General features: G+C 38.1%; 1 protein-coding gene and 1 pseudogene across 3 annotated transcripts; both read left to right on the top strand.

Annotated features, from left to right (window-relative positions):
* Nucleotides 1-14,511: 14,511 nt before the first annotated feature.
* On the top strand, nucleotides 14,512-15,349 carry LOC306663038 (phosphatidylethanolamine-binding protein 1-like; annotated as a pseudogene). The gene has a single exon. The product of its transcript is annotated as a phosphatidylethanolamine-binding protein 1-like (transcript).
* A 5,207-nt stretch (nucleotides 15,350-20,556) lies between these two features.
* LIMA1 (LIM domain and actin binding 1) lies at nucleotides 20,557-109,725 on the top strand. 2 transcript variants are annotated; one of them, XM_079139778.1, is made up of 11 exons: nucleotides 20,557-20,698; nucleotides 51,830-51,971; nucleotides 62,430-62,475; nucleotides 69,879-70,337; nucleotides 85,776-85,860; nucleotides 87,066-87,214; nucleotides 91,336-91,443; nucleotides 94,860-94,947; nucleotides 96,726-96,835; nucleotides 105,032-105,165; nucleotides 107,451-109,725. In XM_079139778.1, exons 2-11 carry the CDS (start codon nucleotides 51,853-51,855, stop codon nucleotides 108,454-108,456), a joined length of 2,304 nt encoding a protein of 767 aa, XP_078995904.1. In that variant the 5' UTR covers nucleotides 20,557-20,698; nucleotides 51,830-51,852; the 3' UTR covers nucleotides 108,457-109,725. The 2 variants fall into 2 exon arrangements, with proteins under 2 accessions (XP_078995904.1, XP_078995903.1); XM_079139777.1 differs by having other exon boundaries at nucleotides 96,723-96,835.
* The last annotated feature ends 3,062 nt before the right edge of the window (nucleotides 109,726-112,787 follow it).

Below are 112,787 nucleotides of genomic sequence, written 5' to 3'. Positions count from 1 at the left end.
TGTAGAGAAAATAGATATAGAAATAGAGAAGTAGAATCCCTAGACCCAGAGGAAAGGAACATCCTTATCTTTGAAGATACAGGGACGTAGAGAAGAATCTCAACAAACAGGTCTTGCTAAATTCCCCCCAGTTAATTCCCATTAGATCATACTCTTTGTCTTCAAATCATACTCTCTATGACTGTCTACATTTCATCAAACTAAGCATAAAAACACATAGGTTTCCCTTGGGTCTTCATTTGTGAAGGTTGCCATGTCACATAAAACTTATATGAAATAAATTTGTATGCCTTTCTTCTAATTGTTTTTTATTTCAGGGTCCTCAGATGAAAAAAGAAAATTTGACTCCCTTAAAATAGCATATAATAGTTTTTTATGCTGTCAATTTAGAAACAACTAAACAAAAAATGGGGAAGATGAAGAAGTAGAATTAGCTCACTGATTGTCTCATAGGTAAAAAATGGGGATAAAGAATGCCATTTAGCCCTTGCCTAGCATGTGTGAGGCACTGGGTTCGATCCTCAGCACCACATAAAAATAAACAAATGAAGTAAAGGCATTCTGTCCATCTACAACTAAAAAAAATTTTTTAAAGAATGCCATTTAAAGCTAACAATCTGAATATGATAAACCAAAACATATTTAAGAGTACAAGAATAAATACTAAGATAATAAATACTAACTAAAATTGGATGGTGGAGGGAACAGAAGGGAGGAGGTTTCAATTATTCTGAGTAGGAAACTAATAATCACTGTAAGAGAAAAGAGGACCAAGTTATTATATGAATACTGGTAAAAAGGTAATCATTATAATGAAAGTATAAACTTCCTTAAATATTGAAACACACATGCAGACACAAATAAAGAAGAAAAAACAAAACCCTGAACAGTTTTCTGAAAGAACTTGTACTTTGTTTTGTATGTATAAACATGATATAATTGAGACCAAACATAAATTGTACTAATCCATATTAGTGGGCTTAAACCACCTATTAAAAGAAAAATATTCTTAAGCGATTCACATAGTAAAACCCAACTTGATGCACATGAGCACATAAAATAATGAACAAAGATATAATGGGCAAATGCAAATTTTAAAAAGTAGAGATTATAATCTGAATATCAAAGTAGCATTCAAGCAAAAAAGCATTAAGTAAGACAAAGAGGGATACTCTATACTGTAGTACTACAGGTTATAACCAAGGCAACTTCCATAACACAGAAACAATTTAAGAGTGGAAAAATAGAAACATGCTAATAAGGACTTTCATAGATACCTCAGTTAATTCCCAGGAAATAACAACAAAAATTGCTAAGAATTTAGGCAAACTAAGCAATATTGATTAGCTTATTTCTAAGATGGATAAAAGATTTATGAATTTTTTACTCCAAAACATTACATGATGGTGTATCTGTTATCTTTTGCCACATAACAAATCACTTCCAAAATTTAGTGGCTTAAAACAGCTCACAGTTATCTCACAATTTCTGTGAGTCAGGATTTCAGCAGCAACTTAGGTGGCTGGTTCTGGCTCAGGTTTTCCCATTAGGTTGCAACTATGATGTTGGCTGGGGCTGAAGGATCTCTCACAAATCAGCTCACACGCATGGCTGTTGGCTAGAAGCCCTGTAGACCTCTCCATAGAGCTTTATGACATAGTAACTGGCTACCCCTCAGAACAAATGATGCAAAAGAGACAAGAATGAAACCACAAAGCATATTTATGACTAGTCTCAGAGGTGACTACTGTCATTTCTGTGACATTCTATTCATTAGAGGCAAGTCTGTAAGTTTCACTTATGTTCAAGGGCAGGGGCCCCACCTTTTGAAGGAATGAATAGCAAAGAATTTGTGAATTATGTTTGTTGGTTTGTTTATTGCACTGGGGATTGAACTCAGGGCTTAGTACATGCTAGGCAAACATTCTATCAGATTTATATCCCCCATTTGAATTATGTTTTAAAACCACAATAGAGGGCTCAGTGGCAGAGCACTTGCCTAATATGTGCAAAGCTCTAGATCTGATCCCCAGTACTACAATTAAATAAATAAAACCAGAGATGGTATGCCAAAAGTAAAAAAATTGAATTTTTCAATTGAGATAAAAATTAATACTTCAGTATATAGTCTGCTGCTAATGATTAGAAAATAGGGTTTTCTTTCTTTTTTATTTTTTATTTTGAGACAGTGTCTTGCTAAATTTCTGAGACTGAACCTCAAATTTGTGATCTTTCTGACTCAGCTTGCCAAGTAGCTGAGATTAACACTGCAACCAGTCAGATAACAGGTTTCCTAAATCATGGAAAAATACTTTCAAACAACAGCCTGATAACTTTCTAAGTCTTGTTTAAAGTAGTCCTTCAAAAGATACAGGAAAGGAAGAAAGGGAAAATTAAAGAGTTATAGCAAGAAACTGCATCTGTTAAGCCCAAACCACTAACGGGAATGCTACAAAATTATCTGACATGTTTGGAAGGCAAAAACCTTCAGAGGATAGTAAAATTTAGGGATTTGGATCTGGTCCTTCTTGGGTTTAAAGGGGCTTTGCCTTGATCCAAAGCCTCAAAGCAAAGGACAGAATAAGAAGATAAGTAAAAAGTATTAAGTCTTTCTTGTGTGTGTGTGATTGTGGTTAACTAGGATAAAAGCTATGTATAGAAGACTATTATCTTTTCTCCCTTTCTTTTCTATCAAGTTTAGCTGCTCAGTAAAGGAACTAACAGAAATCAAAGTTTAAAAATATGGTTAGCCTTCATTTCAAGTACCAATTGATAATTACAAGTGCTGAAACTAAATCCCTGTCTTCCATTCTGCTATCTAAATAAGCTAACAGAATTTTGTACTATTAATTCTATTCCTCTGCTATGAAAAAAGTAAGGTTTTACAGATCCTGGCATTGTCTAATAATTTTTTAAAAAATTCAAACAACCCTGAAACACAATATTGTACTTCCCTTTAATTAATCAAATTTTTTAAAACTTCCAATAAAAGGAGATAAATTGAGCATATCTGAGACCCTTTTCAGGGTAAAGGGTCTGCGAATGACTATTTTAGAACTATCAGAGCTCAATTACCATGAACTTCTATCACATTTAAGAGATTAGAATAAACAGTTTGCCTTGCAGAGGAGATTGATTCCCATAAGAATATGGCCTAGATTCCTGACTTTTTCTCAACTCCTGGGGAAGACATTATACATATTTACTCCAACATGCTTTACCAGGATCCAATGTTCCACACAATCCTCTTATTCACTGGACCTCATTCTGAGGTATTCTTGTAATATTAGGATCTTCAAAGCCATAATATGGGCAGTGAAGGGAGAAAGAAAAGGAGGCCATTTTGAGATATGAATAAATCTCAATAAATATTTGGAGCAGGATGTGGTTGTGCATACCCATAATCCCAGCAGTTCAGGAAGCTGAGGCAGGAAGATTACAAGTTCAAAGCCAGCCTCAGTAACTTAGTGAAGCCCTAAGGACTTGTAAGACCCTATCTTGAAATAAAAAATAAAAAGGGCTGGGGATGTGGTTAAGCCCCCCTGGGTCCAATCTCTGGTACCTATAAATAACTAAATAAATGTTTGAATACATGTAAAATAGTGTGCTAAGGACTGTTGATATCATAGTGAATAATCAGCTCCAAGTCCTTCTCTATACTGCATTGTAGTACTGTTTATATTAGGACTTTACTATATCTGGAATTTATTTAGATGTGAGATAGGGATAGTATTTCCTGCTTTTCCACATGAATGACACATTTTCCCAACGCCCATAATTTAATAACACATCAGCAAGTGATCTGAAATGTCTAATTTAATTATATATCAAATTAATCCTTATATGTGGGAATTTGTTTCTAGGCCCTATATTCTGTTTCTGATTTGCCTATCCTGATGCCAATACTATATTGAATAGTAATCAACATGACTTTTAAAATCAGTTTGTCAAGTTCCTAGAAAAATACAGTTGGTTGTTTGATTGTATTGCATTTAACTCACAGATCAATTAGGGAAATAGATTTTTTAAAATATTGAGTCCTCCTACACATAAACATATTTCTCCATTAGTTTACATCTTCTCCAAGGTTTTTCAATAAAACTTAAAATTTTTTCTTATAAATATACACATTTTGTTAGGTTTATTACTGTTTATTTTTATTATTGTAAATAACATTTAAAACTAAGTTCTCACCATTTATAACTGAACTATAGAAATGTATTTGATCTTGTATATTGACATTTTCTCCTTCAGTGCTGGGAATTGAACCCAAGCCCTCACCCATGCTAGGGAAGCACTCTACAACTCAGCTCCATCCCCAGTCTTTTTCATTTTATTTCAAGACAGGGTTTCACTAAGTAGCCAAGGCTGGCTTCAAACTGCATTCTCCTACCTCAGCTCACAAAGTAACTGTGATTACAGGTATGTGTCACTGTGCCATGCTCAATTTATGGTTATATACTTTGGAGTTTCCTATGAAGACAAGTCTATTAACTGTCAGTTTCTTCCTTTTCAGTTTTTATATCTTTTGTCTTGGCTTACTGGCCTGTATAGACCTTCTTCTAAAATGCTAAATCAAAAGAGTAATAGTAAATATCCCTATCTTCTTCCTGGTTTTAGAGAGAATTTAATAAAGTTGTAATGTTGGGAATACGTTAAATTTAAGTTTTGCTTATTTGTTTGTTTGTTTGTTGTGGATTCACTTTAACAATTCAGGAAAGTTTCCTTTTTAGTTTGCCAAGAGTTTTTATCACGAATAACTACTGAATACAAGCCTATTGAGATGACGGTAGTTTCCCTCCTCTAATCTATTAATAATTAGGCAACTTACATTGATTTTTAAAATTTTTATAATGTTAAACTATCCTTGCATTCCTGGAATAAATTCAATTAGATCATGCAAATTATCTAATCAATACACCATTGGATTCAGTTTACTAACAATTTACTTAGACTTCTATTTATTTAGTTTATGATAATAAATGAGATTGGTCTTTGATTTCCTCTCTGCATGTCTGGTTTTGGGATCAAGATTATCACTTTGGAGATACTTTCACTTTTTCTGTTCTGGAAAAGCTTACTAAGATTTAAATCTGATTTTTGAAAATTTGGAAGAACTAAAGCCACATAAGTCACGTGCTTTAACTATAAACTTTCTTTTTTATTCAATATTTTTTTAGTTGTAGCTAGATACAATATCTTTATTTATTTATTTATTTATTTTTATGTGGTGCTGAGGATGGAACCCAGTGCTTCACATGTGCTAGGTAAGCACTCTACCACTGGGTTACAACCCTAGCCCCTACAGACTTTCTTTAATGGCTCTTTCAGCAACAAATAGAATATCCATCTAACAATGGTTTCATCAATAAAACATTTATTTCTCCTAATAAAAAATCCTCCCAGAAAGAGTGTTAACAACTGAGTGTTCTTACTCTTTTTTTTATTTCATTTTTTATTTGTTCTTTTTAGATATGCATGACAGTGAATGTATTTTGACATATGGAGTATAACTTATTCTAATTAGGATCCCAGTGTTCTTACTTTTGATGATGTTGCATCTGCATGATACTGTAACAGAAAGTAAAAAGTCTGTACTATACATCCAAGCAGGTTCAAATTTATGTAGGAACAAAAGGGCAGATAAAGAATGAACTTTTGGCTAGGTGCATGCTAGTAATTCCAGAAGCTAGGAAGGCTGAGGCAGGAGGATTGCAAGTTCAAAGCGCTTAGTGAGGCAACTCAGTGAGACCCTATCTCAAAATAAAACATAAAAATGGGCTGGGGATGTGACTCAGTGTTTAAGTGCCCCAGGGTTCAATCTCTGGTATTGAAAAAAAAAAAAGAACTTTCAGAAATCAATCAATGAATAAATTATTAATAGGCATTATAGTATAAATTGGACATACACACCTGTGAACACATTTATATATAGAATCAGAGAAAGAATTGATATTTTTATACTTGAGATAGGTCCAATGTACTGTATGATGGTTTCTGAACAGGTAAAAAACAGAATTAGAAACCATTCTAACCTTAGCTTGCCTTCCTTGTAACATAGGTACATGGTCCAAGTCTTGTACCTTTTATATTTTTTATATTCTAAGGGAATAAATAGAATATAGTGCATAAACAGTATATAGAATAGAAGGTTTACTCTTCAGCTGGGTACACTGGCACACACCTGTCATTTCAGCTACTTGGGAGGCTTAGGCAGGAGGATCACAAATTTGAGGTTAGTTTGGGCAACTCAGCAAAACCCTTTCTCAAGATAAAACTAAAAAGGGCTGGGGGTGTAGCTCAGTGGTAGGGTACCCCTGGGTTCAATCCCCAGTACACACACACACACAAAGATTTTTTTTAAAAAGTTTAATCTTCATTTTATTCTTCAGTATAATGGGAATAGTGGTACAAATATAAGGTAGTATGCCCAGTCTGAGACTATTTTGTTTTGGCCTGTATTTTGAAAATGAAAACTGACAAATTTTCTGCATGATCCTAAAAGTACATTCATCCAGGCACGGTGGTGTATTCCTGTAATCCCAGTTTCTAGGGACGAATAGGCAGGAGGATCACAAGTTCAAAGCCAGCCTCAGCAATTTAGTGAGACCTGGTGACGTGGCTCAGTGGTTAAGCACCCTTGGGTTCAATCCCTGGTACCAAAGAAAGAACATTCAGATATTTACACACATAACTAGGTCACTGTTGTCTGCCACTAGGGATGTCAAAGATCTTCCCAATAAATAGCTGAAATTTTTTCCTGCCATTTGGAATAAGGTTAATTGTGAAAGGGCACAGGTGTGTTAGGGAGATGGGAGGAGGAACCAGAAGCAACTTAAACTAGGCAGTACCATTGTCTCTTTCACAGGATAAAAGTGGGAGGAGGTAAAGAGGGCCAGAATCTGGTAATTTAAGGTGACAGACACTAATAATAAGTGTCTTTGAATTTAAAAGCTGAAGCAGGAGAGGACATAATTAAATTACATGAGGACAAAGAGGGATAGAGAGAGACTAAAAGGTGCTCTCAGGTCAGCCTTCTACTACAGGTGGGTACTGTTCTCAGAGAGTTCCCTAGAGAGAGTCTTCTACCATCAAGTGACATTTGAGGTATTAAACATGCGAGATGGGATTGGACATCTTGAGCATATGATCCTTAAGGGGCTGACAGTGCACCCTTCCTGCTGAACTAGTTTCTTATCCTAGAGTCTGATCCCTGAGCTCAGGTGTTCTCCTGTTCTCCAGTACTTTTCAAAGTTCTATCATTCTGTTACTAAAAAGAATGAGAAAGAACTATCAGCTTCTGCTTTGGGGCATGCAATTTACCTCCAGAAAATTTCTTAGCCTGGAGAACTAAGAAAGAAATATATATTTACCAAGAGTGCACTATATATGCCAAACAGAGTACTAGGTGTCATTGAATTTAATTTTCACCATAACACTGTCACTCAAGTATTTTTAAGGCAAAGGAAGAAACCAGGACTTGGAGAAACCAAGAAACTTGCCCCCTTATTCATGGTTAAGAAGTCAAAGAGATGAAATGCAAATTAATTTGGACTTCAAAGCCTCAGCTTGTTTTACCAGAGTAAGGGATCCCTTCCAGTAAGTGTTCAAGTCTGGATGTTTGCCTCCTTCTTAGTAATGCATCATCTCCCTATCATTTCCACAACAGTAATGTCTTTCTACTGAAAAAATTAAACATTCTGCATATTTCAAATCCAACATAACCCCAAAGGTTTATGACCTGGAGAAATATTAGTCTACATGCTTAAAATTCTAACAGACTAAAAGGAAGTACAATAAACTTGCCAACAATAGTTTTTTAAAAAGAAAAATCACTTCCTCCTTCATTTATTGGAATTACTTGGAAACAGAAGTCCGGAAATCCCCTTCCTTGATTTGTGGTAGTTATGTGGCTAACTTGTTCCCAAAGAACAGAATTTATTGTGCTTCATCATTTGAAACTTTCGGTATTTTTTTCATTCTTCCTAAATGGAATGTAGTTTGTATTATTTTAAAATTTCCACAAGACAAGAATGTATTTTAGTCCCTTTTCTATATTCTGATAAAAATGAAGCTACAAGCAAAGAATACCTAATTATTTTTGTACTGAGGGGTTGAACCCCAGGGCACTTTACCACTGCACTAAGTCTCCAACCCTTTATTATTATTATTATTATTATTATTTTGAGATAGGGTCTTGCTAAATTTCTGAGGCTGTCCTCAACTTGTGATCCTCCTGCCTCAGTCTTCCAAGTTACTGGGATTACAGGCAGGTAATTCAGGCTTAGTCCTAATTACTTCTTACACATACTATATTCACTATAATAACTTATCTTAGAAATTATAGAAACATACCTTTATTACACACATATTTCTAATTAGTGTAATAGATATTTGGGAAGAATGCAAATCAACCACACAATGCAGCCCTTTTTCATAATATTCAATAATAACCTCTTTTTTCTTAAACCAAAGTAAAATAAATTACTTTCATTACTAAAAGGTTGCTATAGACATATAGTTAAATTGACTAGAATAGGATGTCCAAAAATAGACCCACACATATGTATTTAATTTTCAACAAAAGAGACAATGGAATTCAATGGAGGAAATTATAGCCTTTTCAACAAATGGTGCTGAAACAACTGGATATCCACATAGAAAAACCTTGACCTTACCTCATATCATTTGGCAAAAAAGTAACTTGCATCAGGCAAGGCAGCACATACCTGTAATCCTAGTTACTTGGGAGACTAAAGTATGAGGATCCCAAGTTCAAGGCCACCCTTCAGCAATTTAGCAAGACTCTCTCAAAATAAAAAGTAAAAAAAAAAAAGGTTGGGGATGTAGCTTAGTGGTAAATTGCCTCTGGATTCAATCCCCAGTACTAAAAATAAATATATAAATAAAATAATTTGAAGTGGACCACAGACCTATATTTAAGAGATAAAACTACAAAACATGACAAAATCTTTGTGACCTTGGTTTGGACAAAGATTTCTCAGATAGTATGCAAAAGTCATCAGCCATAAAAGAAAAATTAATAATTTGTGCTTCAATTTAGAAACAATTTTTACAAAATAAATAAATTTACAAAATAAACAATTTTACAAAATTGGGCAAATAACTCAATTAATAATGGACAAAAAATGTGAATAGATACTTCACTAGGGAAGATAGGTGGAAGGAAAATAAACACATGGAAAGATGTACATCATTAATTATTAGAGAAATGCAAATTAACCACAAAGAGATATCACAGCATCTGCTAGAAAGGGTAAAATTTTAAAATCCAGCAATACCAAGTACAGTGCAGGATAAGGATCAACTAGAACTCTCATATGCTACTGGTGGGAATGCAAAAATAGTACTCCCACTGTGGAAAAGTTTGGCACAGTTTTAAAAAGTTAAATGTACAAAACCTGAGGAATTCTACTCCTAAGTATTACCCCAGAGAAATGAAAATGGGTGTCCTTAGGTAAGACTATTAGGTAAATGTACATAATAGTATAATTCATAAGTTCCCAAACTAGAAACAACCCAAATGCCTATCAACTGGTGAGTTGATAAATTGTGCTATGTCCATACAATGGAATATACTACTTAATATTAAAAAGGAATGAATTAGTGATACATGCAACAACATGGGTAACCACCTAAAACACTATGCTAAGTGAAAAAAGTCAGAGCCAGGCACAAAAGATTACATGTATTTTCTACATCATGTACAACCAAAAAATGGGAAGTTATAATCTATATATATATGGATATGTCAAAATACATTCTACTGTCATGTATAACTAAATAGAACAAATAAAAATAATATAAAAAAGATTACATATATTTATATGAAAGTGGGGCATGTTGGTACAGGCCTGTAGTCCTGGTGCTAGGGAGACTAAGGTAGGAAGGTGGCTTAAGCTTAGGATTTGGAGACCAGCCTGGGCAACAGTGTAAGACTTTATCTCAAAACAAAACAAAAAAACAAGTAACAAAAATATTTATATGATATTCTGGTAAAATCAAAATGATAAGGACAGAAAGCAGATGAGTGCTTTCCTGGGTTGGAAGAGGAGAATTGTGGCAAAGGGGTTCAAAGAACAGTCTGAGAATGACAGAACTCGATCTTAATTGTGTTGGTGGTTTCACTGCTGTGTACATTGTCAAAGATGTCCAAAAAAACACATAAAAATGTATTACTGAAAATCAATCAATCTTAATGTACATAGTACACATTCAAGAGAGTTGATTTTTATTTTATTTTTTGTAGTACTGGGGATTTAACTGATGGGTGCTCTACTATTGACCTACACCCCTCTTTTTATTTTTATTTTAAAACAGAGTCTCACTACGTTGCCCAGGTTGACCTCGAACTTGAGATTCTACTGCCTCAGTCTCCGCAGACTGGGGTTATAGTTATGCAGTACCACATCCAGTTAAGAAAGCTGATTTTTATAAAAACGGTATTCTTCCTTCATAACAGAAATTTAGGTTAGATATGAGAGAGAAATTTCTGATCATGTGGCATTATTACATATTTCCTTTCATGGACTTTCCTTTTTTTCTTCATGTTGCAGGGGATGGAACTCAGGATCTCAAGAACATGGGGTAAAGGCCAGGCATGGTGGCACAACCTGTAATCCAAGTTGCTCAGGAGGCTGAGGCAGGAGGATCACAAGTTCAAAGTCAGTCGACTTAGTGAGGCCCTGTCTCAAAATAAAAAATAATAAAAAGGACTGGGGATGTGGCTCACTAGTTAAGTGCCCCTGGGTTCAATCCCTGGTACCAAACAAAAAGAACATGGGCAAGCACTACTAAGACTATGAATGATATTCAGAAGATTTTCTATGGATTATTTCTACAGACATATGAATAGTTTAATTTTACCAAACACTTCATGAATTATACCTTTATGTACCATAGGAAGAAGAGGGAGGAAAAGTCATTTATGTTCCTGGTTTATCAGCTGTATAAGAAGTGCCATTTTGCAGGACACAGTGGCGCTCACCTGTAATCCTAGATTTTCGGGAGGCTGAGGCAGGAGAATTGCAAATTGAAGGTCAGCTTCAGCAGTTTAGTGAGACTCTGTCTCAAAATAAAAAATAAAAGGGCTGGAGATGTGGATCAGTGGTTAAGTGCCCCTGGTTCAATCTCTGGTGCCTCCTCCAAAAAAGTGCCATTTTATTGAATTTCCAAAAGTTGGCTACTAGGAATGAACCTGGAATTCCTATTAAGAAAATGTAGAAAGAATTAAACAACTTGTCCAGGAAATACAAAGGATGCAGCGTGGTCAAAAATGGGAACAGGTTTTTTTTTTTTCTTTTTTGGTGCTAAGCTACCAAGGCCCTAAAGATGAACATTTATCAACCCTGTGTAGGCTATACCAAGTATTTATGTAAATTTTGTTGGGGAAGGGATTGAATCCAGGGCCATGCACATGCTAGGCAAGTGCTCTACCACTGAGCCACATCTGCAGCCCTGTATACATTTTTCTTAAACTCCACATCATTCCGTGTGTGTGTGTGTGTGTGTGTGTGTGTGTGTGTGTATATAAATGTAATGTTCACTGGTATGTTGACAAACAACAGTCTTCAGAGATAAATTTACAAAATTTTTACTGATATAAAACATGTTTAGCACACAACTTAGAAAAAACAAATATATTCTTCTTGTGAATACCACAATTCCATAGCAAATTGATTCCACATGCTTTCAGTGATTTTCCTGAACTCTTATGTTTGCAATTCAACCTTGATAATTCTAATTTGCTAAATTTTCTCCAGTGTATTTCTTGCCATTGAAGTCTGATATGTAATGTTATTAAACTATAATTTCTCATCCTCATACAAATTCATTAAAATGAAACCTCTTTCAGCTTTAGTACTACTGATTAAAGTAGTATTATCTTTTAACTTTTTGATATAATTACAGTGATTATAACATTGATTTTGTATTATCTGTACAACCCTGAAAATCATTCAAATTAATTTCATGTTTTCAAATTTCACCTAAGTGATGGAATTTCCCCCCACCAGTTATCCATGGTGAACTTAGTTCTTCATAAGTCCACAGAGATAGTTCTAAAAAAAATATGATAATTAAAAATGATTTGTCAGGCTAGGAGTATATGTAGCTCAGTGGTAGAGAGTGCTTCCCTAGCAGGCGGGAGGCCCTGAGTTCAATTTCCATGACAGCAAAAAAACAAACCAAAAGGAAAAAAAAAACAAAAAAAACCCCACTGTTTCTAATAAGACATAAATTCATTACTTTTTAGTAGCATATTCCTTGGCAGAGCTTTACATTTATTTTTATTAAATGGAATGACATTAAACTTAAACAATTTAACCAACTTTTCAACTTGAGATTCATGCTTTTTTTAGTACTGAGAACTGAACCCAGGGGTATTTTACCACTGAATATATACCCCAGTTCTTTTTAGTTTTTACTTTGAGACAGAGTCTAAGTTACCAAGGTTGACCTCAAACTTGCAATTTTCCTGCTTCAACCTCCCAAGTTGCTGGGATTACAAGTATGTGCCATCATGTCCAGCAGAGATTCATGCTTTCTAATAATAATCCTTAAGTTTTCTATAACTTATGGAGCATTTGATTAATTTATCTACTTTCTGAATGTTAGTTGCTCTTGACTGCAATGCAATAGAAAGTAATGAAAATACTTGAAGAAAATCTATCATTAAAGCAAGTCTTGGAAGAAATTAATGTTAAATAATCTCCTTACCATATGGGAATAAAAAGAATGGAAAAAATGTATGTATGATGCAAGATACATAAGCCATACAACAGAGGCAGTTCCTAAACTACACACTTCTGAGCTCAACCCCAATACCTGGCCAGTTTTAATCATTTCAAGTTTTTAGCTACAATTTATAACTCAGTTCCATTTTTATTGGGTTAAAAAGTGGAAAGAATTTTATCCAGAATTTAAAAAATTATTGACTTGTTTCTTTTTAGATGTTGCCGCCTGCAGCAACGAGACCGGGGGAAAGAATCGGAGGCGGACTGGGAATGAACAACTTCTTTATTTTTCTTTAGTGATGCTTCCTTGCTTGCTTCCTTGCTTGCCTCTCTTTGCCTTATAAACACCTTGGTGCCAATACCAGCTCTACCTTCCAGGATGGTTAAGGCCTCTCTTTGCCTTGTGGGACAAGATACCGGTGGCGTCTTCCCGGTCCAAGTGCAGGTCTTGCGGGCTGAAGTGCAAGCTGAAGTGCCGTCTCATGTAGAGCGGTGCCCCCAGGAGCCCGAAGTTCCCAATGCTCCGTAGTCTGAGGCCTCATGCATGAGGTTGCTGGGCCCCCTTGCATAAGGGCGGGGGAGGAGGCCTCACGCGCCAGCAGGTGGGCTGCGTCCTGGTGGGTGCAGCCTCCTCCCCAAACAGCTGCAAGCATGTCTCTACATTTAGATACTGAATTGAAATTGATAGTGTCGAATAATGACATTAGGAATTTAGGAAAACTTTTAACAACTTTGTAGCCATTTCTATCTTCTTTCCCACATATCATACAAGCACCATTAGAACAAAATGGAATTAAGTTCACTTTCAAATATTCATTGTTAAAACCACAATCATTTAAACTAGACAATAACATATTGGAAATACACTCTTGTTTTGGCTGACAACAGATCTTTCAAAGCAGTCTGATTTAACTGTATACTAGAGGAAAATCAGCAGGTGTTTTTCTTCCAAGTATAGATGCCTCATCAATTATAGTAAATATTTGGTATTCTCTTCTAATATTCTTAAGTATCGTCATATAATTTCTTTTATAATGTTCTGCTATTCTTGTGGCACTGAATTGTATTGTGAATAACTGCCTATTTAATTTTTTCTTTTCATTCTATTGCTCCCTTATCAGATAAAGGTCTATTATGTTTTACTAAACTATTGAGTATTAAAAATTTCCAGGGTTGGGGATATAGCTCAGTTGGCAGAGTGCATGCCTCTCAAGCACAAGGCCCTGGGTTCAATCCCCAGTACTACAAAAAAAAAAAAAAAAAAAAAAAAGGAAAAAAAAAAATTCCATAGTACTTTTGTTTATATACTAATTGAAAATCAAGATATCATCAGTTGGTTCATTTAACAAACATTGAATTTTAGTACAGTCTTCAGAAACATCATGGTTTTATATATATATACACACACATATATATTATATTATTTTATTTTTTATTTTTTTGGTGTTACTGGGAATTGAACCCAGGGGTGCTCTACCACGCTACATGCCAGCCCTTTTTATTTTGAGACAGGGTCTTGCTAAGTTGCCCAGGCTGGTCTCGAATTTGAGATCCTTCAGTGTTGCTGGGATTACAGGTGTGTGCCACCATTCCCACTAATAAACACTTTTTCATTGCAACAATCTGGAAGTACAACCCCCCCCACCCCCCCTTCAATGGGGATGGAACCCAAAGCCTCCTGCATGCTAGGCAAATGCTCCACCATTAGTCCCTTTTATAAAAAAATCTGAAACTGTTTGGCCCATGCTGCCTCCTGCCAATTCGCAAAAGCTCCGTGTTGGTGCAGTGTGTCTGCTCTTGGCCTCCTGCTGGAGTGTGGCATGCCTGGGACCTCAGCAATTGGAACTGGCCATTGAGCCTGCAGGAAGTGGAGGAGCTGCCCCAGCACCCACTGCGAGTCGCCTACACCCCGGCGGAAGTAGACGAACTGGGCAAAGTGCTGACGCGAACCCAGGTTAAGCACAGACCCACCAGCTTTACATGGATGGTCTTGATCCAGGTAAACCCTACACCTTGGTCTTGACAGACCCGGATGCTCCCAGCAGGCAGTCTCCCAAATACAGGGAATGCCTCCCTTTTCTGGTGGTCAAAATGAAGGGCAATGACATCAGCGGTGGTACAGGCCTCTCGGGTTAAGGGAGCTCTGGGCCTCCGAGTGACACAGGTCTCTACCGCTGTGTCTGGCTGGTCTATGAACAGGACAAGCTACTAGTGTGACCAATCCATTTTCAGCAATCTATCTGGAGATATTGGCAAATTCAAGGTGGCGGCTTTCTTCAAAAGAAGTACAAACTCAGGTCCCCAGTGCATGACATGTTATTACCCTGAATGGGACGACTGTGCCCAAGCGGTATGAGCAGCTGTCTGGGAAGCAGGGAAAGGTCGGAGAAGTAAATAGTCCTGGAGACCCCGAGCAGTGTTCTCTACTTCAGTGACACATGTAGAGCTCTCCCCTTTCCAGTTCCCTTGGCACAGGTGAGGTCTGAGCTTCCACATAGCGGTTTAAGGTGACTTTTCCTGTTGCTTGTTCTTTAAGATTTTAGATAGTCACACATCCCGGTTTACGTTTTGATCGAATTTGAACTCCGTGTTGGGCGTTATTTTGGTGCTCCACTGGGGTTATTGCGTTGTAAAAGAATAGCAACGCAGAATTTAAAGAAGTAATCCAGGTAAAAATATTACAGGAACAGAACGGTGTCAATCTTTAAGGGAAGTTTTTTTAAAAAGGAGGACTTGCTGTCTTTACCTTTGTGATCCTGAGTCCAGAATTGCACAAGATGACATTCCTGAGATGTGTTTTTATGGTGCTGTCTCTGACTAAGACAGGCTGGCATCTCAGGTGCACACTAGCACTGTGCTCAGATAGCAGACTAGGTGTGAGTGTCCTGCTTCTGGTCCTTTAAAGAACAAAGCTGGGCAAAGCAAGAGGGAAAATGGCTTTGCTGCTGGCGAGGCATGACCCTCTAGATGGGCAGCAGTGCTGGGCCATGGGCAGATGGGAGTCCTTAACTGTGCTGAGCCAATCATTGTTTAAGAGCAGTCTGGAGTTGCTTAATGTTGTGTTAATTATGCTGTTTGCTTATTGTTGAATAAAAAAATCAAATGATCCAGAAAAAAAAAATTTTTTTTTTAAACAGGCTCTTACTAAGTTGCCCAAACTGGACTTGAACTTGTGATCTTCCTGCCTTCATTTCCTTGGACTTCCAAGGAAAAAAGAAACCTCTACTTGAACCTTCCAAGTTCTGTCACACTAAAGAATTTAACGATGCTTCAGATATGAGTAGCAGAGCAAGAGATTTATTATAAAGGGGAAAGTACACACTGGAAAATAGGAGTGCAGGCACACTCAGAAAATTCAGCTGTCTTGTTCTGAGGTTTTAACATTTATAGAGGGACAAAGCTAAATGGCTGAACTACAGGTGGAGTCAGGACAGTGTTACACACTTTTGTGCCAGTTTTTCTTGCACTCATGCATTGCCCTGGCATGTTCTAATCATGCTACTGCCTAAATAACATGTCTCATTAGCATCTTAAATCTCCACACAGGGGCATTACTGTTACAGTGTATTGCTATTATAATGAGTCTAGGGTCATTTCCTGGTCACCAAAGTCTTTAATGTACATCCTCTCTAAAGATTCCTCCAGATGCCTTGTTGGTTATCTTGTGGATTTGTTGCCTTTTCATCAGCGGCCAGCAAGGACGTAAGCTGGGTTGCTCATGATCTGTTGTGCATTCCAACAGATCACTTCTCTTTTAGACTCAGTGTTCTCTCTGCATCCCTAAATTCCTATCTCAGGATTATAGGAATGTCCTATTTTGTTTCTTTCTTTTTGTGGTACTGGGAATTGAAGTCAGGGGTGCTCTATCACTGAGCTACATCCCCAGGCAACTTTTTAAAAATTTTTGAGACAGGGTCTTATTAAGTTGCTCAAGTTGGCCTTGAACTTGAGGTCCTCCTTGCTTCAGTCTCAGAGTTGCTGGGATAATATCTGTGCACCACATCACCAGCCTTGTGCCTGTTTTTAATTTAATGAACATGATTTCTTCAACAAGTGGTCATTCAACAACTTTGAAATTTGTTCCCATTATCTTAGACACCGTGTAATTTCCATCTGTTTTTTCTTCTCAGGTTTAAAAATTGCTCTGTTACTTCGAAACCAGATTTCATTTCTATTCTTGTTTTATGTGCTAAACCCCAAAGTGCATTAGGCTTGAATCTCTGAACACTGTAAACCCATTTGAAAACTGTTGATTTTCACAAATTGTAGTGCCTGAAAACACACTTAAACTGATCATCTTAAAAAATGAAAGTTCTCCAAAGATAAAACAGGAACAATTATTATGACTAATTATGATTGAAATGATTAGTTCCTTGGAAATGCTGTGCTCTTTGTATTTTCCATCATTAGTGCAGTTTGAATGAATGTGTATAGTTCAGAGGTCTTGGTGTTCCTTTTGAAACTAGGTAAATGACCTCATCATTCAAGCTTGAATCCATTGTTATTTATTTATTTTTTAATTTTTTTTTTTTTTTTGGTACTAGGGATTGAACCCAGAGGGGCTTAACCACTGAGCCACATCCCCAGCTCTTTTCTATATTTTTTTTAGTTTTTTTTTTAGGTACAGGGTCTCACTGTGTTGCTCAAGGCCTCTCTAAGTTGCTGAGCTGGCTTTGAATTCAAGATCCTCCTGCCTCAGACTCCCGAGTTGCTGGGATTACAGGTGTGCACCACAGTGCCGGGCTTGAATTCAATTTTAATTTAATTTTATACAATGTGCAGACAGTTCCCTGTTCTCTGCACTTAGAAGTATACACAATATAAATCTGTTAATTCTGTAGTTTTTATAATTATGATATAACTCTATCCTATCCTGAAAATGTTTAAGATAAACCCTTTATGCTAAAAAAAAAAAATAACTGTTATAGAATGGATCAGAATTTGAAAAATACTTTTGTGCTACATTAGAAAAGTGGTACAATACCACTGGGGGACTAATGTCAAATTTTTGTGAATGATTTTAATATGATTTTCAAAATAACATGAATTTTAATTTGCTTTTAAGTTTATACCTATATCTTCATTATGACTTATTATTTCTATTTTTTTTTAGTTGTCTATGGATCTTTATTTTAGTTATTTATATAGGGTGCTGAGAATGGAACCCAGTACCTCACACATGCCAGCAAGTGCTCTACCACTGAGCCACAACCCCAGCCCATGACTCATTATTTCTTGAAGACCAGCTTCAATAATTCTTTTTCCAACAATGTTTCACAAGATAAATCTATGAGTAAATGCCTATTTCTGAGAGTTCTGAACACAGTTGGAAAGAGATACGTGCAACATCGTATAGTATTTTCACCACAGAGATACAAAGGACAAACAACCTCATGAGTAGAATTAGCAAAATGAAGTAAAAAACCCCAAACACCAAGTGATGAGGTTAGACTATTTATAACCTTAACATAATTTAATTATGAACTTATATAATTTGATTTTTAATAGTGGTTGTGTTTAACAACTGGCTCACAAAAATACGTGAAAATTTAGCAATCAGCTTTGCAAATGTAAAAAGCCCATTGAAGTGCATTACTAGCTCTATTTTCAAAAGGCGCTTTGGGAAGACAAGAAATTTGTCTGGTTGCTAAGTGGTTGAGTCAAGATTTAAAGGTAGATCCAAAACCCTGACCCAAGGTAGGTTTCTTAGTCTTTATAGTGGAGAATAGGGGCCCTATTGGCTTGATTAAAAAAAAAAAAAAAAAATTGAGCCACATGCTGAGGGAATTTCATATGCAAGAGAACACATTTTGGGGGCAGGGCTTGAACCCAGGGTGCTTTATCAAAGAGTCATATTCCCAGTCCTTTTTATTTTTTGATAAGATCTCACTAAATTGCTGAGGCTGCCCTCTAACTTGCAATCCTGCTGCCTCAGTCTCCTCAGTAGCTGGGATTACAGGCCTGTGCCACCATACCCTGGTTAGAATGCATTTTTCTGGAGTACCATCCTATACTGATACCACATGCTCTTTAACATTCCTATGACAAAGCCTGGTGCAGTGGCACATGCCTGTAGTCCCAGCAACTTAAGAGGCTGAGGCAGAAGAATCCAAAGTTTGTGGCCAGACTGGGGGATTTAGGGAGACTGGGGATGTAGCCCAGTGGTTAAAGCACCCCTGGGTTCAATCCCCAGTACCACCAAGAAACATTCCTGTTTGGGCAGGTATGTAGTTCAGCAATAAAGCATTTGCCTAGCATGCTAGCAAAAGGTCCTGGGTTTGAGCTTTTAAAAAAAAATTTAAAAATATATATATATCCAAGTTACCTGCCAGTTTTGCTAGTCTTCATGCTTGATATCATTAAAGCAAAATAAGTAGCAGGTCATTAGCCTAGGGTTATTTGTACCCAAAAATCCTCCTGATAAACTGATGAACTTTGAATATAGCTTTAGCCATTCAGAGATAGTCAACCAGTCAATTGGTTATACAACTAGGGATCTCCCATGTGACCATACCCAAATAAAGCAAAGGCCAGCTGTATCCAATTAATTATTTTCTTTACTTCCCTGTTCAGTCTATAAAGTTTGCTGCCCAAACTGCTGGAAAAAATTGCTGAATATTCCCCTTCTGGTTTTGGATGCTGCCTTATTCAAGAAACTTTTAATGCTCAAATGAACTGTTAAGTTTTCTAAAGTTTTTCTTTTAAACATACCTATCTAGAAATCAGTGTAGGCTAGATATGTGAAGGAAGAGGGGAACTGGTTGTCCTCTTCATCTGCTATTGAAAATTGCTTTTCTCCTTAAACATTTTTATAAATATGCAAGTTTACCACTACTAGTTCCCTCCCCCCAACACACATACTTTTTTTTTCTTGGTACTCTAGGACAGAACTATATGCTCAGCCCCTTGCCCCTTTTAATTTTTTTTTATTTTGAGATAGGGTCTTGCAAAGTTGCCCAGGCTGGTCTCGAACTTATGACCCTCCTGCCTCAGACTCCCCAGTAATTGGGATTGCATGCGTGCACCACCCTGCCTAGCTACCACTAGCCCCTTCTAATATTTCTCAAAGTGCATGAATTCCTGAAAGCTTCACAAAACCTGTGGTCTGAAACTCTGTTAAACTTAGGGTACAGGAAAGAGCACTATTAAATGGCACTACACAGCTGTGCGAAACTGGTACAAGAAGATGGAGGAAAGATGGCTAAAATGGTAGGCCTTGTGAGGGTCTCAAAACCCTTCCCATAGTTCCTATTCGGTGCGGGAATTTTAAAAAACAAACAAACGGAGGTATTGGAGAACTTGGACATTATCTACTCTAATTCCATCCTTTCACTTATGAGGAAAGAAACCACTCCATTAAGGTGAAGGGACTTAATTCAAGTCAAGTGGTTTAGCCAGGATAAATTTATAGCTCTTTCCACTAAACACTGCAGCCTCCTCTAAAACACCCTCCCTGCACAGAACTTACCCTGATAGCACCAGGAACCTAGCTGACCTACAGCTGAGTTTAGGCCAAATTTCCGAGTGGCTCTTGACTCAAAATGCCGTAACCTTGTGTGAGAGTGTTAAGGTCAAAGTGGAGAAACACAAGAGCTCAAGCTCCACCGCACTCCTGGGAAAGCAGCGTGCAGACAGATATCTGAGGCCTGAAGGAGGGAGCCACGCCCCTCGCAACGCCAGCACAGCGAACAGCCTAGAGCAGCCGTGAGCTCAGGGCACGCAGCCGGCGGCGCGCACGCTCGCCCCGAGACCGTACCGGAGGCGGGCCGGCGTGCGCGTCCCCGCGGAGGTAGGCGGGGTCCGAGGCGGGGCTCTGTGCGGGACCGGGGCGGGGCCGCAAGAGCTGTAGGTGCAGCAGCTTGGTCGCGACAGGTGCGCGAGGCAGAGCGCCAGGGAACCGTGGCAGGGCAGCGCAACTCTGAGAAAAGACGGCTTTCAGCCAGGTAAGGGCCTTCTCCCTCCACAACCAACTCGATAGTGCATGGAGACCCTGACTTCGCTCCACACCCTCTTTCTCCCGCGACTTTTGAGGCGGGGGGGGGGGGGAGTACAGGGAACGTGACTTCCTCCCCTTCCAAGTAGGCAAGTAGGGGGTCGAGGAGTCACAGATTCCCTGCTCTCATCTCACTTCTGGGCACTGCGCAGGGGGGTGGGAGTGCTTATGTAGGGCTGAGCCTTTGCTGCCAGAGGGCGGGAGCTCATAGGACACCCCTCGTCTTGTACTGGGAATACTCCTTTCTAAGTCTGTACTTTTTTGGTGAGTTGGAGGAAAGTGTCAGTTCATCACAAGTCAAAATATCCTCCCTGGGAAATATCCTAATATTCAGCTGCTCCTTTTTCTTCATTTTCAGCCATTCCCTCTCTCTTCGGTTTTTCTTCCCTTCCTATTCCTCATTTTAAAAAAGTGAATATATATATAGAGAGAGAAAGAGGTTTTTTTTTGGGTTTTTTTTTTTTCACACTTTTAGAACAACACATAATGTGGTACTAGATAATCAGGAACTTCAAAGTTCCAACTGAACTCTGTTTAAGACACTTACACCCTTTTGAGGTATGTTGAGAATATAGCAGTCCTTGCAGCTGATTTATCCCCTCAAATCGCTAAGTGTATTTATGCTGGCATCCGTCACCCACGTATATAGTAGGTATTAATGTAAGGTAACTGTACACTCTGACTATGCGTTCTAAAGTTCGAAGTTGTAGATTCCAGGAGCGAACCATCTGGCACCCTTCCTAGCTTCCTTATTGCTGCTCACAGCACCACTGATCCCGGCGAAAGATATTTGAACTACTATTGTGGTGCATTTAATTTGGGCTTTCAAAAATCTTAATTCAGATGGTTCAGCTGACTTGACTTTTCGAGTTAGGGAGTTATCAGTTTTAAGACAATGCCCCCTTTTGGGGAGAGATCTTCCTTTGTACTTGATAGTTTTTCTTTTGCTGTTTAAGTGGTTAAAAGGTATGCTTTTTATCCACTAATCCTATTCACAAATGATAAATATTTCAGGAACCATGGAATTAACAATTTCTTCTGAAGTCTCTATAGTTAGAAGAGAAGATGACCCTCAACAAACATTTTCTAAGTTCCTGTGGACTGATAACCTAGAGGAAGGATGGTCATGGTTCAGGTAGACCTTCCAAAAGTAATGAAGTTGGCAGAAGAGAAAAAAAATTAAGTATGTATATATAGAGAGAAAGAGATTTTTTTTTACACTTATAGAACAATACATAATGTGGTATTAGGTAGTTAGGAACTTACTTCGTTTTTTGGGACAAAACATTCATTGTGTCAATCCTGTGGATTCAAATATCTCTACCCTTAAACAGCTTTTTAAAATCAAATGGGTCAGACAGAATCACAGATACAACTTATAGTATTCATAAGGTCAATTTTATACTAGAGGTCAGGTCAGGATGCTATAGGAACACAGAAAATGTAAATTAAAACATTCCTTCTGTTTTTCCTTAAAAACATAAACCCATAAACAATAATAACAAAAAAAAATACTTTGAGTAGTAATGAATGAATCCTTCAGTTCTGTATTTGAGTCTCTCATATTTCTTACCTTGTTTTCCACCAACTGTATGACTTTTTGAAGGATGGGATTAGATCCTGTCTTCAGTTCTATGACAGTTCAGTAAATAGTTGGTGGAGCTCTTTTTACTGTTAATGTATTAGTCCCGGAAGTGTTATCAGGTAGTCCTTGAACTTTAGAGCATCTGAGAACAGTATATTGGCAACACTAGCAAAATGGTGCCATTTTGTAAAAATTACCTCATTGTATAACATTGTTTAACTTGGTACATTCAAGCTTTGTTCCAGACTCTGGTTAAAGGTGGAGCCAAATTTCAACTAAATAATTCTAGGAAGAGAAAGCTTCAGAATTGAAAACAATTCTATTAACAGCATGATTTGGTGAGAGAATACTTTTCCCTAAGGTACCCTCAAAATGTCTTTTTTGGCTAGGGGTATAGCTCAGTGGTAGAATGTGTGCCTAGCATGTGTGAGGCCCTGCATATTCTATTCCCAGCACCAGAAAGAAAAGAAAAAGAATATATAAATTATACTTTTTATATATATAATATATATACACACAAATATATATATATAGATAGATATAGCTATAGATATGTAGACCTAACTTTTTTTTTCTTTTCTTTCTTGGATGGGAGAAACAGGATAGGTATGTAGATGAAGAGAAAGGGTGATAGTGTTTGGAGATTCTTTGCAGAGTTTTGACTATCTAAAGATTATAGTATCCTTGAATACTTTTATTAATTACTTACTGTGTACCATTGGTCTAATATACAAAGGATGGACATGATATGGTTCTTTCTACATAATTATGTTTTTCATTTTTTAAATATAGCTTGGCATAATAGTGCATACTGTGGTATGGGAAAGAGCCATCACATTTGATGGAAACATTTTTTGACATTTCTTATCCCCTTTCTTTTTGTTTAAGCTTCAGAAAAGTGTTCTCCACAGAAATTTTTGGAAAGGCAACAGGTATATTTGCATGTGTTTGTAGATATCTATTGCACGTTTTCTTAGAATGTTTTCAAGTATAATTTTAATTATAGATTCTGTTAGGATTTCAAATTCTTGGCTTTCTTTTGCTATTTTGCGCCAGTCAACTATATTAACTTAGAATCTCTGTACTAGATAAATTCATCAAAGACACATAGACACAAAAAAGGGTGTGGCAGACCATTAAACATTTTTGCCATAAATGGTCACCTACCCACAATTTGAAAGATTTTGTCATTATATCAGTTGACAATGAAACTAGTTTTCAGGCTTTCTTAATTCCATACACTACAAAATGATTTTCATTTAGATTGGGATTATACCCATTCTACAGATGGGAAACTATGTAACTTGGTTCCTAAGTGAATGATTTCCATAAGAAAAGACTGGTTTTGTTTTTTATGATTGCTATGACTTTTCACTGCATTTTTAAAACTTTTAGTTATAGATGGACGCAATATCTTTATTTTATTTATTTATTTTTATGTGGTGCTAAGGATTGAACCCAGTACCTCACACATGCTAGGCAAGTGCCACTGAGCTACAACCCCAGCCCTGCATTTTTTTTTGACAGAAAGTGAAGTACTTCATTTTTAGATTGTGTACAGTGCAAATCTCAAGGTGAGGTTAAATTACTTAACACAGACTCTCAAGGTTCTTTAGTAACAAATCAGGGTTTCAAATTAAGTGGTTTCTACTTAATGACTCTGGAGTTGAGATTCTATGGTAAGTGGTATTTGTTTAGGACCATACTGATGTATTTATCCTGTGGCTAGGCACAAAGGTCCAGAGACTCAAATAATTGTGCTAATGAAGACTTCTTTTCATAAAAAGGACAAAGTCTGACCAAAGAACATTCCATTATTCAGCAAGTCAAATGATTTCTTTACACTTGAAAACATTTTAGAGACGTCACGTGTCTACTCTTAAGACACTAGTATGATACCATGAAATTTTACATTCTTTTGATTTTCTTTTAAAGAATTTCTCTCCCTCCCTCCGTCTCTCCCTCCCTTCCTTCCTTTTTGCCAATACTGAGGATTGAACCAGGTTGCTTTGCCACAGAACTACATCCCCAGCCCTTTTAATTTTGATTTTGAGACAGGTTCTCACTAAGTTGCTCAGAACCTCGCTAAATTGCTGATTCTGGCCTTGAACTTGTGATCCTCCTGCCTCAGCCTCCTGATTTCAGGCATATGCCACCACACACAGCTTAATATAGAAAACTTTAAAAACCCTCAAACACATTTTTGTTTTGCCCACCAAAATATTGCCAATTTTTGTTTTGTTACCTATAAATAGCAATCCTGATATGCTTTTCTTCAGGTTTATATTTGCACAATTTTTTTTCAATGCCCGGAATAAAACCCTGGACTTCTATGTGGTAGACAAGCGCTCTACCACTGAGCTAGATCCCTGGTCCCATATTTTTTTCATAAACTGAAATTCAAGCTAATGTCCCAGGATATCTACCCAAATCTTCAGTTTTATTGAAAAGGTAACATGCTCAGATTCCTGTTACCATCTCCAGCGCTGAAGGAAACCTGTTGGTCCACGCAGCGTATCCTGTGATTTCCCTCTTATGATCCCATCACTTTTCCTTATTACCACTTGGCAACATTGACTAAGTGAACAGCTTTTTTGGTTCTTCCTTTCACTTGGTTTTCTTGATATGTCTACCTGGTTCTACATCTTCTAACTACTTCCTCCCATACTCTTTTATTAACTCATAGACTGCTCCTTAATGCAGATGTTTACCGTAGCTCTGTCCTGTGTCTTGTTCTCCCTGTACTTTTCTGTATGCAATCTGATCTATTCCCACAACTTCAACCATCACCTCCAAGTGAGTGATTTGCAAATTTTTCTATTCTTTTTTCTGTTTTTTTTTTTTGTTTTTTTTGTTTTTTTTTTTTTGATACTGGGGATTAAACCCAGAGGTGCTTAACCACTGAGCCACATCCACAGCCTTTTTTTTTTTTTTTTAATTTATTTAGAGACGGGATCTCACTAAATTTCTCAGGACCTTGCTAAGTTACCGAGGCTGGCTTTGGATTTGTTATCCTCCTGCCTTAGCCTCCCGAACTGCTGGGATTACAAGTGTGTGCCACCATACCTGACTCAAATTTATTAATTTATTTTTAAATTTTTGTATTGTATATATAATTCTTTACCTCTGAACCACATCCCAGTCCTCTTTACTTATTTATTTAATTTGAGACATCTTGCTAAATTTGAGACTGGCTTTGAACTTGGATCCTCCTGCCTCAGTCTCCCATATTGCTGGGATTACAGGTATGGGTCACTGTCCCTGGCTCTCTATTTCTTTTTTGGTGAATCATCTGTTGGTAAATCCCATTCCCATTTTGTTTGAGTCTTAGTGGTTTAATTATGTTGGTGTATTTGTTTGTGGCTATTTCATTTACTTGGAGTGCTTTGGGGTTTTATTAGACCAAATTGAATGAGTGGAGGGATGAAATAGAAAGTGTTTAGAAGTTGAGTTATGGTGTCACAAATGCCCTGATTACATACAGAGCTTAGAATCAGTGCACAGTGGAAAGGGTGCTGCTCTGGAGGAAGCCCAACTTGGTGTTGTCATCAGTCAGTTAGGTGATCTTCTGGCAAGTCATTCATTGACTTAGAGCCTGCTCTGTGAAACTAGAGTTGTGTTATTGATCCCAAAGTCCGTACAGCATCTGTACTGACTTTATTTATTTATTAGGTCCCAAGGATTGAACCCAGGGGGTGCTTTACCATTGAGCCACATCCCCAGCCCTTTTTTATTTTGAGACAGTCTTCCTTAGTTGCTTAGGGCCTCACTCTATCTTTTGAACTTGTGATCCTCTTGTGTCAGTCTCCCAAGTCTCTGGGATTACAGGCATGTGCCACCATGCCCAACTTGACTGTAGAAGAACTGTTTATAAGAAATTCTGGAATTGCTTATTGTCCAGTCCTTAACTCTAGCCCTGTTTTAGATAGCAAAAGCCTGAGGAAAGACTGAGTGCAGTAGGGGCAGTTTCTACTAGTGTAGCAAGATTTGATGGAGCCTGCAGGCAATTTAATTTGTTTCAATCCTTAAACTTTCAGGACAATAGAAGCCAAAAAGGTTGGTCAAGTGTTTTTTGTTTTTTTTGTTTTTTTTGGTTCATTTGTTTGTTTTTGTTTTTGTTTTGGTACTGGGAATATGAACCAAGGAGTGCTTTACCATCCCCAGTTCATTTTATATTTTTATTTTGAGACATGGCCTCCCTGAATTGCTGAGGCTCACTTGAAACTTGTGATCCTCCTGCCTCAACCTCTCAAATTGCTGGGATTACAGGTGTGTGCCACTATGCCTGGCTAGTCTAGTATTTTTTAGGCACTCATTGACTGGCCCTTGGAAACCTGGTAAAATTTGTGACAAGGTGTGTATTGCCACTCCAAGTTTTTAAACAATTTCTGTTTCATACAGAAACTGTGCTGAATGTTTGTCTTTGTGGTTTGTAGAAGTCCTTCATTTTTAAGAGTATTCTTTGTCCTGTGGTCAAATATTTAACCACTTTGTTTGCCTGTTAATTTTATATATGATATATTATTACTTATCTGTAGATTTTTTACTTTTGGTATTTCTTTCATTGCTTTTATGTTTAGAAGGCCTTCATCCAGAGATGGGTTATATATTCACTTTCTTTTAATTTTTTATGGTTTTACTTCCTATATTTAACTTTTTGTTGAATTGACTTTGGAGTACTGAACCATATGGTTTAGTGCCTTTGCATATCTTCTTAGCTACAGGTCTGTATTTCAAACTACTTTTTAGACTACATGGAAAGTCCCTGTATACCAAGTATCTGCATTCACCTAGTTTCTGTGAGGAGAGAAAGTCTGAGGTTGTCTTTAATACTTCAGTCCTCCTCTGCTCCCACATTTAATTGCTCACCACGTTTGGTTGTTCTACCTCAACAGTGATAATGGCTCTTTGATCAGTCTTCTAATTCATATCCTCCTTTTGGTCAGTCTTTGAGCAATCCTTAGAGTTGGCTTCAGATTTTCCCTTTCAGTTCAGCATTGTCATTAAAACAACCCAGAGTACTATAGCTAGGGATGTAACTCAGTGGTAGAGTGCTTGCTGAGCATGTATGAGGCCCTGGTTTTATCAGCACCAAACCAAAAGAGAGAGGGAGATAGAGATTGAGATAGAGAGATATAGAGAGATAGAGATAGAGATAGAGATAGAGAGATAGATAGAGAGAGAGAGAGAGAGAGAGAGAGAGAGAGAGAGAGAGAGAGAGAGAGAGAGAGAGAGACACAGAGCACTGATTTTCACAGTATGGTTTCCTCAATAACCTGTATCAAAATCACCAGGGTGTTGGTTAAACTGGTAGATTCTCCAGTCCTACCTAGACTTATAGACTGCCCGACAGTGTATCTGAAGGGTGGGTCTGGGAATCTGAAGTTTTAACTAGTACAACAAGGGATTCCTATGCACACTTAAGGGAAATCAATGCCCAGATAAATTAAGTCAATTTCTGTGCATGCCCTTCAAGATCCAGAACCTCCCTCCCCACCCCCAGCCTATTTTTCCAGGCTTATCTCCTGACACTACCCACTCTGCTGGCACTACTCTGCTGGCACTATAGCCATACAATGATTCATGATTTCCTGGACCCACCCTGACCTTTCCTGCCTCTGTGCCTTTGCTCATGTAGTTCCCATAGCCTCAGGCAACACCCCCCAACACCTCATTAAAACCCTGTTCCTTAAGAGCCCACATAAAGTGTGACTTTTTTAAAAATAAAAAATGCATTTTCTAATTCATTGTGAATCAGTGACTCTCTCTCTGGTCTTAATTTAGTACTGTATTTTTACTTCATTTCTTACTTTAACACTGTCAGTATTATGAATTATTGATTCTTTTAAAGATTATGAGTTTTTTATTGTTTGCTTTTTGTTTGTTTGGTTTTTGTGTGTGTGTGTTTTGTTTTTTGTTTTTGGTACCAGGAATTGAATTCAGGGGAGCTTTACCACTGAGCTGCATCCCCAGCCCTTTTTATTTTTGTTTTGAGATAGGTTCTTGCTAAATTGCTTAGGTCCTGCTGGATTTGAACTTTGATCCTCCTGCCTCAGCCTCCTGAGTTTCTGGGATTACAGGTGTACATCACGGTACCAGCAAAGTTATGTTTTATAAGTACGAAAACATTTCCTTTTCAATTTTTTTACCCATTATGCATTAAGTAAGCAATTAAATAATCATAATATATGATATATAAATATGTATATCTGATCTTGTACACAATTATATAACAACTTTGGTTTTGTATTGCAGTTAGAATAAAATTAAAATACTTTACCATTATTTAAAAGTCCTTATTTAATCTGGCTGCCGCTCATCTCTGTGTCATCTCATACTTCACTCACTCTGTAGTCATATTATTTCTGCCTAAGGACCTTTGCATTTCCTATTCCCTCTGCCTGGAAAACTCTTCCATCTCTTCTCTTCACCTGGCTTGATGCTGTTCTCCTCCCTCTCATTCAGGTTTCAGCTAAAATATTCACTCAAAGAGACCTTCCCTAAGCACCATGAAGTAGCTGCTCCCTTCCTATAACTACTCCAGTTACTCTTTTTGTATATCCTCCACAGCACTAATCAGTCTTTAATTGCCCTGCTTCCCCAGCAGAATAGAAATTGCATGAGTAGAGACCTTGTCTGTCCTTAACATTACAGCCTTAGCACCTAGAACTCTGCCCAACACATGGTAAGAGCTCAATGAATATTGGTTTAATGAATGAATACACCTTGAAGATAGACTTCATATTTCAACAAGTCTTGTTTTGGTTTGCACTCCAAAGTGATGGTGCTGGTGTGTGTTGGTATGTGGGTATACATTTTTTTTTTTTTTAATGGACCATAACTGAGGTAGTTTTATCTGGGTTCAAATCAGGTGGCAGTCTCTGAGAATTTCTGAAGGTAGCAGGACAAAGGCTTGGGTGTGGTGATAGCAGGATTCAGTTCCATTTGAGTGCAGGTTTTCCAGGTTGTTCCCAGGATCCAGGCCACTTTTTTACTACTTCTGCAGGCTTCTACTTCCAGAGCTGGTCCTGCTGGACAATGCTATTCTATTAGCTCTCATTACATTTTTAAAATAACTTTATTTTATTTATTTATTTATTTATATGTGGTGCTGAGGATCGAACCCAGTGCCTTACATGTGCTAGGCAAGTACTCTGCCACTGAGCTACAGCCCCAGCCCTCTCATTAGATGTTTAAAAGCAAATTTAGCAGATTGATTATTCAAGCAGCCAGCAAGTTTCTTCTGCTTTCCTTCTCTGGGAAAATAATAATAATAAGATAACTCTCTGGAATCCTCAAGGAAAGATGAAATTATTTTCCTTACACTTACTACATTCCCTGAAATGGGACAGTGTGTGTACTGATTAGAAAGATTTTCAGCAACACCTTAAGACAAGGGGTTTCTTATTAATATCTGGTAGAGCTAGCCACAGTGGCACATGTCTATAATCCTAGCTACTGGGGAGATTGATGCAAAAGAATGACAGGTTCAAGACCAGCTTGGGCAGTTTAGGAGACCCTGTCTCAAGATCAGATTTAAAAGGGGGCTGAGGATTTAGCTTGGTGGTAAAGCACTTACTACGCATGTCCCAAAGCACTGATTCAATCCTCAGTACCACACCAAAAAACAAACAAAAAACAACCTAGTTAAACCAGACAACATTATAGTGGGTTCTTTCTTTTTCTTTTTTTTTTTTTTTTTAAGTCGCAAATGGACACAGTATCTTCATTTATTATTTTTATATGGTGTTGAGCCTTGAACCCAGTGCCTCACATGTGCTAGGTGAGTCCTCTACCGCTGAGCTACGACCCCAGCCCTGTAGCAGGTTATTTCTAGTTCCTTACTATTTCTCATCATTGGATGACTTTTTTTGTTTTGTTTTGTTTTTTTTCCTATTGGGGATTGATCCAGAGGCACTTTACCACTTGAGCCACATCCCCAGTCCTTTTTATTTTTATTTTTTTTAAATTTTGAGACAGGGTTTCACCAAGTTTCTTAGGGCATCACTTAAGTTTTTGAGGCTGGCCTCAAACTTGTGATCCTCCTGTCTCAGCCTTCCAAGTCACTGGGATTATAGGTATGTGCCATTGCACCAGGCTGGGTGATCTTATTTTTTAAGTCTCTCTTTCTCTCTCTCTTCCCCCCCATAGTACTGGGGATTAAACCCAGGGCCTCATGCATGCTAGGCAATATATTATTTAAAAAAATTTTTTTTAGATGTTGATAGACCTTTATTTTATTCATTAATTTATGTGTAGTGCTGAGAATCACTACACATAATGATGTGCCTCACATATAGTGCCTCACATATAGTAGGTAAGCACTCTACCACTGAGCCACAACCCCCGCCCAATGTTATTTTTAATAAAAGATTTGAAATTTTATTTTAAAATAAAAACACTTGTTATTGCAGCTTGTGATTTTCAAAGTACTTCTTATCCTCTTAGTCTTTATAACCATTTTGTGTAAGTTAATGTGTTTTTGAGGTGAAGAAATTGAAATAAATAAGTTGATTTCCATGCCAGCTGAAAGATTATGATCCAATAAATGTCTCTTAATTTTCTTTTATAGGTCCATAATTTAGCTCCATGGTTTTTAGGAAACAAATGTTAAAATTCAACTAAAATGTTACTATGTTTGTAACCAATTCTTAAGAAATAAGATGAATTGCATTGGCACAGATAAGTAGCTAAACTTCATCACTTTTGTGGCTGTGTGATTGGGTAATTCTTTACATGACCAGTCTTGGCTCTACTTGTTCTTGATGAAAGCATTGTTCTGTATTAGTGTCTCAGATTTTTGCCGAAAGGAAAGATTAGAGAACTTGCCTCAAGAAGAGTCACTTTTCAGTAAACCTGTTTTAATTCTCCTACTTGAAGGGATTGGTTAAATTGATCTGAGCTGGCTCTTCAGATTGAGCAAGCCCTGAAAAAAAACACATCATCTAAAATTTCAGATAAGAAGAATGGAAGCCAGGCCCTTTCTGGGAATGGCCAAGAGTGAAACTAAGAAGGCTTGCGTTTGGAGAAAACTTGATTAATAATTAAGGACAAAGAACTAGTATAAGAATGTTATATCTTTAACAGAAGCAAATTTCCTAAAATAAATATAAATAAATATATATATATACACATATATATATGTGTATATATATTTCTTCTGCTTTGGTGTTGTGAAGAAGATCCTTTAATTAGCTACTTTGTCTTAATTAAACAAGGAATTGTCAAGACCTGAGAGCATGAAGTTTCTTGGCAGATATTCATTTATATAGATACATGAACCTTTGTTGAGATATGTACCAACAGAGCAAGTACTAGCATGACACTTTTTCATTCATATAACAGATATTTGTTGAGCCTCTACACTGTACCAAGCATTAATATTTGATACATATGCTGTTAAAGTGTGGAATATTATGAAAGTTGAAGGAGAAAGTGTCCGTTGAGAGAGAATCTATGCTTTGTGTAGTGATGTCCAGCTGTAAATTTCTGTATTCTTTTTCTAATTAATTATGCTTTTTCTCTATTTTCATCTTTAATTGGAAGTTCCATTATCAGTTTTTCTACCTACTAAAAGAGTTTTTCCTTTATTTGTCAAAATACTATTGAGAAAATTTCCATTGGATTATGTTTGCTCTTACAATGAGTTAATTATCAATGGGAAGTAGGGGGAGGAACCAAATGGATAAAAAACTAATTATTTGGAGAGAGGTGGAGTTAAACTTAGATTAGAACTGGCAATTCCTTGATTTAAAAAAAGAAAATGAACTGGGTGCAGTAGTGCATGCCTGTGATCCCAGTGGCTCAGGAGGTTGAGGCAGTAGGATCACAAGTTCAAGACCAATCTTAGCAATTTAGTGAGGCCCTAAGCAGCTTGGTGGGACCCTGTCTCAAAATTAAAAATAAAAAAGGGCTGGGGATGTGGCTCAGTGGTTAAGTGCCCCTGGGTTCAATCCCTGTTACCGAGAGAGAGAGAGAGAGAGAGAGAGAGAGAGAGAGAGAGAGAGAGAGAGAGAGAGAGAGAGAGAGAGATAAAGGTTCTTGGGTAGTTCTTCATGACCTACCAACTTTAGACTACAGTCAATTTTATATATATATATATTTTTACATATATGTATAATTATATATAATACATATATATTAGTTGTAGGTGGACACAATACCTTTATTTTATTTTTATGTGTACCTCACATATTCTAGGTGAGCGCTCCACCACTGAGCCACAACTCCAGCCCCACAGTCAGTTTAAAGGCTATATTTATAATTTATAATTTTATCTTTCTCAATAAGATATGTGAAGATTACATTACACAGTTATATAAAAAGGGAATCTGACTTTCAAAAGTACAAGATATTCAAATGAATGAATAAGGTAATAGAAGCCATGCAGGAAGGTGATAGTTATAGTACCAGTAACTGTAGCTGAGAGTTCTTGTGGAGGTGCTGGTAACACCTAAAATGTGGCCCTTACAAGGTACAATTTGACAGATTTAGACTTTCTAGTGAAAAGAAATGCTGTCAGGTCTGGTGTTCCTGCTTGTAACCAACAGTTCCTCAGAGGTGACATTAGGGGTACTTGCTTACCCACTCTCTCTCTCTCTCACTTTATGGTACTGGGGATGGAACCAGGTTCTCATGTATGCCAAGCTCATGCTCTACCACTAACCATGCCCCCCATCCCCGGCCCCCCGCCACCATGCTGTCTTCTTTTTTCTTTTGGTACCAGTGATTGAACTCAGGGGCACTTAACCACTGAGACACAGCCCCAACCCTTTTTATTTTTTATTTTGAGGCAGGGCCTCACTAAGTTGCTGAGACTGGTCTCAAATTTGTGATCTTCTTGCCTCAGCCTCCTGAGTCTTTGGGATTATAGGCATGATGCTATCTTCTTATTGACTTTAACAGAAATAAGTTGACCCTGAAATGCCATGTACACAAAACTGCTTTTCTGTTTTATTCTCTGCAATGAGGTTATTTTGTTTCCATCCTAGCCTCCTAAAAAATGAACAAGGGCTAACATTTAATTAACCTGAGTCTCCATTTTTCCATCTGAATATCATTCAGCAACATACTTCAATAAAGTGGGACAGGGCTGGAGGTATAGTTTAGTGGCAGAGCACTTGCCTAGCATGTGTGAGGCCCTGGGTTTGATCCTTGGCACCAAAAATAAATAAAGAAATAAATAAATAAATAAATAAAGAAAGAAAGAAAGAAAGAAAGAAGCTAGACAATATTACTTCTGAGTGGGTTACTATGAGAATTTTACATTTATATATGGAAAACAATTGAAACAGTATCTGACTCATGGTCAGTGTTGGATAAATGTTAGATATTTACCACCACTATTACCATTATTTATGAAGCCCTTATTTTAGCAGCGAACTAAAAGAATTTAGAGATAATGAGACTAACATTTAGGGAATTTTCCTAATATCCAGTAAGTAAGTGGTAGACTCAATGTCGGCCTGAGCTGAAAGGAACCTTGGGCAAAGTGGGCTTAGATGTGCACCAGCCCTTATCTGGTCCAGCCCTTATCATTTCTAGTTTTGAGGTCCTTGAAGTAGAGAACTGACTCAGATCACCCCTAGATATTGGTAACTTGTGTTTTGCAGTATGTTGTTAGAGCATGAACATTAGTGTCCATCAGGCTGTTTCAAATCCTGGTTATACCACTTTCTTTTTTTTGAACCAGTTATTTCTCTGAATCTCAGTTTCTTCCTCAGTAAGATGAGAATAATAATATTTGCTTCATAGTATTGTGAGGATTCAGTTAACAAGATCAAATGGTATGAGATAACATACATAAAGCACCTCATGCCAGGTGCACTCCTGTAATCCCAGTGACTCGAGAGGCTGAGGCAGGAAGATCACAAGTTCAAGACCAGTCTCAGCAATTTAGCAAGATCCTGTCTTAAAATTAAAAATAAAAAGGGCTGGGGATGTGACTCAATAGTTAAGTACCTATGGGTTCAATCCTGGTACCAAAAATAAATAAATAAATAAATGAAAAATAAAGTACCTAGCATATGGCTAGTGCTTTTAATAACCCATCCCCAGGCTTATGCTGTAATGGTTCAGATTTTTTTTTGGTGTCGTTTGGTATAGACCTGGTATAGTCTCTCTAGGTGGTGGGCAGTTAGGTCTATGTCCTACTAACCCTGGGAGCAAACCAAAGTTCTTTTTCCACAGGAATCTCAGGAGTCATTTTCAGAAGAATTAGATATGTTTGGGCTTCACACAAGTATTCAGTTTCCATGTATCTACAGCTAGTCAGAGTGACCCACGTCCAACGTGGAAGCACTAGACTAACTAGAAGTGAGTAACAGCTAAAGCACAACCCCTAACAGTGACCTTCTCTTAGTGCTGGGTTGTCACCTAGCATCAGTCAGGCTTCTCACAGGGCTGTGTTCTAGAAAGAATATTAATGAGCAGTCAGGAGTGGATGCCATGCAAAAGGGATGTCTACAGAAACAAGGCTCTCTCATCCTTACAGTCAAGCACCATTTCTGTTTGGAAAGAATATTAATGAGATCTGGATAAGAATCAGACACCAGGAAAGGACAGCTGCTGTGAGAGGCAATTTTAATTGTACAAGTAGTTACACATGATATTCAGAAAGTCCTTGTGCAATTAAAAAAAGTAATTGAGTTGTAGTGATAATAAACAATTTATGAACATTTAAAAAATAAATGTAGTTTCTAAAAGGAAATGTATTGAGTAGCCAATACACATTTGAAAATATGCTCAACCCTCACTCATGATTCCAGGAATGGAAACTAATGAAATAAGGTACTATTTTTTTTCATATCTCCTATCAGATTGGAAAAAAAATAAAAATAATATATGTGTATATATAGATAATCAGCTAATATATAAACATTTTTAGAGGGAAATTTGGAAATGCCTATTATAATGTTGAATATATATGCTTTTCAAACTAGAAATACTACTTCTATAAATTTATACCAGAAATATATACCTCCAAGTAAGCAAGAGTACAAGCATATTCACTGCAGTCTTGTCCATAATGATGAAGAACCTGAAACAACCTAAATGTTCATTGACAGGGGCCTGGCTAAATTAGTTGTATTATAGAGTGTAACATTCTGTGGTCCTGAAAGGCTGCAGTAGATCTTATGTTCTGACATAAAGATGTCCAAAAGGAAATAAATAATTGATGAACAGCACATTAACATAAAACCATTGTATTTTTTTAAAAAATATTTTGTGTTTATGTGTGATGTGTGTTAACTTCTGTGTTTAAATTTTCTCATCTGTAAAACAGGTACAGTGGGGGTTGTGGCTCAGTGGCAGAGTGCTTGTCTGGTGTGTGTGAGGCCCTGGGTTCAGTTCTTGGCACTGCATATAAATAAATAAAAAGGTCCATCAACAACTAAAAAATATTTTTAAAAAGCTTGTGTAGTAATGATAAATAAAATGAGATAACATTCATAAGAGCTTACAGTAGTGATGGATGCATAGTGGTATGCATTTGCTATTGTTATTATACATAGGACATTTAATCAAGAAAGTTTATATTCCATACTGTGACAGAGATTATCTTTGAGAAATGGAATTGGCTTGGGGAAGGGTTGAACAAGAGCAGATAGGGACTTCTATTTATTGTGTATTTCCACATAACTGTTGACAGTGAGGAGGCCTATCCTTTGATAAATCACTCTGACCAAGGAGTCTAGACAGTAAAGAAAATGACAGCTCAGACTTGGCTCTCCTTTGAGATCTGCAGAAGAGAGATTCCCCAAAGGGAAAGAGGAGGGTGAAGAAAGGTGGAGGTGTGGGAGATGAGAAAGATGCTGAGGGATTCCACACAACTACTGAACCACTGACCTAATTAAAATTTTAAAATGTTTAATTTGCACAAAACTTTATGAAGGCCAATGTTTTTCTGGACTTAGCACTGTAACAATTCACTTGGTTACAGTTATACTAAAAAAAGCGATTTGTGTTTAATTTGTCCTCCGAATAAAAGCTATACAAACTGTCATAAGTGCCCAAAACAGACATTGAAAAGTCAGTGGTAGAGTGCTTGCTTAACATGCATGAGACCCTGGGTTGAATTCCTAGCACTGGAGAGAGAGAGAGAGAGGGAGGAGGAGGGAGGGGGAGGGGGAGAGAGAGAGGAGAGAGGAGGAGGAGGAGGAGGGGGGGGAGGGGGAGGGGGAGGGGGAGGACGAGGAAGAGAGAAAGAAAGAGAGGAGAGAAAGAGAGAGAGAAAGAGAGGGAGAAAAAGAGAGAAAGAGAAAGAGAAAGAAAGAAAAAGAAATACAGACTAGAAAAACATGGGTAGTTTTTAATAATTATGAAATAAAACGTCGATGTTCTATAGAGACCATTTCTCTTCAACTAGTGTTACTACCTCTATTATATTATGAAGAGAACATCTGCACTAAAAAGGCAAACAGCTAAAGCAAATGTTATGTTTATGAATTATTTTTAATCAGAGCCTGTGACAGACACAGGCTTTGTTAAGACAATGTGATATATAAACTAGACCTAAATGTGTGCTCTGTTAACTAGCCTCTGACCTCAAGTATTGTGCCAGGCACTGTTTTGCCTTTTTCACCTTTTATGTTTAAAACCATTCTGTAGGGTGGCTTTATCATCGTCATTTGACACAGAAGGAAGGTGAAATACAAAGAGGTTGCCATGCATCGGATAAGCTCTGAAACTGAAATTGGGACCTCTGGTGTTTCCATTATGCTGCCCTACCTCCAGACAACCATGGCCAGAGGGAGGGTAATGGGAACCCTATGGAGAGGGCACTGAAAATTCTCAGGGACTTCAGTGATCGTCCACCATCTAGCCTGGTGACTTTTAACTATGATTTTTCTTTCCTTGGTGCTAAGTTTGGAACCCAAGGCCCAGAAAATGCTAAGTATGCGCTCTGCCACTGAGCTATACCCACAGCCCTAAAATCATAATTTTTTAAAAAGAATTGACCTTTTAAATAACTTTTATTGAAATATAATTCACATACCATACCAACTTTTATTGAAATATAATTCACATCCCAATTTTAAGTTTGCAATTCAGTGGGGTTTAGTGTAGTCACACAATTGTGCAGCTATCACCACATTCAATTTTATATCTTTATCACCTCCCAGAGAAACCCATTAGCAATCAGTCCCCTTTCTTTCCTTCTCCAGTGTGAGACAACCACTAATCTACCTTCTGTCTCTTTAGATTTAACTATTGTATACATTTCATATAAATAGATTCATATAATATGTGGTCTTTAGTTGCTGGCTTCTTTCATTTAGCATGATATTTTCAAACTACATCCATGTTATAGCATGTATCAGCACTTCATTCTTTTTTATGACAGAATAATATTCCACTGTATATACATATTCCACATTTTGTTTTTCCACTCATCATTTGATGGACATTTGGGTTGTTCCACTTTTGGGGTTATTATGAATAATGCTATTGTGAACATTCATGTGTAAGTTTTTGTGTGGACCTGAGTTTCCATTTCTCTTTCTTAATTTTCATTTTTATTTTTGCAGTACTGGGGATTGAATCCAGGACTTTACGTTTTTAGGCAAGCACTCTACCACTGTGCTCTATTTCCAGACTTATTTTTATTTTTTTAAATATATTTTTAGATGTTGATAGACCTTTATTTTATTCACTTATTTATATGCAGTGCTGAGAATCAAACCCAGTACCTCACACATGCTACGCAAGCGCTCTCCCACTAAGCCACAACCCCAGCCTTATTTTTATTTTTAATTGTACACATTATGGGCTGCAGTGTGATCATTTGACACATGTATACATTTCTCTTGAGTGTTTAAACACACACACATTCACTTGAGTAAAATTGCTGGATCATATGAAAACTGTTTAATCTTTTACTGAACTGCCAGACTATTTTCTAAAGATGCTTTTTACATTTCCACTAGCAGTGCATGAGGGTTCTGAATTCTCTATATTCTTGCTAACACTTGTCAAACTACAATTCTGTTAAACACACTCCACAGTAAGAAATATTTTGCATTCCTATCTAGTTTAGATGCACACAAATAACTGAAACAAAAGCTTTATAAAAGAATATTTAACTATAGTATGTGTGACGCACTTGACATTTTTTATTGCATTCCATTCTTTTTCATTAAAACAATCAGGCTGAGAATGTAGCTGAGTGGTAGAGTACTTGTCTAGCAGGAGTGAGGCCCTGAGTTTAATCCCCAGTACTGCCAACAAACAAACATGCTGGTTCTAACCACTAAAATTGATTTCATAACTCACTAATTGTGACCTGCAATTAGAGAAACAGTAGGCTATTGTAACCCCTTCATTTTGCACAAGAGGAAGTCAAGGCCCAGATAGGTGTCTTATTCAGGGACGCATACCTAATTAGTGGCAGATGCAAGATTGGAGCCCAAGCCTGTTGGCTCCCTTCTTTAACTTTAATATCTCAATAAATTATAATTGCCTTCACATTCAGTAGATAAAAATAAAAGAATTTACATTCAGACACCATTTTTTATTCTTTGTATATTTATCTTAAACTGTACTTTGTTTTATTTATTTATTTTGCCATAATGGAAATTGAACCCAGGGCTTCATGCATGATAGGCAATAATCATTCTACCAATGAGTTACATCCCCAGTTACATCCCCTTAATCAGCTTATTTACTTACTTATTTACTTATTTTGTGTTCTGGGAATTGAATACAGGGGTACTCTATCACTGAACTATGTCCCCAGCCGTTTTTATTTTTTACTTTTTTTAGGGATTGGGAGGACAGGGTCTTGCTAAATTGCCCAGACTGGCCTCAAATTTGCAGTCCTCACGGGGCACCATGGTGCACACCTGTAATCCCAGGGTCTCAGGAGGCCAAGGCAGAAAGATCTCAAGTTCAAAGCCAGCCTTAGCAACTCAGCAAGGCTCTAAGCAACTCAGTGAGACCCTGTCTCTAAATAAAAATGTAAAAAGGGTTGGGGATGTAGCTCAGTAGTTAAGTACCCCTGGGTTCAATCCCCAGCACCCCCCCCCAAAAAAAAAAAAATAAATAAAAATGAAAGATATAACCAGAATTTAAAAAAAATTTTTTTCAGTCCTCTTGCCTTAGCCTTCAGAGTCACTGGGATTACAGGAATGCACCACTGTATTCAACTCTTATGCAACATTTTAAATTCAGCAACAAACTGGATTAGAGGGAAAAAATGAAAATAACCTGATTATATGTGTATGTGTGTGTATGGGGTTGAACCCACTGCTTTATGCATGCTAGGCAAGTGCTCTGCCATTGAACTATATGCCCAGCCTCTGCCAAAGTACTTGGTTTTATTATCATGAATCATTGGTCTATGCAATGATTTTGTGCTTTATGGTCAGGGGAGTTCTAGCTGATCCAAATGATGGGCATCAAATTAGGCACATCAGATTTATCACTTCAGTGTTTCAGATTCAATTTGTCCAAATTTCAGTCTACTTTTAAAAACCATGCCTTGCCTTACACTCCCAAAATGCAAAGTTGGCAATATAAAATTTTTTTCTGTTTTTTTTTTTTTTTTTTTTTTTCATTTTTCTTGGAGTACATTTAGGTCTTAAACCCTTTAATTCAGAGTTTTCAGCATTTGATGGGGAAAACATTGGAGAGCACTTCAAAGTTCTTGTTAAAATGTAGTGTTCCTGGACCCTATTCCAGACCTGATGAATCAGAATTGTGGGTTGGGACCTGGAAATCAGTATTTCAGAAAGTTCCTTAGGTGATTCCTATGTATACTCAAGTTTGTGACTCACCAAATTCAGTCCCCCACCCCACTTTTGGTCTCATTTTAACTTCCTTTTGGTTTCTAGAATTTCAGTTTGGCTTTGTTACCTGTAGAGGTAAGTGATTATTCATTAGCATTTGTAAGAAAACACCTGAATTATGTCAATAGAGGGAATTGACTTAATAGCCTGTATTGATGGAGTTCAGTTTTATTCTACCTGAGTTTAGTACTAAAGACCTTTTTCTTTTTTTGTGCTATATTTCACTGGTTTCCCATAATTTAGAATGATTTATTTGGAATTAAAACATCCTACCATCTTATCCCCCCCCCCGCCCCCCCCAGTACTAACACTAGAATCTAACCAACAATTTCAACTATCTGGACTCCCTTCCTTAACAAATATTTTAACACCTAACACATGTCAGGCACTGGTGTGGAGTCTGATTGTCGGGCATTGTCGTGGCGCACGCACATCCGCAATCCCAGCAGCTTGGGGAGCTGAAGCAGGAGGATTGTGATTTCAAATCTAGTCTCAGCAATTTAGCAAGGCCCTAAGCAACTCAGCAAGACCCTGTCTCTAAATAAAATACAAAAAGGGCTGGGGATGTGGCTCAGTGGTTAAACGCCCCTGGGTTCAATCCACAGTAGCAAAAAACAAACAAACAAACAAAAAAAAAAACTATTACAATGCGATCGGTGTTAGGGGTAGGTCTAGTACTTTGGGAAATCAAGAAGAAACTCCTTAGCTGGGGGTGTGACTCATGATAAAGCACTTACCTAGGATGTAGAAGACCCTGAATTGGATCCCTGGTACCACAAATAACCTCCTAGCCTACTTGGGAGATCAGGAAAGCTGGAATTTATAGCATAAGGCCAGGCAGGGGTTAAAACATTTCCAGACCCAGGGTACGAGTGTGCTGGGAGGGGAAGCATGCTCAGAGAAGGCCCAGGATCAAGAGATAAATTGGGCCCGCCTAAAGATTCAAGGGCAAGTTTTTGCAAAGAACCTGGCAGGGGAAATGTAAAATAACCTTTACTAATAATAATGATAAATATGTATTGAATACTTATTAGATGCTAGGCTGTGTTATAAGTAGTGTTATACATACATGATACTTAATAACTTAATTCTCACAACAATGAGGTAGATTCTTTTATCCCTAATTTATAGAGGAGGAAACCTAGACGGAGTTTAATAATTTGCCCATGGTCATGCAGCTAGTAAGAGGTGTGAGACTCAAACAATTCAATTCAAATCCATGGCCTAGGTCTTAGCCCCGTAACCATTCTTTGACTCCAGGTGTCATTTTTATATGGAATTTTTTACTATCTAGCTAAGGTAGGTGATGGTGTATGCTTCAGAAGTGAATAAATTGCACATTACAAATTTAGAAGAGGCACAATAAGAACCAGTAAATTCTCTTTTTGACTTTGAACCTTGTATACATTGTTACATTATACTGTCTTCCATTTTCTATGATTTCGTTCAATACAAATAAAAATTCATATGCCAACTCCTTTGGAGAAAACTTTTTTGTGGCTAAATAAATTCAGTTTGAGGGGTAGAAATTAAGAGAGAATAATACATATGATTTTGACTGTATGTTGTGTATTTATGGGACATATGAAGCTATCCAGCATGTAGTGGAGATTCTGAGACTGAAGTCAAGAAGGTTAAGGCTGCCAGACTTGGCGGTACATGCCTGTAATCCCAGCAATTTAGTAGGCTGAGGCAGGAGGATTACAAGTTCAAAGTCAGTCTCAGCAATTTAGCAAGGCCCTCAGCATCTTAGTAAGAACCTGTCTGAAAAGAAAAAATATATATATATACATATATATACATATATATATATGTTGGGGATTGTGGCTCAGTAGTTCAACCCTCAGTACCAAAAAAAAAAAAAAAAAAAATCAAAAAGTTTAGTTAGGGATTACAATTTGGCTTTGGGAATCATCTGGTATAAGTGACCTTTGATTACTTGAGATAAGGTAAGCTTACTCAGAGAGAGGGTTACTTTAATCCTTGACTAGTGCCTGGGAACAGGGGTGAGTGGAGAGAAAAAGGATTCTGTGAGATAATTGAGAATAATTTGAAAGATAGGAAAGGAATCAGGAAGTTTCATTTTACCCAAAAAAAGGAAAATACAATTTTCATATATATATAGGGACTTTCAACAATTCATTTGGCTGAGGACCATAAGAACTGAGACATGGTCTTTGGATATGACAATAAGAGTCCTTTAGTGATCTTCAGGAGAACAATTGCAATAGACCAGTGGGAGTAGAAACCAGGCCCAAGGGGGCAGAGGAATCGATGGAAGATGAAGAAGCAGAAATAGTGAATATGTGGAGACTGTGGTTTGGCTGTGACATAAAAGCAAAATGAGATAATAGGTTGAGAGGAAAAGGCTTAAGAGAAAAAAGAATTTTTAAAAAATTATGTATAAAAATTTCAGCTATGTGTGTAAATGTTTATATACATACTTGTCCAAAATGTCAGGCACATTTTAGATAGAGGCAAAGTCAGAGGTGAGAATATAGTGAGGTTCTAGGGAAGATTAGGAGTCCAGCTGGGAGCTGGAGTTATAACTCAGGTACAATGCAGTGGTAAAGTGTTTGCTCTGGGTAGAGCAAGGCCCTGGGTTTGATCCCCTGCACTGCCCAAAACAAGTACTGATGAAATGTTGTGACACTTATTTTTTGCTTGCCATAGGCATGAAGGGGGAAAGATTACATCTCAGGGTGCTTGCTTTTTTCCATCTTTTATCCTTGGAGTGGTGAAGTGTGAATCAGCAAGGGTGAATGTTTATAAACATCACTCGGAAAACTTAATCTTATTGGTGAGCACTTTCTGTAAGTGAAATTGCTTCTCAATTATACAGCTTCTTTTTCATTATTCTTGCTCTGAATCTTAGTGGTTTTTTAAGGCACAAAATATCCTTAAAAGGAGATTAAAAAAAAAAAAAAAAAATGGAGCCAGGCACAGTGGTGCACACCTGTAATCCCAGCAACTCAGGAGGCTAAAGCAGGAGGATTACAAGTTCAAAGTCAGTCTAAGCAACTTAGCAAGATCCGGTCTCAAAATAAAAAATTAAAAAGGGACCTGGGATTGTGGCTTAGTGGTAGAGTGCTTGCCTCGCCTGTGTGAGGCACTGGGTTCGATCCTTAGCACCACATAAATAAATAAAGGTATTGTGTCTATCTACAACTAAAAATAAATAAATAAAAAGGGCTCGGGATGTGGTTCAGTGGTTAAGTGATTCTGGTACCCCACTATACCAAAAAAAAAAAAAAAAAAGAGTTTGAAGAAGCAGTTAAAATTACTGAATCATTCACAGTTCTGAAATACAATATATGCTTTCTCAACAACTAGTCTTGGAATTGCAATGAGGAACATTTATTTTCCATATTAATTGTGTTTCAGATAAAACTTAAAACTTCACCTAATTTCATTCAAGACATATTAATAAAGTTCCTTTTATTTAGGAAAGCAATGCCAGAAGGGCAAGAGGCAAAGTAGATCTGTCCTCTGACCTCAAGTATCTTTTTGGGACTAGGATTGTGGCTAAGTGGTAGAGTGCTCGCCTCGCATGTGTGAAGTACTGGGTTCAATCCTCAGCATCACATAAAAATAAATAAATAAAATAAAGGTATTGTGTTCATATACAACTAAAAGAAATTTTAAAAAATCTTTCTGTTGAATAGAATTTATAAAAATATGATAAGGTAGTAGGTGTGGCCTATGCTTATGGAGATAGGGCTGGGGCAGTTGAGGAAAGGGTTCTGTGAGGAACTAGTCTCTCAGTTGAGTTTTTAAAGGTGAGTAGATTGGGGCTGGGGATATAGTTCAGTTGGTAGAGTGCTTTCCTCCCAAGCATAAACCTTGGGTTCAGTCCCCAGCACCACACACACACACAAAAAGGTGAGTAGAGATAACATTCCAAATGCATTAAAAAAGTATATGGTGTATCAAGGGAGGAGAAACTTGTAATGGTATAATTTTTTAAATTCTAGATCTCTTTTCAGAAGTCAAAGTTCTATGGGGCTTAATTCTTTACTATGAGAGAAAGGTACAAATAAGCAGAGGGAATGTTAAAATCAATCTTAGGATGCTGGATTAGAGTCAGAAGAATCCATATGAATTTATAGTTTATAAAATAAGTACATATAGGTAGGTAGATGGATATGGAGAAAAATATAGAAAAGTATATATATGTGTGTTAGTATACATACATATATTTCCGGGTTCTTTCCACTGAGCAAACCTAGAAGCAGTGACATCTGTAGTAATGAATATGCCTAGTGCCCAGATCTTGTTTCTCCAATGAAGGGAAACAAGCAGGCTGGACAGGCTTATACCCGTAATCCCAGCAGCAAGGGAGGCTGAGACAGGAGGATCATGAGTTCAAAGCCAGCCTCAGCAAAAGTGAGGTGCTAAGCAACTCTGTCTCTATATAAAATACAAAATAGAACTGGGGGTATGGCTCCCTGGTGGAATGCCCCTGAGTTCAATCCCTGGTATGCCACCCCCTTTCCTGCCAAATAAATAATAAAATAAAATAAAAAATAGAAAAGGAGCCAGGGTTGTAGCTCAGTGATATAGTATTCCTAGATTCAATCCCCGGAGAACCACAAAAAAAAAAAAAAAAAAAAAAAAGAGAGAAAAGAAATGAAACTTGCATTCTGAAAAATCATTATGTGGAAATGTGTTTCATATTACTTTAAAAAAAAGATTCCCTTTTGTACTTTGAAGTTTTTAGGGTTTTTTTCCCCTTTTAATTAGTTGCTTCCTTTTACCTTTTGACATTCAAACTGAGAAGAATTTTAGAAAAAGTGTAAAATTCTACCTTCATTTCTAAAAAATGACATTTTTTCTCAATAAATGTATTTATATAATTTTTTCTCTAGTTTTTTATGCGTGTCGGGAGGACTGGGAATGGAACCCAGGGGTGCACTACCACTGAACTATAAGCTCCACCCCTTTTTATTTTTTATTTTGAGATAGAATCTTGTTAAATTTCCCAGGTTTGTTTGCCATTCTGGGGACTGAACCTAAGATCTTACACATGCTAGACAAGTACTGTACCACTGGGCTGCCTCCTCAGCCCTGTTCTTTAGTTTTTTGAAGCTGTATTGAAGTATATACTTATACTGCTTACCCAAGCAATCTCTCTGGAGCTAGAGAAAAAGAGAAGGGCAATTGAGATTGGATTTATAAGAATAGGATTTTGTTAGTAGTTTTGGAAAGAGCTGGTTGGGGTGGAAGTTCATCTGCTTTCATCCCAGCCTGGTTTCTGAAAGACAATAACCTTGATCAGATGAGCCTGTAAATGAATTTATTAGAATGGGTTTCCTGGAGCAGCTGCAGCCCTCACCTTAAGCTGTAGCTTGAGGAAGCAGATGCCTGGGGCCAAATTTCCCAGTGAGTCTCTGCCCAACCCTTGCTTTTCAAGGACCTTTCAATATATCTTATCTCTAGGCCCCAGATCACCCTTAGGACAGATTAGCTGTCCCACCTTAAGCTACCTGGCCTGATTAAAGAACATTGAACAGGGGGTTAGAGCTAAGGAGCTCTAATACTAACTACATGGTGATTTAGGAAAATTTTTGGACCTTTATGTGGCTCTGTTCCCTCACTGTATAAAAGGGAATTAAGTTACTTAATTTCTAAGGCTCCCCTCCTGATGTCAAAATCTCCAGTATATATATATATCTAAATCTGAAGACAGTTTCTTTTTTAGCAAACCGTTGCTTTCTTTATATCTAATTATTATTTGTTTTTGTTTTAGAATTCCAGCTTTTTTTTTAACTTTTATTTAGCTTTGTATGTGGTACTAAGGATTGAACCCAGTGCCTCATGCATGCTAGGCAAGTGTTCCACCACTGAGCCACCATCCCAGCCCTATTATTTGTTTTATTTTTCTAGTTTCTGAGGCTAAAATCTTGTTTTTTTATATCTGTTTCCTTTAACTCTTGCATTCATCCATCTACAAGTTCAGCAGTTTTTTTCCTTAGTTGTACATGGACACAATACCTTTATTTATTTATTTTTATGTGGTGCTGAGGATCAAACTCAGTGCCTTACATGTGCTAAAGGCAAGCATACTACCACTGAGCCACAATCCCAGCTCCCAATCCAGCAGTTTTGCCTTGACAGTTGAAGTGCCAGTAGCATGCATATCACCTGTGAAGATGGGTTTTGAAGTTTGAAGTCTGGAAATGGGACTCATATCTAAGAGAGACTGGGTGTGTGTAGAGCAAAACCATACCTTTAACACAGCCCATAAAAACCAAGATGTTCATTTACAGTGGAGAGTATGTCAAGCTGGACTTGGATAAACTTTAAGTTGCCCTGGGAGTAGGAATGATTATCTCTGTTGCTCACCATTCTGGGAAGATACAGTTGTCCTTCCCTGGGTAGGTAGGTCATGGAGGTTGGTTCCAGGATCACGGCAGATGCCAAAATCTGTATAGGGCTGGGGATGTGGCACAGTGGTAGAGTGTCTGCCTGGCATGCACAAGCTCTGGGTTCGATCCCCAGCACCATCCAAATTAAAAAAAAAAAAAAAAAAAAAAAATCTGTGTATGTTCAAGTCCTTCTATAAAATAGTACAGTATTAACACATACCCTACATACATCCTCCCATATAGGTTAAATTGCTTCTAGATTACTTAAAATGACTAATACAATGTAAATGCTATGTAAATACTTGTTATACTGTATTTTTTTTTTAGGAAATAATGACAAAAAAAAAAAAATCTGTGTTCAGGGCAGATTTTTGTTTGCTTGTTTTGGTACCAGAAATTGAACCCAGGGGCACTTTACAACTGATCCACATCCCCGGCCCTTTTTATTTTTTATTTTGAAACAGCGTCTCCCTGAAGTTGCTTAGGGCCTTGCTAAATTGCTGAGGTTGGCCTTGAACTTGGATCCTTCTGCTCCCGCCTCCCAGAGTGCCGAGATTACAGGCAAGGACCACCATACCCAGCGCGATTTTTTTTTCAAATATTTTTTAATCCGTGGTTGGTTTATTCCATGGATATGAAACTCAAGGATACTGGAGGTCCCAACTGTACTTGCTACTACTGAAAAATAATTTATATGGTTTTGCAGCAAGGTGGTTCAGAAATTTTTCTACCCAGTTTGCTACTTTGGCTAAAATTGATGGTTTTGATCATTGTTCAGTACTTGTAGTATAAATAAAATGGACTTTGGAATTAAACAATATAGATTTAGTCAGATGTGGTAGCTTGCCCCTGTAATCCCAGTGACTCAGGAGGCTGAAGCAGGAGGATTGCATGTTCAAAGCTAGCCTCAGCAATTTAGCAAGGCTCTAAGCAACTTAGCAAGACCCTGCCTCAAAATAAAAAAAATAAATAAAAAGGGCTGGGGATGTGGTTTGTTGGTAAAGCACCCCTGGGTTCAATCCTGGTTTAAAGAAAAATAGAAAACAATATAGATATGAATCTCAATTCTGCTACTTTAATAACTCTGATTTTTGTAAAGTTATTTAATATATCTGAATCTCAGTTTCTTCATCAAAAATATAATAAAACCAAGCTTGTAGTGGGGTTGTGAGGAGATTTGTGGTTTGGGTAATGTAGGTGTTTCAAAAATTTTTTTAGTCTAAGCGAGTCTGTTTTCTAATAGTACCTGTGAATTTGAAATTTCCTGTTGTGTATCACTTGGATTTTTCTTGATTATGTGTATATTTCAACATGCATAAAGCAAAACTCTCCCTTTTCTTTCTGTATTTACCCTTAGTCTTTTAATCGTTCAGGCTTGGTGATGCCAGCTTTGATTCCTTCTCTTACCTTAAGTCCCATTTATTCTCAAAACTATCAATTCTCCTTACATATCTTTCATTCCCACCTACCCTACTTTAAACCTTGATGATGCTGGGTGTGGTGGTGCACACTTATAATCCTAGCAACTCTGGAGGCTGAGGCTGGAGGATGGCAAGTTGGAGGCCAGCCTTAGCAACTGTGTGAGAACCTGTCTCAGAAAATTTAAAAGGGGTGGGATGTAGCTAAGTGGTAAAGCGCCCCTGGGTTCAGTCCCCAGTACCAAACAAAACAAAAAACCTGATTATCTCTCATTTAGACAGTTCTAGGATCTTCTAGTAAAGTATAATCCAGTCTCTTCTCTTAGCAAATTATACACTGTTGCAGAATAATCTTTTTTAAGACATGGTGTTCATTATGGTTTTTCAGAAACTTTCTTTGTTTCACTGTGGAGACTGTGAATAATCCAATGTAGAGCTTTTATCTTACAGATGTGACTATTGAGGCTCAGAGGAAATTTTTTTTAAAAAAAAATTTGCCATAAAGGTCATGCACGTGCTGAGGAATAACACATTAAGACTAGACTTCAAACCCAGCGTGGTAGTGCATGTCTGTAATCGCAGCAGCTTGGGAGGTTGAGGCAGAAGGATTACAAATTTAAACTCAGTTTCAGCAATTTAGGGAGACCTTTTCTCAAAAAAAAAAAAAAAAAAAAAATTAGAAAGGGCTGGAGATTTGGCTCTGTCACTAAGCACCCCTGGGTTTAATCCCTAGTACCATAAAAAACAAAACAACAAAAAAAAATTAGGCTTCATTTCTGCTCACTCACAGGCTGATCTTTGCACTTTTGGAATATGTCCCATATTCCTTAATATGGTTTCAAGACTCTTCCCAATCTGGCCCCATCCTGCCTTTTCCTATCTTATTTTCAACTTCTTTTGCAACCAGAATCTAACTCACCCCCTAAAGGTGTTCTCCTACCTCAGATGTACTTTATTCCTCCTGCTCTTACTGTGAAATCCTGTCCATTCCTGAAATTCCAAGTCAATCCAATATCTTTTTTCTTCCCTCCCCTCAAGCCAAAAATCCTGTCCTCCTAGACTGTGCATTGCCTCTAACCACATTCTGCCTTGTGCTGTAACTATTTGTTATATACTAGTAAGGCCAATAGAGTATGAACGCCATTTAGATAGGGATCTCTCCATTTTTTGGGGGTGAACAATTTATTCCTTGTGTAGAAGGTGCACTTATACTACGGTAGATGTTCTAACTTTTCATAGCATTCTAGCCAGGAGTAATCAAAACCAGACGTGAAATTAACTCCTTTTTCTTTATCATGCTCAGTCCCTCACAAAATTTGTGATTTTCTTTTTGTTGTTGTTGTTGTTTTGAGATAGTGTCTCCCTATGTTGCCCAGGCCAATCTTGAATTCTCCTAGCTCATCCTTCCAAGTAGTTGGGACTATAGGCAAAATGCCCCAGACCCAGCTCTACTCTTCCTTTTTTATGACCAGATTTGAGAACAAACCTTGTGTGTGTGTGTGTGTGTGTGTGTGTGTGTGTGTGTGTTTTCTCTTTCATCCAAAATTGAGCACTGTAGAACTGACAACATTTATACACATACCTATGTTGGATGCATAATTTTGCCAAATAATGTCTTAGAGTGTTGGTCAACAATTCCTAAGTTTGTTTTAAAGGGTCACTATTGTGGTTTTACTTAATTAAGTTTGGCCAAATTGTTTGTTACTTGCACATCTTTTTCTCATTAGCAAAAAAGGCTTACTGGTGAGTCTGTCAGTTACAAACTGGGAAGTAGATACACAAATAGCTATCATGTTTTATTTGGTACATTCAGGTTTATTTAGAAAAACATGAGTAATATTGAGATTTTTTTTTTCAGAAAGAAGATATAACATTGAAAAAAAAAAACTCTAACATTTATTATTTATCTATTCTGGATTAGAGTCATTTCTTCTTTATCTTATTTATTCCTCAAAAAAAAAAAAAAATACCATTGTTGTGCCAAGTGTGTTCGCACACGCCTGTAACCCCAGTGACTTGAGAGTCTGAGGCAGGAGAATTGCACGTCTGAGGCCAACCTGGGCAACTCAGTCAGACCCTGTCTCAAAATGAAACTAAAAAGTGCTGGGGGTATAGCTCAGTGATAAGAGCACCCCTTATAGCTCAGTGATAGAGCACCCCTGTGTTCAATTCTAGACCAACACAAACAAAAAAATAAACACATCTATTATTACTGGTGAAAAATCTAAGTTTTAGGAATGGCACAGATCATTGAGTGGTGAGGCCATCACTCACACTTGGGCCTATATGCCGCTAATGCCAGAGCTCTTACCATTGCTGGGAACTCTGCTGCCTTCCAGGGTAGGTACTAAGATAAATCAACAAAAACAACAAAACTAGTATTATTTTCAGATGAGGTTTTAGTCAGAAGAAAGTGCTGCCTGTGAAAAGCAGCATGGTCTGTTAGAGTTGTCTTTCACCTACTTTGCATCATGGGACTTTTATTGTGAAAGAGCAGCCCAGCACCCCATGCATTCCACTGTTGTCAGGGCTGTTGGAAACAGTACTCCAGGGACCACTTATTCTATCAGATTACTTATGCTCTGCAGTTGTCAAGAGAACTGCAAGTAGTACTTTAATGTATACTTTTTGCTCTTCAAATAAGGAAATTATTGACTCATTTCTAATCTCACCTCTTCTGGACAGAAGTTGGAATTCCTTTGATAATTACTGGTGGAAAAAAAATCCAGGTTAATGAGTAGAGACTAACTGATGTTGAGAGTTTGGCTTTGGGTAGTCTTTGGCTTGGGGGATTTTAGAAAAGAGATTTTTTTTTTTTTTTTCCACCAGGGATTGAACCCAGGGACATTTAACCACTGAACCACATCCCCAGCCCTTTGTATTTTGAGTCAGGGTCTTGCTGAGTTGCTGAGGGCCTCACTAAATTGCTGAGGCTGGCCTCAAACTTGGAATCCTCCTGCCTCAGCCTGCCAAGTCCTTGGGATTACAGGTGTGCGCCACTGTGCCAGCAGAAAAGAATTTAAGTATGGAAGTTGTAGCTTCTAAATTTAAAGTACATTTTACTGATCAGCTAACAATAGTAAGAATATAACAAGTGCCAATACTAATATATCATACTTAAAATGTTCTTCATACTACTCTATCATGCCCAATATTTTAAATGTATTATTGCCATAAATCTACATTAAAACCCTAGAAAGCTAAGTATAGTCCTCCTTTTCCTCATTTAGCTGAAGAAACTAAAACTCTAAAGATTATGCCTCCCTTCTACTCCATGAAGATTGAACCTGGGGTCTTGCCTGTGCTAGGCAAATGCTCTATCGCTGAGCTCCACCCCCAGTCCCAAAATTATGTAATTTGTTCAAGATAACAAAGTTATGATTTTAATGAAGTCTGCCTAGCCTAAAAGCCCTTGCTCTTTCTATTAGGCCATGCAGAGTCCCCACTCTCTTTCCACAGCTGAATGGCTGGTGCTGCAGAGCACAGGGAGAGAAGCCTACCAACAGAAGCCTGGATGCAGGCAGAACCTAATCCGGATCTGACTCTACTGAGATGCAGATTGTACCCCTTCTGGGGTGTAATTCAGAAGAGGGGAACATTTTACTCTAAGTGTGACTTTGGAACAGGCTTAAGTTCAGGGAAAGGCCAGTTGATATTTGCCCAGTGGGACCAGTCATTAAATGATAAACCTGGAAGGGACCTTAGAGATGATCTTGTCTAACCCTCTTTTACAGGAAACTACAACCCAAAGATATTGAATCATTTGACCAAGTTCACATAGTTTTGGGGAGAAGTGATATAAAGAGTAGAGTCTGTTGGTTTGGGCTCTTTGCTCTCTTACTTTTCCCACTCCACTGTCAATCCTTGGATGCTGGAGATTCCTCTCCTGTGTCTAAAGTTCTGACTTTCTTTATTTCATAGGTGTTTCAGTATCTGTAGACAAGATGGAATCAACTCCATTTAATAGACGGCAATGGACTTCACTATCTTTGAGGGTTACAGCCAAAGAACTTTCTCTTGTCAACAAGAACAAGTCATCAACTATCGTGGAAATATTCTCCAAGTAAGTGCTAATCATGGTTCAAAAAAAGACCATCTGTCTTGAGCACACATTACCACCTGTCAGGGAAACTGTAAAATGACTTTATTGAGTACCATACAGGGTACCATGGAGAAGAAGGATGATAATAACCAGGAGACATTTTATGTATGTATGTATGTATGTATGTTTGTGTGTATGTATTCAGCAGTACTGGAGATTGAACCAGGAGCATTTTTGGGGGTGAGGTACTGGGGATTTAACTCTGGGTGATTTACCACTGAGATATATCCCCAGCCCTTCTAACTTTTTCTATTTTCTTAATTTTTTAAAATTATAGATGGACACAATACCTTTATTTATTTATTTCTTTATTTATTTTTATGTGGTACTGAGAATGGAACACAGTGTCTTACACATGCTAGGCAAGCACTCGGTATCACTAAAGCGACAACTTCAGTCCTACCCTTTTAATTTTTTTGAAACAGGGTCTCACTAAGTTGCTGAAGGCCTGGCTAAATTTCTCAGGCTGACCTCAAACTTGTGATGCTCCTGTCTCAATCTCCTAAGTCACTGGGATTGAAGGCGTGCACCACAGGGCCCAGCCCAACCTTCCTGATCTTAAGATTCATCTGGAGTACTTACTAATAATACGGTGTTCCAGTTATCTATTGCTGTGCTTTATTTATGTTTTTCAGGGCTGAGGACCAAACTCACGGTCTTGTGCTTGCTAGGCAAGCGCTCTGTCACTGAACTAAATCCCCAACTCCTATTGCTGTGTTTTAAAAGATCCTAAGTGCTGGGGATTTAGCCCTTGCCCAACATGCACAAGGCCCTTGGTTCAATCTATAGTACCCTAAAGAAAATCTTAGACTGGCATTGAAAGATGAATAGATAAAGAAATTATGGTGTATATATACATGATGGGGTATTATTCAGCCATAAAAAGAATTAAATCACATCATCTGCAGGAACATGGCTGGAACTGGAGGTCATGATGTTACATGAAATAAATCAGACATAAATATCACATGTTTCTCTACTATGTGGAAATTAAAGAAAAAATGATGACCTGAAAGTAGAAGAAAGACAAATTGGGAAGGGGAAACAGATGTGGGTGAGGGTGAAAGAAGAGGAAGTAATAGAGGGCATTAGGGAGGGAGGATGGATTCAAGCAGAGCATGATATATTCATGTAAGTAAATGTCCCATTAATTTGTACAGTTAGCCAGATTGTGGCACACATTTTGTAATCCCAGTAACTTGGGAGACTGAGGTAGAAGGATGGTTCAAAAGTTTAAGGCAAGCCTTAACAATTTAGCAAGACCCTCAGCAAATTAGAAAGACCCTGTCTCAAAATTTTAAAAAAAGGTGGGGGTTGGGGATGTAACTCAGTGGTAAAGCACTCCTGGGTTCAATTCCAAGGACAAAACAAAAATCTATATAATCTATATAATTAGTATGAATTAATCATTTTGATTAAAAAATGGTTGGGAGCCTGGCATGGTGGCACATACCTGTAATCCCAGTGACTTGGGAGGCTGAGGCAAGAGGATTGCAAGTTCAAGGCCAGCCTCAGCAACTCAGTGAGGCCCTAAGCAACTTAGTGAGACCCTGTCTCAAAATAAAAAATAAAAATGGCTGGGAATGTGGCTCAGTGTTTAAGCACTTCTAGGTTCAATCCCTGGTACCAAAAAAAAAAAAAAAAAAAAAAAAATCTTGGGCTATGGGATGTACCTCAGTGGTAGAATCCCTTCTTAGCATGCTTAAAGCCCAGGTTTTGATCCCTAGAATCATAAAAACAGAAATCTCCAAAATTTAGAGGCATAAAATAATGACAACATTTATTTTGCTTGTGAATCTTCAATTTGGATAGGGTTGTCTCTGCTGTACTTAGCATCAGCCAGGGTGGCTTAAAAACTGGGAGCCTTACTTATCTAAAGGCTTGCTTACTCACAAGTCAGGCAGTTGATGCTGGATGTCATCTGGGATCTCAGCTGGGGTCATGATTGGACACCTACACATGGCCAGTACATGTGACTCTTTGGCTTGGTGGCTGGGTTCCAAGGCAAGCATCCAGAAACAAAGGGAGGGAGGGAGCAAAAGAGGAAAGAAACTAGAAGTTGTGTTCCCTTTTATGACTTTAGCCTTGGAAGTCATATGCTATCACTTTTACCACATTCTCTTCATAGAAGTGAGTCACGAAGCCTGAGGATATAGCTCAGTAATAGAGTACTTGCCTACTATATGCAAGGATCTGAGTTCAATCCCCAGTACCTCAGAAAGAAAAAAGAAAAGAAACAGAAAAAGAATAAAAATAACCAAGGCTGACTTATATTTAGGGGGAGGAAAACTTGACTCTCCATGCTGAGGGGTGGAATGTCAAAGATTTTTTGAATATCTTTTAAAACCTACACACATGGCTTCCCAGGCCCTCCTAAAGATTCGGATTCTGTATCTGCAAAGGGGCTCAGGAATTTGTACTTTTAACAATATCCCAGGTGATTTTTGCCTTTAGGGAAATGTAGGAATTGTTGGTAGTGGAAGAGATAGACTGGTGAGTTCCAAACAGTGAACCTGAACATGAAGCGAAGTAAATAAGGAAAGGATTGTGGAAGCCAAACACAAGCAAAGGGAATAGAAAGCAGGCAGTCAGGCAGGACAAAAACAAATGGGAGAAGGGACTGGTACAGTTCAATTAGGGCTAGATGGTGGGAGGCCTCCAATGCTAGATATGCTAAGTTTTGGATTTAGTTCAGCGGTGAATGCAACTGAAAGTTTTAATACAGGGAGAGTGACATGATCAGACTTGTGTTTTGGAAAGATGCTTCTGGCAACAGTGTAAAAGTCATATTGGAAAGGTGAGAGATTGATAGCATGGAAACAACTTATGAGGCTCTCTGAGGAACCCAAGTGAAAACTGCTGAGGGTGGGGAGCAACAGGAATGGAAAGTGAGGGAAGGGATGTGAGACAGTGTTGAGATGTGATTAATGGGACTTGGAAACCCCCTGTTCTGCAGAGAAACTTCTTCACATTCTTACCCTTTTCACCCTCCTTAGCCCAACCTGCCTTAACTAAACTTGGCCTTCCCATCACATACATTCCTGTGTGTGAGTAGTGACTGCCTGCTCTTTCTGCAGATGGGTTCCTGAAATATTCCGGGGCCAAGAGCAGACTTGCTGCTTCCCTGCAACTGCAATACTGGTTAACATCGTTGTTTTTAGTGGCTGGTTCTAATGTCCTAAACCTGAGCTTTGAGGCTCGCATCTGACCACACTGAACTCTTCTCTCCTTTGTCACAGTGGTATGTCAGCTTCTGACCAACCGCCTTGCTTTCACTGGAGACACCAGCTTCCAGTATCATTTGCTTCTCTGTGTTTCTTACTGGGGTTATTGACATTTTGGGTATACATCTTCCTTGTGTAGGATTCCTCCTACACAATGCTGGTAGCATCCTATGACACTGTGACAGCCACAAAAGAAAGAAAGGGGTGGGAGAGAAAACCCAACAAGAACCCCATATATTTCCAATTGTCCCCTGGGGCCAATGATGCCCCCAGTGAAGAGTTGCTGGCCCATAATCAATGACCTGTCTGACACTTTGGAATTTCTTCGTAATTTCTTAATCTTGCCAGATATGGTGAAGCATGACTGTAATACCAGAAACTTTGGAGGCCGAGGCAGGAGGATCACAAGTTCAAGGCCAGCCTCAGCAAGTCAGTGAGGCACTAAGCAACTTTGTGCGACCCTTCTCAAAATATATATTTTTTTTAAAGGGCTGGGGGATGTGGCTGAGTTGTTAAGCACCCCTGGATTCAATCTCTGGTACCAAAAAAGAAAAAAAACATATTCTTGATTTTCTCTACTTCTCAACCTGCACATTATCTCCTTTTGTCCCTGCTTCCGGCCTCATCCTTATTGTCATCCAGAAAGGAAATGGTTGGAAAACCTGCATTCTGGTTAGAGCCTCTGTCCTTTGTTTGTCCCACCGTCTTATTCCTGCTCACCCTGTGCTTTGACATCACCAGGAAACGCAGGCTCTGGATGTCAGTCTTCTTCCTGTCTTCACTTCCTCCCCTGCCCAACTTGGTCAGTCACTTCAATGAAGCTCTCACCTCCTCCTGGGTGACCTCCTCATATCCTCCCTCTGTCATTGTCCATGCCAGTCATATCTCATGAGGATTTGGGTCTTTTAATAGCACTCATGAGAGTTAGGAAATTGGAAAAGGCTGTTCCTGTTCATCTTGGGAGTCTTTTTAATCTTGAAGAAAGTAAAAAGGGCTTTAGAGATCCCCTTCTTTTAGCATGATGGGTTAACTGCCTTCTTTTTTCCATGAAAGTCATAAGGGTAAATGGTAGTGATAGAAAATGATTAATCTTAAACCCATGAGAATATAAGTCTTGGAATCAGAGGGTTATCATGCAAAATTTGGTTTTGTCATTTAGTAATTATTTAACCTTGATTAAATTCATTTCATTTCACTTGGGTGTGGTGGCACATGCCTATAATCCCAGGGGTAAGGCAGGAAGATTTCTAGTCCGAGACCAGCCTGAGCAATTCAGCCAGGCTCTAAGCAATTTAGTAAGACCCTTATCTCAAGACAAAAAGGGTTGAGAATATAGCTCAGTGGTAAAGCACCCCTGGGTTCAATCCCCAGTACCAAAAAATTAAAAATGGTATTTGACCTGGATGTGGCTTAGTGGTAAAGCACATGCTTAAGGAGACCTGGGTGTAATCCCCAACTACCAGAAAAAAAAAAAAAAAAAAGAAAGAAAGAAAAAAAAAAAAGATGGTATATGGAGAAAGTTTAGTCTGGTCAATGTTTGTGGGTTAGTTGGGCTTTATTTTCTAATTGTTAATACAATTTACCTTTATATGTATAAATGAGTAGTTTTTCTGGCAGCAGTCTCATGGGTCCTTCATAGCGCAGACTTATTTCTTTGACTAAACCTCTGTACTTTATAAATTGATAAACTTAAAGTAAGGAAGGACCTGTTGATGGGTCAATTTGAACAACTAGCTTTGGTTTCACTCCCCTGTGATTTCAGCATAACATGATCCTTTACTTGATGACAAGTTGACCATTTGGGTAGCATTTGTTTCTTTGCAAGAAGTTCCTCTTTGACATCTATATTTTTTGGAATTAAAGGGAATCTGTCCTGGCAGTTTTCAAACCATCTTCACTGAGTTCTTCAGAGGAACCTAAGGGCCAGTTCTGGAAAGATGGAAAGATCTAAGGACAGAGCCCAGGACCTTCCACCTAAGCTGTCCTGTTTTGATCCCTTTTATTCTTTTCAAAATCTTCTTAAAATTTTTTTTTTATTTGTCAATGGATCTTTTATTTTATTTTTTTTATTTATTTATATGTGGTGCTGAGTATTGAACCCAGGGCCTCACACATGCCAGGCAAGTGCTCTACCATTGAGCCACATCACTAGCCTTTTTTTAGTGTATTGTTTAGAAAAAGGGTCTTGCTGAGTTGCTTAGGGCCTCATTAAGTTGCTGAGATTGGCTTTGAACTCGAGATCCTCCTGCCTCAGTCTCCCAAGCCACTGGGATTACAGGTGTGAGCCACTGTGCACAACTTGATCCCTTTTATATTTTAGGTTCTAAATAAAATGAGAGGATTATGCACCTAAAAATGCTAGAAATCACTGATTTGGCTAACCTTTGTCCCATTTCTTTGAAGATAAGGAACTTGAGGTCCAGCTTTTGGGACTGAAGGTCACTCCTGGAGATGGGAGATTTGATGAACCCAAGCTCACTGATCTCTCCCTCAGTGCCAGTGTGTCTCCACCTTATCATAGTCCCTCCTATGCTGGTATAACTTTAATTATTCTGAGTCCCAGGAGAAAATAAGATTTATATTTAGTTTTTTTAATGACTATCTTTCCTTCATAAGAAAAAAACTGACCTGAGTATAGTGGCACACATCTGTAATCCCAGCTACTCAGGAGGCAGGAGAATCCCAAATTTGAGGTCAGCAACCTGAGCTATCTAGTGAGACCCTTTCTCCCACTGCCCACTCCCCACAAAAAAAAGTGCTGGGGTGTAATTTAGTAGCAGAGCACTTGTGTAATGTTCATGCACCCCTGGATTCTGTCTCCAGTACTGGGGAAAAATGCTCTTCAGATCTCTCTGGTTAACTTCCTCTTTTTTTACTTCTCTGTAACATTTTAGTGGTGAATTTGTTCCAGAAGAAAATACATTGCCTAAACTTTGGGAGTTTCCATTTTCCCTTTTTTGGCCTTGTGTTCCTGCTCTATTTGAGGGCATACAAGCAAGTCATGGCTCAGAAACTCTGTTTTCTGGCCTAAGAAAAATTTGAGACACTATTATTATTCCCCAGATGATTTTTGTATCCTCCATCAGCTGCCTCACAGCTGTGCATTAATGAGCAGTTGCAAGATTAAATTCCATATGTGAGAAAAAAGAGACTGGACCAGAAGAAAATCTGGGAAGGGAATTGAGATGAGATTTTAATTACAGAGATTTCATTGAAAAAAAATTTCCCCTCAAATTGGATCTTCAAAATGAGCCCCCGTCCCAATAGATGCCCTTCACAGTTTATATCAGAATAATGCCAGTTGTTCTAAGTGCCTTTGAGGAAAGTCTGAAGGCTGAATCCTGGTGGAACACTGAATTCAGAAGTACTTAAACCTCAATAGCTGGGCATGGTGGCATGTGCCTGTTGTTCCAGTTTCAGGCTGGATAGGAGGATCATTGAGCCTAGGAGTTGGAGACCAGATTATGTAATAAAGGGCGATCCCATCTAAAACAAAACAAACAAAAATTGCTGAGGTTCAGAGTATCTTAGCACTCAGAGTACAAAATGTAAGTACCAAGCACCAAACTAGGAAGGAGCAGTGGCATAGAGCATTTGTCCCTGTGCACCAACTATTTAGCAAGTACCTCCTTAGAAATAAAGGACTGCGGCTGGAGTTGTGACTCAGTGCTCCAGCACTTGCCTGGCATGTGTGAGGCCCTGGGTTCAATACTTAGCACCACATATAAATAAATAAAAGATCCATTGACAACTAAAAAATAAAAAAATAAAAAAAAGAAATAAGGGACTGGAATATTTCCCTGGGAATTTCAAAACAGGATTCAAAACAGCCATTGGTATATACACCTGGTCTTCATATGCCTCAGTGCTAGAAAGATAGGGCTCAAGATAAAAACTATTTTAATCTTTTAAAAATCCTTGTTTCTGTTAGTACAGTAAAGGGAGGGGAACCTCAGCGTGTTTACTCATCTAACCACAATGTAAATACCTTGCCTTGGAGAACAATTAACTAACTATGATCCTGTCTGCTGATTGGCTCTGGCTTTCATATATTGTATTATTGCTGTAATATACTGTAGATGATTGTTCAAGGGATGTGGAAAACTGAAGTTCAAGGACCATTCTAAGTTTCTGTTTGGCTATAGTCCACTCTTTCTGAATTTCCACTTTGAAGCAATCTCTTAGACAGATAGAGCTGTAAGTGGGAAAAAATAGATGGAAATTCATCAAAGCACTATTAGTAGATATCTTTTATAGTCATAGCTTTAATATAATACCATGTGTGGGCAAACATGTCCTAAATGTGTGTGCCTAGTTTCAACCTCTCTGAGCTCTAGATGTTTGCATCTACTGTTATCACCAAATGAATGTTTTATTTAACATGACTGACACTGAACTCTTGGTCTTCCCAGGTACTGAATTTGTTTCAAAATTCCCCATTCCAGGGATGGAGATGTAGCTTAGTGGTAGAGTGCTTGCCAAGCATAAGCAAGGCATAAGGCCCTGGGTTTGATCCCCAACACTGCAAGAAAAAAAAAATAAAAAATAAAAAGACTCGCCCATCTCAGTTAACATTATTTCCATTGAATCAGTTGCCAGAGACCTGGAAATTATTCTTTTTTTTTTTGGTACAGGGGATTGAACCCAGGGGTACTTAAGCACTGAGCCACATCCCCAGCCCTTTTTATACATTTTATTTGCAGGCAGAGTCTCACTGAGTTGCTTAGGACCTCACTAAGTTGCTGAGGCTGGTTTTGAACTCTGGATCCTCTTGCCTCAGCCTCCCCAGCTGCTGGGATTATAGGTGTGCACTACCACATCCAACCTGGAAATCATTCTAGACCTCTTTCCTCTTCTTCCTTTCCTCATTACATTACTATTGATTCTACCTCTGAAATACATTTCAAATCTATTCACTTTTCTTTGTCTCAGTACTGCCATCCTGGGTCAAGCGCATCTCAACACTAATGTCACCTCCCTTCTTAGCAATTACCAGTCCATTTTCCACTGTCCAGAGCACTGTTTTGAAAATATTAATTGGATCAATGACCATCCAGTGTACCTAGGATTAAATTCGAAATCCTTAGCATGACCTGCAAAGCTCTACCCAGTCCACCCCAGCATCCCAGCCTCATCTCCTGCCCTTGCCCTTTCTCAATGTGCTTCAGCAACACTGGAGTTCTTTGTATACCTAATTCACATGTGACACTTTCTTTCCTTGAGGCCCGTATGTGTGCTATTTTCCTGTGCCTGGAATGCTTTCCCACGTCTTTTTGCCTTGCTAACTCCTTCTGATCCAACTTTAGGGCACAGCCTAAAGGTCATTTCTTCAACAAGGATTTCTTTTTCTTTCTTTCTTTTTTTTGATTATATATTTAGGTGACAGATAATAATTGTATATTTGTGGGGTACAATATGATATTTAAATATATGAATACAATGTAGAACAGATCAGAATGATTACCATATTGAGGGTTTCCTTGACCTCCTCCCCCTTTCTCAGTTTTGTTCTTTTATTAAATTGTTTAATAATGCTCCAGTCTTTGAAGGACTAATCAGTCTCTGCACCTGTGATAACATACATGTGTATGTGTGTATGTGCACATGTGTTTTTGTGTTTTAATGTCTAAACTATAAGCTCTCTGAGGTCAGATATTATGTCTGTTTTAGTTATTTTTTTCAATACTTTTTCTTTAGTGCTTGGAACATAGTAGGCACCAGTAAATATTTCTTGAATGAAACTTTGGATGTTTTGAATTTCTCTGAAATGGAGAAAGGGAGATGCAGAATAGTTTGTATATTGTCATGTTTGTGTTTTTTTTTTAATTTGTACAATCTGGATATTAATCCTTTATTAGGTGTATGAGTTCAACTATTTTCTTTCTTTGCATCTACTGTTATCACCAAATGAATGTTTTATTTAACATGGCTGACATTCCACTCTGTTCGTAGTGTCCTTTGTTGCACATAAATTTTTCATTTTGTTGAAGTTCAATATATTTATTTATTTTTCTTCTTCTTCTTTCTTTCTTCTTCTTCTTCTTTTTTTTTTTGGACTCTGCTTGGGATTGAACCCAATACACATTCAATATGCTAGCACTCTACTACTAAGCATAGCTCTTTTTAAATTTTATTCATTTTGAGACAGAGTTTTTCTAAGTTGCTGAGGCTGGACTTGAACTTGTAAGCTTCCTGCCTCAGTCTCCCAAATTGCTGGGATTACAGAGTGCATCACCAAACCTGGCTTATTTTTTCCTTTTGTTTGCTGTGCTTTTGGTGTTATATCTGGGAAGTCATTGCCAAATCCAAAGTTGTAAGCTTTTTTTTTTCTCTGTTTTCTACTAGGATTTTTAAAGTTTTAGATCTTACATTTAGGTCTCTGATCAATTGTTTACTTAATTTTTGTACATGGCATAAGGTAAGGATTCAACTTCATTTTTTTTTTAATTTGCACGTGGATATCTATTTTTCCCGGCACCATTTATTAAAAAAGACTGTCCTCCTTTTAAACGGTTGGGATATCCTTTGAAAATCGTTTGTCTGTATATGTGACGGTTTATTTCTGGGCTTAGCTATTCTGTTTTCCTATGTATTAGTCTTCATGCCAGTATAACACTGTTTTGTTTTGTTTAATTTTGGTAAAATATAAAGTGCGTGTGTGTGTGTGTGTGTGTGTGTGTGTGTGTGTGTTTCTCCTGTTCTTTTTTTAGTGGGATACTTATTACCAGAAACAATCATTTTACTTCCCAAAAGGTTTCTTTATGCCAAAAGAGACATCTTGCCCGGAACGGTGTTGCACTCCTGTAATACCAGTAACTTAGGAGGCTGAGGCAGGAGGAACACAATTTAAAAGCCATCCTTCAGCAACTTAGTGAGGCCCTGCCTCACAAAGTAAGAAGGATTGGGGATGCAGCTCAGTGGTGAAGCACCCTTGGGTTCAATCCACAATATTAAAAAAAAAAAGAAAATGACAAAACAGGGACTTAAACCCCAGACATTGTGCTTTATCCAGTTTTCTAGCAATGACCTCATCCACATGAATTTTTCTGTTATGTGAGAGCAGCTGAATGTACCAGCCCCAGGAAGTGAGGGCTGCTTTCAATAGAGATGCAGAAGTGTTTTTCTTAAAAATTGAAACAGTAAAGATATAAAGATATAATTTGAGGACATTTTCTCTTTTCTCCCTTTTCTAAAGGTACCAGAAAGCAGCTGAAGAGGCCAACATGGAAAAGAAGAAAAGTGTAAGTACTCACAAGTCCTGGGGTACATGAAACTTCATGAGCAAAGCCTATGTGGCCAAGCCACCTGCAGCTCTGTGGGGCTTGTGTGCCATGTCAGCTGAGCTGGACATTTGCGCTAACTGGTCCGATTCATGAACCATTTGCCCAGGAGAACTTGGCTCAGGTGCAGGGAATCTTGTTTTTTTTTTTTTTTTTTTTTAACTGAGATTCTCCTTCTGGACCACTTTTTCTTTCTTGTGCTGAGTGAAGGATATGAAGCCAGTGCTTTGCCTGAGGTTCTCACTTCTGCAAAAGTGAGAACATAGGGTTTCCTAGGCTGCCCTACCTTTTTCCATATCAAACAACCAGAATTTCTATATCTATGCATTTAAATGGTAGAAGGTATGCAGCTGTTATTGTCCTCTGATTCTTTGTTTAGAGTGATCTTCTTGACCTAATCTAGTAAACAGGATCCATCAAAGACAAACATCTCCAAAATAAGCTCCCTGCCAGTACCCATTGTCTACTCTCCATGCTTGCAAACTTCCAGCTGGGTTGGATAATATATTTCTTTGAAATCTTACTTAATCTCTTGTTTTGTTTTGCCTTGCTTTATGTTTTTTGAGATGGGGTCTTGGTATGTTGCCCAGGCTAAAGTTCATGATCTCTAGTGATCCTCCTGCCCCAGCCTCCCAAGTAGATGGCTGCCATACCTGGCCCCTTGATTTAATCTCCTGAGGAATAAGCCTCACATATTTGAGCAAGAATTCTTTAATTTAGCTGGGCCTTACAAAAATATCCTCATGGCAGTTTTTAATACCTAGTCTATTTAAATTAGTATACAACGTGCCCCTATCAATATGTTCTCTCTAAGGAAGTTACAGTGACCAGCTCTTTGGCTTAATTTCCCTGTAATTTGAAAAGGAATCTCCTCTGGTACATTATATGAAAAAAGCTACCATTATTTCACTAGTTGCTGGTTTCTTCTATCATTCTCTTTCCTGCCTTTTCCCCTTCCTCCTTCTTTCACTCATTCATTTAACAAGTTTTCATAGAGCACCTACTACATTCCAAGCACTGTTTTAGGTGCTAAGACTATAAACTTTATCTCCTCCCTCATGGAGTTTACATTCTACTGGGAGACACAGATGACAGAGGAGTTGTGTCAAGTAGTGACACAACAGTGACAGTGCTGTACAGCAGCAGAGATGGATAGAGTTTAGGTGTCGCCCCCTGATGAAGTGGCATTTGGGCGGAGATCTGAGGACATGAGCCAGGGGGAAGAAATATTTGAACAGAAGGAACAACATGTGCAGATGCCCAGAGGCAAAAGCAGTCTTGGTCTATTTGAGGACTAGGAAGAGAAAAGTTTATGTGGGGTCGTTGGGAGGACTGGACCTTCACTCTGAAGGAAAGGAGGCCTTTAGAGGGTTTGTGTGCACAAGACCGATGTGATCTGACTTCAAATCTACAAAGAGAAAGAAACTGTAGAGGAGCAATGGCAAAAGCATGGAGACCAAATAAGAGATAATAGTGATGATTAAGGAAAGAAACGATAAGATGGCTTGGACTGGATTAATAGTGGTGTAGGTGATAAGAAGTGGTCAGGATTTATACTGAAGGTAGAAAGAGAAAAAAAAATGGCAACAATGTTTTTGGCCCAAACACCATTAAATTTAAATTAAACTGGCATTAATTGAGATGGGGAAGACTGCAGTAAAAGCAGGTTTGGAGCAGGGAAGTTTAAGCTCAGTTTTGGGAATGTTAAATGTGAACTCCTTTATTAATGCACCCAAGTGGAAATGCCAAGTATGAACTTGGATATACAAATCTGGCATTGGAAGAGATCCTGGCCAGGGATAAACTGGATGTACCTACTTGGGCATGTTGTTGTATGCCTGCAATTCCAGCTACTTCAGGGGGCTAAGGCGGAGGATCACCAGTTTGAGGCCATCCTGGTCAATTTTAGCAAGATCTTGTCTCAAATAAGATTTTAAAAGGGCTGGGGTTGTACTTCAGTGGTAGAGCACTTGAACTTGGCATGGGTTCAATCTCCAATACCATAAAAAAAAAAAAAAAAAAAGAGGAAGGGAGAGAGAAATGATGTATCCAAGTATCAAATTAATGGTACTTAAGTGAGATACATTGAGACCCTGTCTCAAAAATAAAAAAACTAAAAAGGACTGGGGATATGACTCAGTGGTAAAGTGCCCCTGGGTTAAATCTCTGATACCCAAGACAAATAGGTAGATACATAAATAGATAGGCAGGCTAAGGGATATATGTCACTCAGTAGTTAAGCACCCTTAGGGTCAATCCCCATTATCACCAAAAAAAAAAAATTTACAGAGGTAATTAGTAATCTTGGTTGGAGCTACTTCAGAGGTGTTTTGGTAGTAGAACTAAAGAACAAATGGAAATAAAGAAGTGGAAATAGCAACTAGAGCCTTCAAAACCCTTCACTGTGAAATAAAAGGTATAGCCCAAGTCAGATTTATTATTTTTTTTTGTTAACTTTTTATTTTGCAATTTGGATTTAGAGTAATTGAAATGGAGCTCTCATATACCTTTATCTTGCTTCCCCTAATGTTAACATCTTACATACCTATGGTACCTTTCTCAAAACCAAATAATAATGATAACATTGGTATAATGCTATTATCTAAACTACAGACTATCTCAAAACCAAATAATAATAATAACATTGGTATAATGCTATTATCTAAACTACAGACTTTATTCAACTTTTATCAGTTTTTCACTCATGACAGAGGATTCTTTTTCCTTCTGAAGAACAAAGGGAAATGTTCACATAGATTTATAAAGTGATTGACCAGGTTAAAGAATACCTACATTTTACCATGAAAAGTAAGTTAGAGAAACATTCAAAAGCAAATGAATGGGCTGGGGATATAGCTCAGTTCATAAAGTGTTTGCCTGTCAAGCACAAGGCCCTGGGTTCAATCCTCAGTACCACAAAAAGAAAAAAAAAAAGCAAATGGATAAATTTTCTCTTTTAGCAAATAGTGGAATTGGGTTACATGATATCCTGGATTATCAGAAATGTACTCCTTTCCCCTTCCTCTTCTATTTAATCCGAAAACATAGAAGCATAGACCAGTAATACCACCATTAGTTAAATCTTCAGATCTATTTCAAGCATGGAATGTGCCACATTTTGAAAATCTGTGTCACATGATCACTGAACTCCATAATATTATCTACCACTTTTCTGAGAAGCTCTCAGCATAGGAGTTTATTCCCTTCTTAGAGGTTGTACATCCAGGTAGTCCATATTTCCAACCCCACTGCTATATCCTACCAAATGTCTTCCTGCTTTTAAAATGAAGGTGTGCCTGCCAAGATTCCAATATGATAGCTCCTTTAACCCAGCCTCTTAATTTTACAGGTGGAATAATTGAAACCCAAAGAAAGGAAGGGGCTTATCCAAGGTCATACATCTCAGAGTGACAGAGCTTTGACTCGTCCCAGTTCCAAGCCCGATGCTCCTGCAGGAAGGGCATTGTATCACATCTGCTCGGTGTAATATGGATTTAGACAGCCAATTATGATCTGGAGGCAGCATCAAGATTCTTAGGCTTGCTGGGTGCTGGAGAAAAGAGGCTGTGCTAGTGTTGGGACCAATGTGGTATTTGAGAACTTCTAAGCTTCTTGACTTCCCAGCACCTTTTCTAGGAAAATACTTAGGAAAATGATACAAATGATGTCAGCTAGAATTTCACCTTCTCGTTGTCGTTTTTGCGTGGTGTTGGTGATACAACCCAGAGCCTCCTGCATGCTAAACAAGCATTCTACCACTGAGCTACACCCCAGTCCAGAATTTTCACCTTATTTTGTGCCCCTTGCCCCTACCCTGTAGAGCAAGTAGAAAGAATGATAAGAGGCTATAACCCAAGTTCAGGACTTGGGAGATGACTGGGCAATGTGGTTGATCATGGTTGATCACCATTGTGAGGTGTGGCTGGAGGGGTAGGAAGGGCCACTCATTTAAAAATTGTCGCTACTTACTGGATGCCTACTTGTATCAAATACTATATGACATATGTTAACACAGGTTCATTTGTTCTCCATAGTATCCTTGTATTGTAATTTCCAGAAACTAAGAAACTTATCCAAGGTCACCTAGCTGACTGGAGGTATATTACACAAATAATACATGTTCACTGTGGATAATACAAAGAAAAAGAAGAAAATATAAATAATAATCTGTAGTCCATTAGTCAATGATAACTCAGGCCTCTCAGTCTAGTATTCTTTTCACTGTGTTGCTTTTAACTTTTGCTTTTGTTATATAACTTCTTTTCTTCTCCATCTTTGCTTGCCTCAGGTTCTGAGGACATGGACAACTGCCATGACCTGGGCAGCAGTCCCAGGAGTGATTTAAGGGTATGGGGCTTTAATGCTGTCAGACCACATTACCAGTCCTTCCCCTTTGTGTCCACACCACATACCTTCACCCCTGCCTCAGTACTCTTGAACTTGTATCCATAGCAGCAGCTTTTAATAAAAGAGCATATTTAGGGGGCTGGGTTGTGACTCAGTGGCAGAGTGCTTGCTTAGCATGTGTGATGCTCTGGTTTGATTCTCAGCACCACATATAAATAAATGAGTAAAATAAAGGTCTATCAACATCTAATTTTTTTTTTTTTTAAAGAGCATATTTATTCCTTCTGAAATGCTCCCTAAGGGGTTGTCCTCCACCCAGTTCTTGTTTGGGACACTGCTGGTACTCCTCCACCCAAATCCCTCTCTTCCTGCTTAACACAAGTAAAATAGAAATGATAGTTTTCGTACTGCTTAAAGTAACATTAAAATTTTTAATATTCTGTGAAAACTATTTTTGGTGATGTGAAGGTGATGTATCATTTGTTTTTGCATTCAGTGTTTTTATTATTATTATTATTATTCCAGGGATTGAACCCAGGGGCACTTTACCATCGAGCCACATCCCCAGCCCTTTTTATTTTATATTTTGAGACAGGGTGTGGCTAAATTGGCATTCACTGTTTATTATATCATGAATACGTGTTTATGATAAAAAGAAAATACAAGTGCCATAATCCATTGTCCAAAGATAAACTGTTAATATCCTGATGTTGTTTCTTTCAGACTACTTTTCTATGCTCATATTTACAAATATATGTACATATTATAAAATATGATCCTGCTGACTTACTTTTTTTTATTCAAAAGTATCTTATGAGATAGGCATGGTGACTTTTGCCTGTAATTCCAGTGACTGGAAAGGCTGAGGCAGTAGGATTACAAGTTTAAGGCCAGCCTTGACAACCTAGTGAGAACCTGTTTCAAAATAAGAAATAAAAAGAACCAGGGATGTTGCTCAGTGGTTAAGCACTTCTGGGTTCAATCCCAAGTACCCGCCCCCAAAAAATATCTGTGGGTATCAATAAATACACTTTGATCCCATGATATGTATCCAAAAAAAGTAGTGTCTACTTACCGTGGCAAAATGCTGCTGCCAGCCTTGTCTGAGCCATATCTTCAGCCCTTTTTATGTTTTATTTTGAGACAGGGTCTCAGTAAGTTGCTTAGGGCCTCACTAACTTGCTGAACCTGGCTTTGAGTTTTCCATTCTCCTGCCTCAGCCTCCCAAACTGCTGGGATTGCCCACTCCCAGCCTGCACTACCACTCCCAGCTGCTCCTCTGCCTCCCAGGACTCCTTTGTGAGCGTGGTAGGCTCTCAGATAGGGGGTCATAGAACCAAAAAATGCTACTGACAGTGAAGCACCCACTTCTGGAGCTGTATCGCCCCCCAACACCATTATTTGTTTATTAGATGTGGTTATTGCTATGTTGTCCAGGTTGGTATGGAACTCCTAGGCTCAAACCATCCTCCTGCCTCAGCCTCCTGAGTGCTGGGATTACAGGTTTACATTGAGATTCCACACTCAGCAGGAGCCATTTAAAAATTCTCAACAAAACCCTTTCATGTGGAGCCTGGGGATATAGCTCAGTTGGTAGAGTGCTTTCCTAGCATGCATAAGGCCCTAGGTTCAAACCCAATACCACCAAAACAAAAACATTTCTCATGCTTCTTTTGTCTCTGATCCATCCATACTTCTTCCAGTAAATCATTCTGTAAGCTACAATTTAAACACTAGGATCAAGTAATTGTTCTATAACTTTATTTTTTCAAGCCTGATGCTACTTGATGGAGTAGCTCTCAGTGTATTCAGAAGAGTAATAGGGTGAGAGACTTAATTCCCAATATAGCTGCTAATCCCGTTTAATTCCCTGAAGTCTTTCAGTCCTACATTGTTTGTCCTTTCTTTCTTCGTTGAAAGCCTGGGGAGTCACAGACTACAGGAATGGAGAGTAAGAAGGTACTAGAGGTCACAGTTTGTTGGGAAGGTGGTATTCAGTTTATTTAGGAGAATTTTCAAAGTATGGGGTATTTAATTTTATTTTAACAAGCACATTTCCTCTATTATTCTACAATAGCAGACTATTTCCAGGTTGTTTTCAGTCTGTTTTATATGTATAAATTCCATTTTCAGCCTAGGTAAAGGTAATTCTCTTAGAGCTGTAAATGCATGTTCCTTGATTATGAGACAGGATGGTAGTTGTATTTTCTTATGAAGTCTACATGTTTTGTTATCCAAGAATCTGTAAATTAGTGAATTTTCTAATAACTAAGAATTTAGACATGGATAAACATGTAGAGAGCAGGAAGAGAGGATTATATTCTTATATAAAAGTAAAATTTGAGGGCTGGCATAACTCAGAGTACTTGCCTAGTATGTGCAAGGCCGAGGGTTCAATCCCCAGGACCATACACACACACACACACTGTTTCTATGCATGTAAATTATGTCAGGTGTAACTAAATATCATTTATGCAAATACTTTAAAAATCTGGTGACATCTTTAGTTTTCTATAAATAGTTTCAGTCCTCAATGCTGCCATCCATTATTACTGGTATTTCTATACTGTGTTTTTCTTATTTAAAAAAAAAAAAAACAGAATTCATCACATAATTTCGTGGCATAATTTCTTGAACTATTATAAATGCATAGTTACAATATTTAAAGTACCTAGTATTTTTCTTTTTCTTTCTTGCTTTCCCCATGAATCTTGATAAAAACCTCTTGTCTCCTATGGAACTATCATTAGGTCCGGGCTGTCTTTTCTTCTCATTTTGTCCTTATAAGGCTATCCTGTTTTATCACTTCCTGCTTCAGCTCCCGACTTTTTCTCTTTCCTTCTCCCTGCCCTGGGGTGGATGCTTGCTCCATGTGGCAGGGCTGTAACTGTTCACAGCTGTCTGAAAGGGCTGTGGACTAGGAGCAGCTTAGAGTTTTAACTTTCATTTTATGAAGAACAGAATTTGTCTGTTTCAGCAGGCAAGTTATAACTGGCATTTACTTCTTGCTCTTCTAGAACTCTGAAAATCTCCCCCAGCACTTTAGAAAGGGTACACTGACTGTGTTAAAGAAGAAGTGGGAGAATCCAGTACCGGGAGCAGAATCGCACACAGACCCTCTGCGAAACAGCAGCACTGAGGTTAGACACAGAGTCAATCACCCTCCTGCTGAAGTGACAAGCAACTCTACTTCTGGAGTTGACCACGACGAACAGTCCCAGTCCAGGCGGAGATTTGGATCACGTCCTGAAGCCCTTACTCAGCGCCGGTATCCCCGCTCCGAGGACAGTGAGGATCTTAAAGACCACACAACAGAAAGCAAAAAAATGGAAAATTGTCTGGGAGAGACCAGGCATGAAATAGAGAGATCTGAAGTCAGTGAAAACATAGAAGCTTCAGGCAAAATAGAAAAATACAATGTTCCACTGAACAGGCTTAAGATGATGTTTGAGAAAGGCGAACCAACTCAAACCAAGGTAAGAAGTGGGCAGATTTAAAACTTGAGAAAGTCAGATCTGTTAGTAACAACGCTGTTTAACTAATCTGAACAGTTGGAGTAGAGTTGAATTCGTGGTCAATATGTTTTTTTGATTGAAGGTAAATGAGTTCATAAAAAGTCTCAAATTATTTACATTGATGCTAAGATTTGTGAGTCTCTGACCCTATTTCATATTAAATCAAGCTCACACTGGGATTTAAGTTGATATCTAGAAATGAAGAAAGTTAGATACTGATTGGATTCTGTGTTTTTGTACACTTGCCCTTTTAATTTGTCTTCCTGTGTGCCTTTTGTCGTTTGTAGCCTTGGGGGTGGAATTATTGCTGAATCGCTCTCTGCTTAGACACAGCTGCAGACTGAGTGTTAAGGCCAGAGTTTAAAATTAAGACTAAGGCTTAGTTGTCTCTTTGCTAACTGAATCCCTTCTCCTCAACTTCCTCATCTGTGCCTTCCAACAAGTGTTTTCTATCAGCTAAAATCCTCTCCCAGGAAAAAATCAATGAAGATAGCCAGGCTAGCTGTAGCTTTCAGAGTTTTGACTTGCAAATGCATGGGGTTGCATTTTCCTACAACTGCTAATGAAATTTGATCCTTCTTGTGGATTGCAGACTGAGTCCCCAGAGGGAATTACTTAACTAGAAAATGAGTTGCATATGCTGGTGACTTATAACACAATCCAGGGGCTGAAGAGCTGGTAAATTTTTCCAGTTTTCTCATACTTTCCTACATATCTGGCTTTGTGCACAGAATTGGTTTGTTACAACAGTCATTATAATGGGATAAACAGAGCTGAAGGGTAGCAAAGCCATCATTTACTTTATATTCCATTTAGATGGGAAAGCTGATTTGTTTGTTTTTTAGGCAAAATATTTGGCCCAAATTCCTGTATTTGTGAAGCAATAGTATGAAGCATTCTTTCAGAGATACCAGAAGAATTAGAAAACTCGTCTTGTCCTTATTTAGTTTGGTGTAACATTGTCAGTTCCTTCCCATAACTTGATGTCTCTGATGCCTTCCTGCCCAGGAAAGTTCTTGATTGTTTGGGGATCATGTTTGAAGTCCAAACCTACAGGTTTGTACAGCTTGAACACTTTTCTGTGCATGAGCTTTAGCTCTGCTGTAACGTCGAAACCACTTGGCAAGAGATGTAACTGCAAAGTAGTTTTATGACTTTTCTTAAACTCTTTTCTCTCAGTTTTTAGTCCCCTAGGCTTGCCAACTCCCTCTTTCCCCTTTATGGTCTTAATAATTTTTTTTTAAATTATTTAAATGGGAAGGAGAATTTTAAATGGAAGGAAAAAATGTCAGAAATCTTAGAGAGGAAGGGTCTTTGTTGTGACTCAAAGCACCATTGTAAGTCTCCTCCTAACAGACCCTGCTAGGGCTGGAACAGCTGATGTCATGCCAGTACACACAATGTAGATTCAGTGCAAAAGAGTCTGTGCATGTCAAAACTGGCCCAAGGTAGGAAATGACTGGGACTGCAGCAAACAAAAATGCTGATTATGTGTAAGGATCTGATGAGAGACTTTTCCCATAAATGTCTAGTAAAAGATGGGTCAGGACAAGCTTATTTCTTTATGTCTATTCAGAATGGAGAAGCCCCACTCCACTCCATATAAAGAGAGATTCTACAAGATCACTGATGGCACTGGGTAACCTGATAGCTAAACTTACAGGAAGAATGGAAGGGTTCTGAGATTTATCTGGCTTTTTAAGTTTGAGGTATTTGTATTTCTTTTTCTTCCTTCCCCTTCTCCTCCTCCTCCCCTTCCTCCTCCTCTTCCCCCTCTTCTTCTCTTCTCTTCCTCCCCTTCCTCCTCCTCCTTCTCCTTCTTCTCCTCTTTTTTTTTTTTTTTTTTTTTTTTAATTTCCTGATTAAATAGTATTTTCTTCTTAATGGACTGCTTAGAGAGTAGAAAGCATTGCTATTCTTGGTCTTTTGGTTTTTTTTGTTTGTTTGTTTTTTGTTTTTTTGGAGGTACCAGGGATTGAACTCAGGAGCCCTCAACCACTGAGCCACATCCCCAGCCCTATTTTGTATTTTATTTAGAGACAGGATCTCACTGAGTTGCTTAATGCCTCCCCATTGCTGAGTCTGGCTTGAACTCTTGATCCTCCTTTCTCAGCCTCCCAAGCTGCTGGGATTATAGGCATGTACTGCACCAGGATGCTATCCTTGGTTTTATAGCTGTTTCTAAACAAGCATCATTATCCATATTGGAAACAGTCTAGACTACTTTAAAAAGTTTTGTCCAGTATAGCAGCCAAACCATTAAGAAGTTTTGTCTACTTTAGATTGAGGAATAACTCATCAAAGGCTAAAGATATTGCTGACTGGTAGAGGGCTTGCCTAGCATGTGTGAGGTCCAGGGGTTCAATCCCCAGTATTGTAAACAACAACAACAACAAAAAAAAAAAAAAAAAAAGAAAAGGAAAAAAAAGGAATAATTAATCAGTTTGAAACTAGATGTGGTTATCGTTAATATAATTTCAGCTTTAACATGGATATGGCTTTAATCAGGAAGCTGCATATTTGAATCTTTGGAAGGAAATCCTGAGAAGTATGGTAGCAATCATTATAGAGAAGCAATACTATACAAGTAAGATTGTATATTTTAGAGCTCACAAATTAGTACTTCAGCATGTCAAATTAATATATTGGATACAAATTATGTGCATCTTTGATTCCATAATTGAATTTTAGAGAATGAAACTGCATCTTAACTTGCTAAGCAGGGTCAGAAAATACATAGGACATGGAAATACATGTTTTAATATCTCATCCTCCTTAATCTTTTTGTCATATTTATTTATAAGAGGTGAAGTTAACTGGCCTGATTACCACTTTTTTTTTTTTTTAATTCCAGAGATTGAACCCAGAGGTTCTTAAACACTGAGTCACATCCCTAGCCCTTTTTATTTTTCATTTTGAGACAAGGTCTTGCTAAGTTGCTGAGTCCTCAAACTTGCAATCTTCCTGCCTCAGCCTCCTGAGTCACTGGGATTACAGGCATGCACCAATACACCTGACTTCAATTTCCACTTTTTACCTCTTTTGCTCCCTTATATCTGAGATGGCTTCTGTTCTTATCCATTTCTCTTCCCTTCTTGTCTGTTTCCACAACTTCAAGAGGTGAATACCAAAAACAGATTCTAATCTTGAACTCTTAACCCAGGCTTTAGTCCTGCCAGATTGTCTGCCAGATCAGACATCTCTTTGTGAATACCTCTTAAGTCCTCTGATTCAAGAAGGCTAAAAAAGAATTTATTGTTTTCCTAGCAAAAACCTGCTTTGCCCCTAGTGTCCCTTAAAGCTTCACCATTCACCCAGTTTCCGGATTTATAAAATCATAGAACCAGTTCTTCCTTGTGTTCTCTAGCCCATGGTCAATTACTTTCTAAGTCCTCTTAAGTCTCATCCTCTGGAACCATCTTGCCTAAATATTTCTGCAATCTCATTTGGCATCTTATTTCTTCTTATTCATTCTTCTCACTCTTGCTATTTGTTTCTCTAAACATAGTTTAAAATGTGTTACTGCCTTGATCAGAAATTGTTGATGTCTCAGAATTAATTTCTATCTAATATTCTGGTCTTTCACAGTATGAGCTCAGTATACCTTTCTAGTCTTATAGACAGTCTTGTACTTGAACCATGGACTATTCCTCATTCTCTAAATCTCATACCCATTACCCAATTGCTACCCTTTGAATCTTATTCCTAAAGGCCTATGAAGCCTGTGAGGCCTACTTCAGATCCTCCAAGATGAAATTAACTTCTCTCTTGTACAAAATTTTCTTTTCCCTTTTCTTTGAAACTTATGTCAAATTTTCTTTTCTTTTGTTAAAATATTTTAGTTGTAGATGGACATAATAATTTTATTTTATTATGTGGTGCTGAAACTCTAACCCAGTGCCTCACATGTGCCAGGCAAGTGTTCTACCTCTGGGCCACAACCACAGCCCATGTCATATTTTCTTTAATAGTCATGTTTGAATTTTTACACTTCCTAGTCTTTAATTTCTTTCAAAGTGAGGATATTTTTATTCCCCAGTGGTTAGCACAGTGACTTATTTAATAAGAGAAAGAAAAGAAACTTAGAACTCAAATAGCTCATAAATAATGAGAATTGGCTTAAGGTTATTCATCACATGTTCTCTACCTTTGATGAAAAGATAGGTTATTCATAACATGTTTTAGTTGAATGCAATGGTTCTAATTCCTGTGGGTGAACAAAATGGATTAATATAACGTATAATCATTAATAGGAAAAAGAAATGCCACCAGAACATATACTGAAAATGGTTTAGCGTTCCGAATTTCCTGTAGGTGTTGATTTGGGTTTTAGATAGCTGTAATTATTCTTGGCATCCTTTTATGAAAAAGTTGACTCAGCAGCTCATTATAATTAATGTTCATTTATTGTCAAATTGACATCCGAATACATAATTTGGAGACCAGGATGTGGTTAGTCAAAAATTAAGTACTTCAGCCAGGCACTGTGGCACGATGGCCTCATTGCTCACGCCTGTAATCCCAGTGACTCAAAAGGCTGAGGTAGGAGGGTTGCAAGTTCAAGGCCAGCCTCAGTGACTGCCAGTTCTCCGCAAGAACCTGTCCCAAAGTAAAAAGTAAAATGACTGAGGATGATGATGTAGCTCAGTGGTAAAATACCCCTGAATTCAATCCCTATTCCCCCATCTCCCTCACAATTAAGTACCCCTTCTTCCATTCCATGAATGATCAGATAGAGAAGAGAGCATGTTAAAGGCTCCTTAAGCCTCTGCTCTTTCTATTTAGTTCCTTACATTTGGTCCACACAAATTCTACATAGGAGACTAGAGACCAAGTATTTGAATGGTGTATTTCTTTATAACCTATTTAAATTATTAAAATTTTCCCTTGGACCAAGATTAAACCAATTAAGCATAATGTGAGAACATAAAATTGGAATATGAATAGCTCTGATACTTTTCTGTTGAGAGTGGTGCTAGGAATCAAAACCAGGGCCTTGTGGGCTGGGGATATGGCTCAGTTGGTAGAGTGCTTGCCTTGCAAGCACAAGGCCCTGGGTTCAATCCCCAGCACCACAAAACAAAACAAAACAAAAAACAAAAACAAAACAGGGCCTTGCACCTGCTAGGCCAGCACTGTAGCACTAAGCTACACCTCCAGCCCTGACCCTTGATTCTTTCTACACCTCCAGCCCTGACCCTTGATTCTTTCCCACGGATGACTACTGCTTCTTTCGTGCAGTGTTTCTATCCTCTGAGAAAGAATTTAGATAAAGAAAGGACGACAGGAAAGAAGAGAGAATGCCTCTTCTCCAAAAGTCCTAAAACATATTCTCAGTCTTCACAGTTTCACAGGAGTTAGTAAGAGAAGCTTATCCATAAGTGAGTAATAGAATTAAAACATTTTTTATTTCTCCCTTTTTTCTTTTTCCAATATTCATGGCATATTTTAATGCTTCCAGATAGTCATATTTTAATTGGTTTTAACTTTTTTTAATATTACCAAAGTAAAAGAGTGCATTCAGTGAAGTATCCAAAATAAAAATGGAGTTTCCCTTACTTTCTCTCCCTTTTCACTTGTTTGCTGCTTCTCTCCCTTTAGAGTCCCTAACCTCTCCATGTCCCTCAGAATTTCTATTTTTCTTATCTCCAAGCTCATATGTATGTGTCCCATCAAAATGCCAACAAAAGCTTCACTTGTTGCATGAGATTGAAACCATCCCTGAGGGCCTGGGGCATGTAGCTCAGTGGCAGAGCTCTGCACGTGTGCAGTACTGGGTTCAATCTCCAGCACCAAAGAACAGCAACAAAAAACCAAGACCATCCTTAAATAAGATTTTGTGATTTTTTTTCTTGTAAATTTCTGAAAATGACACTTAGTATTTTATTTAGTTTGACACAACACTTGTACATAATAGTCTACATGTGTCAATATAGTAGAGCGAGCCCTTGAGAAAATAAGGCAACTAAGCTGAAATCTGATCTGTGTTCATCAGACACTATCCATAGCCAATTAATCTATAGTCTGTATCAAAGAAACAATTTATGTATACCTTCTTGATGAATGGGTAGGTGTCAGTCTATAGGAAAGTCCTAGATTGTTGTAAAAATGATACATAACCTTTTTTTGTTGTGCTAAAACCCTGGAATGAACTGTTATCCATAACATTTTATCTGCCCCTCTTTTGAGTTATAATTGCATATGTTCTCTGATCTACTCAATGGTATTGTAATAAAATTTTTCTTCTACTTTTCTAACATCTTAAATAAATTATTTAGTAGCATATTCCAAGAAGAATACAATTCTGAGAATGTTCATAATTGATATTAATTGAATAGTTTTAAGATAATTTTAAGATAGGTTTAGGGAGGAAAGGACTTTTGAAGAAAGGCTTGAATAAGTATCAGCATTGCTGTGGTTCTGATAAACTGTCATCCTAACATAGAGCTTATTAACAAATCATAAATCTTATGTGGATCTAACACTTAATCTCCAGTAGACACATTGCTACTGCTTTTAATATGTATAACTGATTTTGCATATTATTATTGAGCATACATAAGAATTATCCTTTTTTTTCTTCCCTTTTTAAAAAAAATTTAAAGGTGTTTTTTTTTTTTGGGGGGGGGGGGATTGAACCCAGGAGGAGCATTCTACCCCTATGGTACATTCCCTGCCCTATTTAATTATACTGGAAATAAAACCCAGGAATGCTCTACCACTACATCCCCAGCCCATTTTTATTTTGAAACAGGGTCTTTTCTTTTTTGGTTTCAATTTTTTTTTTTTTTTTCCAGCAATTCTCCATGATAAAACAGAAGCAATGATCATTGCCAGGGTGACCTTGATCTTATTTTATTTTTGAGACAGGGTCTTGCTGTGTTGCCCAGGTATGCCATGAGCTTGCAAATCCTTCTGCCTCAGCCTCCTGGGTAGCTGGGATTACAGGTGTGTGCCACCATGCCTGGTATTTTTTTATTTTTCTATCAGTGCTTTCTTTATATATCATATTAAAACTAATTTTTTGCTAGTTTAATATTTCACCTATTGCTTACAGCTTCTTCTGTGTTGTCAAAATGTAAATAAGACTACTCTGTGGGACCTGAGGTTGTAGCTCAATGGTAAAGCATTTGCCTTGCATGTGAGGCATTGGGTTCGATTCTTAGCACTGCATATAAATAAATTAATTAAATAAAGGTCCATCAGCAACTAAAAAAATATTTTTAAAAAAAGACTTCTCTTAGTGTTATTTTAACTGACTTCCCTCTATAGCAGTACATTTCTTGTAAAGACAATATGCCAGTATAAAGTTTATTATACTATTTATTTTGATTTTTTTGGTACTGGGAATTGAACCCAGGGAACTTTACCTGAACTACATCTTCAACTCTTTTTTATTTTTTATTTTGAGACAGGTTCTCACTAAGTTGCCCAGGCTGGCTTTGAACTTTTGTTCGTCCTGCCTCAGTCTCCCAATATTACTCTTTTTTTCTTTTTTTTTCTTTTTTTTTTTTTTACAGTTCTGGGGATTGAACCCAGGGCCTTGTGCTTGCAAGGCAAGCACTCTACTAACTGAGCTATATACCCAGCCCCAGTATTACTCTTTCTTAATGTCCCTGAGTAATTTTTTTTTTTTTTTTTTTTTTTTTTGGTGCTGAGGATTGAACCCAGGGCTTTGTGCATGTAAGGCAAGCACTCTACCAACTGAGCTACATCCCAGCCTAGTAGTTCTTTTTTTATAGACTGCATTTTGATTCATTATACACAATGAGGTACAACGTTTTGTTTCTATGGTTGTACACAATGTGGAGTCAACCATTCGTGTAATCATGCATGTACCCTGAGTAATTCTTATGTCTTTTTTGGTAAGAGAATAATGGATCCAGGTGCAAAGATACCAGTCAAGGAATTCTGATACTTCTCACTATTTCTTGCTCTGAATGCCAGTCCTTGATGTGTCAACTAGAGACCAGTCACCTCTTCTCTGCTTACTTTCATGTCAACTACTTATTGATTTCTAACTAATTTTATTATAATAAAACATGTTGAAAAGCAATATGAAGAAGTGGAATATTCCCTATGCATGTTGGCTATGTTAGATTTGTGGGGGCCAAAAAGACTTTATCTGCTTCTGCCCCCCAAATGTCATCACCTTTGCTTCCTGCTGTTGGACTCAGTCCTGGATTAGACAACATAGATGTATTTCCAGGTGACTATATGGCAGAGTCATTTCCTCTAGCCTTCTAACACATTGATGAGTTACAACAGAGAAAACTCCCTACTAAGATTGTTGCCATGTAAATCCTAGAATGGGAAGGGACTTATGAGGCTATTTAACACAGCTCACTGCTCTCAGAACTTTAAAACACAATTTTATAGATGGAAAGAGTGCAGGTTAGAGAAGTTAACTGATCTGCCCATTGTCGTGTGGCTCATTAATATCAGAACAACGATTGAAATTGTGTAGTACCCTTTCTCTCCTCTAACACTATCTTCATGGATATTATAATAACTGTTTATTGTTTAGAAGCAGCTGGTCATGGTCCTACATAACTTTGAAATTAAGGAAATTGGGAAATATTGAAAGCATATCAATAACTGTATTCTCAAAAGCATTAGCTCTTTATCTTCCCACATGTTTAAGGGAATGAAAAACATCTGGACAATGATGTGAAGAAATACATTGGAATGCAAGAAATCTGCACTAAAACTCTGGAGTTAGAAGCTTGTGGATTTGGGAGCTTTGTTTTTCTTATCACGTAGATTAGTCATCTGAATACAACATACAGAGTAAACCAGAAAAGGAGAAAGAGCCAAGTGAACCAGGAGAAAAGCATAATCTTTACCAATTGTGAACAAGACTCTTGATCCTTTTTGGTTGTTAACATTGCATTACTGGTTTTTATGTGGTTTTAATCACTGTGCGCTTGGTGTTTTGTGATCCTTATTTTTGGTATGGTCTTTTTATCATAGGCCTCATGTATCTTCTGTGCTGTTATCCTTTCATGATAATATGATATTTCAAGATACTGTTTAGTCAATCCCCAATAATTAGATTCTTATCTAGATGTTGTAAGGAATCCCACAAAAACCATGCCGGACACGGGAAATCACATAAGGGAGTTTATTAAGCAAACAGAGTGTCTCCCAGCAGGGTAAGAAAGAAAATGAGAGGAAAAGAAAGGGAAAGAGAAAGGGCGCATGCTAGGGAGAGTGGAAAGCTAGGAGGAGAAAGAAAGTGAGTCCGGGGGAGAGAAAAGCAAGAGAGAAAAGATGGCAGGGAAGCTACCGTGAAGCAGTTGAATTCCCCCGGGCTAACAGGGGACCAATAATGGAGAAGGATTCTTGCAAGTTGACTGATGAACCAATAGCTAGCTAGGATGTTCACAGATTGACAGTAGTTGGCAGGCGGGGAAATGGCTGCTAGGAAAGGGCGGGGAGAGCAGCTTTGTACATTACAGATGCAATAGAAAACTCTAAGCATCTTGGCAGAAGTATTTTGTTTTTATTTTCTTTGGGCTGTATTCAGAAGATATAACTTATAAAATATTCTTCTTCCATATTTTCAGCTTCTTCTCAAAGATTATACTATTTTATAATACCCAGAACAACCTAAGCACATACTCCCAAAAGCTTTATCAGCATTTGGTTTTATAAATTTTATTTATTTAATTTTTTTTTTTTAGTTGTTGATGGACCTCATTTTAATTTATTTATTTATAAGTGGTGCTAAGACTCGAACCCAGTACCTCACACATTGCTAGGCAAGCACTCTACCACTGAGCCACAACCTCAAACCAATTTCATTTATATATATTAACAGATATGAAGTGCTACTTCTCCTTCCTATTGACTAATTGACTGCAGTGCTAGGGATCAAACCTAGGGCCTTCCCACTAAGCTACACCCCAGTCCCCTTCTTTTTCTTTTTTCTTAACTGTAAGACTGACCCATAATTTTAGAAGAATAGTTGGGAATACAGAAAAGATAAAGAAATCCTACCACCTAGAAATAAGTGCTGCTTCTATGTGTATTGTTTTATATAATAGGGTCTGTAGGATTTTTTTGGTTTTGTTTTTGTTTTGGTACCAGGGATTGAACCTAGGGGTACTTAACCACTGAGCCACACGCCCAGCTCTTTTTGTATTTTATTTAGACACAGGGTCTTGCTAAGTTGCTTAGGGCCTCACTAAGTTGCTGAGGCTAGCTTTGAACTTGCGATTCTCCTGCCTCAGCCTCCCAAGCGCTTGCACTGGGATTACAGGTGTGTGCTACCATGCCTGGCTAGCTCTGTTTTTTCTAAGAGAGTCCCTGAAGAAGGAAATTTTTCTCTCTTAATACTTCGAGAAATTTCATCTATACCCCTTAAGCCCTATGCTTAGTTCAGCAAAACTTAACTTTTCTCCAACAGCCACCTGTGGGGGTCCTCTCTGCCATGTCCCATGTGGATGAGAAAAGGGTTAACTGCCAGAGGATGATGTTGGTTATATCACTCAGTTACCCAAAAACTTATCTACTCAATAAACACACAAGAGCCAATACTCTTTATATGCGAGGGGGCATGACGTGTCTGGCCATACCAGCTATGGCCTCTTAACAACAACAACTCGCCCAACTCTCTTTTATTTATAATATACAGGTAAAGGGGGCAAGGACTGGGAGGAGTTTCTTCTGTGATGGACAGGTAGGGTGGAGTTAGGGGAGCCATTCTCTTAGGGGGAATATTCCAGAAGGGACAGGGAACTGCACCCACACAGCACCATATACTTCCCAGCAGTTCCTAAAGCCAGGCATCTGCGTCCCATGACTAAACCTAATTTGATTCTGCTAAATAAGGATGGCTTCCCACAGCCACCCTTCCTCTACCCTTGACTTTGGAAGGATAAGAGTCTGAAGGAAGAGTAGAGTTGAAAGACTGAAGGAAGCGGCATAGAGAGGAAAGGGGTTCTGTAAAATAAAATGTTGAAAATCAGCTTTAAAGATAATGTTTTTTTTGAAAATTGGGGTAGAAATGGTAGGAATTCCTGCTTTGTTGTTTATTTAGAACTTAATGTACTTAAAAAAAATTTTTTTCCAGAAAAAAGAAATTTCATAGACAACTGGTTAAAAGCCCCAGACTCATCCTCTTATTGATACATGTTGGTGTTTTTGATTTATGGAGTCAGAATATTTAAGGGGCATTCACGCTAATAAGAATTACAGTCAGCTGACAGGAAAGAGGACTTGTGGGTTGGGGCACAGCCAAGCTTTTAGGAAATTCCAGAAAGTCTTAAAATATTTGGTCTTTTCTCTCTTTTAACAGGTTATGATAACTTAAGCTCCCTCAAGTGTCTGAGTAAAAAGGGCTGAAATGAACTATGAGTCTGTTATAGAGGTATATTTTGGTATTAAAATTCCTGGTGTGTGTGAGTGTGCATGGGTGTGCACACAGGGTTTTGTTTTGGTTTAGGTTTTTGTTTTGTTTTACTTTTTTATTTCCTTGAGAAATATTGGAGGAAACCCCTCCTTCTTCCTGCACTTCAGATTACCACTTGTTAAATGAGGATTGTAAGTTTAATTTTAAACACATTTGAGATCTTGTTATTCTTACTGTTTGAGTTGTCTGGAGCTGAAAATGTAGTGAAAGTAATGCTCAGTGCTTCACCTAGGGTTTCATTAAAACTGTCTCATGGGCTGGGGTTGTAGCTCACTGGTAGAGCGCTTGCCTAGCGCATGTGAGGCTCTGGGTTTGATCCTCAGCACCAAATTTATTTTAAAAATAAATAAATTAAATAAATGTATTTTAAAAAAAAGAAAACGGTCTCATCCCAGAGCTGTATTTCTCTTCAGAACCACAGTCAGTACAACTCTGATTTCCAGAGACATTTCTCCCAGTGTACTTTTCTCCAGATGGTTTTGTTCATCCTCTTCTTTAATATTTAAAATAATTCTGACTATTGGCACTCCTGTGGATCAGGCTTTAAAAAAATATATTTGAAGGCCCTTGTTTAACCCAGAGTTTAAATAAAAAGTTAACAAAGATGGCAAATTTTATGTAGCTAAAACCAAATAGTCTCAGCCCAGACAGGTATTTGTTTTGATTCTAAATGGGCTTACTCCCAGTAACACCAGTGCAGGGACCTCACACAAGACAGAGATGTATAATGAGAACTGAACCAAACTGAACTGTCTGCAGGATGCAACATGTAACACATATTCTTGGAATTGTATTTGAATTTTACCTTTGACAGAATATAAATGTCTGTGTTAACAATGCAGAACCCATTCCCTTTTCATGTTTTTTTTTTTTTCTTTAAGGATTATTTCCAGATATTCTCCCTTTTTTGAGTCCTGAAAATTCTAATTTTTGCAACTTTTCTAAGTGGTTTTCTTAAAGTGCAGCAACATTTGGAATAATCAGTGGAATTTATATAAATGATTTGTTTGATAGTCAATTTTCTGATACTATATCAAATACCTGAGATAATCGACTTACAAAGAAAAAAGGTTTAGTTTGGCTCACAGTTTTGAAGTTTCCATTCTGATCAGGCAGATCTATTTCTTTTAGTCCTTTGCTGAGGGGGGGCAGTACATCATAGTGGAAGTGTGTGGTGGAGCAAAACCACTCCTTTATAGCTGGAAAGCAAGAGAGAGGAAAGAGAGGCTGGGGTCCCACAATCTGCTCATGGCTGGGAGTTAAAGGTGGCTGTGAGGAGAAACCAGGGTTCCACAATCTCCTTTGATGGAACTTCCAATGACCTAAAACCTCCCATTAGACCTCACCTACCGATAGTGCTAACCTGGGGAACCACTTTCAACACATGGGCCTTTGGGAGACATTCTAGATCCAAACTATAGCAATGAGAAAATGAAAAGTATATTGAGAGTAAAACCAAAAATGTGGATAGAGGGTGTCTTGCCAGCCCTTTCTTTTCACCTTGTTGATGACCTTACTTTCAAATGGGGGTCTGCACCCCAAGTCAGAGTGTGCTTATAAGTCACATGTATGTTGTTAATGTTAGTGAGGCTGACCTCACTAACATGTATGATGTGGCAAGGTCAGGGTTGGTACAGCTTATTTTGGGTTTTGTTAAAAATAGATTCAAGCCGAGCATGGTGGTGCATGCCTATAATCCCAGCAGCTCAGGAGCCTGAGCAGGAGGATCTCAAGTTCAAAACCAGCCTCAGCAATTAAGCAAGGCTCTAAGCAACTTAGCAAGACCCTATGTAGCTCAGTGGTAGAGTGCCCTTGGATTCAATCCCCAGTATCACCAAAAACAAAAAGAATTACTAGTATAATTAGCAAAGTTGATTGAAGATATGTTAAATGTTTACTGAATTTGTAAAAAAACTATTCCTATTGGTGTTGTACAAACAAATTAATCCCCTGGCTCTCATTTCTTTCTTTCTTTTTTTTTTTTTTTTTTGTTTTTTAGTTGTAGATGGACACAATGCCTTTATTTTATTTATTTATTTTTATGTGGTGCTGAGGATCAAACCCAGTGCCTCACACGTACTAGGCAAGCACGCTACCACTAAGCTACAGCCCCAGCCCTTGGCTCTGATTTCTGAAACATGATTTCTGTCTTTGAGGGGAAGGGGAATGGTTAAAAAAAAATTATACAAGTGATAGTAAACCTTCTTGATATTTACCACTAAATTGATTAGTTCATTGAATTTAAAGGCTGAATGACTTCTGTTAATGTTGAATTCAAAAGGTGCTCAATGTTTTATCTCCTGTCATACTGACTTTCCATCTGTCTTTCCTACTTCAAGTTATCTGGAAATAAACTGAGATTTGAATGATAGGATCTGGTTGAATGCTATTATTCAAACTGAGTAAACATACTCCCTATATACTGTTTGGGAATATTCTGTGACACTAAGTGACTTTCTCTTGAGTTACATTTCCAGTCCTAAAAATTATAATTTATAATTTTAGTTAGAGATCTACCCAAGATATGAGAGTTATAATGTAGGGATTTTCAGAAATCATAAAAATCAGATTCAAAAATCTGCACCATCTTCTTTTATAAATCTTGGAAATACATGGATGAAAAGGCACAGACTCTACCCTCAGTAGACTTACAGGCCCATATTAAGACAGTCACACAACAACATGGTAAGCTTTGTACGGAAGTGTGACTAGACACCTTGAGAACACAGAAAGGACTATTGACATTTATGGAGAGAGGTATGTCAGACTTTTCATGTTGCTTACACTGAGTCTTGAAGGACAGGCATTTGCTAAACAAAAGGATAAATGTGTAATATGGGTGGAAGGAACCTCTTCTACAGTGTCTTAGTCCTCAGAGCAGTTTGCTCTTCTTGGAAGATAAAGGATGAGACAGACAACATCCAGAGAAAATGCTGGGTAGATAGCAACCAGATCTATAACAGGTATTCTATAGCATACTAAGCACTTGGAGTTGAATTCAAGGAAGGATTGGGAATTCTGAAAGAATTTTGAACATGGGAGTATGATAGATATATATCTGGGGTGAATTCCTTTGTGTACTTGGGATAATGGTGACTTTATAGAGATTAGATTGGAAGGTGAAAATAACCAATAAAGAAGGTGATGTGCTGGAGGATGCAGTGGCACGTGCCTGTAATCCCAGAGGCTTAGGGGGCTGAGGCAGGAGGATTGTGAGTTCAAAGCTTGCCCTCAGCAATTTAGCCAGGCCCTAAGCAACTCAGTGAGATCCTGTCTCTAAAGGGCTGGGGATATGACTCAGTGGTTAAGCGCCCCTGGGTTCAATCCCTGGTACTCTCACCACCCCCACACCAAAAAAAAAAAAAAAAAAAAAAAAAAAGAAGAAGAAGGAGGAGGAGGAGGAGGAGGAGGAAGAGGAGGAGGAGGAGGAAAGGAGGAGAAGAGAAGGAGGAGGAGAAGAAGAAGATGATAATGCAGTAGTCCAGGGAAAAGTTGATGAAACCATGATCAAGGCAGCAGCAGCAGGGGTAAAGTGGGCAGGAGAAAGGAAACACCAGATGCTGCTATTGGGCCTTGGCAGTTTGGAAGGACATGTCATTGTTATCTGGGATGTGAGGATTTCCCTTCAATGACTATTTAAATTACAGTGCTTGCTGGTATAACTGGTTAGGCGGTGATCCTTAGCAGAAAGCATTACCTATATAGAATTACTTTTTTTTCTCTTGGCACTTTGAATATGTAGAGCTTGATATTTATAAGATTTTTAAAAAAAAAATCTGTGGAATGGGGCTGGGTATGTAGCTCAGTGCATACATGCATGAGGCCCTGGATTCCATTCCCAGCACTAAAGAAGAAAAAAAATCTGTAGTATGTAAAAATAAATACAAAATCTAATCTCTTCTGAATTTTACTAATAAAGGAGACTTGAATATTACATGGAGATTTCCCATCTTCTATACAAAGTTTATTTGTTTTCTATACAGATTCTTTGGGCCCAAAGCCGAAATACAGGTGGGAGGAGGATCTCTGACAACAGCTATTCTTTGGATGACTTGGAAATAGGTCCAGGTAAGCAGAGAGTTCCATGTGTGTGATATCTTTTAGAAAGCATTCATTAGAAGTAATGCCTTTTGGGGGTTGGGGAGATAGCTCAGTCAGTAGAGTGTTTGCCTTGCAAGCACAAGGCCCTGGGTTTGATCCCCAGCACCCAAAAAAAAAAAAAAAAAAAAAAGAAGTAATGCCTTTTGGGCTCAAAGCCAATGCTTCTAGAAGAAGAGTAACACCAATTAAAAGGAAGTCTGTCAAATACATTCGCAATTCTTATTGCTCTTTACAGCTTTTCCTGTGTGCATGTATGGTGTTTGTTTAATGTACTGGGGATTGAACCCAGGGGTGCTTTACCACTGAGCCATATCTCCAGCCCTTTTTAGTATTTTTTTTTTTATATTGAGACAGGGTCTTGCTAAATTGCTTAAGACCTCCCTAAATTGCTTAGGGACTCACTAAGTTGCTGAGACTGGTCTTGAACTCATGATCCTCCTGCCTCAGCCTCCCAAGTCACTGGGTTTACAGGTGTGTGCTACCACACCTGGCAGCTTTTCTTATCCTTGTCAAAAGTAACCTGTGGCAAACAAAGTATGCCTTTGAGGAATTACAAGTAAAGTGCTACAGATACTTTGGATACAGTTGTCTGGGGCTTGCAGGCTTCAATAGATAGGCTGTATCAGTATCAGTTACAATCAAGATTGGTAATCCTGGGGTTGGAGATGTAGCTCAGTGGTAGAACATGTGCTGGGCATAAGAAAGATCCTAAATTTGATCTGCAGTACCCCCACACACACTAAAAAAGAGGATTGGTTTTTCTATGTTACTGGTGGTAATATAACACATTGAAATTATTATGGTGAAATTATTATGTTTTGGGAAGGGGTCAAACATCTCACAAAAGAAAAACTAATAAGCACAAGAAAATGGTCAACTTTCTGGTAATCAAAGGAATACAAATTAAAAGAGCATTGAGATCTCATATTTTTCCATATGTCAAATTTGCCAGAATTTAAAAATATGCCATGCTTAATTATGGTAAAGCTTCTCCTTTTAGTGTTAGGATAGTGAATTAATATTATAAATGACAATTATGTTCCTGATTTTCTTTTATCCTTTTTAATAGAAGAAATTGACCCCTAGATTATAGTAGCCCAAAATGTAAAATTTAGAAACCATTGAAATCACATTTTATCATCTAACAAAGCATGTTATTTGCATGCTTCCAGGTCAGTTATCATCCTCTGCATTCAACTTGGAGAAAAATGAGAGTAAGAGAAACCTGGAACTCCCACGCCTCTCAGAAACCTCCATAAAGGATCGAATGGCCAAGTACCAGGCGGCTGTGTCCAAACAAAGTAGTTCAACCAACTATACAGTAAGTGTTCCGCATCAGTCCTTCACTGACTCTTCCAGCCGGTTGTCACTGTGCACTGGAACTAGGAAGTGTCTCCCAGCCCTTACCCTTGGGTTCCGGACCTATCCCTGCCCCTAGCCTGTCTCCCTTCACATAAATTCTACTCTTGCCTCATTTGTAATCTTTACTGTGTTCTAATCCTGACTTCACTCTTCTAGCTCTTTTATATTTCATTTTTGTGTGTGTGATGTTACCAGTCAGTAATGTTACTGAGAGTTTTCCTTACTCTTCTAATTAATCTTTTCATTGTTATTGCCAAAGAGGTATAGTTATATTAGCTTTAACAATAACATTTTGAGTTGGTTTGTTTTTGATACAAGGTTTCACTATATTCCTCAGGCTGGACTTGAACTCTGCACAAACTCAAGTGACTCTCCTGCCTCAGCCTTCTGAGTAGCTGAGACAACAATCATGCACCACCATGCCTGGCTAACCGAAACATTTTGTTTATTTTATTTTTTTTTTTTTTGCATTGTTTGGGATCAAATCCAGGGCCTTGCACATGTCAGGCAAGTGCTCCAACACTGAGCTGCATCCCTACCCTTTATTTTGGTTTTTGAGGAAAGAAGAGAGAATATTAGAGGAAAATAGCAGCATTCAACATGTTGGGTGTTTTATAATTTTTTATTTATATGTAAGTCATATAACAAAATCATCATTATATTATATTATTATTATTATTATTATTATTATTATTATTATTATTTTGGTACCCAGGATTGAACCCAGGGTTGCTTAATCACTGGGAAACATCCCCAATCCTTTTTTACATTTTTTTTTTTTTTTTCTTTTTGAGACAGTGTCTCACTACATTGCTTAGGGTCTTGCTAAGTTGCTGAGGATGGCTTTGAACTTGCAGTCCTCCTGCCTTAGCTTCCTAAGTCCACTGGGATTACAGGAATGGGCCACTGCATCCATCTAAAATCACCATTCTAAAGTACACATTCAAGCTGGTTGGGGTGGCACATGCCTGTAATCCCAGCAGCTTGGGAGGCTGAGGCAGGAGGATCACAGGTTCAAAGCCAGCCTCAGCAACTTAGCAAGGCTGTAAGCAACTTAGTGAGACCCTGTCTCAAAATAAAAAAAAATAAGGAAGGACTGAGGATGTGGCTTAGTGGATGAATGCCCTTGTGTCCAACCCCTGGTAAGAAAAAAAAAGAAAAAGGTGCAAAAGAATAAAGTACATATTTAAGTAATTTTTTTATTTATAAGGTTGTGAAATCATCACTACTGCCTAATTTCAGAATATTTGTCATCCCCTAAAGAAACCCTATACTTTATAGTTAGTCCAAACCCCACCCCAGTCCCCTGGCAACCACTAATCTACTTTCTGTCTTTATGAAACAGCCTATTCTGAACATTTCATAAAAATGAATCATACAATATATGGTCCACTTAATCTTTAATACTATGATATAATGATTTCCTACAGAGGTAGAGTAGTGCATTTTAAAAAGAGGAGAAATGACAGGAAGACAACACCCTTAATAAGAACAAAAATTTAGCATTCCAGATAGAATAAATGATCTTTTATTTTACATTTTCCTATGCTTAACTGGCAAATTGACACCACAGAAGGGCTTAATTGAAGTTACTTCTTTTTTTTTAGTAGTGCTAGGGATTGATCCTTGGGGCATCTTACTACTGAACCTTTTTATTTTTTATTTTGAGATAGGGTCTCTGTAAGTTGCTGAGGCTGACCTCAGACTTGTGATTCTTCTACCTCAGCCTCCTGAGTAGTTGGGATTATAGTTATGCACCACTGTGCCTGACTAAAATTACCTTTTAAATCCCATCTATTCATATGCACACATACACACAGGTATAAACACATCCATATTTTTCTTTTTTCTTCTTTAATTTTTTTAAGCATATGTGTTTTTCTTTCAAATGTTTTGCACCTTCTAAAATTCAAGATTACAAACCATTCATCTATTGCTATACAAATTTCTTAACAAACTCAGAATAATAATACTGGATTTTACATGTTCCTAAGTGCATATTAGAAATTGTAATGTGGGCTGGGGATGTAGCTCAGTTGGTAGAGTGCTTGCCTTGCAAGCACAAGGCCCTGGGTTCAATCCCCAGCACTGCCAAAAAAAAAAAAAAAAAAAAAAAAAGAAATCATAATGTGTATTCCAAGAGTTCAGTTTTCGTTTTCCCCATACAATTAAGTGTGCATTTTCCAATAGTACTGGAACTAATTGCAGACTAATTATCTGGGCAGTTAATAATTTCACCTTGACTTCTCGCAGAAGTTTTAATAAGAAGCAATGTGGAGCCAGGCATGTTGGCACACACCTGTAGTCCCAGCAGCTTGGGAGGCTGAGGCAGGAGGATCATGAGTTCAAAACCAGCCTCAGAAACTTAGTGAGGCCCTAAGCAACTGCCTCTAAATAAAATACAAAATAGAGCTGGGGATGTAACTCAGTGGTAGAACGCCCCTGGGCTCAATTAGGACCAAAAAAAAAAGTAATGTGGAATCCCAGGCTAATTATTCACAGTGAGTGTGAATAATAAAGCAAAATTAGACTTCACTTAAAAGGTAGGTCAGGAGGTAGAGCAAATAGGTGATCCTGGAAGCTTACTTTGCTCCTTTACAGCAGGTTGCTCCTGCTTTGTGTCTTCTTGCTGCAAACATTCCATCCAACTTACTCCATAAGTGAGAAAACCTGTTCAGTGACTTTTTTTTTTTTTAATCTTAATAGGGTTTTTGCATTACAGTTTTCCTTCTCTGGAGATTTTAGGAGTTGAGAAGTCTTCAGTTTGGTTTTTTTTTTTTTTTTTGATTGAACCCAGAGGTGCTTTACCACTGAGCACATCCCCAGCCCTTTTTAATTTTGAGACAGGGTCTTGATAAATTGTGGAGGCTGGCCTCAAACTTATAATCCTCCTACCTTAGCCTCCCAAGTAACTGGGATTACTGGTATGTGCCACCATGCCTGACACTAGGAGTTCTTGTGAAAAGTACATATTATCTCATCGCACAAGAATTTCTCAGGCCCCTCACAGAATATGGTTGTAACAAGGCCTATCTTCTCTGGCAGTAGGTCTGGAGGTGTGGTTTTGAGATGGAGGTTGGAAGTAAGTTGGGTTGTCATGTTGTGTCTGCAGTGCTGGCTGCCATCTCCTCCTCCTGGAGCACCTCAAGAGCAGTGTGCCTTAATCTGGAATACCAGACCTGAATAAATTAGTCATACCCACTTTCCCTCCATTAGCTCTGGGTCCAAAAATTGCTGTTTCCTCCCATGCTTAAAGAATCACAGAGGACAGAAAGATCCTAGATTACTAAATTACTAGCAGACTAACAGTAGGAGATGTCTATATTCATCTATATGTTGATTTTAGATATAGCAGGTAATATTCACAGAATATTAAAATGAACTTACCTGCTGGAACTAAAGTCTAGTAGAAAGAGGAAAAAACATGGTTATGTTTATTCCTTATGATTGTATTAATGCATGCTTTTTTTGAGGCTTTATTATGAGAAATAGAATAAGGTATGTCTTTAGCAGAATATGTGAATTTTTAATGATAAACATGTCTTTGAAAGTCCTACAGAGAAAGGTTGTTTTATGTTATCATAAATTATAATTTCAGTTTTTATATGTATACATCATCCCTGTCTCTCTTTCCAGGCCGGGCATTTATATATATGGTCAGTATATTTTCTTAATTATTGGCACTTGGCATCTCCTTTCCCCTGCTCCAGAATGGTCTTTTCTGATAAAACTCACAAGCTTTGCATTTCCACAAGCTCTGCTGCTAGAAGAGTGAATCACAAGAATGTTGTGTGTTGGAGATGGTCTGTGTGTGTCCATGATGATGTGTCTGTATTCTAATGAATGTCCAGTTTGAGACTAGCCTACAAATATTTAACTCTGAGGTATGTGTCCACACAGCTGCTTTTGTCATTTCACTAGTCAATGGGTTTTGCTTGTGAGAGTTAGGGGGTTGATTTGACCCGAAGCCTCTAAGAAGAATTTTTTAACATTCCAAGTTTATTTGAAAGATGTGTGATGAAGAGAATGGAATGGTAAGAATTTTTCTTTAAAAATTCACAAGTTATTTTTATTTTATAGAATGAGTTGAAAGCCAGTGGTTGTGAAATCAAAACTCATAAATTGGAGCAAAAGGAGAATGTGCCCCCAGGTCCTGAGGTCTGTGTCTCCCATCAGGAGGGAGAAAAGGTGGGTTGAACAGTCTGATGTCCAGTTGCCAGAGAAGCATGTGTTCTGAATTAGATGCTTAAAATTAGAAACAACTCTAACTCTAGGCTGTAGAGTGTCTGGGAATTTGGTAGCAGCTGCCAGGACAGATTGTCATTTTTGCAGGCCACACAATTTCAGCAACTTATAGCTGACCAAATAATGAGCCTTCACTGGAAAATTCTTTTGCTCAGCAAATGCTCAAAGGGCACAGAACTAAAGTGATTTTTAAAAATCTGCTGGATTTAAAGTGCTTGTACATTCTTAATTTAAGTGCATTCTTAACACATTTTTGATAAGATACTTCTTTTTTTCTTTTTAAAATTTATTGGTTTATATTTTTGTTGTTGTTGTTTGTTTTGTTTTGAAATGGGGTCTTGCTATGTTGCCCAGGTTGATCTCCAGCTTCTTCCTTCAAGCTAGTCTCTCTCAGCCTCCTAAATAACTGGGACTGCAGGTGCACGCCACCCCATTAACTTGTTTAACACACTTCATTCAAGAAAATCTTTTATTTTCCCCTGGAGTTTTTTTTTTATTTTTTGCAGTGCTTGGGAATAAACTTAAGACCTCGCATACACTGGGCAAGCACCCTACCACTGAGCTATATCCATCCCTAACTCAAAATAGTTTGAAAGCTAGTCACTATTCTAAGCATAGGAAATACAATGTCAGCAACTTATAGCTGACCAAATAATGAGCCTTCACTGGAAAATACTTTTGCTCAGCAAATGCTCAAAGGGCACAGAACTAAAGTGATTTTTAAAAATCTGTTGGATTTAAAGTGCTTTTTGTTTTAGTGATTTTTGTTTAAAAACAAAAGACAAACTATGTGGCCTTTATATGCAAGGAAACTAACAGAATAGAGGGAAGGTAACAGGTAGGCTATTGTAAAACAATGTGGTAGGTGCTGTGAGAGAGGTGTACAGGACCATGCAAGCTCAGAGGAAGGACACTTATCCTGACTTCCTCAAGAAGGTGATGTGAGCCAAGTCTTAAAGAATATGCTGACTAGGCCAAGTGAATAAGGGGAAAGTCAAGTAAGATAAAGAAGTGAGTGCAGACACAACAGATTTGAAAACCAGAGATCATGGCTTGCTTAGGAATTGCAGCTGTCTTGGCCTGAGTAAGGTACAGATAGGCAGTGGTGAGAGACAGGTGGAGGGCCAAAGCAAGGTCTGAAAAAACTTTATATGTCATCATTAGAAGTTTGGACTTGGATGCAAACTGAGTGCACCATACTCCCAGTTACTCAGGAGGCTGAGGCAGGAAGGTGGCAAATTTGAGCCCAACCTGGGCTATGTAGCAAGACTATCTCAAAACAAAACAAAAAAAGGATGGGGATGTGGGTCAGTGGTAGAACCTAGCACACATGAGGTTCTGGGTTCAATTCCCAGAATCACACACACACACAAAAAGTTCGTATATAATCAGGTAACAACAGAAAGCCACTGAAAGATTTTAAGCAAATCATATTTGTGTTTTATGCATTAATCATTAGATGCATGGCTTAGTTGCAGTAGGTAACAATATTTATGCAGGATGAGTTTGTCATGTCTTCTTCTAAATAATTACTCAGTCGGGCACAGTGGTTCACACCTATACTCTCAGGGGCTCAGGAGGCTGAGGCAGGCGGATCAAAGCCAGCCTCAGCAAATTCGCAAGGCTAAGCAACTCAGCGAGACCCCAACTCTAAATAAAATATAAAAACAAGGCTGGGGATGTGGCTTAGTGGATAAGCATCTCTACGTTCAATCCCCAGTACCAAAAAAAAAAAAAAAAAAAAAGTATGGTTTATTGACAGAACACTCACAGGAACTTATAAGATACACTGCATGCTTGGACCAAAGTAGGCACCCAGAAAAATGATCTCAATGACTACAAAATTCAATTTACAGCATAGAATATAAAAGAAAATAGAAAAATTAAACTGTTTTGTCTTATAAAAGTATATCACAAGCATGTGTTGAAGTAATAAGACAAAATACTTGATAGTCATGTGTTACTTGGTCATTAAGTTGTCAGATAAATTGTGTACATCTTTACAACAGTGTGCTAAGGCATTAGCCTAGGGGTCATATGTCTTATATCAAATGAGTTCTTTCCTTAAACTGCCTGGTTTTCCCATGTTTTAAATAGGTGATTATTTCTTAAGAATAACAAGTAATTATATTGGAATTTTCCTTATATTCTATAAAAAAGAACATTTAAGAGAAAAATATTCCAGCATTGAAATTCCTTCATTTTTACCCCAGGAGCATAGTTTGGAAAATAATCATCTGGAAAATAATGCTTGGGTTGTCCTTGTATCTAAATCTCATGCTTCCTTCTTGATCGTCTTCATGATGATTTGAAACTGGAACTCTGGACTGAACTGGAGGATCAGAACATTTTAATTATAGCCTGGAAGGGCATTAGTGCAGCTGAATCACAAATTGGGGAGTAGGCAGGGAAAAAGAGGATAAAGACAATAGATATTCTTTAAGCATTTACTACAGGTTTATAAACTATTGACTGCTGTTAAATTGGAAAAAAAAAAAAAAAATTCAGAGCCTCGCCTATCCTTTTGGCTGCATTCCTAGTTTTCGTTAACCAGTACCTAAGCCCTATTTGAACTTTGACTTGCTCCAAAAGAACATTAATGCTAAGGTGAACTTTCTTGAAATGGAATATTTTGTCAACGTATTGTTCTTCCCTTTCTCCTCTTGCAAATGAATTTGTGCTTTCCTTTAATGAAATGTTTGAGCAAAATCTCATATGCTGCTGCCTGGAAGTTCCTGCAGTGAAGTCATCTGTTTGACCATGTGCAATGATGTCATTCTTGGCACTAGGTATACCCCACAGGTTCAAGGTGACCAAATTAGAGGTGAGGGAAGAACATCTTGGGATGGATGAACCTACTAAGCAAGAGTTGAAGAACCTTTAACTCTTTTAACAGTTTTCAGAAAAAATATTTCATACCATTATATGAAATAATGTATATAAAGTGATCAGTTCAATACCTGGTACAGAGTATTACAGTTATATAGAAAAGAGTGTTACTTTCCTTAACATAGGGGTTTTTGTTTTGCTTGTTTTCTGAGAGTGGAATGATGTGGTTAAGAAGTTCTTTTATAAAGGGAGATGATGCACACTTTCGGCATTTGAGTGCAGTCTGTTTCTCGAGTTACTCTGTAATTGAGAGTCATGTTAATATCCTCATAAAAGACATTTTGCTGCCTCTTATTTAAATGCTCAGCTGTTCTGGTGCCCGTTATTTCCCCAGGCAGCCAGTGACTGACTGGAATCAGCAGGTTTTTATGGCATTAATAGCAGTTTGCTCTTTTATTTTATTTATTTATTTATTTTTGCTCTTTTATTTTTAATGTGATTCTTAATCCCCTCTCCCACTTTTTCTGTAGACTTCTACAACTGAGAATAGCCTGATGGCCCATTCCACTCATGCTGAAGATGATGACTCCCATAAGCCTTTGCCCTTAGTGCTCGAAGGTGAGTTCTTACTTCTCCACACATATTTGGTTCATAGGTTTCCCCATTACTGTCATTGCTGAGAAAGTAATGTACTAAATCCAACCATTTAGCTGATGAAATCTTCCACTTGGTTTTAAGGTCTGGTGCTGGGCTGGGAATGTAGCTCAGTGGCAGAGCATGTGCCTAGCATGCATGAAGTCCTAGGTTCAACCCCCAGCATGGGGAGTAGGATTTGGTGGGTAAAACTGGTTCTTAGATACCCTTAACACATTTCATGGCTTAGGGAGCAGTTGAATTCAATTAAATATAATTATCTTGGGATAAATTAAATACTTTTGATACTTCTCTCATCAAACTTGTCCTACCTTTTGTACCAAACCCTTCCAGGTTTAAAGCTGTATAAACTAATATTTAAGTTTTTTTTAAATAGAGGTGTGTCCAAAAAGGATTTTATTTACTTGCAGGGATAAAAACTGGTATTTGAGTAACCTCTTTAGGCTATACGGTTTTTACTGCTGTTACAAAATTTTGTCATTATAACATCTTATTTTGGAGTTGTTTTAAGCCTAGCTTATCCCAAAGACAAAAATGTTTGGTTTTTACTTTACCGTGCCAACTTTCAATTTTAATTTTCAATATATCATTTAAAAATATGTGTGGATTTTAAGACAAAGTCTTGCAAGATTGCTTAGGGCCTCATTGAGTTGCTGAGGCTGACCTTTAACTTGCAATCCTCCTGCCTCAGTGTCCCAAGTTGCTTGGATTACAGGTATGAGCTACTGCACTGGTAAAAAAAGGACTTTAATACATAAATAAAGTAGAAGTATGAGCTAAACAGATCTTTAGTAAACCCTACCTTAATATTTTAGAGAAAAACTCTAAACCACTTGAATCCAGGAATATTCCTTTTGCAATTATTTTGCTTGGACTAGAAATATTTCTAACTAGGTTGGCAAAACATTTTTTCAAAAAATAAGCTGTAATCTTTTAGTACTTGTTGACTCAACTCTAGATTTTTAAGGAATTTTTAAAATTATTACTTTTCCTTAGTAACTTATCAGTGACTTTTCTATGTTTCTTCTGGGTTCATGGCATGAATATACTGGCAGGAAATCAACTTGTGCAGTTGGTATTTCAGTGATTATGAAAAAACTTTATGGAGCCCTTTTCTATAATTTTCATTCACGGATATATGCTATAAGACCAACCAAAGAGAAAATGTGAGATTATACATACAACACACATGCACACACATGTAGTATGAAATGTCTGCCCTTGTGTTCCCTCAGTTTCCCAACTCCAGTTGGAGCACCCAAGAAGTTATTGGGAGTAACAATGACCAAAAAGATAGCAAAATCTATAAATGTCCTTAAGAAATGTGAATACTGCAGGACTGCAATTTCTTTTTTCTTTTTTTTTTTTTATAATGTATTTTTTTTATTGTAAACAAATGGGATACATGTTGTTTCTCTCTTTGTACATGGCGTAAAGGTATACCATTTGTATAATCATAAATTTACTTAGAGAGGACTGCAATTTCTTTAGGCAGAGTTGTTTAAATTCCCACTTTGTGTGGCACAGGGTGAGAAATTTTGCTGGTAACTTGATTTGTAAGAGGACCCGAGGACCTAAGGAGCATAAGTTTTAGTTTATTCTTCAATAGAAGAGCAGTGTTCTTCCTGGTGTTGAAAGTACCCATCTTTGATAAAAAATGCCCAGATTTTCTTTTTTGGAAAACCCTTTCTAAGATTTTCTATGAGATACTATAAAATGTCCTTCTTTTATATCTCAAGCAGGTAACTCCCATGTTAAGAGTGAGACCCAGCAGCTGGTGTCCCCCAAACCACTGAGTCCTGATGCCAGAGCCTCCGGCCTTTCTGAAAGTTCTCCTCCCAAAGCAGTGAAGGTATGATGGCAGTTTATCTCTAAGCCTGGTTAGCTAATAGAGCTAATTGCACTTTGTATCCTCTTCATTATAATCTGTTTTGCTTTTCTGGGGATGATAGATTTTTCTCGGCCAGGAAGGAGAAGGCTCACTAATATGTCTCAATTTGAAATCTGAAAAATATGTGAAAGTTTAAGAACACCTAAATCTAATAATAAGATAATATGACTTTAAAAAATCTAAGTTCATAAATCTTTTGAGTGGGTAAAACCCACAAAATGGGAAACATGGGAAAATTAGCATGTTGGATGGACATGTACAAAGCTCCTTAAAGATAGTGCTCAGTGGTCTGATGAGTCTGGCCATAACCTGATTGTTTGTTAGCATTTTTAAAGAAAGAATGTGTCTGCTGGAGTGGAAATTGACCAGTCCATATCCTGCAAAAAATGGCATTCAAGCAACACTTATGCTGGACTATCATGGTAAATGTTAAGGAATATACAACATTTGTGTATGCTAAGAAAAATTGATTAGGCTATTCAATATCTGATTTCTTTTAATCCCTCAATTTTTAAAAACATGTCTTTTCTTTTCTGGGAGCAAACATATATTCCCACAAAAATAAACCACAGAAGGTAAAAATTAATTTCCCAATTTCAGTCTTGTTAACTGACTTGTTTTAATTTAATGTTTTGTGAATGCAGTGCTGTTTCACCTGTTTGGATTAATAACCAATCATATGCACACTTCTCCTTGGGTGTACTCTTACATAGCTGTGTTTTGTTTCAAAGGTCTTAAACTTGAAAGAAACTCAAAAGGCAGAATTAGTTTAAGGTGGTTTGAGCTGCCCCAGTTTCATGTACATATGTACCATGCCAGTATCTCTTCACTGTGTGTGTGATTGGTCCTTGGATGAAAATTGTAGTGCACCAAAAGAATAAGAAGAGGATGTAGGTGAGGTTTTTGGGGCAGGAGAAGGAGAAAACAGATGATCCAGGAGTTAAAGGGTGAGTTAAAAGTGTGAGGGGACAGGGTAAAGAAGATAAACACGAGGGCTGGGGTTGTGGCTCAGTGGTGGAGCTCTTGCCTAGCATATGTGAGGCAATGTGTTTGATTCTCAGCACCACATATAAATAAATTTAAAAAAAGGTCCATTGACAACTGAAAAAATATTTAACAAAAGATAAACATGAAAAATTTAAAGGTAGCAGAAATTTATAGGGAAAGTAAGATTTGTTGGAAAGGAAAAGAGTTGAAGAAAGTAGCAAGAGAGAGAAAGGAAGAAAGAAAAGAAAAAAGAGGCAAGGGAAAGCAAGTACAAGAAGAAAGTCCTCAGAGGCTGGGAGTATGCCTACATGTGCAAGGCCCTAGGTTCAACCCCAGGCAGAAAAAAAGAAAGGATGGAGGAGAGAGAGAAAAAAGAGAGAGAGAGAGAGAGAGAGAGAGAAGAAAGAACTGGGTTATGGTAATTGAATCTGCACATGTGTTCCACCTAACACTGTTCTGGCCTTGAAGATCTGTCCATGCAGTCATCCACACTTTATTTTTCAAGTATTTGGAATCCAACAAAGCAACAAAGTAGCAAAAGAGTTACTTAACTCTTCTCCAGCATCATCCCTGTCCAGATGTGAGTCCTTGGTTCTTGATCAAGCATGGCGAGAAGGGCTGGGGGTTTAGGTCAGGGCTGCAGTGCTTGTCTAGCCTACCTGAAGCTTTGGACGCGATCCCCAGCACTGCACTAACAACAAAAGAATGGCTAGCAAATATAACTTGATCATAGATTGTGTGACTGAGGGTTCTGGGGAAGTTCCCTGGCTAACTTAAGAACTAAAATCTATTCTTGGGAATATTTGAATTCTTACATAGGTCTTCTGAGTGAGAGGAGACAAAGGTGGTAAAGCTTTCTGCACTTATTCCAGACCCACGCCTCCTCCTTTGTCTCTGGTTACTCCATAGTAGAATGTAAACATCCCTGCCTTCATAGACACTCACCTAAGGTTTTGAACATTATATGTAGATGTGAGTAAACTGGCCTGGCTCCTTATGTTTGCCTGCAGTCCAAAGCTCAAAAGATCATGGTTTTCCAGAGCCTGGAGTGGTAGCCAATTATATCTCCACTTTTATTTAAGGTCACTTTATTTTCTCTTCCCCAAAGTTCCCTTTACAGTCTGCAGGCAAGCAAGGCACCTCAGTAAATATGTGCAGGGAAACCTGCTGGAATAACTGGTCTTATGACTACTAACTCTGCAACAGAACTCGTTTCTCCACTTTGGGAAATTACATGCAGCTAAGAATACACTTGTTCATTCAGAATAGATTTTTGGGTCCCACACATCATGGAAAAAAATGGTTCCTTAGTGCCTGTCTATAGTTGATAATAGGGCATCTAAGATAGAAATTCATTTCATTTAAAATTGTAGCTTGAAGTTTAAACAAAAAAGATACAACCAGGATTTTGTACATTTTGAACACTGGCCACATAGCTCAATTGATGAGACTTGGTGCTAATGAAGTTGAAGTTGCAGGTTCATTCTCAAAAAGGATGTGTTTCGGGGCTACAGATGTGGTTGAGCATTTGCCTGGCATATATGAGGCTCTGAGTTCCATGCCCAGCACAGCAAAATAAATATATATTTTTTAAAAAAGGATGTGTTTCTGATAGCAGAGCTCAGTGGATCCTGTGAGAAGATAAAGCCCATTCTACTTCAAGAGACTCGGGTTTTTAATTGTCAGCTATGCCTCAACAAGATTGGAAGAGGGAGAAAGAAACTTAGATCTCTTTAAGCTTTGTGTCCTGCCATTTAAGAGAAGTCATTACCTAAATGTTCCGAGAGAGGAGCATAAGGGAAGAAAAAGCAAGGAAATGTGGCTGGTCTGAAGGACACCTGCTTGCTCCCATTGTGCCCAGGACAGCCTAGTCCCCAGCTTCCTCAGCTAGTCTTGCTGATGGATGTGAAAAGAAACCAGCAGGCTGCATCAAAGGACATAGTGTCCATACCTTGCAGCGTCCCTTTCAGTGCTGGGATATCTGTCCCACTGTGGACATGATAGGAGGTTTTATACTTTCTCCCCCCCCCCCCCGCCCCCCCACCCAGTGCTGAGGATCCAACCCATCTTACACATGCTAGGCACAATTTCTTGCACTAAACTACATCCCCAGCCCCTGTGTCATGCTGCTTTACAAAGCTATTAGAATTACAAGTCTGTAAGGGCACGTACAACATTTTCTCACTGTCTGCTTACTGCTGTTTTCCAGAGCACTCACATTTCCTCTACATGTAGAGCAGTCTAATTGAAATATGAATATTCTCCCCAAAGATGGCATAGACAGAAGGATGAAAGCTGCTCAGAGCTGGCCCAGCCATCTACTGGGTGGTGAAGAATTTCAGTTTTATTACCTATATATTCTGCACAAATTGCAAGGAAAGAATGAAAGGCATTTTGTGGTAGTCTGTCCATGGAATGGAGGTCTGACATCAATACAGAATTTTCTTTTGATTTCATTATGTGTAAAGACTAAGTTAGCTTCACTGCCTATTGTCAGCTGCTGCTTCTTGCTCCTTTCACACACATATATACCCTAAATGAATCTTTGGTCCCTCATTGGACCCAGAAATATATGTAAAAGAAGAGAGTGAAAGTCGGGCATGGTGGCACACACCTGTAATCCCAGCAGCTGAGGCAGAAGGACCATGAGTTCAAAACCAGTCTCAGCAGCTTAGTGAGGCTCTAAGTGACTTAGCAAGACCCTGTCACTAAGTAAAATATAAAAAGGGCTATGGCTCAGTGGTTGAGTGCCCCTGGGTTCAATCCCCAGTACCAAATAAATAAATAAATAAAAGAGGGGGGGGGGAGGGAGAGAGGGAGAGAGAGAGAGGGGAAGAGTATAGATGAAGCCATGCAAACATTGGAAAAACAGCTTTAAGTGTCTGTAATATCTCTCATATGGGAAAGACAGTGTTTATGAACATCGATCATTTATATATTACCTCATTCATTCCAGAATATCCTGAAGACATTATCTACGCATTTTAATTTGAAACCAAGTGAAACTTGTTCAAAGTGCTATAGTGAGATTATTTTCATTTGGGTTAGCATCTGCTCTCTTCTCCAAAGAGTTTCCTTTAGTGAGGAAAATTTAACATTCCAGGACAATTTAGAAAATGCTCTGTTGGTTTGAGTCAGGAGTTCCGGGTTTTAATTCTAATTCTGTTCCCAGTTGTGTTTGTAACTGTGATAAGGCACCTGACATCCTGGCACTTCAGCTTCTACATGAGAAAGATGGTTGGGAAAGAGAGATAAAATATCATTTTCACTTATGAAAAAATATATTGTGAAGATAAAAAATGTCTACCATTCTCATATTGGCAATATTTTCAATGCGGCAATGCCAAGTCTGAGCGTGCCATGAAGGCGTGGGCAGGATGTATGCCAGGCCTATGATAATGGAGAGAGTTTTGGGCACTGACTATGCTTCCTGTTGTCTGAATAGACATGGGGGCAATTACAGAAAAGTGGCTGAGAGCCCAGGACAGAGAAAACAAAGGAAAGGCCCAGCCGCAGCCACTATGACTTGGCATGTTACCATGTTGGGATTCTCCTGTCTTTGTGACACTTGGGCAGCTGCTGCATAAACCTTAAATAATATCAAAAGGGATTATGTGAGAAATGAATAGGAGTAATCTGAATAGGGAATCTGGTAGGTCTGGCCAGCCAGAGCTTGTGGTTAGTCAGTTGTTTGAGCTAGCAGTCTATTAATGTTATTAAGCGGGAGCATGGCTTTCTACTTGTGTGGGTGAGGCTTCATTATGTTATGGGGCGCAACTTAAGAACAGACCGATCACCACTGAGAAGTCCAAATTTGAGAGTCTTTATTAAGCTGGCCGACTGACTGTCTCACACAATGCCCCAATAAAATGGCTATTGGGAGAACAGCCCCAACCACAGGGTTGTAGGGGTTTTTATACCAAAAATCACATCAATCATAAGTGTCTGTTTCTATGATTCGAAATTACAAACTAACATCATGAGATCATCAACAGAGGGGTAAGTGGGTCAAAATGACCCTTACCTAGGTACAAACTAAAGAATGGTTACTAACATCCACACAATCACTGTTTACATGGTACATTGTTTAGGAGCAATAGGAATCAAAAGAGAGCAATTTTTCTTTACATAGGAATTATCATTCTGTATTGTTAAACTTGTCAAACCAAGTAACTGATGATGGGTACAGAGACGGGGAGAAGCTTATTTCCTACATAACATGGAGTCTCAGAGCAAAATGGAGTCTGTTTAGTCATTTCCCCTATAGTCTGGCCTATAACATTCTCATGGAGTCAGCTCTGTTAGCCCATCACAATTAGATAGCCTTTGTGGGTCAGGTGTGGGAGGTAGTAAGACACTAAAGAACTGTTAAGGAGACATTCCTTTGTGTGTAAAGGCTCATAAAAGCTCACTCCTGGAGGAGGCTGGGATATGTTCGAGTCTCAGGTAGATGTGAGTTAGGCTGATTTTTGCCACCATGAGCAGTTATTTGTAAAGGAAAGAAAATGTGGTCTTGGATCCGAGTCTCTGAGTTTCAGCTCAGCTGTGGTCAAGCACTCCAAGGTATGCCAAATGCTATGTATTCATTGAAGGTTCCGATTTGTCTCTTCCAGCTTCTGCTTCCTGCTCCTGGTACCTAATTTCTGCTCCTGCCTTCCACTTTCTTCCTAATGTGAGCTCAACCTTCACTTTCTCTCAGGTTCTCCTTTCTGTTCACTGGGCTACACCCTTCTCCTGCAGATTCCTTCCCTCCGTGTGTGTAAGAAAGTGTGTTCTCTATCCCTCCATTCTCCTCTAGTAGAACAGTAGTATCAGTTTCCTCTTATACTATGTGAAGTTTCTGTCTCCTGCTCTCTTTACTGACCAGAGTAAGTACTTATTCTTCTAAACCAATTTTAAATGTTAAAAATACAGAATCCCTTCTCTGCAACTGAAAAACATTTTTAATTTGATAAACACATTTGTCCTATTATTTTTACATTGTGTGATTGTGATTTGAATAGGTTCTCCAATGGCTTCGGTTGCTCTATTATACCAAAATTTATTCTGCATTTTTAATCTATTTCCTGTTTACCATGCAGGAACCATGTATTCCTTTTAGAACTTTTAAAACTATGCAAATATTTCCATTTAGGTCCAATCTTGTTAGAATGTCCATAAAAGAAAAAGGAGGGCTGTGATTGTGGTTCAGTGGTAGAGCACTTACCTGTCCTGTGTGAGGCCCTGGGTTTAATCCCCAAATAATGCCTTAATTACTTCCAACAGCATTCGATATAATAACATTGGGTCACATTTAAATACCTCCCTTATGCCTGGTAAACGAGGTTGTAGCTTATGGCCTTTTGATTGTTTAAATATTTCTTTTTAGGACTCTGCCCCTAGAATGAAAAGGTTTGCTGTTACCTAGCCATTTCCCTCAGTTGTACTCCTCCATTTTAAAATCCCTTGGGTACTACTTGGAAGTTTACCACTAATTTTATTAAACTCCTTTTTATAGATCCTTCCCTTTACTTCTATTTTATATTCATTTTCTACTCTCATTTCCTGTCCAGATCTACTTTTTACTTACTTTTTGTATTCTCTCCTAGTGAATCATGTGGCAAGTGAATTCAGAGTCTGGACTTTTTTATAGGCCTATTTTCAGGTTTTTTTTAATCAAAGTCTATCTTGCCTATATCCTGATCCTTTTAGGCTTAACCACTGAGGCTCTGGGCCTTGGGATTAATTTGCATTATTTACCATCTAGTCTTGGCAGCAAAGGCACCTAGGTGCCTGTGAGAGCTTCTGGCTGCCTAAGCCTGCTTTCTGCATCTACTGGTTGAGGTGTTTGTGTTGGGACAAGTCAAGGATTACTCATACATACCTAGGGACTTCTTACCCCAACCCTTAGTAGCCATGTAAACTTTCCTTATCATGTAAAGACTTATGACATTTTTAGAATTCTGGCTTTTATCAATGCTAGAATACCAACTATTTAATAGTTTTTTTTAGGATTGAGTTGTATCAAATTGAACCGATGTACTTACCTTTATTCCACATGCTGCAAATAGTCCATGAATTCCTAGTCATTAACTAATACATTCCCCATTTCATTAGTTTTATTCTCCATTAGCTTTTAGAAATATTATAGAACCTGCCAGGTGTAGTGGTGCATGCCTGTAATCCCAGCAGCTCAGGAGCTGAGGCAGGAAGATCTTGAATTCAAAGCCAGCTTCAGCAACTTAGTGAGGCCCTAAACAACTCAGTGAGACCCTGTCTCTAACTAAAATACAAAAAAGGACTGGGGATGTGGCTCAGTGGTTAAGTGCCCCTGAGTTCAATCCCTGATACCAAAAAAAAAAAAAAGAAAAGAAAATATTATAGAACCTGTAAGCCTGATTGGGCAATACTTCCTTATTGAGGCCTAATAAAATAATAAAATGGTTTATGTATCTTTATATGTCAGGTGTTTTGTTCATTTGTACTGGGGATTGAACCCAAAGGTATTTTACCACTGAGCTAAGTTCCCAGCCCTTTTTATCTTTTATTTTGAGACAGAGTCTCACTAAATTGCAGAGATTGCCTCAAATTTGCAATCCTCTTGATTCAGCCGCCCAAATCCCTGGAATTATAGGTGTGTGCCACTGCCTCCAACACAAATCAAGATTATAAGCAGAGGAGAATAAAAGATGCTCTACTGAAATTGAAATGTTTTTACCTAACTCAAAGCCAAATGTTCCTCCTCTCCTTGAAAGTTATCCCCTTTAGAATTTGTTCTTATCATACTCAGTCCTGCTTTTACTTGACACTTGAATCAAACTTCCTTCTTCTGTGTTGTGATGACATTTTCTTCTAATCCCTGCCCCTGCCCGGTTCCCTACCCTTAACATTTGGTGTGTGTTTTTTGTGTGTGGTGGCTTATGTATGCCCTTCTCTGCAGTCCAACCCAAGCCCATCTATCTGTCCTCAGAGGCTGCTACACTTAGGACAGACAATTTGGGAAAGGAATTCAGGAGAGATTCTTGGCATTAAAGAGTCAGCTATAGAATTAGAGCAGGTTTAGTGTTCCTATGAGAACTGACTGACCAGCCAAGGAATCTCTTAGATAAAGTAAATCCTAGGACCCATCTCAGCAGAGTACTAACTCATCACTGCCTGTGTTAGTTGAAGTTGTCCTTTTCCTTTTCCTAGAAGTTTCAGGTACCTGCAAGAGAGACCTGCGTGGAATGTCAGAAGACAGTCTACCCAATGGAGCGTCTCTTGGCCAATCAGCAGGTGTTTCACATCAGCTGCTTCCGTTGTTCTTATTGCAACAACAAACTTAGGTAAGCCAGACCAAAACAGTTCATCTCTATATATAGTTGGCACTCCGGAGGCAATATTTGGCTTTTGGATCATTGGTATTAAAATCTACTGAGATGATGGTGTTGTAATGGAGGCTCCTGGGCTGGGGTTGTGGTTCAGTGGTAGTGCGCTTGCATAGCATGCATGAGGCCCTGGGTTCAATCCTCAGCACCACATAAAAATAAAGGTATTGTGTCCACCTACAACTAAAAAATTAAAAAAAAAAAAAAAAAATTGGAGACTCCTGAATAAAGTAAAGATCCCTATTTATTGACAAGCCTTTCATATAAAATGATAATGATATTTTGGGCATTTAACCACTAAACCACATCATTCCAAGTCCTTTTTTTATTATTTTTATCATTTTATAAGTTGCTTAGGGCCTTGCTGCATTGCTTAGGCTGGCTTTGAACTTGTGATTCTCCTGCCTCAGCCTCCCGAGTCACTGGGATTACAGGTGTGTACCACCAGTCCTGGCTATTATACATTGATATGTTCATTTACATATTAAGACCTAATTTAGTAGAATGTTTTCCCTTGGTGTCAGAGAATCATAGTTAACAAATCTCAAGATGGTACCTACCTGAGTTCTTACTTCAAAGTATACTAAATACTGTGTAACTATTAATAATAGCAATAAAAATAGCCCCTGAAGAGCATGTATATTTTTCCATGTTGCTTCATTTTATTTACTTTCTGAGAAAATAATTATTATGTATCATTTCTTCTAAGTAATTCAAAGATATAAATGTGACAAATTGGGGAAATAGTCCATATTAATTCATTGTAATCACACAGTCCTAGAGAAAGAAGTTACAAGATGTCACTTTTTCCAGTTTTCCTTCCAGAGCAAGCATCCCTTCTAAAATACTCTTGAAAGATCTTCTGGCTTCTGCATAGCATTTATAGGGGGTAGAGACCTCACTACAGCTAGTTCCAGTGTTAGCTCTAGCTAGACAACTTTCCCTTATATTAAGCCAAAATCTGTCAGTGACAGATTTTCATGCATTAATTATTTTTTTACCCACATAATTAATTTTTTCTCAAAACACATTCTCACTTTTATAACCTTTTAAAATACACTAAAATATAGGCTGGGGGTATAGTAGCTCAGTGGTGGAGTGTTTGCCTAGCATGTGTAAGGCACTGGGTTCAATCCTCAGCACTGCATAAAAATAAATAAATAAAATAAAATAAAGGTATTGTGTCAAACTACAACTAAAAAAAATTAAAACATGCTAAAATAGACCCTAAAAAATACTGAGCCAGGTGTGGTGATGCAACTTATTGAGCACTAAGCAACTTAGTGAGACCCTGTCTCAAAATAAAAAATTAAAAGGGCTAAGGATATAGCTCAGGGTAAATTGCCTCTGGGTTCAACCACCAGCACTCAGGTAAAAAATATTGTTACACTGAGCCAGGTGCAGTGGCGCACTCTGTAATCCTTGGGTGGCTGAGGCAGTGGGATCACAAGTTTGAGGCTAGTCTGGACAATTTATCAGGAAGTTATCTCAAAAAAAAAGTAAATAAAGGCTGGGGATGTAGCTCTGTAGTTGAGCACTCGCCTAGCATGCTTGAGGTCCTGGGTTCCATCCCCAGTACCATAGATACATATATACATAAAATGAAATAAAATATGTTACCCTGTAAGAGATCATATCTAAAGACTTGTCCAGTGCTGACATTGGGTAAGACCTACCTCCTGGCCACTGCTCACTGTTCTCTTATTAACCATAGCTTACATATATTTAGTCAGTAGTAGTTATTGAGTGCCAGCTGTTTTCAGAGGATTGTATCCATTCATGTAGAATTAAGTTTTTAAATTATAGTACAAACAGAAACCTAGAGAAAAAAGATTCAGCTTTTTACAAAGGAATATCATTGTAAGTAGTTAACAGGCTATAAATATCTAAGAAATATGAATTATCAGAGTAGGTATGATTACCTAGGGAAGACTTCTTGGAAGAAGTAATTTTTAAAAAGTTTGACAGAGAAGAGTGAAATCATTTGAAAATGGGGAACTCATGCCAAGTAGAAAAATGACTTGTAAAGGTTTAATCTTGAAAGTGAACACATTTTGCATGAGGATTTTAAAAAGAAGAAAAACCACTAATGTGTTTTAAATGGAGTAGATCATTGATGTGCTTTTAAATAAATTTTCTTACTTAGTATCTTCTGAAAATACTAGAAATGCCTGATTTTAGCCTTCAGATATAAATGAGAATATGAAGATTTGCTAACTTTATGTTCTTTTTCTTTTGATCAGTCTAGGAACATATGCATCTTTACATGGGAGAATCTATTGTAAGCCTCACTTCAATCAACTCTTTAAATCTAAAGGTAACTATGATGAAGGCTTTGGGCACAGACCACACAAGGATCTGTGGGCAAGCAAAAATGAAAATGAAGAGACTTTGGAGAGATCATCCCAACTTCCAAATTCAGGGGATACTCCTCAAAGCCCAGGAGTAGAAGATGCCCCCATTGCGAAGGTGGGTGTGCTGGCTGCAAGTATGGAAGCCAAGGCCTCCTCTCAGCGAGAGAAGGAAGACAAGCCAGCTGAAACAAAGAAGTTAAGGATCGCCTGGCCACCCCCATCTGAACTTGGCAGTTCAGGAAGTGCCCTGGAGGAAGGGATCAAAGTGTCTAAGCCCAAATGGCCTCCAGAGGATGAAATCTTCAAGCCTGAAGCTCTTGAGGATGTAGATCTGGATCTGAAGAAACTGAGGCGATCTTCTTCACTGAAGGAAAGAAGCCGCCCATTCACTGTTGCAGCTTCATTTAGAACCTCTTCTGTCAAGAGCCCAAAAGCTTTGTCCTCACCTATCAAGAAAGGTTGGAGCATGTCAGAGCAGAGTGAGGGGTTTGCAGGAGAGATAGTACCAGAAAGGAAACAAATGGAGAGTGTCCAGGTCTCTGAGAAGAATGGGAGTGTGGGAAAAATGGCCTGGCAGAACAAGGAATCTAAAGGAGAAGAGGCAGGGAGGAGAAGAAAGGAAATCCATAGTTTTGAGATGGGGAGTGAGAATCTCATAGAAAATGGTGCAAATGTAGATGAAGATGATATCAACCTCCTCAAACAGCAGTCTCCACTAGAATCTAAGTCTCCAAATAAGTCCAGTTTTGTAGACGACATCTCCACTCAGAATCAGAAATCCCAGGATGTGGGATTCTGGGAGGGAGAAGTGGTGCAAGAGCTATCTGTGGAAGAACAGATAAAGAGAAATCGGTACTATGATGAGGATGAAGATGAGGATGAGGATGAAGAATGACAAACTGCAATGGTGCCAGGCCTTAAATTCTTGTTAGTGTTAGTGAGCCACTGCCCTTTATCAAAGTGATGCACAGAAACAGGTATCATATCATATCATGAACTGACATTTATGCGGAAGCAACTTTGGAAATGAATTTCTGCTACCAAAAAAATGATAATCCCATACTGCAGCTTAAGTGAACCAGTTCTAAACACTAGAGATAACATTACTTAAGTCTTTCATTTTAATAGTGACAAAATGCATAAATGCTTATAAGCAGGAAAATATTCCAACTGATATAGTCCAGATTCCATTGTATTACCAAATGATAAAGTAAATGGATGATGATTAGTAGTACATTTTTACACTACAAATACTATTATGGAATTAGAGAATATAAGGAAGGAATTTAGGGATTGACATGTTATGACTAAATGCACTTTAGCATAAAGGGCACAGTTGTATATTTTTAATGAATATCAATTTTTTTAGTATCCACTGTTAAGAGATGAAATATTTAGTCTTTTTTGAAATTAGGTTAATTTTCTTACTTTCATGTATATGTGGGGAATTCATTGCTTTATATCCTGCTCTAAATCTGGTATTGAATTATTGAGGTACAATACAACCGTCTTTTCAGAGCACCTTTTAAGAGTAACACAGAACATGCTTTGGTGCCTGGAGAGATCCATTGTCTCCCAAATAAGCTATGGTATTTGCCAATGGGTTTGATTACACCCCAAGTGACTGCTTTTTTTCCCCCCGGGTGGTATCTATGCTTCTCACAGTTTACTGAAAGCTGCATTATTTTTGTGAGACTTATTATCACTGTTCACCATGCAAAATGAGTTCAAAGGAGGAATAACAGAAAGAACTGCCTTAAGCCATGTGAGCTGAGACCTCCAAACCCTGTATTTCACTTCTGATGTCCTCTTTCTGAGACAATAATTTTTTAATACTTGTTAGCTCTGAAGTGCATTGATTTTTATTGCAGACAATATTCCCAGGTTGAATTAAATCAACCTAAGGCCTTTTTCTTGGGATGGTTTTCTTTAGTATTAAGGTTTTAGAACATTATAAACATTACTAGATTTGTTGTACATAATTGATATTCCAAACTGTATGTATGAGAGTTAAAGGTGTTTTAAGATATAGGCTTTTCTTTGTACTGCATTTATAGAGATTTAGCTCTAATTATTTTTTAGAGATGTAAAATATTCTGCTTTCTTACCATCTTTCTTAGTCTGAAACATTTTTATTCAATAAAGATTTTAATTTACATTTGAATTTTTCAATGTTCTTTTCCATTATTTACTTACATTGTTACAGTTTTTCAGGATAGACTAGCAATTTGGGAAGGGCCCATTTTAGGGGAAGAGAAGTGCTATGAATATATTTCACCACTAGGTGGTAATGTCAGACCAAGTTTGGACTTTAATCCTCTGGAGGAAGACAAATTTTTCTAGAAAATTGCAAGCAACTTGGCAAGAGAAATTAGTGTGTGCGTTCCAAATAAGATGTTTGTTTCACAAATAAAAATCCAGTGATGGTTTTTATGGTTTATTGTATTCAACATTTATAATTCTGCTGGGCACAGTGGTGAATGTAATTCCAGCAACTAAGCAGGCTCAGGTGGAGGATTTTAAGTTCGAGGCCAGCCTGGGCAACTCAGCAAGGCCCTAAGCAACTTAGACCCTGTCTCGAAATAAAATATAAAAATGTCTGGGGATGTAGTTCAGTGGTAAAGTACCCCTGAGTTCAATCCCCAGTACCAAACCAAACCAAACCAAACATTTAATAATTCACCTTAAAATTATGCCTAAGAATCTAAATAGAATTTCCAAATGCCTCTTCTGAAAATATCTGTTTTCTACTCCAGGCAGAGACATTTTTGGTTGCTTGATATCCTCTGTAGAGAACTGATCCAATTGTTAAAGGTTTTTTTTTTTTTTTTTTTTTTTTTTGGTTATTTAATAGATTTGAAATGTAGATTTCCTTGCAGATAGGGTTGGTTTTGGGGAGGTTGTGTTTGTTTATTCGTTGTGGTACTGGAGAGATTAAGCGCAGGGGCATTGTACACTTTATTTCTGAGCTACATCCCAAGCCCTTTCTTATTTTGAGACAGGGTCTTACTAAGTTGCCCAAGCTGTCCTCATGTTTCTAACCCTCCAGACTCAGCCTCCTAGTTGCTGGGATTATAGGCATTTGCCATTGCTTAGCTTTTACATTTTCAGGGTCAATGTATGTTCTAGGGTCTTCTCTGGTCTTCTAAATGTATGGCAGGGTACTTCTGCTCTTGCCTACACCCCAAACTGAAATTATTTAGAAATCTCTGTTCACTGAACAAATAATCCAGGAGCACTTGACATAAAATATCCAAACCTGGTTTGAGCTTATCCTTAGTATATGTCTGTTTGCTATTTTAACTGTCCACATGGTACACATTGTACAAACTTTGTACAAAAAAAGTCTATTTACCTATGATATCAGTTGAGTATATCACCATATGTCAGGCATTTGGGAACTGAAATTATCCTTATAACCCTTTTCTATACCTTTCAAGTGTTGAGTTAGACATATCATTACTATACAGGTACAGAGAGAAGAAACAAAGAGTAGCTCCAGGCTCAATATAATAATAGGATGTCCTTGTCAAGAGAATGTTCAGATAACACAAGCATTTCAAGAGAAAATTTTAAAAATCTACAGCTAAATAAAAAGTTAATCATTTGTCCCTTTCAGCTCTCTAAATGAAGGCACCTTGTTTGGTTTTGGTATGTCAATGGTGGCAATAGGATGTGGTGAGTTTTTCTGTTGGGAAAGCAGGAAAAGGGGTCAGCTTAGGACTTAAGATGTTCAAGGAGATTCTACTCATGATTACTACAAAGCAAGCTTGATTCAAGCAATTTGCTGGTTGAATCACATCTGGCCAAAGTGAAAACCGAAGTTAGTTGCTTCACATTTTTCATTTTTCATTTTCATCACATTAGCAGTATGCTTTCTAATGGCCAAGAGATTGAGAACTGGTACAAGTGCATTTTGGGGGAAACAATTTTGAAGAGGCAGACCAAGATTATTGCCCACTGGCTCCTGCATTCTAAGTTAGCATGTTCTCTGTTCCTTGAGGTGCTGATTTAAATTCCCATAGGACCAGAGAGGGAGTTTACTTCCTCTTAAAATGTATCTCAAATGTAAGGCAGTTACCATTAAACTATTGCTAGGTTTGGGTGAAATTGACTTTAGGTACTCAGCAGCAGCAATGGCATCGCCTATTAATTTGTTAGGGGAAATCAGGGCTGGGGATGTAGCTCAGCCATACATCATGCTTGAGGTCCTGGGTTCAATCCTAGGCACCACAACCCCCTACCACCCCCCCCAACCCCGGGGGGGGGGGGGGGAGAAATGCAAATTTATGGGCTCTATTCCCAAATCTTCTGAAATCAGAATCTCTGATTGGGGCCCAGAAAAAAAATCTCACTCCATGGGGGATATAGGAAAGCTAATATTTGAGCTGATACACGTTAAGAGTTTGAAAAACTGAACTGAAGCAAATCTTTTATTAGTCTACTCCTTGGGATGGCTGTTCCCCCAACACCACTCCCCACCTTCCTCTCCTTTTGGAACCTTTATGCTGGTGTAACCATGCTTTACTAGTTATAAAGTTACTTCATCTGTTCTCAGGTAAGAGATTTGGTTCTTTTAATCCACCCTCCCCCCATCATTCTAGTTAACCGCTGGCAATTTAACCAGCATGTTAAATTTAACATGTAGCCAGGTTTTTAATAGTCTGGGTTAGGGTTCTAAGGTACTTGAGGGACAACTGAATCTTTTGAAGAGGTCTAGTCTATTTCTCCCCTTGTTTGTGTAGATTTATGTAGAGTTCAATGTTCAGTGTGAGAACCTAAAATTAAGGCAGTTTATAGGATAAAGGTTCAAGGTTCTGAAGTCTAAAGACTTTCTAGTTACCACTTATTATCTAACCTTGGATAAGCTGTTGGATAAGCTGTTGGCCTTTGTTTCCTCCTCCATAAAATACTAGGGATAACAATATCTACTCCAGAGTGTGAAGGGGTGAAATAAACTGTGTAAAACGTACCGTGCAGTACCTGGCACATAGTAAACCTCATTAAATGTGGCTTTTTTTTTTTTTTTTTTTTTTTTTTTTTTTGATGCTGGTGTTTGAAATCTGGAGCTTCCCACATGCTAAGCGCGTGAGGATCACTGAGTTAAGTATACCCTCAGCCAATATTTCTCTTTGCCTTTATGTTTTCCTTTGGGCGTCTCTATTTCCACACGGCTTTTCTTCTATTTCCTTTCCCCAATGAGAAGAATAATTTTTAAAGGCCATT

Source organism: Sciurus vulgaris, assembly GCF_902686455.1.
Source record: "Sciurus vulgaris genome assembly, chromosome: 5".
Classification (NCBI taxonomy): Eukaryota; Metazoa; Chordata; class Mammalia; order Rodentia; family Sciuridae; genus Sciurus; species Sciurus vulgaris.
Note: the sequence above shows the minus strand (reverse complement) of the source record. Positions and strands in the feature narration are given on the sequence as shown.

Bases quoted from the DNA above. Each gene is read 5' to 3' on its own strand.
- LIMA1 (XM_079139777.1), top strand. From the start codon at position 51,853: ATGGAATCAACTCCATTTAATAGACGGCAATGGACTTCACTATCTTTG. The intron at 85,861-87,065 runs GTAAGCAGAGAG...GCATGCTTCCAG, and splicing joins TGACTTGGAAATAGGTCCAG to GTCAGTTATCATCCTCTGCA. The intron at 91,444-94,859 runs GTGGGTTGAACA...CTTTTTCTGTAG, and splicing joins CCCATCAGGAGGGAGAAAAG to ACTTCTACAACTGAGAATAG.